Source organism: Liolophura sinensis, chromosome 1, assembly GCF_032854445.1.
Source record: "Liolophura sinensis isolate JHLJ2023 chromosome 1, CUHK_Ljap_v2, whole genome shotgun sequence".
In the NCBI taxonomy this organism is placed as follows: domain Eukaryota; kingdom Metazoa; phylum Mollusca; class Polyplacophora; order Chitonida; family Chitonidae; genus Liolophura; species Liolophura sinensis.
Genome location: NC_088295.1, coordinates 31,359,530 through 31,466,023, shown reverse-complemented (window position 1 = coordinate 31,466,023; position 106,494 = coordinate 31,359,530). Strand labels below are relative to the sequence as shown.

At 37.9% G+C, this 106,494-nt stretch overlaps 6 protein-coding genes across 7 annotated transcripts; 3 read left to right on the top strand and 3 right to left on the bottom strand.

Annotated features, from left to right (window-relative positions):
• Positions 1-5,745: 5,745 nt before the first annotated feature.
• LOC135482373 (C-Jun-amino-terminal kinase-interacting protein 2-like) lies at positions 5,746-26,544 on the bottom strand. Its single transcript, XM_064762323.1, has 11 exons — positions 26,480-26,544; positions 14,434-14,794; positions 13,741-13,882; positions 12,748-13,176; positions 11,965-12,132; positions 11,665-11,745; positions 9,896-9,996; positions 9,459-9,563; positions 8,394-8,473; positions 8,052-8,150; positions 5,746-7,247 (listed from the first exon to the last, which is right to left on the bottom strand). The coding sequence occupies exons 1-11, from the start codon at positions 26,527-26,529 to the stop codon at positions 7,175-7,177; spliced, it is 1,689 nt and encodes a 562-aa protein (XP_064618393.1). The 5' UTR covers positions 26,530-26,544; the 3' UTR covers positions 5,746-7,174.
• A 110-nt stretch (positions 26,545-26,654) lies between these two features.
• Positions 26,655-36,425, top strand: LOC135481919 (ATP synthase subunit b, mitochondrial-like). The gene is made up of 8 exons (XM_064761697.1): positions 26,655-26,750; positions 29,205-29,244; positions 30,643-30,854; positions 32,919-33,082; positions 33,957-34,085; positions 34,795-34,872; positions 35,780-35,881; positions 36,162-36,425. The coding sequence occupies exons 1-8, from the start codon at positions 26,720-26,722 to the stop codon at positions 36,216-36,218; spliced, it is 813 nt and encodes a 270-aa protein (XP_064617767.1). The 5' UTR covers positions 26,655-26,719; the 3' UTR covers positions 36,219-36,425.
• Positions 36,426-38,872: 2,447 nt separating this feature from the next.
• Positions 38,873-46,955, bottom strand: LOC135461363 (sorbitol dehydrogenase-like). The gene is made up of 10 exons (XM_064738406.1): positions 46,827-46,955; positions 44,205-44,282; positions 43,924-43,957; positions 43,185-43,349; positions 42,442-42,601; positions 41,788-41,906; positions 41,625-41,690; positions 40,961-41,136; positions 40,558-40,676; positions 38,873-39,220 (listed from the first exon to the last, which is right to left on the bottom strand). Exons 2-10 carry the CDS (start codon positions 44,256-44,258, stop codon positions 39,067-39,069), a joined length of 1,047 nt encoding a protein of 348 aa, XP_064594476.1. The 5' UTR covers positions 44,259-44,282; positions 46,827-46,955; the 3' UTR covers positions 38,873-39,066.
• Positions 46,956-48,279: 1,324 nt separating this feature from the next.
• Positions 48,280-57,951, top strand: LOC135481078 (sorbitol dehydrogenase-like). The gene is made up of 10 exons (XM_064761014.1): positions 48,280-48,394; positions 51,189-51,279; positions 51,796-51,829; positions 52,099-52,263; positions 52,518-52,677; positions 53,054-53,172; positions 54,804-54,872; positions 55,113-55,288; positions 56,369-56,490; positions 57,380-57,951. The coding sequence occupies exons 2-10, from the start codon at positions 51,223-51,225 to the stop codon at positions 57,531-57,533; spliced, it is 1,056 nt and encodes a 351-aa protein (XP_064617084.1). The 5' UTR covers positions 48,280-48,394; positions 51,189-51,222; the 3' UTR covers positions 57,534-57,951.
• Positions 57,952-60,334: 2,383 nt separating this feature from the next.
• Positions 60,335-80,413, bottom strand: LOC135479413 (inner centromere protein-like). 2 transcript variants are annotated; one of them, XM_064759244.1, is made up of 19 exons: positions 80,386-80,413; positions 79,063-79,258; positions 78,597-78,710; positions 76,984-77,950; positions 76,635-76,778; positions 75,162-75,964; positions 74,691-74,778; positions 74,332-74,368; positions 73,902-73,932; positions 73,663-73,720; positions 72,995-73,126; positions 72,510-72,619; positions 71,408-71,575; positions 69,939-70,014; positions 69,137-69,342; positions 67,914-68,022; positions 67,226-67,404; positions 65,082-65,215; positions 60,335-62,465 (listed from the first exon to the last, which is right to left on the bottom strand). In XM_064759244.1, exons 2-19 carry the CDS (start codon positions 79,212-79,214, stop codon positions 62,275-62,277), a joined length of 3,699 nt encoding a protein of 1,232 aa, XP_064615314.1. In that variant the 5' UTR covers positions 79,215-79,258; positions 80,386-80,413; the 3' UTR covers positions 60,335-62,274. The 2 variants fall into 2 exon arrangements, with proteins under 2 accessions (XP_064615314.1, XP_064615321.1); XM_064759251.1 differs by lacking the exon at positions 80,386-80,413 and adding an exon at positions 80,164-80,302.
• A 264-nt stretch (positions 80,414-80,677) lies between these two features.
• LOC135466551 (ras-related protein R-Ras2-like) lies at positions 80,678-106,269 on the top strand. Its single transcript, XM_064744102.1, has 6 exons — positions 80,678-80,846; positions 86,295-86,382; positions 87,286-87,388; positions 97,458-97,566; positions 98,638-98,756; positions 99,743-106,269. The coding sequence occupies exons 1-6, from the start codon at positions 80,742-80,744 to the stop codon at positions 99,816-99,818; spliced, it is 600 nt and encodes a 199-aa protein (XP_064600172.1). The 5' UTR covers positions 80,678-80,741; the 3' UTR covers positions 99,819-106,269.
• Positions 106,270-106,494: the final 225 nt, after the last annotated feature.

Genomic DNA, 106,494 nt, shown 5'->3' with positions numbered 1-106,494 from the left:
GTACACAGAGTTTTTAAGACTTGTTTACACTGGTCTCTGAATTAGTAGACCTGACTTAAATATATAAGTTTTGAGATCAAGCTCTTTTCTGGCTTTGTGGCTAAAGGTACCTGGTTAAAAAAAAAAGAAGTCCTATGTCATTTGACTTGTCAAAACTGTTACCCTAGTTCCTCAACCATTTGTGCAAGAATGGGCAACTTTCAGTGCAATTTATGCAACTTTTTTACCTTGGTTTTGGAGACAAAATTACATTGGTTGGGTTGACCAATTTGAGGGCTTCACAAAAAGTATAACTTTTTTAGTTTTTACAGAATGTTGCCCTCGAATATGCTTGAATTAACATCTTGCAAACATGTGAAAAAGAAATACACTAGGCATCTTTTACTACAACCCTTCCTTCAGGAACGTCTTATGTTCTCCATTGTTAGTCTACTCTAACTAACTTTCTTTTTCAAATGCCCATATAATAGTAAGTCTAATAAAAAATATTTGCATAACAGGTCACATGGTGCATTAGGATATTTTTTACCATTAGCAATGAAAGAGTTTAAACTGGAAACTCCTCTATTCAGCCATCCACAATTTTCCTGTTTAGAGGATTTAAACATGAAATTCAAATAAGAAAGGTTTTTAAAGATTAATCCATAATTAGACAACTCTAGTCACATTTAATAAATAGCAATTAAAGAATATAACCTCCTTGACCAGTGATGTAACAGGTCCAAGTCCACAACTTATCAGATTTTATCAATTTTGAAAGCTGTTGCCAAAGTCATACACCAACATTCCTGATCTCTTCATATTGTTTGCTTTTATATCCTGTGTATATGAAGACTTTCTTGTGAATGATATATCCATTACATATATGTACAGGCTTTGAATAATTGGTATCTATTAGAAATATTTATGTCTTGATTATGAATTGTTCATTTTGTATACATGTGTCAACATATGTATCCATATATACACATGTACCTGGAAATCATTACTTCTTTGGTATTAAAGGGCGATAATAAAGACACACTTTCATTGTTTCCTCTAGTTTGAATTTTTCAAAGCTATTTTTCATTGGTTACTGGTACTGGAGTCACAGCAACTACTACCACTTAATTAAGCCTATTGTTTTCTGCATGCTTTGAATACACTGTGGTTTCATCTGTCCCTAAACCTGTGTAAATATATGACTGGGATGTAGCTCAGTGATTTAAGGGGTTTTACTCTACTCATAGCCTTGGACATTTAATTTATAAATTGCCCCGCTTGGATTCTGTTTGGGGTTTAGTTACGAGAAACTTTCTTTTTTTTCCAGACCATACAATCTTACTTTCGTGGAAGATAAATTGTCCCAGCAATATACTTTTAAGTCTGTAAAGTTTATACTTGCCATAGGTCAGTGCTTTACTGTGGCACAAGGGTTTCCTCATGAGTCCACGTTAAACTGACTGCCATTGTAAAAAGTGACAACAATCCAAAAGCTCACTTCTCATAAAAAATTACTGCTGTCAGTTTAAAACCCAGAGAAGGCATATTCATTTCATGAGAGAACCAAAGACTTCAAAACCGGTTCTTGACAGGAATTGGTTGAAATTTTGCCATTGTGGCTTTTGGGCAACAAGAAGTTCATTTTGTTTGTTACAGGCAAGCAGACACTAAAAAAATACAAGAATAAAATTGAAAGTCCATTTTTCCATCAGTCCATCGCATAAATTTATGTTTGACAGGAACAAGTAACCATAAACACATACTCCAAAAGTTAGATGATTTTCAGTTTATAACATCGGAATACGTTGGAGAAACATTCATTCTGCTCATAAAACAAAAATTTTAATTGGTGTGGCTTCAGCCATAATATTTCACTCAAAAATTGCTCTTTTGGCTTCTTTGCCACTGATGTAAGCACCAGTTACTGCAGTGTCCATGTCTATTGGTTCAGAGGGCTAAACTCCTCTGTAAGACTGCCCTTTGGTTTTTAGGGACGAGCTATCAGTCGGGATATATCACAGAGGCTTAATTTTGATGAGGTACACTGGTTTCCCCAAGGTTCTGATGTCCTATGAGTGAGTAATTTTTGAATACTGTGTTAAATACTCATCAAACTAGATTCTGGATTTCCAAAATACCCTCAACATTTCCAAAAATAATAATGAAAGTGTCATTATTATAAAGCATGTAGATGTTTAAATGATAGAAAAGACATACATAAAGTCTCTGGGAAACTGGAGCAATACTTAAGCAGAAGTTGCATGGACAAAATCTGTGTACATGAAAATCCATTATCGCACTGAGGGAAAATTGTGAAAATACATGTAATTGCCCAATTGTAAGAATGCACAAGTTTAGATGATAGCGAAGATGTATGGTAAGTTTCATGGAAATAGGTGCAGTACTTTTGGAAGGATTACATGGGCAAAATATGAATACATGGAAAAGCGCTTGAAATTTATGTAGTCCTAAATGAGGGTAAAAGATGTTTGGTAAATTACATCAAAATCGGTGCAGTAGTTTGGGAGAAGATGTATGTATAACATTGTGGCTACAGACAGACGGACACAGTGATTCTAATATACCCCCAACTAACTCTGTTGAAGGGGGTATAATAAATACAGGCTAGGGGTGGGTAAGGTGATGTGTTAGGAGTCACTTCTGTATGGTAGAAGTTTATGACTTGAGCAGTCTGTATCCGGTGTGAATGCCCTGTCACGCAGGCAGTGACTTGATGTGACCAAAATATGGTCATGTGAGACTTGTGGTCATGTGTCAAACTTAAAATTGACATATTTTACGGTAGGCAGAGACGCTTCCATGTTGACAACTGCACGGCCAGCGGCATCACATTGCTGTAAAACATAACTGTCAGTTCATGTATTTGCATAGCTCTACCTTTGCAGGCACTCTGATAGTGCTTGCGGAGGTAGAGCTGCTGTAATTCTTCAACCTTTCCATGTTTGCAAGGTGTTTATTTAAGCATATTCTGAAGGCAATATTCTGTGTAGATTAATGAAATAACACTTTTCGTAAAGTTGGCCATTCTAACCAAGGTAGTTTTGCCTCCAAGACAGTGCATAAATTGCACTGAAAGGTGCTCTTTGATATGCCAAGAGGTTGATGCTGAAGTACTGCCAGTTGGCCATTAATCCCTTATTAATTCATGCATGCTGCTACATGTACTCTGTAGACACATTACGCCTGCATGCAGCCCACTGTTAATGGCAATGAGCGGTTGATGGCCAGGCCTTTGCGCAGTCTTATGCTCAGTGAAAACCACTTCTCCTAAATTCCACCAAAATGGTTTGCACATCACACATGAAAAAAGTTTGTCCGTAATTCTTTACACGGCCAGTTGTTTACCCTAGGCATTCAGGTTGTCTCCACCCATAAAAATGACCGCCAACGTATAAGTGGAAAATTCTTGAACTAGGCACTGAACAACAATAAATGAAATTAAAATCAAGTTCCCAGCCAGTCAGAAGATTGACACAGATGTAAGAATCACAATACGTTGTCCACACATGCAACTTCTATCATTAAACTGGTTGAAAACTTAATGGATATATTCCATCTGATTGAGAACCGTGAACTATCAAAATGATGAGTGCTATGTTGTGCTTCCACCAAGACATGATCAACGTAATGAAGTATGTGAAAGACAAAGAATTAAACAATATCAAATGGTCTGCCACTTTAATGATATATTACATCAAATAACCTCCACTGATCATGGTGTTATTCTGGAAGGGTATAGATTGCACATGTACAGGTATATGTGATAAAATTGTGACTAGAGATTTATTGTCAGCTGATCTGTAATGACTGCTTTACAGAAAGTCATTTAATAACATGACAGATTTTGATAGAAGTTAAAACACTTCAGTCTACGATTAATATTTCAAAAATGAATATCTGAATGGTAGTCAAAAGCTTGAAGCCCACAACACAGTGCCAGTACCTGAACATAGTATTCAAGTTAGATTACATCATATGTTTTAGGCAGGTTCTCGTGGATGTATGCAGACAGAACATATTGTACATTATTTTCTTGAATTTGCAACAAGAACCAAACTACAATGCATCAGTATTTGGTGCATGCTGAAAACAAAAAAAGAGGCCCCATGGAAGATTTTTTTACATGAAGATACCTAGACTGTAAACACATATGTTATTGTCAAAGATGGTAGTATACAGGTATTCAAGAGATTTATGTTTAGTGTGAAATTAAACCTGTCAACAAATACTTCCAACCTTATAGCAACATGTCACTTTAAAAATATGGAAATCATGAAGAAAACAAACTACATGTAGTTATGTGGTGTGTTATATGCACACAAACCATATTGAAATTCAATGGAGTTAACAGCTATAGGCCTACTGGTGGAAGAAGGGGGAAACTTTGTAGAGCGCTCTTGCTTGAACAGCAACCATCAAGCCAATACAGGTTTAATAACCAATAATAAAACAAATATAAATCAACAATGGAAACATCATGCAGAGGACACAAATTCATGCTATATACAATGCAACAGCATTATAAATATTTAACTTGTACAGGTGTCAACATTTACTCATCAGCCTAGACTACCCTACAGGTGCATGGCTATTTCCAAGTCTGTATAGAAAGAGATATGTTTATAAGGCAATAACAGGCTAGTAACAAGAATGCATGTGGCTTAACTAAACCAGTTCACCTAGGCTAGCACTACCCAGATGCATATTCAGTTGTATATGTAACAAAAAAACTCAATTATTCGTCTACCTAGCTACGTCGTTAGGCCGATCCAGATACATGTATAGACTTAAATATTCTTATCACTTGGGTTACCATGGTTACCGTTCACTCATAATAATACAGCAAATTTTCCTTGATAAATCTGTATCACACATGATCCAACAAGCTGGAACTGTCAGTTGGTAGTAAACCACAAATTTTCTCTTCCATACAGATACATGTATTTAACTGCTCACGTGCAGGAATCATGTACTTATAGGTTTGTAAGCATTTGTGCGTGTTTAAAACAAACAACAACAATTTGTGCTAAACATGCCCACCAATACACAGCTAATCCACCTTACACAGCAAAGTAGTATATACATTCCTTGCTTTTATTATCAGTTTACTGCTGATCTCAAGAAGGGTGTCTTTTTAGACCACAGGGTCCTATATCGTATTTTATGCCTCTCTCTCAACAAAATATCAGAAAAAAATTGGAGCATTGACTACACTGATGTAAGCATTTGCAACATTTACATGTTTGACAACACTGGTCACTGGAAGCGTATATATACAGTTTATCCACAAGTTACATCATAGATGACAAACACTTATCACAGCTTGATATGCCTATTATTCCATTTAAGACACATAGAAGTGTTTCAACAAAGAACATCTTGCGATAGTTGCTAATAACAGTCTGAGATTCCTAACACTTATATCTTACACAATGAAAAAGATATAGGTCCATGTATCCAGGTCCATGCAAAATATTCAGAACCCAAAATTCAACAGAGAATCTTGAAAACATGTGCAAAATGCAGCAACTTTGATATACCATTAATATTATCCCCTATCAATAGCAATACAAGGGACTAAAAGTTTATACATATACATATTTTTTTTTTCTACAAATGTTAGACTGATTAAAGCATTTACCATTTAATCAATCCTAACCAATCCAAAACTTCAAGAAGTCAACAAATGAAAATAAATTAGATGCGCAGCAAATAATTTACATGTTCTCTATGTGTGTTACATTACATCATGAATACATGATTACATCGTGTTGCCCGAGACTTTCATATGAGCATCATCAGCAGAAGTGCACGCAGCTCATATACACCAAGGATATTACAGAAAGAAACTCCACAAAGAATAAATTCAAACACCATTTAACTGCATGTAATTGTCCCAGGTTAAAAAAAAAAAGCAGCCTATACAACTCTGTACATACTGCAGCTAGAGGACACATTACAGCTTCATTTGTAGAAGGATATCTCATTAGGACATCTAACATGCATTTGAACTGCAACTGATTTTCGAATGTTATCTTTGCCTGTATTTTAAAACAATCTCATGAAAAAATAGATGTAATTATGAATTATTAATGCAAGGTGTCAAGAGCCAAAAATACTGTCTTCGACGCAACGTTTCACACATTGCTACATACTGCTCACTGGGATAGCAGTATGCTATGGGCTGCTAAAACACTTACATACATGTACATATAACATACAATGCCTAGTTATGTGGCAATAAAAACAAGTTTTCTTAACACCATTAAAGCAAAAGGCAAGACACTGGACACAATCGTCAGCCATAACTGTCTCCACATTTTTTTGATTTATTTGTTTATTTGATTGGTGTTTTATGCCATACTCAATAATATTTCACTTATATGACAGCAGCCAGCATTATGGTGGGAGGAAACCGGGCATAGCCCGGGGGAAACCCACAACCATCCGCACATTGCTGACGGACCTTCTCAGGTACGGCCAGAGAGGAAGCCAGAACGAGCTGGACTTAAACTCACAGCGACTGCATTGGTAAGAGGCTTCTGGGTCATTACGCTGTGCTAGCGTGATAACCAACTGAGCCACTGAGGCCCCCACATTCTTTTTTAAACTGCACCAAATACATAGACTGCAAAATAAATCTGTCATTTCTTTACATCTTTTCTCAAAATGTTTAACTTTGGTAAAGCAAAGATGAAAGCATAGCAACTGTTCTAAAGTACTTGTCATATCTCCAACAAAAATCAAGTTCAAACAATCTGATTTATCTTGTTACAGTATGTATACATTCTTCTTGACATAAATTTGTACAAGTAGGCTTTTTTATTTCTACCAGCACACAAAGATTTTTTTCAGATTTTTTTTCACTTGCTATGTAAAGATGAAGCTCTGCATATATCCACTAAATGAAGTTAACACATCCAGTGTAAGGACGTGATAATTTGGCCGTTTGGTAAATATACACTGGGAGATATTTTGGATGAAAATCATTATACACATAGATATTATCGTCACTAGTACCACGGTAGTCCTCTACCATTACAACAGGCTGTGGAATTTGATGATTAGCAGTTCTGTTTTCTTGTTTCTGACCAGGTATATATCCCCTGGGATCTCTGCACTATTGATGCTCAGCAGACACATGGAGAGTCTGTCTGAGTTATACTGCTAGTCATTCCATGTAGATGTCTTCAGTTGGATGGGTAAAAGCCATGTACTCCTGATAAAACCTCTTGAAGGCCCTCCTAGAAATGGAAATGAAACACATTTACCAGGTATCATATCACTACATGTCCAGTTTGTCTTCCATTCCTAATTCATTGTTCAAATACTGTATTTCACCTAAAATTTAATCTGTAAAAATGCACATTCAGGAGCACATAAATGCCTTTAAAATAATACTTTTGATGCAAACACCTACGTATTTCAAACTCAAACACAAAAAAACTCTGAAGTGACAGTGTAAGGTGGGTGAATCAAGCCAAATACATCGCTTAAAAGATGCTAATTTTTAGGTGAAGTACAGCGAGAATCATATCACAGGAATAAAGTCTGTTTTCAGTCCTATTTTTAGACTTCGTCGTTCATGTCATTACCTTATACCAAAAAGTATTGCATGCATTTTTCTGAAAGGTCTATCTTCTATAATTTAAAAAAAATATATAAAAATTGAAATGCTGGATTTGAAAATATCTGTAACATGCTAAAGGAAAAGAAAACACTAAAACTAAGTATATATCAGATGAACGATCACAATAGACTGTCACAGAAAATAGCTCGATTTATGTTTTTAGAATTTTTCCAACCGAGTAAAATGGTTTTAAAACATCAGATTCTATGGTGGTCTGTAGTGAACCACAGGAATAAAGTACTGGACAGCCCTGTGTCAGGATAATGTGATTGGGTGTGGTGTCACATTTGGTGTCTTCGCAAGATATTCCAGTGAGGCAGCACTGTAAATATGTCAGCATTGGGTCTGGCCAAGGAGACACCATTGTAATATGACCCAGATAATGTAATATAATTAAAGAAGACGCTAATCTACTTACCCTACAGCATCGCTTACACTACGAGTCCCTCTCTCTCCCAGGAATACATGACAGGCATACTTGTATGCATTTGGATGCTTAGTGATAAATGCAAAGTACCTGTAAAGACAAAAATATTAGTAAGTAAAAAAATATATATTGTATAATGAATAAGATTGTTTCCTCATGGTTATTAATATTTAGAACACTAACTGGTTAAGCTAAACCAAATAGCTGATTTAAAGCTTACCTTTAACATAGATACAATAATGTCTAGATATATCAATGCAAATAATCTATAAAACTAAGTATTCCCATCAAATAGACTTTCATAACTTCAGAGATAGACCTAGATCAATTTACCTGTCATTTTTTGGGTGATGTCCACAATAAGAAATGTTCTTCAGTGAAAAGAAATGAGTGAAGAGGTTGTCACTTTCATGCTGAAACAAAGAAATTGAAGCTTAAGTATATGAAATATATAAGCACATATTAAGTATATAAGGACAGAATTCAACATAAGTACATGTACAGGTGCTGGATCTGAAAACATCTGTAACATGTTAAAGACAAAAACACCTCTAAAATGAAGTATATACAAGATGAGAGACCGTTAAAAATTGTCCAGCGAAATTGTAATTTTTTTTTTCTTTTCTTGGAATTTTTTTAACCTGGTCAAAATTGTGTTAAAAGATAAGATTCTACCGTGGTCTGTTGTGAATCAGAAGGTATCAATTACGTCAAATCTATGCTTTTTTCCTGAAATTCGTTTCAAGGTCAAATCAGTGAATACATTCATAGATCTATATGTATATGCATTTTGAATGATGAATTGTAGTAAAAACCTTATGACATCACTGATCCCATTGTGGTCAGAAAAGGCCACCATAGAATAAAATGTCCAAATGCATATTTTACTGTGTTAAACAAATTGTAACAAACAAAAAATAAATCCCACTATTTTCCTGGACAGTGTTTAATGGTCTTTCATCTGATACATACATGTACTTCATGTCTGTGTTTTCTTTGCCTTTACCTGAACATCCCTTATTAATTTCACATGCAGCCATGTAAATCAAACTTTGCTTGACTCTAAGAATATGTCTTGGTTGCTTTTCATGAACTTAACATATTTAATGTGTACAAAGATCTAGTGTATACTGTAAAAAGGCACTTTCAGAAGCAAATAAAGGCTATACAATGATATTTTGATGCCAAACTGGAGTTCTTCTGATGACAAATTCATCAATTTTCACAAAACATTTTTCCCTCTTTCTCTTCCATGGCTCTATAAGGTGGATGAATCAACTGGCATAAAACAAACAGTCATGACTGTGCCACTTTAAGAAAGCTAAACTATAGGTTAAATATAATACAAGACAGGACAGCATAGAGCAGTTTTAATTCATTTTCATGACAAGCACTTACCCCTTCTTTGCTCTTGTCCAGCATAAGGATGCCATAATCACTGATTTCCAGTGTGCACATAGGGGGACAGTTTGTCTTCATGGTTTCTCGTCTGCTCAACACCACCTGACCACACAATAATACCATTAACACAAGTGACATGTATACCGTTATCCACGGCCAAAAACACAGATATACATTTTACAGTTTTAAGCCACCCGCAAATGATAACAGGCAAACTATGAGCTCGGGATCAACCACTGATGTTTTAAAACAACGACCATTAAGATTTTTGATGCAAACGCAGTGTAAATTTGTAGGAGCATTTTTACTTGAATTTCGTTTGATAGACATGCACTGGCCATGCTCACAATGAAGTGTTATGTTTACAGGGAGACAACATTCAATCCTCTCATTTTAAGTACAAACTATTCTGGCAACTCCCTGAAGCAATTTACCTTGGAAATAGCCTGACGAAGGACATCATCTCCTTTATGCTGTCTGACCTCTACAGAACCCAGGAATCTCAAGGTGAATTTTACAAGGTCATCCTCTTCATCTGAAACACAAAAACATCATAAGCTTGTCATCAAAAAACCAAAGTTGTACGGCTAAACTAAGATTTTTATTTATTCCTGTTCATCATTATGAAAGTCATCAACAGCTAAGTGTCCTAGGTTTGTTTGGATACATGTATGGTACTTTCAACAGATGTCAAGAGAAGTTATTACTTTGCCGTCATTAAACACGAGGATGTCCAACACGTACGTTCCTCCACTAGACATCTATTTACGTTGTACTTGGGAGCACAAATCTGATTGGCCGATATCTATGTACATGTAATGTCCTTCAAAATGCAACTCCACAGTCCATAATATACAGCTTTTTAAAAATGTATATATCTGGTGAATCTCTAGCTAGCATTCATGAAAGCCCATCTCTTGGGGACATTTAGCTGTCATTTCTAAAGATAGAATGTCTAGCTGATGTTCTTGAAAGTACAGATCTGGTACATATCTTGCTAATGTGTTTGACACTATATCTTCAGTGAACACTGTCAAAAGCTCTTGAAAGCACATATTAAGTGAACTTGTTGCCATTGGTCTTGGAAGAACAACTATTGTTCTTGGAAATACAAATCTAGCACAGATAAACTGTTAATCATACCCATAGCCAGTGCGAATGCACTTTTATCTAAATCATTATGTCATGAAGCATTTATTATGAAACTATTTTTCATCAGTGAACAACCACAGATGAATCAATTTATTGTTCTTGAAAAGCAACTCTAATGGACATTTATTTATTTATTTATCTGACTGGTGTTTTGCGCCGTATTCAGGAATATTTCACTCACACAATGGCAGCCAGCATTATGGTGGGAGGAAACCCACGACCATCCGCAGGTTGAGGACAGACTTTCCCACTTACGGCCGGAGAAACAGTCTTTAACTCCAGTCCATATTGATATATTTATGAAGGATGAGGCATTCAAATTTAAGTAGAAATTCATCTATTGTTTTGGAAAAGTTCAGTGAAAATAGGTTCAAACAGGTTCAAACTATGTATGCCGTGTACTACAAGTTTAGTGAAACATTAATTCTATAAAATAAAATCTAATTTACGACTAGGTCCAAATATTAATTCCATAAAATAAAATCTAATTTACGACTAGGTCCAAATATTAATTCTACAAAATAAAATCTAATTTACGACTAGGTCCAAATATTAATTCTATAAAATAAAATCTAATTTACGACTAGGTCCAAATATTAATTCTAGAGAACCCAATCTAATTTACGACTAGGTCCAAATATTAATTCTAGAGAATCCAATCTAATTTATGACTAGGTCCAAATATTAATTCTAGAGAATCCAATCTAATTTATGACTAGGTCCAAATATTAATTCTAGAGAATCCAATCTAATTTATGACTAGGTCCAAATATTAATTCTAGAGAATCCAATCTAATTTATGACTAGGTCCAAATATTAATTCTAGAGAATCCAATCTAATTTATGACTAGGTCCAAATATTAATTCTAGAGAATCCAATCTAATTTATGACTAGGTCCAAATATTAATTCTAGAGAACCCAATCTAATTTACGACTAGGTCCAAATATTAATTCTAGAGAACCCAATCTAATTTACGACTAGGTCCAAATATTAACTCTACAGAATCCAATCTAATTTACGACTAGGTCCATTTTGTGATGATGACCTACCTTCATCCTCCTCCAAGAAGTCCAGATTAGTTGCGTACATAGAAGGGAATATACCTGTCTTTCCAGACCTTAGATTGACACCTATAAAGACAAAAATAATATCAAAATATTTACTGATGTTGTTTTAGATTCTAAATGTTTATACCATATTTTTACATACACAGTCCAATATATATATGTACACAAATGATAAAAAAAATTCATAAACTTAGCTAATATTTCAATATAAGTATTCCAGTATTGCATGACTTAGCTAGAGCACTTATATTTCACACCATAAAACTTCAACATTTGACTGACCTTCACACCAGAGGTCATCGTCCTCCTTGTTAACATGAATGGGATCCCCAATCTCAATCTCCATCTCATCAGAGTGGCGCGGCACAAAGCGATGCATGCCACGGTGAGTGACTTCTAAGTCAAGGTAAACAGCATGGATGCTGGTACAGGAAGACAAATTTTTACCCTCTGCAAGAAAAGCCATCACAGTAAATTATGAAAGAATACACTAGACACAAAATAAGACAATGCTACATACCAAGCTGTAGCATGCCTATACAAATTGCATTTGAGGAGCACTTTATCAAGACTTACGCCATAACATAAAACCAGGTCAGGCCGTCCTAAAGGTACATGCTGAAGCCGCCTGGCACTCAGAACTGAAAGGTTAGAGCAAGGAAACAGGACTGGTTGGCCTCGTGTCAGTATAATGTGACTGGGTGGGGTGTCATGCCTGGGGTACAAAAGTACATAAAGCCATGAGACATATGCTCAGTACAAGGTCATTATGATCAAGTATCTAATTTATATATTTATCTGATTGGTGAACCCCATACTCAAGAATTTTTTCACTTATACAACGAGCATATCTGTGGGTGAAGGAAATCAGTGCCCGAAGTAAACCACCGGCCATCACCACATACCAGACAAACGCACATCCAAAACATAAAAACATTATCCAATTTAGTAACCTAATCCAAATGACGAACAAAGCACCTTTGAATGTATGCATTCAGACAGAAGGTCATTATGCACTAGAATGTACTTTGGTAAGTAATCTAATCAAATGAAATTCATACTTACCATCTTCTCCACTATCTTTTCTCCCAGAGCTGCCAGAACTCTGCACACCAGTTTTCTCCCTTGGCAAAGAACAATCCGAGTCGTAAGAGGTGTCGTGTAGGTTAGCACCACCAAGGTAGTTTGATGCAGCAGTGTAGTTGGATTCACAGAACAGGTGGCTCTCTGAGTTTCTGTGGCTGCGTGATTTCCTCGTTTTCCTCCTCACCCGTGCCCTGGGAATGGGCTTGTACAGGGGTGGGATATGATCAGAGGCCCGCTGCAGGTGGGCGTGGTATGCGTCCTCGGGCTCCTCCTCCCCTGGCCCACCAGTTTCTCCCTCTGTCTGCTCGTCCGTTTCCGTGCTGCCTTGGACAGCCTCCTCAAGCTCCTCAGCCAATGACTTTTCATTGCACGTCTCGCTGGCACAAACCTGAGTTTCGGGAGAAGGCGCTGTAACAATACACATAACAAGGCAAACAATTAGAACCCACATAATTCACTTTTTTACAAGTGATGAATTCATTTACCCTTTCAAACACTTAATCAAATGAAGTATTGAGGTTTAATGACACACTGGCAACATTTTGGCTATATCATGGTAACAAACACTGTTGAAGAATTGAGCAACACATACCAAATATGTACATGTGCAGAAATCTATATTTATACATCCAGATGATTTGGGGGCCTCCATGGCCTGGTTGTAATACTGTTCTAGTGCAGCATAATGGCCCAGGGGTCTTTGACCAATGCAGCCATTGTGAGTTCAACTCAAGCTTGATCATGCTAGCTTTCTCTCCAGTCATATGTGATAAGGTTTTGCAGCAACCTGCAGATGGTCATGAATGTTGTGCTCTGCCCAGTTTCCTCTCACCATCATACTGGTCGCCGTTGTAGAAGTGAAATATTCTTGAATCAGGATTAAAAAACTAATCAAATCAAATCAAATCCAAATGGCTTTAGAGTGACTTTATTTCAAGTTTTACAGTCTTGAAATTAAATTCTTAATATTACCTTTGATATATTTCTTGGGTATTTCTGGAAGCTTTCGGGGACGCCGAACATTTCTAAAGCCATTGAGTCCTAGCCGTGTTCTGATTGGAGGAGGGCTGCTGTTTCGAGATGACCCACCAGACGTATCAATAATCTCTTGAACCTTAAAACAAAGGGAACATCATTAATTTATACATGTGGTATATAAAAGATGGAACACCCTCTTATATTCAAAGCAAGCATGTACAAATTTTTGGCCACAAAGAATATCCACAATCAAACTATATGGATAGATGTTCACAACATTTAACACATGGAATTCAGGTATACAAATCATACACATATTGGCAAGCGAGCTGTCAGCTCCATTATTAAAAAAAAACTACCCGTGTCTTGATAATATAGGAACAGCCCTTGGACTCTATCATATTTTACATTTTCATAGGCCAAACTTTCCTCACGTTATATTCCATTCAACTTCAGTTTGTTTTGGAGTTGGGGAGGAAACATTATAATACTGAAATCAATGAAATTCTCACAAATTAAAATCCTGAAATGTAACCATTCAAATGCTTCTCACAATTCTTACATACTGATATATGCCTTGGAGTTCCTAAACATGTAGACACACATCAGCACAGCAGGCACAAAAGTTAATCTTATAAAATTATTTTCTCACATGGCAAAATAGAAAAGTTTGTGCATGGTTCTTACATGATTACTGTTCTGAAAGTCCACCATTTGATCATTCTTGTAGTTATAATAATTTGTCTCTGAGTTCAGAAGCTTGTTGTTTGGCCGGCACACATGGGTTTCTATAATATCTGGCTGCCTGCCACAAACTTCTCGATTTATATACTCATTGTCCTCATTATTATTGTCCTCAATATCAGAACTAAAGAACCGTTTATTGACATCTTTGGTAGAAGGGGTTATCCCCCTTTGGAATCCTGTGGTAGGGCGAACGGTGAGAGCTGATTGGTTGTTGATGTAAGCTGGACTGAATGGCGGGTGATGAATGTTAAAATCTTCATTGTCATCTGGACAATACTCTGGGCTAATATCGTGAGTTAGTCTGCAAAAGAAAAATATAATATGATTATCAACATATATTTTATAGGTTATTTTATAGGGGTTTTTTTAACATATACTCTGATGGTAGCATAACAATGTCTATACTCAACACTGGACAGTCCCAATGTTCCATGCCAACTGCAGCTATTCTAAAAACATCATCAAGTCGCAAAAAACGACAAATGGGTTGACTGAACCTTCCCTTTACATGCCGATGACAAGGTGGAAAAGCAGTCATAATACCATAGATACCATATTTGTGTCATGTTTTTAGTTCTTGCTTTGACTAAGCCTGGTACTGAATGCATAACCTCTCAATCATGACAAAGACAGACAATTTAAACTTAAGTAGCCAACTGAATATATTATACTGTACAATTATGTATACCTCACTTATTTAAGTTTACACGCAGCAGTTTATTTTCCTTCAGCCTTTATATGGGAATTTATATCAGTATATCACCCGTTCAAACTAAAGAGATACACGTAAATACTCTGTAATTATTTAACATGACATAAAACCATAAAATTTACCTGGGTCTAACAGCCCATCTGTGTACTCACTGTATGCTAACAAAGTGTCAGTTATGTCACAGCCCACTTGTGCCTGTGATTATGAATGCTGACCATCACAGGTACGTACAGGTGGTCAAGTATTAATCAGCATCACATGGTGCATGTAACAAGTCCAATGCTTCATGTACAAGATGTTGTAGTACTGAGTTGCTACAGATGATCCAGTCATGCAATGGACATCAAAGTAATGTCTCACAAAATCTCCCATATATTATATATATATATATATATATATATATATATATATATATATATATATATATATATACATGTAATTCTGTCACGTTTAATTAAGACTGATGAAATTTCATAATACAAGAAAGGAATAATATACTGAATCTATGTGAAGGAGAACACTGGAATCTGGAATCTATGTGAGTCTGGAACACACAAACTCGTTGGAACTGCATTTGTATGGCTGTTGTTGGTACTCACAAGTTACAAGTGGATGTTACCTTAAAAATGAATGGACAAAGTGATGATAGTATACTATCTGGTATATAACACCTTTACATGCAGGTGAACAGAGAATAAATGTAGTTATCTTAACATGAAATAAACTCAAAGAATGCAAATTTTGACATTTTCAGCTTGACAAGGAAATGTTTCTGATCCCCATGTCATATGATACTGTTATATATTATGTGATCCTTTCCAATATGGTAATTCACTGACTGACTATCTGACATATACGTAGACGTGTACAGATCATAGGCAAAGAATCTGAAATAATACATTACAAATAATGACAGTTCTGTACAAGATAATATTGAACAGCAATAACTCCAGTAATGACTATCTAGGAATATGTGTCATTTTCCATTCAGAAACATGAACGTAAAGACTACTATACAAAAATGGCTGTCTCACATAATTCCACATAATAAATGCTCATCTCGTGATGGCTGTACACTGTACCTTAGGAACAGAGCAGGTTGGCCGTTGAACCGTCAGCATTTTAACCTTGTGTTTCTGAAGCTTTGGGACAGCTATAATAAAATGGTCAGCAGGAATGTATGATGGAGTCTTGGGAGCTAGTCCTGATTAGAACACGGTATCCATCTCTGTTGTGATGCTGACCTGGCTGCTGATGGGAGAGACTGAGCTCAGACAGCCATTGCTGTATAGCTGATCACCAACACCCGCTGTAATGTATCAGCCTCCGGCCTCCAAACTCAATCATTATGCTAATGAGCAGAATCATCAGACAGGCTGCTGGCATATGTAGATCAATAATATATGCAGCTTGTTGCTGAGGCTGGCATTCTGCCTACATCAGAACACAAGCAGGTTGTGGTCAGAGGTTAGAGTTCATGGTCTATTTCAGTTCATTTATTGATCTGGATTCTGACTCCTCTCAATGTGACCTGACATTTTCTATAATAAAACTGCCCACTCATCAATTTGTACAGGATCAGTGGTATGCCTTACTGATTCCTTGAGCTACACAAAAACAAATGTGAACTGGGGATCCCAGATTTTCCTAGGTGTGTTCTTTGGGTAGGTGACAATGTCACATTCCTCTAAACTGAACAATATCTCCATCAATTTGACCCTCCCATATTTGTAACCTACACATGATTAAAATATGATGAGTTATTCCTTAGATCCACTCCTGTAACTTGTCTGTAACTGCAAAACCAAAGTAATGGAATGTGAATTTATGTGAAGTCACTTTACTTTTAACAAATTTTTTTCTTCAACTCATGCTGTTTAAGACGTTTTAATCTCTTCTTAAATGAACAAATTCTTTGGCTACAAAATTAATATGTAGCATGTTGGCACTATTAAAACGGCAGTTCATATATATATATATATATATATATATATATTATATATATATATATATATATATATATATATTGTTTCTAGCATTCGAAATGTTCTCTATGAGTAATAAGGAATCTGGTTAAAAATGCCTGTATAACATGAGCTATTTCATGCACTGCCCTTAACCACACTATATTTATATGCTGTTGAAAGATGTAGAATTCCCCCTCCCTGGAAATGTATTATAATTATTCGAATGACCACCTATATAAATTTTTAAAATGATTCACAAAAATAAACATAATTATTCAACTTATTACAAGCTGTCAGACAGGCAGAAAAGATGTCCTTCACATGATGTAGGCCTACTGGAACAGACTGAGTATGTCCCCCTGAACCTATTGTGTTGTCAAAACTCATTATTCTCAGGCCACATTCCTGTTGCCTGGCAACAGAACGTCACTGATAATGTTAGTGGTACTTGGCTAGTGTCTCTGCTTTATATTAACCTCATTCACACAGGCTATACTGCTGTCCTGCCAAAATATTTCTTCTCGACTGTTAGCATTTGGCCTGAGCTTTAGTCCAACACCCATGTTCAGAAATCAATATGGGTCTACAAGGCCTTATCTAGTTTGAGGGTTTGTAGTGACAATGTCCGTGTTCTATGATACGGGCTGACCAGTGCAGAGGTATCAGAGCCCCACCATTCCTCTGTGGGTGTCATCATAACTGTGGCACACTCACAACACATTCACAGGGAAGGTTCAAGGCTTGTACATGTATTATTTACTTCATTGGTGTTGGTCGATTATGATGACAGCCACCATTACATCTGGTGGGAAGAAATAACACTGTGGCATAACCCACAAAAAAATAAAGGGGGAGTTAGAAATTCATCTTATTTTTAAGAAATTAAAATAGAGAGAAAAATATAAAAAATTCAGACAAAATCCCAACAAAACTAAAAATGTTCCTGTTTTGGAGTGTTGGATTTAGGTTATCCCTGAATAACCTATTTTTAAGAATGGCCCCTAGAAGGAGAGCTTTGTAGTCAAATACAAGGTCTGCATTTTTATATTTTAACGTATGCCTGAAAAATGATGACTGATTCCTGCATAGAATTTACTGACATATAGAATTCCTAGATTAATTACATTTTTGAAATCTCTTTAATTGAAGAATGAATCAATAAAGAGCAATAACACTAACTGCTTGTTGAAAATGATTCATTTATTATCTTACTTATAATAAACACCTGTCAGTACTTCTCTGGGCCAAAGCCATCTGAGCTAAAGGTGCTCTATAATTCAACTTGTCATTTCATGCTCCAGCTATTCACTAGTTCAAGTTGATAGATGGAAGAGCTGGGAGATAATATTAACTGTTGTTGTTAATGTCATCATGTGACGCTGCATTCCTTGGAAACAAAAAACGCATGTAAATGCACTATTAATTTTATTTAGCACAAATTCCTATTTTTTATTTGATTGTTGTTTAACACTGTACTCAAAAATTTTTGACTTGTACAATGTTGGTCTGTTATATGGTTGCATGTTTTGGGATTGTCTGGTGTATAAAACCACTGACCTTTGGCAAGTTGCTGATGAATTGTGGCACATGTGGTGGAAGATACATACATGTAAGTGATCTCTTTCACAAATGCGGTGTGCATATCTGTTGGAAGAGATTGAAATTGATTTTTACAATCCAATGATATTACTATATCCAGTGATTGGAGCTGCAGAAATGTTCACAACAGAATAGAGAACAACATTGCCCATGTCTGCATGGGTTTAGTTCATAAATTCTAGTGGCAGCTTAGTGCCAGATCAGTGTAACAGATGCATATGACCACCTGGAGATTCAGTACTTTGTCAGTCCATTGTCATCCTTATTCCTGTGTTCTGCTGAATCTCCCTACACGTTAAAGGAGAAGAAAACTTAAAAACATGACACTATAGGCTGAAAAGAGCACATTTTTTCCTATGGTGGTGCCTGCTGCATAATTTTGCGATTTTTCCTCACCATACGCGTAAAGCTTGAAAACGGCAAAGCTGGCATAAATCAAGGAGTCCATGGCTTCCTCTATCTTTAACACCCTGTAATTAATGCTGGGGGTGTGCTGCCTCTCAGCCTCTCAGTGGGACGATGAGCATCTAAATAGCTGAGCCAATGAGCCACAGATAGTCTTTAGTCTGGATAGCTTATACACATATTTCATGATTCATTCTGGCTTCTTCTTTTAGAATCTGTAGAGGGTCCAAAATCTAATCCACATCCTGTCAGGAAAATGCCGGACAGGAAGATAGAAATAAAAAAAAAATGACACATCTCAAAACATACATTAACTATTGAGAATGCTATTTTGTTGGATCTATTATCCTGCATCAGACAAAATACTTCGAATTTCATTGGACAACAAGTCACATGGGGTAGGGATATATTCTTGAATCATGCAGACAACCCGAAATGTGTCTGCTGAGTAGGTTATCTCCCTTTGTTGGGTTGTAAATACAATGGTCACATCGCTGAAGCGATTCCCCCATACATCAGTCGTCTGAACTGAATTGATGGGTCTTTGCAGGACAAATTTGTTACATGGTGACTCAGTGATAAGGTTCGCAAATACATGGTGTCAATAATCCTCATACTGGATTACATATGAGGATTACTGACACCATATATTTTCGTATCCTATCACTGAGTATTCATGTAACTAATATTATTTATCTCTTGACAGCCTGACTCATGGCAGTTCTGTTACAAACCGAGAGTTTAGCTTCATGCAAGCAGTCAGGTACAGATGTCAGGCATATCATCACGCCATATCTATCCACAGTCTCAAGTCACAATTACAGCATATATATATATATATATATATATATATATATATATATATATATATATATATATTTGTATTTGTTACATGCATATTGATATCAATATTGACATCAATACCATAATTTGTCTTTCTCTTTCTTGTGCATGGATGTTTACTTGTTTAGACGTATTTGCTTTATTGGTACATCAGCAAACTGCCACATTGGAAAGGTTATAGCCATGGCCTTTGTCCTCTGTACCATACAGCTGGTCCTTTTCCTCCACCAAAGTTACATGTTTTGAATCAACAAATATTATATATTATATATACATTACAAAGATTAATAAAACTGTTTGTTTTATAAACTTTATTTAAGTAAGCCTTATGGCTTGTTATCATGATGTTATTTCAATGAGCTTTTCTGTTTTATATGCTATTTTATAGCAATTTTGTTAAGACCACAAAAATGCATTCACTCAATGCCATCTGAGAAATCCAATATTTACCAACCCGTAAGTGTGTTTTGAAATGTAACAGACTACAGGAAAGTTACTTTTTGAACAGTTAAAGTCATATTTAGCACATTTTTAACCAGTATGATAGGTAAGAATGAATCAGAATGTCATTAAATCCTTGTTTATATCTTATTATCACTAACTATTCCTGTTTCCACTCTTTGTTCGTTATAAATTTGCAAAGTGCTTTTCAACATTGCATACACAGAATTATGAGCATCTATCTTACAAACATATTTTGAAAATTTCACATATTTCACAAATTGAATAAAAGGTCATCACTCAGTCATGGAGCTGCAATAACAGCACTAATCATAGTTTCTGCCAAGAATCTTACATAATAGCGGAGTTCAGGTGGTCAGGGCATCAAGTAATTTCCTCATACCATATTAATTACAAGCACCTGAATCGGACATCAGTGTCTTTGGTGAGAAATGTCAACTAATCAATAAGTGCTCCAGTATTATTATTAACACGTAAGTGATAATCACGTGAACTGGCATATGGTACACCTAATTAAAATGTGTTAGCACATACCAAATCTCTGTGACATGGCTCATGTGCTGGTTTCACAGTATAGTCGGAAGCACAATGGGCGGTACAGTGGCAAGCATGGCAGTTCGACTTTTAAATAAATTTCAAAAGTAGAAAAAAAAATAGATAAATAAAATGAACCAAAGCAACGTCGAAACAATTTAATTGCAACAACAAAATGAAGGCCAATGCACACACATATGCGCCGTGGACTGTTAAGTACATAATTAAACTACTAAAAACTGTGTAAAACTATTTCAGGGCATCTCCAGCCGTCTAGCACCTCAAAGCTTCCGGTGCCTAGGCCGGCCCTGGAACCTCCCGTTTTTTGCTGGGATAGTCAACCGATGGCGGTACCGCTCAGGCTTCCAACATGTCTGTTCAGATGTCACATGCATAAATCATGTGGCTACATTGTAATTAAGTTAACAATATGCAGACCTGTGTAATTAAGCTAACAATATGCAGACCTGGAGAAACAGAGATATGGATGTCTCTACACATTACTATTAGGCCTACACATACTGATTAGCTGCAACAATAAACGACAACAATCATCACTTCATCAATCACATGTTTTGTTCATTATTTGATTGGTTTTTTATGCGGTGCTCAAGATTATTTCAGTTATGCAAAGGCGGCCAGCTTTATGGTGGGAGGAATCCAGACAGAGCCCGCGGAAAAGATATGTACATATCAAGCACATAAAATACATGATGCAAAAAAATCATGCAAAGTGTTAATGACAAAATAGTTGTGAATTCTGATATGAAATCTGAAGTTTATCATGTGATCTTGCAATTCAACATCCGTCAACTGCCACGGACAAATATTTACATACAGTCAAATATTTAAAAAGAATTAAAGCTGTTATCCAACATCATGCTGGGGTCCGTTCTACTAGTCTTTTACCACTTCTGATGCCTATAAATTTCATGATAATGGGAAAAAAGCTAAAGAAGATTGGCAGGAATTATTTGGGTTTGAACCACAGGCAGCTAAATATAATGTCTCTTGGGGGTTGTGTGAAGACCACTGAAGAGAAAGTAAACATTGGTTTCAGATAGCAGTGCTGGGCTACATGTATAGCCTTTGCGAATAGCAATTTCACGAATCAGCCCTGTACGCTCCGCATCGTAAATTATATGTTGAAGAATGAACAAAGAAGAAGAAAAAAACGCAATAAAGATGGAAAGGAACCCTAGACTGCCAGGCATCATTTATAATGAGACAAGTTCTGAAGGCTAACAGAGATATTAGGTGGCTTTGATCTTCTGCTGATAGCCAAGAAGAAATGACAGAAAGAATTATTTATTTTAAAGTTGCTGTCCCAGAACAAAAGACATTGACGAATACATTGTTGAAAAGTTGATGCCTGTTGCCACAGAAAACTGCAGTTACAAGTTTCATGCAGTCTTGCATAAAGCTTTCATGTTTCTTTATAGTGTTTTGGTAATTATGTGAAAACCACAACTTGAACAGGAAAAATTCTTTCAAATTCATAATCAAGGTATTCTCAAAAATGTTCTTGTTCCATAGAATTAAGCTGTTTTTAGAACTTTTAAGCTAATTTCATTGGTCAGTTTTTGCCAATTTCCATACCAAACTCAATGACTTTTGTAATTTTTGGGCGATCCACAAAGAAACTGTAAAATAAAATTTTACCTTGATATGTTTAGCCATTATGGAGAAGAAGATTTTTTATGTTGATCAATAAAATTCAAAACAGTCGCTAAATCATGTGACTGGCCAAGCAGCACAAAACTACAAAGCTGCTTCATATGTTTATTATTAAAAGTCCAAAGTTTGTTTTTTCTACCTTTACTAATTTTCAAGATATTGCAATTTTACAAACTCACTAAGAATAATAATACTAATCTAAACAATTTCAAGAGGTGTCCTGCTAGGATAGCGTGGACCCCTAATTAAACTATAACAGCATAGTTACACGAATTTGTACTTTGCTATATAAATATACTGATATAATATTTATGAAGTGTTTGATAGTACAACTGTTTTCAGAATAACTGTAGTCGTTGTCATGACATGCTCTACTACCTACAACCATGCTCAAAGAAATTTTCATTAAAAGTGGGCCAAGGGGGACAACTCATACAAAATAATCAATGCCTATATACGCATTTAATGGAATATATTAAATTGTAGATGTACTTATCTCAAGGGTAGAAGTAGAAAATAGCATGCTACTGTAAACTATACTGCCACAGCAAATATCTCCTAACAAGAATTATCCAACAATGATGGCAAAAAATTCTCAGACATCTTTCCAATGTGGAGCAGGGGGGACAACTTTCACTACTCAGTCTTTGAACATAAAGATGAGAAAACATTTTGTGAAATGCATATATGTAATGTGGCATATATACAATGTACACATACAAATTGAATATGTATCAATCCCCACCCTCTACGTCAAGGCCATATGGCAATGTATCGGGCACTGTAAAAGCATCATCACTAATGCAAATAAATACCTAGAGGTTAGTCCAAGGCTAAAAAAAAAAATAAATAAATTAATGAGCAAACAAAATCCCAGATACATGTATTTCCTCATGCAATTAGTGTACATTTAAAAGCTAAAAGAAATATCAACAAACCAAAGCTTTCTCAAATTTTCTATGTAAACAGATGTCCCAAGTTTACCAGTTTTTTGAGTTTCTCTCATAGCTACATGTACCTAAGGAATGCGTTCCAGCCTTATAACATATAAGCACAGGTTTTGTGCATACGTAGGCTGTGCACTGTATGTGTAACATAGCATTTACTTCCTTTCCAGGCTAGAAATTATCACTATCACAATCACACATCATTTAATTGAAGCAAATTATGTTTTACACACTTCCTTGGTTGATAAATGACCAACTTTCACAAAAAAGCTTGATCCAAATGCATTTGACAAAAGCTTACAATTAAGAATGAGGATTATAAATAATGTTATAACCTGCCTTAAGCACCCATGTACATTAACCCAAAGGCTGCACCCATGTACATTAACCCAAAGGCTGCACCCATGTACATTAACCCAAAGGCTGCACCCATGTACATTAACCCAAAGGCTACACCCATGTACATTAACCCAAAGGCTGCACCCATGTACATTAACCCAAAGGCTGCGCCCATGTACATTAACCCAAAGGCTGCACCCATGTACATTAACCCAAAGGCTGCACCCATGTACATTAACCCAAAGGCTGCACCCATGTACATTAACCCAAAGGCTGCACCCATGTACATTAACCCAAAGGCTGCACCCATGTACATTAACCCAAGGCTGCACCCATGTACATTAACCCAAAGGCTGCACCCATGTACATTAACCCAAAGGCTGCACCCATGTACATTAACCCAAGGCTGCACCCATGTACATTAACCCAAAGGCTGCACCCATGTACATTAACCCAAGGTTGCACCCATGTACATTAACCCAAAGGCTGCACCCATGTACATTAACCCAAATGCTGCACCCATGTACATTAACCCAAAGGCTGCACCCATGTACATTAACCCAAAGGCTGCACCCATGTACATTAACCCAAAGGCTGCACCCATGTACATTAACCCAAGGCTGCACCCATGTACATTAACCCAAAGGCTGCACCCATGTACATTAACCCAAAGGCTGCACCCATGTACATTAACCCAAAGGCTGCACACACGTACATTAGCCCAAAGGCTGCACCCATGTATTTTAACCCAAGGCTGCACCCATGTACATTAACCCAAAGGCTGCACCCATGTACATTAACCCAAAGGCTGCACCCATGTACATTAACCCAAAGGCTGCACCCATGTACATTAACCCAAAGGCTGCACCCATGTACATTAACCCAAAGGCTGCACCCATGTACATTAACCCAAAGGCTACACACATGTACATTAGCCCAAAGGCTGCACCCATGTACATTAACCCAAAGGCTACACCCACGTACATTAACCCAAAGGCTGTTTTGGTTGTTGGCTGAGGTGGTTAGCCAGCCAGCAAGGTACAATGACCCAAAAGCTTCTCACCAAAGCAGTCGCTGTGAGTTCAAGTCCAGCTTATGCTGGCTTCCTCTCAAGCCGTACATGGGAAGGTCTCTCAGCAAACTGGCAATGGTCATGGGTTTCCTCCCACCATAATGCTAGCCAGCCATCCTATAAGTGAAACAGTTCTGAGTACGGCATAAAACAGTAATCAAATAAATATATATGTATATACAGGTATAAATGACAAGTGTGCTTTGTGGACAATACTGCTGTAAAATAAACACACTATACTAGTATATACATGTAAACAGATAGACTGCCAATGTGAATGTGTGCTTCCTTGATAGTACTGGTGTAAAAGAACTCTTGTTTTACCTGATTCAAGAAGAGGTGTCATCCTGAGGTAAATAACAGGAAACAGAGATGAACATGTAGATACTGGCCACTTGCCATATGAACTGATTCATAATTTTGTTAAAAAAAATTTTCTTAAAATCAATGTTGATATGTACAGAAAAAGTCACCAAATGATAAATAGAGCCAGTCAAATGTGTTCAATCACACAGAACGAGGCTCTACTGAAGAAGGCCGCATGATACAGAATGCTTCAGAGCATCTGCACAATTTCTCAGGTTAAATGATAGGTGTAGAATCAGAGCTTTTGCAATAATTTTTTAATTCCTGTCTTTATAGTTGTATTGTATTTTTTACATACATGTATATCTAGTGTTGAAAATTCAAAATGTAAAACAATAAATAATTTGCATTCAACAGAAAATATCTAAACTGAAATATTTTTACTAGTTTTTTTTAATATATTTAAACTGAATCCTTATCCTGTAACCCTATTAGTACCGGTATGTAAATATAAACTTATACATAAGGACAAGATTTACATTACAATAATTTGGTAATCATCGCTAACATTTATTTTAATGAACTTTAAATTTATAAAATCCATAAAACTTAAACTACACTGTAAAAATAAATAGTAGATGTAAGCAAGTAACTTGAAAAAGGGGAATTTTATAGTTGAGGTTGCTGTGACATGATAGAGAAAACAACCAGTTTTGCACAATGAAATCTGACATGCATTGGCTAACAATAGGACAAACCTAGTCTTTATAACTGCCTAATGATAAGATACTCAATAAATCAATATTAGACCAAACATGAAAAAGGCATACATAAAAAGCGTAAGTCTGTCTTATAATTTTCAATCATTTCATTTTCAGTCCATATAAAAGACTGACACTTGTAACAGTTAGTGCAGAAACACACATTCAGTGACGACAGGTGGTTGAAATCCATTGTAACTGTCAAATTAACACGAACCCAATACACATAGGCCAATATGTAGGCCTAGGCCCTATGTAGGTACAATGATACTGACGCATCTGGTCATTTTATGAAATGACTTTCATAAATTTCGCAACATTAAAAAAACACAAACAAAAAAATCACCTTGATACATATATACCTGTAGCACCAAGTGTTTGCTTGTTTCACCTTTTCTTGCCACAATTCCATACTTGGAGTGTTAAATGTCAATGACATCATGACATTTTGCACACCTGCCCACAGCACGCATCTGTTGCACAAAGTTCCAACCAGGGGGAGATAACTCACACAGCTCCTCCTGTCACTCAGTGCATTTCAAAACGAGGTTGTCCTCTAGCACGGTTCTTCCGTCGGGAGAAACGACTACATTTTCAAGATCATGATGCTGTCGACACTCGCTTTGCGGACAGGTAAAATTGTGATATAATCGCAGTTTAAGAAATGTTTCTAGAACTGCCGTGTAATTATGAGCTGTTCATCCAGCCAAATGATATTCTTTGTACGGTTGTCAAGTGCAGAACACGCATGTCCATAGTTCTAGTACAACAACAACATCATCAGTTTTGTCCTTGCCTCAGATCGTCAAATTACTTTAAATTTAGCTTTTAAATTAAAACACTCAGTGATACACTTACACTTTCAATGAAGTAAAACGCAAACATTGATGTCAGTATATGCACTGATTTAAATTTAAATTAGTTTTATCCAAAAATAGACATACATATGTAGAGATAGTTGCAGAATGTAACTCTCTGTATCGACCAAGGTGAAAGGAGAGTTACGGAGAATAACTGCTTCTAATGTGTAGGATCGATGGTATGCCACACTTATCGCACCTTCACAAGCATTAAATCTTCCCAAGCGTAAATCAATGCCAACCAAGTGGTTCCCATAGTCAACTAACCTGTTCTGAGTTTCACCGAACAAAAAGCAAATTTATGACCACAGTAATACATCTATACTATAAGTGAGCCCGGTTATATGTAGCTGTGAGATCAGTCAGCCATGCTCAAAGCTTAGCTTCCACATTAAGTACTTTGAACTGTTACATTCACTAATCTGAAACTCGATCCTGACATCTGTGCTGTTTCCAATGTGCCCATTACGCCAAAAAGAGAGTTGTCCCGTGATCTTAAAGTAAGTCTGAATTCAAATCACCTCATTACGTGGGAATAATAAAGGCCATAACATCGCAGATAACACAAATGTAACTGACGCATCTACTTGGACAGCATCAGAACTTTGCCAGCCGCCATTTTCAAATCACGTGACTAGGTTGCTAGGGTGGACTAGGGTGGCTGCTCAAGAATATCTTTTTTCTCAATATAATTGATTATACATTATTTCTGTTCATTATTAATGCATAAGTGAAGACTCCCAAGCAATTTGTCAATCGCCCTTAATTTAGATGGTGTACATCTCATTGGTTTCAATCAAATTATTCCACGAGAGCGGCCGACTCAAATTGAAAGTGGCAGTTAGTGAAGTTTGACTTGCCACCAATGTAACAAATACAGCTGTGTTGATTGTGATGTTATGGTCCTTATTATTCACAAATAACTAGTTGATATGAAGTAAGAATTACCGAAGGGTTACAGGTTTTTATAGTGTAGAGCTTTGACATGTTGAGGACAGCACATGCAGAAGAACAGGTTTCAGGTTAGTAAATGCAAGAGTACAGATCTGTATTTCTGAAAGCTAAACTGGGAAGAATGAAACAGATCTCAGATCTGGGTCATATGGTGGTGGCACAGTCAGATGGAAAGTCGATATTTAACTGGGTTTATTTTATGTGCACAAGAATTACATGTAGTTTATAGCAAAGATAACAGGCCTAAACCTTCTTTGAGTATAATTAAATGTAACCTTGGAAACTTGAACGACACTAGGCCAGTTGAAGAATAGGAATTTGGAGTCTTTGGTGGCTAAGATGTGCCAATATAGAGGCCACCCATAATGTATAACCCTCTGATAAAGTGTTTCAAAACTTGTCTCCAGATGTGAAAATGAACAGAAATCTAAATAGGTGGGTTGTGGATCTTTTGCAGCATCTACATTGAAGTGACATGAATTCCTTGAAATCATGTAGAGGAGTTACATGTGACTGCTATATGTATCAGATAAGAGTTTGTCAGACTGCCATGCTTAGTTTTCCAAAACAAAATGATCACACAGGTCAAGTGAAAAGCTGTACATGGATTTAGTCTTCAAAGTTGAAAATAAAGTGAATAAAAGTTGAATTTTACAATTTTTTTTTTATGTTGACATGTAGTGGTATTGATTGAACTCGGTTTGAAAACCATGGAAAGAAGTTGTGTTAAACAGTAGCAATTTAAAGGAAAAGAAAACATAAATGATGCCAAATCAGAAGAAAGAGTATGAAAACTTATTTTACAAATACAGTTTTTATTATTTTTTTTTTCATTTTTTTCTCTAAGGAGAAAAGGGTATGTGAATATGTTATTTTGGAATACTTCATCTTTGCATAATAATGTACTAAACAAGTATGTGATTCATGCGTAATAGATTTAACTAAATGCAAATTTGTTTATAGCCATACACTTGCATTTAATGTGAATTATGATAATATTTATGAATATATTAAAGATAAATATGAAAGAGATAGCCTGTGCAACAATCAAAGTTGAACATGTCACTAGATAGTCAAAGTGGCCAGCTTACCATTGTCTTCCACTTGTACTAAAATGGATTTGTAATCACTAAACACTGTACATTTGTGTGTGCCTGGTATGTTAAACCCAGTGTCTTCTGTAAATAATATGATATAAATAAATGTTGGACTTTGGGAGTTTTAATTTTTACAGTACAGTGTACATGTTCCATACTTTTTTTGTTGTGTTTAGGTGCTTTCCGGTCCCTAGCCAAACCACAAGCAACACAGAGGTAAATCAATCATTTTTGTTCTGCAAGTTGAGATTGTACATTCCCACTGCTCCTGTAGGATACTGACAACCTTAAGAGATTTACAGTTATCAACTGCCATCATGCTGTGATATTTGTCAATATAGTACCAAGGAATGGCGAAGAGCAAAGCCCTTCACCAGTGCACATTCCAGTCTCCAAAACCAAAGTGGGCTGCATAATAACCAGATTTCTGAAACTGTTCAGAATCGCTGAAACTGTTCAGAATCGCCTCATTGTAGCGAATTTCTGTGGCATCGCGACTGGGTTAACATTCAGGTTCGTTGGCCTTTTGGCACGATGACGGAATGTTATGTTTTCAGCTACAATGGGAGGCAGCCAGTAAAAGGCAGCGGGTTTTGAACGCTATGCCGACGCCGCATGGGTGTGGTGGGGTAAGTTATGGCCATGACAGTCGACTTTATTTCATCAGCGATAACTTGAAGGAGGAAAGACACAGTGATGAAATCCTGCACCTAAGTCATCCCATATTGTCTGGAGCCATGTGGTAACATCTCAGCACGACAGTGCCAGTCCCCATGTTGCTGCTGAATGCAGAGCATCTCTACAGGCTGAAAACATTAAAGTGCTTGCCTGACCAGAGTATTCACCTGATCTGTCCCCAACTGAAAACCTGTGGAATGTTGTCTACTGGCATGTTTGTTGGCAACTTCCAATTCTGGATAACAACGCAGAGTTAAGTTTGGCACTCACACATGAGGGGGAAAATATTTAACAAGTCACACTTGACCACCTCATCAGGCCTATGCGTCGACAACGTGTAATAGTGCAGCAGGCAAACGGGGGACATACTCAGTACTGATGTGTGGAATTTCCCAAACTGACCCCAACCCTGTTTACTATCCTGCCTCAACGTTACCACTAGCTGTCTGTTTCCATCAGTTATGGAAATGTATTACTAAGAGTCCATTTTATGCTCCCCTGAAAAATGGTATTTAAAGTAATTTGATAACACAGTTAATTTTATCAAAATATTGGGTGTTGCGTTAATATTTTTGTTCAGTATATTTTTTCCGTATGTTTCCATATAAAGAAGTTGACATAAAATCATTCCTTTATATTGGTATGAGTCGGATGATTTCCAGTATTTATCTTAGTGATATAATGAGAAAAGATTGATTTTCAATACAAATTTGTGAATCTGTCCAATCATTGACATGAACTTTACAGTATGTTGGTTAATCATTTAGTGATGAATTGGGAAGGAATATCTTGCTTTTTTGTGTTTACTATAGCATGATTTTAACTTTGATCATAAATTAAACAGTGTACATGGTATACTTTTCTGTCAGGTGCGATGTGTGGTTAAAAGACTACTATGAATTTCAACTATAAAATCAGTTATATTCTTTCCTTCAGGGCAATTGTTTTGGTGCAGAATAGATGTGCGTCCAGTGGATTAACCGAGCAGATAGAGAAATGGGATAGTGCCAACCAAATTTTCTATGGTCCTGAGCGCGACACTAAGAACTTCCCACACCCCGTGCAGCCAGAGACCAGTCCTCCTGTTCGTCTAGGCTTTATCCCAGACGCATGGTTCCAGTTTTTCTACAACAAAACTGGAGTGACTGGTAAGTGTCAACATTAAAGACTCACAGAGTGTGGTTTTACATTGACTGTTCATGACTCCATGGTATGTATACCTTGTGCCGTGAATGGTGACATGGACGTGTACACTTTTGTAGTTTGCTTCATTAGCATCAACGGCTATTTTGTAAGAGTAAACCTGAAAAGTCTCGTCAATAGAGTGAAGACAGTTGTTGAACTTGAATATCCAAGTTAAAAGGCCATACTACTAAAAGAAATTCAGAATTTTTGAGTTGGTTCAGCTAAATATGAAATTAAGTGCATTTGACTCTTAATTAAACCTCCTACAAGTATATTTTCTGAAAAAGGTCAATTGAGAAAAAATCTGTCACTGCTCTAAACTGTCCTCCTAACGAGTTAATAATATGCAATGTAAAGATTTCCTCGATGCAACATTTACTTGTGGGTCGCACATGTAAACAATATGATAGTTTAAAGCGAATTATAAGTCTAGTAAACAAAATATGACCTTCCTTTCAATGTTTTATGTTTTATGAAGTTTTGGTAATTTCCAAAGGTCTGTATAGTGAACTACAGTAACATGGTAGACCGCATGATCACAACACAATATCATGTCTGACATTTTAAGTTCGATGGACATCTGGGGTAGTCTAGACAACCAGAGGACGCAACTGACCAAAAAAAAAAAAACAGGCTTTCTAAATGCAGCGACTTGAGTGACTTGGTGGTCAAACGTAACCTCTGGGTAAAACTGAAAATGTGATTGTGCACTCAAAGTCAGATGCATGTCAGTAGACTTCTGGAAGTCTCAACTTTGTGTAGATGATGTCTAAAATAACAGCGCATTATTTTTGACGGCAGCAGTTCGTCCCTTTAAACATGGAGTTATTTTTGTTTTTTCTTGAATTTTTAAGATGTCTGATGTGTGTGGTTGGGAAGGGGTGGGGAGATTAGGGAGTCATGTCTGGTGTCTCCAGCATTGCATCCCATATGGCATCTCATCAAGGTACCCTTGTGATACCTTGAATTCGACTTTAAACCCGAGGCAGTCAATCCCAACCATACAGCTGAGTACTGAGACTGAACTCATTGTTGGTGTCAGTAGTACATGTACAAGTACGAGCGTGTAATGTTAGAGCTGGGACACCCAGCACTTTGTAGGAGGGAGTGATCTCATTGTCCTGTACAACATTGGGTGATGGTTGACTGAAGTTTTTTGACAAACGTCATTTTGTCTGGTAGAAATTGTGAGGTCCATTTAAAAGATGAAATACCCTGTTGTGTGACCTTGTTTCAGTACAAGAAATTTCCGCTCTCAGCAATACCGTATTAGTGACGTGTCTGAGTACAAGCTATCATATTTGCTAACCTTTGTAAAACAAAAATGTTTCTCATGCTGATTGACCCTTAGAGCTTTATACATAGTCCAATTTCTGTCACCTAGCCACTGCATATCATGTTACTTGGGCTCTAAACAATTAACTGGGTCATCACGTATCAAACACAGATGATGTCTTGGCTCCCATTCATTCATCCTAGTAGCATGTGGTGTTTTATGCTGTTAAAAACAAAACATGGTTAATCTAAGTACGCATGCGGAAGTGACACCATAGATGGCGCTGTTTGTAGATGTCCCCACATTATACATGTTCAGTCAGTGGGAAGATTTAGGTTTGTCTCTGTCATGTAGACGTAATTTTGTGAAAGTGTCAAATCGGCGTAATCATTTGAATTTTACATTCAGAGCACAGTTGAGAGGTTTATTTAGTTGAGGAGAACAAGTAAGGCAAGAAATATATTGAAGCAAAGATCTTATTATACATTCTACTAATTTGTCAGCCTGTGATCTGCATTTAATATCTCCCTGAAAACCAGAAAACTGTCTGGTACAAAATGTTAAATGTCAGGCACAAAGTCATTGGCACCTGACTCAAATATTTATTTACAGGCTTGTCATCCATGAACCATATTAACTGCTAATAGAGTTAGGTAATACCTTACACTTGTTAAATGAGTTGGGGGAAATTCATCGAAAAATCTTCCAGACCTGGATGAAATGCATTGATAAGATCATACATCTGTTTCAGGTCCTTATCTTTTCGGCACTGGTTTGGTTCTCACTTTGCTGTCTAAGGAAATCTGGGTGATTGACCACAATTTTTCTGAGGTTATTGGCTTCTGGGGAGCCTTCATTTTCCTCACCAAGAAATTGGGACCTTTTATGAATAAACACTTAGACCAGTCTGTACAGGTAAGTCTGTTGGTGTCTGTACAAGTAATTCCTTTGGGCTTGGACTAAACTATACTAAAGTTACCAAAAAGCTAGTATTCATCTGAGAAGTCTTTAACCCAGGTTTATAGTCCAAAGGTGGACTATGACCATGATTTTAAAATTTGTTGTCTTGTTATTTGTACTCAAGTTGGTTGGTTGATCAAGTGTGAGAAAACAATAGAAATTAGTCGAAAGGCAATTTTGAACAGTCGAAACTTGTAGATACATCATACATGTCCGTTCAGTTCTTAGTGAATACTTTTTTCCTGCAATTATTTTCTCAGCATACATTGTTGTATTCTTCAAAGCAGCCCAGCACATTGCTTTTCTACTTTCCAATATTTCACACTTCTAGTCTCCTAATAGTTTTCATTGTATAGTCCCTCAATCCTAGAATTTCAGTGTTACCAGAAACCACTGTGTGTACACAACATATTAAGACATGGGAGGCTTCCCTAGCTGAGGGGTTAATGTGCTAGTACAGCACACTGACCCAGGACCCCGATGTGAATTCAAATTCATCTCAGACTGGTTTTTTCTCCAGTCGTAGGTGGAAAGGTCGCCAGCTACCTGGGGATGGTCATGGGTTTCCTCCGTGCTCTGTCCTCTTTCCTCCCAACATATTGCCGACTGCTGTCATATAAGAGAAATATTCCTGAGTACAGTGTAAAAACTCCCATCAGATAAATAAATCCCTCAATCCTGGAATTCCTATATCACCAGAAACAAGTGTTTGTACCCAACTTATTTAAACATAGTCACACATGTGTGAAGCTGTTTCAGTCATGTTTAGTTCAAGTAGCATGTCAGTGAGCATGCATTTCTGTACTATGTGTGCTGTGTTTACATACAGGCGGTGAGAGAGGATACTTATGAAAGACCTCTAGCTGAAGGAAAGGTGGCCTTTGAAAACACAATAAAGGAAGCAGAACTAGACATCTGGAGAGAAGATGGACAGAAATATATATTTGAAAGTAAAAAGGTGAGCCTGATCAACTTTAAGTGCTGAAGCAAACAGTTTCAAGTGTATTCAGAAGACCTGTTTTGTGGGCCTTGCTGGCAAAACTGGTCGATGACACTCATGTGGCTTTGTATGTGATCATACATGAAGTTCATTGAAGATCACTTTCCTGCCACCAATAAGGCGTGCCCTAATTCTTCAACCTTTTCAACCCCCTCTGCAACCAATATTTTGAAACATTCTGAGAGAACTTTGGGATGTACAGAAATAATTCGCACCATTTTATGAAGTTTGCATCTGTAATGAAAGAAACATATCATTTTTAGCATCATTTTCATAATAATTGTTTGCATAAATTCCTCTCAATAAAGTGTTTCAGTGGTTGTAAAGGTCGAAGGTTTACAGTACGTAACTTTTTTTTTCGTCAGTTACTTGCCAAATTCCGATGGTCCTCTATTGGGCCCGGGCACTCTGATTTTCTTCACTCTTTGAACTGTCTGCCATTATTTAAGTGAAAAGTTCTTGAGTATATAGTTAAACTCCAGTGAAAGAAATTTAGAAGAGATTTATTTTCTTTTCACCTTTGTAATCTTAATGATGCCAAGGTGGTGCTTTGTCCCAATCTTCCGCAAACATTTCAGACATATCCAGTGATATATATTGATTGAAATCAGGTCTCTTATCGTTTGATTTAATTTACGTACATGTATATATGTGTCTGTATTTGTAGGAGAACATTGACCTTCAGCTAGAGGCCATCTACAGGAAAAGGTTGCAGGAAGTGTATCAGCAGGTGAAAAGGAGACTGGTATGTACTACTGTACACCTACATGTATCTTGTGAATAAAATCAAGCATTAATGCGTGCGAGAATTAATCTGAAAATGATTTATGTAAAGTCTAAAATATTGAACAGATCACCTTCCATTTTTACCACAAGGCTACAGAGGAATGTGAGAATGTATCAGTGTCCACTTAAGGGGATTCAGCTAAGTACTGGGTGTGTACAGTGTAATTACCTGAAGTTCAACATTTTTCAGGTGATGCATTTTGCTTAATTGTGATTGATTCCTCCACCTTTTAGATCCACTTAAAAGTTTTCTTGTGAAGTTTCATTAGTTTTTTATCAGAAAAACTTCAGTGTGTGGCATGAAAAGTACCAAGGCCTGTATCTGGAAATGCCATTAAACATACCAAACTTAAATAGAGTATGTGTTTATGTGTTTGGATGCATTTGTTGTAATTTATTGTATTCATAGACACAACCCATCTCCATTAATGTTGCAGTAGCAGTTTGAAGCTTGTCATAACTAAGTACATGCACTTGTGTGTTACTTGAGACTAATGTGACAGCTGTTTTTAATTATGGCTTGAAAGATTAAACTAGTTGCTTTATTTTTTTGTTTGATTGGTGTTTTATGCCGTACACAAGAATATTTCTCTTATACAACAGTGGCCAACATTATGGTGGGAGGAGACTGAGCAGAGCCCAAAGGAAATCCACAACTGTCCATAGTGAATACTTTATAGATAAATAATATACATAGACTGGCTGACTGATCCCCCATGCGTGAAATTTGACATTTCAAGAAATTTCATGAAATTTCACGACTCTTTAATCCTGTACCTCATTCTTTATGAAGATGTTGATTGGCAGTTGATTGTAAATCTGGTTGCTACTCTTCTGTCTATGTTTCTCTGTGTGTTTGGTTGTAGGACTACCAGCTGGACATCCAAAACACCAAGAGAAGGTTTGAGCAGGAGCACATGGTGAACTGGATAGTCAATGGTGTAGTCAGCAGTATCACCCCCCAGCAGGTAACCCCCGCACAGTCAAAGATTGCATAAATTTCAGTTGTAATTTTGTGTAGAATAATTGTCAATTTCAGCGTGTAAAGCGAAAGATTAAGGTTTATTCATAAGTACATGTATATGATAATCAGCGAATTTACTGTTTTCAATATATATTTTCTTTCCATACGTGGTACCTTATATTTGGCTTTTGATAACGCAAAAAGCTGTTTGTGATGTGATTCATTTAATTTCACATTTCTATGTGATATTTAATAGTAATAGCTGCCTTTTTTTTTTCCCACAGGAGAAGGAGAGCATCAGCAAGTGTATAGCTGACCTGAAGACCTTATCGGCATCATAAGGAAGCCATTTTAGCTGATTGTTATGTGAATTACTAAATGGAGACCAGTACAGACTACACCACAATCTGTTTGACAAAGTAGTGTGACCAGACCTTTCAAGAGGGACATCATTTATCAGGACAAAACTGTCATTATAGCTCTTTATGCCTCGCACTTGTGTGTTTATGTAAATTAACAGTATGGAATAAACCTGCTATTCCCTTAGATCACGTTTTGTAATGTTTTGAAATACCCATATACATGCTCATACTTCGGCAGGATTGTTCTGATCATGTAAAAAGAGTTCCTCAGTAGTGGAGAAAGCAAAATGGCCTCTGCTGAAAGTTCTCGATCAGTGACGTCTTAAGTTTGCGACTTCCTGCAATTTGGACTTCAGCTTGAGAATATTTGTGAGATACCCGGCGTGGTCCTGTAGTTGTTTTCCAGACTGGTTTCTTCCATACATGACTAAGGTCATACAGATGAAATACCCAATAGGGATGTTCTGAGTTCGAACTCTTTTATTGATGAAGGTAGAAAAAGTCCAACAGTATCATGTGACCTGTCAGACATGTCAGGCAATTAGTTTTCATCACATTTACTACATGGGCTCCAGAAAAACTTTCGCAGAAAGCAATTTAGATTAGATGAATGGTGAAGAAAATTGAGAACCTGACCGTTTTTGAATTTGGAAAGTTGCTAAAGGAACAATTAACCTGACACAGTAGGACTGTATTTACCTGTAATGACAGAAGAGTTCCAACTGGAAACTCCCCTAATCTATTGTCAGTCAAAGGCAGCGATAAATACGCGCGAAACTACAGTTGCAGTGATGTGTACTGTGGCACTACCTCCCCATCCCAATGCTAGACTTTACAAAGTATAGACGGTAATGTACAGAGAAGGCACAATGTGAAAGCAAGTCAACGAGATGAGAACATTGCTTAGTTTTTGGTAGTGAAAGTTGAATTTTTTACACTTTTTTATTACAATAACATTGTTGATTTGGTCAAAATGTTCATATCTAGGACCCAGAAATAACTTCTAAATCGGTATTTCAGATGTTGGCTTATCAGAAAGGGGTCAGTGGAATCGGTACCAGATACTGTCGGCACTGCTGTTGAGCTGCAAACTGGAAGATCAATTTTATACTCCTTGCAGCGCGTGAACTGCTCTTAACGTTCGCTTTACATCACTGCCACCACTAGCAAAACACAAATCTTGAACAACGCCAAGGTCACTGGGATCACGCTGATGAGACAGGAAATGATGTCATACAACACACTGTCTCAACCTCTGTCTATATACAGGCTACAAATGCATTCTCTTAATCTAAAGTGTGCACAACATGGCTGTAACAAACACATGAAACAATTTTATTGACAAATGCTGATTATCGTCGATGGACGGACATTAGTCATGAGGCTTAGCCAAAGCCAAACCACGTTTGTCGCACAGACTAGAAAGAGTGCGTAAAAATTCTCTCGATTCATAATCTTAGAGGAAACGCTATACAAGTTTGCAGCAAGGCTTTCCATAAGAGGAGGTTCATAGCTGAAACTTCAGAACTCGGCATACAATGTTCTGCCCGATTTCTTCACACCATAATGCTGGCCGAGGTCGTATACGTGAAATAGGCCTACTCTTGAGTACAACGTAAAACACCAATGAAATAAATAAATATATAAATGCAATTTTTCTTAAGCCTGGTCAAGCGCCTTATCACTGATTAACAGTAAAGACGTATGGAAATCTGGTACGTTTCTAGAAACAGCGGTGTTTTGTACTTTCACTGAAGGGGGTGAGTGAGTTGTAGAATAACTGAAGAACCATGACGTACAAAAAAAAAGTATTTCATGATGTCCGCTAGATTTGGGATGCAAATAATTTTCGAAATGCTTCCAACGTTTACCATGGCTTGTGTTTCACTGTTGGTGTTCTAGCGCCAAACCATTTAATCAGCGCTTATCAATAAATCTATTTTATGTTATACTTTAGAATACTTTATTTTTAGAATACACAGAATGGATGTGTTTAAAAAGTATCATTAGTAACAAGGTTGAGACAGAGTGTGTGTGCTTTCAAATTCTGACATCATTTCCTGCCTCATCACCGTGACCCCAGTGACCTAGGCGTTGTTTATTTATTTTTTTTCAGCACAAAATTTGCTAGTAGTGGCAGTGATGTAAAGCGACGCTTGTGCTGTAAGGGATATGCATGGGAAGATGTCTCTCCTCCCATAATACAGTAGTGGAAACATGGTAGGCCTATATGTCCAGATGAAATGGCAGTGTTTTGCGCTGAGTCAGCAAACAGCCCACAAACAGCCTCCCCCACACCCCTTGGCAGGTAAAGGCGACAATTAATTGTCCAGGACGCTCGTATGGTCTTAGTCGAACATTTGTTGAAGGACACTTGTCTTCTACCAGTGGGCATATCTTCATGTCACACGTGGGAAAATTTATCAGTAACTTACCATAGGTTGATGGTTTACCCTTGACACTGTTTTTCTCCACCTATAAACTTACTGCCAACCTGTAAACTTACTGTGAAAAAATCTTGAATCCGGCGTCAAGCAACAAGTAAATAACTGTAAAAATAAAAAAAATAAATCAAAAAGCTATACAGTCTTAATTGATATTAAAAAGTCCACTCAGTATTGCAATTGACCATTTTTATTGTAAGCCAGTTTTTTGTTCATGTTGTCCATTTTGCTCACGACACGATTGCATTTGTCACACATGAATATCTGTACTGCTAGTAATTGACCACGTAAATCACTTTTGTAAACGTTTTGTCAACGTATCGGTACGCTCTAACAGTTGTCTACATGCTGGATTGCTGGTAACAAGGACGTTTAATTAAACGTTAACTCCTAAAACAGTCTATTATGACCTTGATTCCGGCACCTGTCTTAGCCGCTTCGAAGGCGTCCAGTGTCTTCTCCAGGGGGAAGTGATGAGTGACTAGTGGTTTGACGTCAACTTTACCTGACGATACCATGTCAACTGCGGTCTTCCACCTGAAGAAACGATCGTCACCGAGTTAAGTTCGCTGAATTCGACAATAAATATTTTACAAGATATTACCGACAAGATTGATTTTGTGTTAAATTGTACCTTATCCGGAGCGTCTGGCCTTGGCCGTCTAATGAGCAGAAAATCACTCATTATAACGCATTTAAGTTAACTTTTAGAATTTTAGGTAGAGTTTGGAATGATGAACGTTCCCGAGACGAAAAATTCGATATTTACCTGAAAAACTGAATTGTTTAGATTTGACTTTGAAAAGAAAGGTACATTGTTTGTCAAGATCTCACTACTTATCAACAAAAAAAGGCCCCAATGACCTTGCAGTCAAACAATTCACCTTATCTAGACATCTGACCTCTTGTCATGCTGTAATGGGGCGTACAAAGGTAAAACATTGTAAAGAAATGAGACATGTTGTTGGCAGAAATCTGCGACCAAAGAGATACACTATAGGCCTGACAAAGGCTAGACATTTGATTTATCTATTTATTTCATTTGTGTTTTACGCCGTATTCAAGAATATTTCACTTATATAACGGCGGCCAGCATTGTGGAGACAGGAATCTGGACAAAGATCGGGGGAAACCCACGACCATCTGCAAGTTGCTGCAAGACCTTCCCTTGTACAGCCTCAGAGGAAGCAAGCATGAGCTGGACTTGAACTTACAGCGACCACTTTGGTCAGAGGCCTCAGAGTCAATGCGCCGCGCTGGCACGCTGACCATCTTGGCTACGGAGGCACCCGTTAGACATTTGAAATAGAAAGGTAATGAACCATGCTCCCATTCTGATGATTATGCACACTACCGTCTGGGAATCAAAGTCTGCATGAGGTTTACATTTATCTTAATAAATCACACAAGCTTGAGGTAAAGAACTCCCAGGTTCCTGGACCGGCCCCTGTAGATCCAGGATCAATCCTGGGTCTGGTTACAACTAAGACCTTAAAAGAGGAAGCTGTAGCTGCCTTGCTTGGCGTTCAGCAAATAGTGGGATAATGAAACGACTGGTTGACCCGTGTCCGTATAATGGCTCTGGTGGGTCGGCTTACTTGCCTTCGGTAAGTCGTCTTAGTGACGCAGCACTAGATAAAAGAGCGGTGGAAATCCGTCCTGCAACAAGGAAGCACAATACATGCATTCTAAGAGCTCTAAGGACTGAAAAATTGGCAAGTACGACTTTAAACCCTAAGCACTCTCTCACTCACTCTAGGTTCCTGGATAGATACACTGACAGTAATGAAGGTCTGGGAGTTGACAGCAATGATGGTGGGAAAGGTGATTGTGGAAAAATTGACAGTAATAATGGTTGCAGGATTGTATCTCACGTGTTGACGTATCGGAATGTAGCCCTCATCTCCAGTTCTCTAGAAATAAAATCGGACGCAGGTACAGAAGCACTGTGACAATGTCCAACCAACACGAGAATTCCACCGGGTTTCGTCGCCTAAAATGAAGAAGGAACCATAGTTAAGAATCATCCAGGTATAAAACATCGCAACCATTATGTATCCCCTAAACCGTTTGTACGTTGGTGAAGATACATTGTGCATGTCCTGCCCAACGTCCATGGTGACTTTGTCTTCACATCTCAAAAACTAGTATTCATCAAATTTGTCTACCAGCAGTGATATCAGTGGTTAACCTTGTAAACCTGTAAACCTTAATGAAACTTTGCCTTGATGGAAAACACGGATCCATCTTGGTAAGGGAACCACTGATTTTACTTACTGCAACTCCCAGCTGTATGGAGATTTCAGCACCGCTGCAGTCTACAGTAACGTCAGGTCGACCTCCGAGACCCGCGATGGCCCTTTGAGAGACCTCAGCTGGATCTTTCGAATCCACCAATAACGTGCTCGTGGCTCCTATTTTCTTAGCAAACTCCAGTCGCTTGCTGTCAATATCTAGCAATTGTATACGGAAAATGAATGAATCATTGAATGTTGTCTAACGCCACAATTACAGTATTTTAGCAATGTTGATGTAGGAAACCATATATATACATAAAAATATGTGCATGTTTGCTTTAGCCATGAGTTTAATGTTAACGTCTCAATATTCCTATATAGGCCTATACTGAGTGTATGCTTATGGGTGTACAGTTAGTACATGGTACATCTATACCAGTGTAGCTACACGGGACGACCAGCCACTAATAGGCAAAATACAATATATCCGTACATTTGCAATATAAACTAATTTCTATTTTACCATTTCTGACTACAGATGAACTTCGAATGAATCCAACCAATCCCGCCCACCCGAAGACAGGAATGAAAACGAATTAACACGCGAACAATCGTCCTATGCCCGACGTAAGCCTGCATGAATGCGCTGTCAGGTAAAAATTCGCACAAGTAAGCTATTAGGTAGAAAATCACTCTTCACTAACCTGTAACACATGTGGCGGCCACTCCCAGAGCTTTTGCTGCCAACATCACACATAGCCCGATCGGGCCTGCAGGGAAAGAAACAGGACATACAGTTTTAGTTGTGCAAACTCATTTATTCACATTAAAGTAGCAAAAGTAACACATTCGTTATTTCTACTCTACCTGCTCCACATACTAGAACTCGGTGTCCTAGAGTAACCTCCCCTCGCCGACAGGCATGAATTCCCACCGACAGCGGCTCAAGCAGGGCGCCCTCTACCATGGACAAGTTGTCAGGGAGCCTAAATCAAGAGAACCAAGACCATATATGGGTGTTTTGTGTCAATTTGGCAAATGATGACATTCGGGACATTCGGAAATTTTGGCTGATAATTCTGTCTTTAAAAGTATTTGCCAAATCGTGTCCAAGCTGGAGTGTTAGGCTTTCTCTTCCATGTCGAAGCCGTCTTGGGGACTTCCTAAATGCTAGAATTAACTTTGAAACGGGAAATAATTCAAAATGGAAAGCCTCACTGGAACTGGCGCATTCGCAGCTTGCATAGGTGGAGTAGATTTAGGCGGGACTTCATTGCAAGTAACTGGCTAATATAGGCTGTTGGTACATAAGGTACAAGTGCGGTTTATGGTAATCCGTATATCTGAGGATTTCTCCCTCGTCAAATTACTCTGTAACTGTTCGAAACATAATAGAAGAAAGGCATTCAATCAAGTAGTTATGAACGATGCTAAGCCATGTAAGATGGTAGCAAGTAGGCCTATATCAATTTGTATTCTGTAGAAATACACAAATGTATAAAGACGTAAATGTTGTTGTACTTGTAGCAGAAGTCGGCCGCGTGGGTGTGGTATCGAGCCAAAGCCCCGTTGTCAGGGGGCGTGGCTAGAAAGAAAACGTCTTGGCATAAATTATAGCGACCAGTCTTGCAGAAATCACATCGTCTACAAGGTACTCCTGGCTCAATTGCCACGCGATCACCTAGCAAAAAAAAATAATGTTATACAGATGCAACCTGCGGACATTATATGCAGTCCGTCAGAACTTGCCTAGAAGCAATATTTTCTGAGATATTTAAACAATGAAATTGTTATATATCCGACCACCGATGATAGTCGACATGAAGGAAGGGACAATGGAACCCAGTGTCTTATTCAGACTGCCATCTTTATTCATCTGCATACTCTCTAAGACAAAAGGGAACAGGTGACGTCAAACAAATCTGTCACGTGATATCTCTTGCGTAATGAGCATTTAGTACATAGTAAGTGATTTAAGTACACAATAAATTATGCAAACACAACAGAAATGTTTAAACAAAATATATATACATGTATATGTTCGGCCATATAGCGGATGCAGTATCGTATGTGTGGACACTAGCCTTTGCGACTTTTATGCACATATCCTGAGCGACGTATCTGGCACTAGCGTGTACAATGTTTAAATAAGACAACCGACCTTGCCATGATCTATAGCCTTTACGGGCAAGAATTCTATGTAAGCTTTTTAAAAAGTTATCTTGAAATAAGCATGATTTAAAGGGAAAAAAGCAGATTCTCACCAACTTTAAGACTGGTGACTCCATCCCCCACCTGGCTGACGATACCGCTGCACTCGTGGCCCATCAGCAGGGGCTCTCTTACCACAAACCTACCACTTCCGCCTGCCACCCAGTATCGGACGTCACTGCCACAAATACCCACCGAGTGCATACAGACCTGAACCTCTGCGGAAGACAAAAATCAAATGTCTTACGAATTACACTTACTTCTTCTTTGGAACCTTCGCTAGCCTTTCAGTATGTGATTTATTTATTTATTTATGCATTTATTTATTTATGCATTTATTTATATATGCATTTATTTTTATATATTTATTTGGTGTTTTACTGAAGAATATTTCGCTTGCGACGGTGGGCAGCATTATGGTTGGAGGCGGGCCATCCATGTACAAGAGGAAGCGACCATATTGGTAAGAGACGCTTGCATGGGTCATTGTGTTGGACTAGCACGCCAACCAATAGGTCACAGGGGCTCAGCCCTTTGGTGCGTGTCCTTTTGCATTGCACTCTTGCATACGTTTATTTGCAGGTTGAAATTTTGGCGGCTACACACTCTTGGAAGCGCGGCATTTCTAGGCCCCTGTTGTATACGAGAGACTGAAATTCTCACATCCATATCTTTTTTCAGTAAAGCATCACAGGTCAGTCAACAACAGGTAAAGGTTTTGGAATTGCAGATTTGGGGACAACTCGTCCATAATGATATGTATCATATGTACAAGAAACCGAGACAACCTACCTCCTGCAGCAGGTTGGGGAATGGGGCGATCCTCCTGTAAAAACACGAGAAAGGGTCAGTACTGATATTTTACGTTAGTATAATAATGAAGCCATAATTTCCTTCTTGTCTAATCTACTGTCTTTACGTTTGTCGCTTTTTGCAAAGTTAATTACAGTTAATAGACCGAATGTTTATGTGTTGTTCGTTTTACAACAATCGTAGTTTGTATTGGATCTGTATGCCTTTTCATCCACGTTCCATAACTGCATATTTTGGCTGTTACATAAACAATGTCTTACCAATCGTAGATCATCCTTTTTGTACAGGACAGCTGAGAGATTTGTGTCAGACATTGCCACTGGTCGGGTTTCCAAGACCTAAACATAGACAAATAGATGGCAAATTTAAAGAATTCATCTGTGGGGAGAAAAGTGTAAGATTTCACCCTAACCTTTGTTGATCTGCTTGCATGCTGTCAGTATTAGACATTTGAATCGTTTTGGTTGCATTATACCATCGCACTATATACTCAAAAAATGATACTGCCAACTATATAAGCAGAGGTTAGTACAAAGACAAGAAGTGTGATGCATATAGACTGAGACATCAGTGTTATACAACTTCAATCTGGTTCTTCCAGGAATAGTAGCAAGCACAGCGCGACTGAGATAGATGTATTTGCTTTCGACCTGAAAATTAGCCAAGGACTATAAACTATGAACTATAGCTTTATTTTCTTCTTACATATTATTTCTTACATATTCCATTGGAAACCGATATTTGAGGTAATTGTTTTGGAAATAGAGCTTGCGATTATCTACTCTTGGAACGCCCATTCATGCAAGGTCAACGTAGGGTACATGATTGTTGGAATTGACGCTTTCATTCGCCAGGTTGCGATGGATCATCGCACGCAGCAGCATCGCAAAATTGCTTCCCACAATGGCCTCATGGCTTCGTGTCGATACTCCTTGATTGACCACATGTCACTTTCCAAACAAATTACGATCGCATTTGATGGCCACGTCGTAAGCCCCGGTATAGTCTACATCCATCCCTTATTGACGTTGCGATGCTGCGAAACATTGACGTTACATATGCTGAGTTGATGATCTTATCGGGCATCCATGCAGGCTTGCAGCCCACGAGTGTCGTCAGTACTTTGTATTGAGTCGCCTACGTGTCACAGCCTATCACACGTACCACAAAAGTATGCCAATGTGCAACATGACAAAGAAAGGCTAAGATTATAGATTACAGATGGTAATTTTCATCTTCCATTCTTATCATGTGTGTTCCATACTGTTCAAAGATTATACTGTTATCCGATATAACTGATTGCCATTCTGTCACTCCCGCCATTGGTGTAGGGATTAAAAATTAAGGTTGTGGGCGGTTGAGGACAGGATAAAGCATCAAACCAGTGGGAATATTATTGATTGAAACTCTTGACCTCACAGAGATGGACTTTTTGGTGAACGTCACTGGCAAGACAAGCAAAGAAGTATTTCTTCTGTTCCCACTGCCTGGTCTTTGGCTGAGAAGGAGTGGACCTAACGAAAACATTGTTCATCACCAGGGAGGTGACATTCCTTCCCACCGGAAGCTAGTGGAAGATAATATTGCCTAGCTATGATACATGTGCTGCAGACATTCCTTGTCACCTGCATCTTCCTTACCTCTTTTAATTGACGATGCATGGTCATATGTACCTTTGTTGCATATGTGTAGGACTCCAATGTCGTTTTTGTTTCTTTAGGTGGATGATCTTTTTTTACCTTTAGCCCATTTGTTGTGGAAAGTTTTGTTCACGGATGACTGGTTAAGCTTTTGATGGAGAGAGGTTTGGTAGGACTGCATGACATCTTCCTTTTGGAGCAATTGCCTCAAATTGAATTTGCAATAGACACTTGTTATTAATGCTCTTCTAACGAGGATGTCCTCTTTTATCTACCACGTGGATATTCACTAAGTATCAACTTTGGGCTCTGTTCTGATTCCTCGCTCTAGCTGACGAATTACACATATGCTGCATGCTGGATCTACTGACTCGTACCTTGCTTCCAGCGTTGCATGCAGTTTGTATTAAATATAAACCCCACGTACATGTTTATATATATATATATATATATATATATATATATATATATATATATATATATGCAGTATAATATTATTGTATGTGCCAGGTTTGTATGGGTTTTCTCATACTGCAGCTTTACAAACTAATGCAAACATGCTGAATACTGTAGTATGTGTCATGTCTGTGTGGGTTTTTATCTACTGCAGCTTTACAAACTAATGCGCACATGCTGATATTGTAGTATGAGTCATGTCTGTGTGGGTTTTTATCTACTGCAGCTTTACAAACCAATGCGCACATGCTGGATATTGTAGTATGTGTCATGTCTGTGTGGGTTTTCTCCTACTGCAGCTTTACAAACCAATGCACACATGCTGAATACTGTAGTATGTGTCATGTCTGTGTGGGTTTTCTTCTTCTGCTGCTTTACAAACTAATGCAAACATGCTGGATATTGTAGTATGAGTCATGTCTGTGTGGGTTTTTATCTACTGCAGCTTTACAAACTAATTCACACATGCTGAATACTGTAGTATGTGTCATGTCTGTGTGGGTTTTCTCCTACTGCAGCTTTACAAACTAATGCACACATGCTGAATATTGTAGTATGAGTCATATCTGTGTGGGTTTTCTCCTACTGCAGCTTTACAAACTAATGCGCACATGCTGGATATTGTAGTATGAGCCATGTCTGTGTGGGTTTTTATCTACTGCAGCTTTACAAACCAGTGCGCACATGCTGGATATTGTAGTATGTGTCATGTCTGTGTGGGTTTTCTCCTGTCTGCAGCTTTACAAACCAATGCACACATGCTGAATACTGTAGTATGTGTCGTACCTACATATGTTGACACATACTGCAGATTCTTGCGGGTACCACTGTCTTGCGATTGCTGAACCGGAAAGTTCATTACGGTTGACGACTGGTATACGAATGTCTGTTTCGATGCCTAGAGCTACAAAGATGTATTTCTGCAACACCTATCCAGGGTTAATAACATAGCCCATTTTTTACTTGTTCATACAGGGATTTTTTAACCTATTTTTTTCTCCACCAAACTCACCTATTTTCCCACCACTTACAACGTTGAAGCTCCTGTAATACTGCAGCAGTTGGTGCTCAACATATGTGGAGAATTAACCGAGTCATGTGATTTAGGTATGACCTGGATAGCAAACTGTATCTGACGAGGGGTAGGTTGTTCACAGTTCAGACCTTGTACCGACCTAGTTTTTTATACCACCGAATTCCATTACGTCCTCGCCATTTTAAAGATAGTAAACTGTAGCGATCGTTTACCATACGAAGATGTTATACTGTGAAAGTTTTCCTCCCTGCAACAATATATGTAGTTATTGTGTTGTTTTATATTATAAAATCTCGATTATGTACAGTAGTCCATCCGAGAAATAACATACATATATAAAGTACGACAATGGGTATATATTAACCATTTCCCAACCTTTCGTATAGAAAGTCCTCAATGCTGTTCTCTCACCAATGCGGTCGCTGTGAGTTCAAGTCCAGCATATGATGGCTTCTTATGTATGTGGGAAGGCCTGCCAGCAACCTTCGGGTTGCCCCAGGGCTCTGTCCTGTTTCGCCCCATCATAATGCTGCCCGCCGTCGTATAGTTGAAATATTCTTAAGTGCGGTGTAAAACACCAATCAAATAAATAAAAAAATAAATATTTACAGTTGAAGGTTGACGCATTTATATAGTGCTTGGCTGTAACGCCATGCTGAAAACCCCGACATGATCGAGGCTCCACGAAGTCGCACAACACTGGCAAAGGGGTATCATTAAAACCGACTAAACAGAAAATACCTTGCACTGTTACCGCTTTTACATGCTCTCGACATGCACCACACATATATTTAATTTTCTCGCAAATGGCTTTGATTTTTGTTGATATTGCCGGAAAGTCGCGAGATTTAGCTGTTAATGACATTTACATCTAAGCGATCAATGTTGAATGACACAGTAACTTAGATAGACAGAAAGATAGATTCGGGATACCGAGATAGAGCACGCAAATACACAAGTGATATGAACAGATTTGTAACAGGCTTGTTAATCACACGAGATATAGATGTACTATAGACTACACAGATATATTCCTTCTCTTATCAGATCCTCGAAAAAGGGGAGACTACAGAGTATTCATAAATTATCCCTCTTCATGTAGTTGTATAGGTATCAGACGTGGTAGGTTATCTTGTGATGAGGATAGCCTGGTTAGACTATCATGTTCTGTATATAGAGGTAGGCCGCGGTCAGTCTAACCAGGACAAAACATACTGGAGCATTTGTAAACCGACACAAGAGTTAACACGTGTGTCAGACCTGTATATATCCTGGCAAAGGACGGGTGTTCAACAAGAACAGCAACATCGAATCCCAGGTAAATATCCAGTTTGATTAACTGTCCGACTGCAGGAATGTAAACGTGCGGTGGAGCCTTCGCAAAACAGATATACATGTGATATTGCCTCCTGGAAGAACAGTGAGAGTACGGGATATAGTGCACAGCGTACACTGTTCAGCTAAAACACGTACGTCACTATACATGTACTCTCATCAGTAAAAGCACATGCAAGCCTGCTATAAATGTATAGAGCGCATATATATTACGACTGGGCATTCTGCGGTGGAGTACGCCAGTCCAGTTAATTTACACTGAAAAGCATGCAGTGTGAATTTAACATGGGGACCACCATGGCCTAGGTACATGGTTAACGTGCGCAATGACACAGGAGCCTCTCATCAATGCGGTCGCTGTGGGTTCAAGTCCAGCTCATGCTAGGATGGTTGTGGGTTTCCCACGGTTTCCTCTCACCATTACGCTGGCCGTCGTCATATGGCTTAAATATTTTTGAGTACGACATAAAATACCAATGAAATAAATAAATAGATAAATGTTACATGATTCGTAACCTAGCTCAAGCTGGCTGAGGCGCTCCTTTAGGCCTACATCTAACATCTAATTTGGTGTATCTGTATTCTCTAAGTCATTCTTAGTGTAGACGTGTCAATGAAGTCTGCTGGTAAACCATCTTTTAACGGTAGTTCAGCCGTTTATCTTTTGAAAGTATATATATCCAAAGTTGGTTCGACTTCGATTCGCCTATTTAGAAACGTTAAAAGTTTGTGTAGCTCTTTTTTTTTTAAAGATAACGGTACAAAAATGTCTGTAATTCAACCTTAAATTGATGACGTCTATAACACTGCGCGAAAACAAAAAATTCTAGTCTCTGTGAATGTGAAGATGCAAAGGCCTATGATCATTAGAAAATATTATTGTTCGATATCTTTTTATTTTGAAACCGCCAAGAAGAAACTGTGGACAATTCGTCTTTATTGTCGGTTGAGCTATATATAATACCGTCGTGTTGAAACCTCTGTGGTTTCGGGAAGGTTGTGTTACATATGCCGAAGAAGACGTTTGATATGGTATAAGCATACACGTATTGATACAGTACGGCTGAGTTCTGACACGACTTAACATCAGGGCAGTGATATAACGACGGTATACATGCTTATAACTGAGTTATGGTTGGTTTTTCGGACATGTTTCACCCTTTGCTGGCCTATTTATATCATATCCATATACACGTACACCACACTTATACCCTTCACAAAGAGCGGTTGTCTGCAAAGCTTCCCGTCTCCTGAGGAAATATATATTCATCTATGTGCGCTTATGAAAAAAGCCTTTGCTAGCCTTTAGTGTTCTATAAGTATATTCTTAAGTCGTTATTTCACATAGCGGTATTTCATGGTTAAAATATTATATTTGCATTGTTGGACCCTATTTTATTGTTTTGTTGGAGTATTCCAAAGATTGGCTTTATTTGGAATATTCCAGATGCTAGTAATGCAGGGGCTATCGGATACCAATACAGATAGCACAATATACTGAACACCGAGGTGCGGCTTCAATTCTTGCCTGTGCCCACGGATTTTCTACACTCAATCTCTCTCGTTGTTTGTGAGGCCATACATGCTGACAACAATGGACTGACAGCGCGCGTGTGCCCGTAAGCACAGTCTTACCATCGTGGAAGACCATCTTATGGCGTGCAACTTTGTAAATCATTCGCGGAAAAGTTCATCAGTAACTTGTCAATGGTCGGGGATCAGCGCGGCTTAAGAGAAAAATCTGGTGTGGCGTTAAACACTTGTTCAAATAGATAAACTCGGAGTCATTCCTAGAGCACAAGTCCCTGCCACAGCCAAAAGTACAAATCCGCCACTAAAAACAAGGGGACAGTACTCTGCTTTTATATCCTATCTAGCAATGGTTAAGAATCGTTAAAAATTTTCCTGCTTCTGGATCCACCTCTAAAATTTTATGGATTGGTGATGGCGACAAGGCCCCGCTATGCATAATATTTCACTCAAATCCGAGTATAACTTTTCCGTAAAGTTGCTGAGATATAGACGGACAGACAGACAGATAGACACATAAACTCCGGCAAAAACATGAGCTCCTTGGTCGAGGTTATGAAACTGGATAAATCCACTCCGCCTGTCAATTGCATGGGCGTTCGTCTTGTCCGTTTACATGTAACCTGCCTTTTTACTCAGTATGCAGATGTACAGTGACACTATATGCATGTGCCCAAGTTTGCATCATGCATACACGGAACATGACAGTCTGATGAAAACCTCTCCATGCAGGTGGGCTGCACCCTGATTTCAGTCACGAAGTCCGTGTCGTTTGTTTGGTGTTTCTGTGCCTGGGTATCCCCATGTAGTGGTAATGTAGTGGTATTGTAGTGGTAGTTTGGTGGTAATAAGAGAGCAGAAGGATGACTATGTCGACACGTCTGTATATGTTAAGTACAATACCTGCTATGTTAGACTTTAACACTGCATGTAGCGGCCGGTTTAAAGAAAATCACTCCGCGTCTTGGTTCTCTGGGCTGTTGCCAGTGAATCACGAGACTTACCTGTAGAAACTCGTAATTAAGTTACATGCGTGCAGTCTGGTATTGAACTTCAGTTTATACAGGCCTACATACTTTACATATTCGTTAAAATTACTGAACGATAACGTAGAGGCTTGTACCGTATATATTTGGATATCGGTATCAGAATGGTTTGATATTAACATTAGATCCCTTGTTTGCTTATGCAAGTTAAATCTAATGGTGATGCTTTACTTGTAAACTGTTGTCACTTTGTTTACACAGGCCAGTGTGAATAACATTCCTGGGGCTATACAAGATGTCGATGGACGCAAATCTGTCAGCTGTTTTGTATAAGAAAGGTGATCTTCGGCTGGTAAGCTATAGCTTCGTCTGTATTGTGCACATTTTGGTTTCATGTTCAGTCTTGGTCGTAAGTTACACATATATGGCAGTTAAAAATTCCAGCTTTAAAAAATCACGAATAATATCAGATAAATAGATATGTCTGTGAGCCTTTCCGTCATAGTTTTTGGCATACCCATTGCCGTTTCCGATTATCTTCTATGTAGGCCTCACATGTAAATATATCTGCACGTGCAGCTCATACAGTCAGTCAGTGAAATTTGCATATGTAAACGATGCTGTTTTTTTATACAATAAATGCCTGACGGATGGGCCTATACAGGCATACGTTGTCTAGTTTACAAATTGACAAACGCCTAATTGATATGCATACGTTTCAGCTTAGGTATGTAATGATAGGTATCCAAAGATTTGACTTTCTGCGTGCAAGTCGTGTATCCTACGATTATATTCATATGATCATATAGCTGTTTACACCAAATTAAACATACATTTATTTAGATTTACCTGTGTTTTTGTCTGACAGGAAGATCGTACTGTCCCAGAACCTGGCCCGGGAGGTAATGATTACATGCATTAATAACTCATACATAAATAACAAGAAACAGAGATACATGTACATGTAAACAGGTTAACAATATTCATGCTTCAATGTCAGTAAAGGGTCTTTATGTGCATGTAGTGATAGTGTTAATAATAGATGCTTCCATGTAATAAATATAATAGATCCTTAATAAGTTTAGCTTCCAAACTTCAAGGTCAGGAAATCTTATATGACGCCAATAGCTATTCATCAGATTGAAACTTGCCCACCTGTCTCATCATACAGAGGTACAGATCTCCATGCACTCCGTGGGTATCTGCGGAAGTGACGTCCATTACTGGCATTCCGGAGCTATTGGCCATTTTGTCGTAAAGAACCCGATGCTTCTGGGCCACGAGTGTAGCGGAACTGTCAGCAAGGTCGGCAAGGGTGTAACACATCTTAGAGAAGGTTCGTGTAAACTTACATGAATGTATTGCGCTCGTTTTTAATGGAGGTAGTGTTTAAAAAAATTATTTATATTTATTTGTTTATTGTGTAACGCCGAACACAAGAATTTTTCACTGATACGATGGTTGTCAATATTTTTGGTGCATGAAGGAAACGGGAGTGTCCGAGGTAAGCCGTACACCTTTGGCAAATTGCTGACGAACTTATGCACGCCATGTTTATTGAGAAAAAGTGTTGTTGTTTTTTTGTCTAAGGGGACCGCGTGGCCATAGAGCCAGGTGTTCCTTGCAGAAAATGCGAGGTGTGCAGAAACGGTCGGTATAATTTGTGTCAAGACGTCTTCTTTCTGGCCACACCTCCAGATAACGGAGCTTTAGCTCGGTACCACACCCATGCCGCCGACTTCTGCTACAAGTAAGGAAAAGCACAGATTAATAATAATTAAATAAAGCATAGTGTAAAGAACAAACTCAAAGTGACAAAATTTGCCTTACGAAAGAACATACATCATACAGAATGCAGTATGATACTCCTTATCGCCCAACTTCGCGATGGATAGGCCTCTTAAAAAAACTTAAAATTATTACGTTACATAGAAATCTATATTCCATAGCTCACAGGTTCCTGAAGACAGGTTGTAAGAATCATATAAACAAATGAAGTATATAAATTCCGATGATGTATTTCCAGGTATCGTCTCGTTTTTAGTGGAAAGGTACAACTGACCAATGAACAAATGACCATCCATGTATTTCTGGTACGGTACCCTATCACCACATTTCTCCCACAGGCTGCCTAATAGTGTGAGTTTTGAGGAGGGCGCCCTGATTGAACCTCTGTCCGTGGGTCTTCACGCCTGCAGAAGGGGAGGTGTCACCCTGGGGCACGTAGTTGTCGTCTGTGGAGCAGGTAAGGCGGGAACCACACACTGTGACGCTGAGGTATGCAGGTGTCCGCATGCTGAGCACACAATGTGACGCTGGAGCCGGCATATTGCTGTCTGTGGGGTAGGTAAGCCGGGAACCATACGGTGGGACGGTAGCTCACGCAGTCCCAGTGTGCGGAGCAGGTAAGGCGGGAACCCCACAATGTGACGCTGAAACGGGCACTTGTCGTTTGTGGAGCAGGCAAGGCGGGAACAACACACTGTGACGCTGGTACAGTGAAGTATGTTAACCACCAGGCCATGTGTAATCGTTGGCGGAGGCAGGTAAGGTAGGAAACGCACGATATGACGTCAGGATTTGCAGTAGCCGTCTATGGAGTAAGTAAGGCGGGAGCCACACGTGTTGTCTTCTGCGGGGCAGGTAGAGGCAGCTAAGGTAGGATCCACACAATGTGACGTTTGGGCGAGCAGTTGTTGCCTGTGGAGCAGGTAAGGTAGGACCCACACAACTTGACGTTAGGGCGCGCAGTTGTCGTATGTGGAGCAGGTAAGGCGGGGAAAACACAATGTGACGCTAGGGTATGCAAATGTCGCCCGCGGAGCACATGTGGCGCTGGGGTACGCATATTGTTGTCTGTAGAGTAGGTACCTCGTTACGTCATTATCTCGCATCGCTACCTCTTTACCTCGCTTCGCTACCTCGTTAAATCGTTTTGCTACTTCGTTACCTCGCTGCCTCGCCCTGTATTACACAGATGGAGGTAGCGAGGTAGCGAGATGTCCTCTATCGGCTTCCATACCCAGGAGTCGATTCCACAACTCCATTTCTGATTAAAGTCAAAATTTCATATGTAACTTTGAAGCCTATGTTTGTCTTTTAGATATTAAAATTTTATCCACCTTATCAATGTTATCTACAGACAAATGTGTCTAAATTTCAACTTCCGGTAGCAAAAACTGAGCATTGTGAAGAGGTTTTAAATTTTGACTTAAGTCACAAATGGCTTTGTGGAATTGGAGTAGGTAAACCAGGAAGCACACATTTTGACGCTGGGGCACGCCGATGTCGTCTGTGGAGCAGGTAAGGCGGGAAGCACACAGTTTGACGCTGTGGTACGCCGATGTCGTCTGAGGAGCAGGTGAGGCGGGAAGCACACAGTTTGACGCTGGGGCACGCCGATGTCGTCTGAGGAGCAGGTGAGGCGGGAAGCACACAGTTTGACGCTGGGGCACGCCGATGTCGTCTGAGGAGCAGGTGAGGCGGGAAGCACACAGTTTGACGTTGGGGCACGCCGATGTCGTCTGTGGAGCAGGTGAGGCGGGAAGCACACAGTTTGACGCTGGGGCACGCCGATGTCGTCTGAGGAGCAGGTAAGGCGGGAAGCACACAGTTTGACGCTGGGGCACGCCGATGTCGTCTGAGGAGCAGGTGAGGCGGGAAGCACAGAATGTGACGCTGGGGCGACTTGTCTCATAAATGTTTATACCCACTCTTAGTACCCAGCCTTTTTCAGAGGATATGTGTAACTTACGATATTACTCATGTTTACAGACCAAAACATCGCACCAAACACAAAGTTACATGATTTGGTATTATTGCATGTAATAAGATATATAACATTGTTGTTAACTTTCATTGTTTCTCTGTCTACAGGTCCGATAGGGTTGAGCGCCATGTTGTCTGCTAAGGCTATGGGAGCCTCTGTTGTATGTATGACGGTAAGTAACGCCTAAACTTACGTATGAAACTTTTGTTACGGAGAAGGAATTAAATAATTTTGGCCTATTCAAGTATTAAATCACCGAAGACATATTGTATAAAGTGGTAGTGTAGAAATTTTGTTGCGGTTTACATTTTTATCTCCATGGTAAAGGTCTTCAGGTTGCTTTACAGAATACACGACATGTACAAGTTACGAACGTTTTCTTTACTTTGTGTGTTTACGTTTGGCCTTTTGTTTAGATTTAGACAGTAAGCGGTTGGAGTTCGCCAAAGCTATGGGTGCCACTCACACGGTTCTCATCGAATCAAAAGACGTAGTGGCGTTCACCGAGACCGTCATTAATACTCTTTGGGTCAGACCGGATGTGGTCGTGGAATGTAGTGGGGCCCAGTTTTCAATCGACCTAGCAATAGGGGTGAGTGTTCGTGAGCCTAATATTGCACTTCGTGACACTCTTGGAATAACATATTGAAAACAACGGGAAAATGTAACTGTGCTTTAAATTGTACAAAATTTCTTGTTTTTATCCCAAACCCAAATGTCTGAATGTAAGGCGTCCTAATTACAGCCCCTTGGACCTTCAAAATTTATGCCAAAATGTGTGCAGAAATGTCACAACGTGAAGATCGTGGTACACTGTGTCGTCGAGCACACTGACAAGACTTACTATGATTAGGTGCTAAGTAAGTCTGGCATGCTATCGGTAAACTACGGGCAAGAATGTGACATGTACTAAGATTACGCCAAGAATGTCAAGACATCGATAAGACGAGCTAAGAAAGCGACCAGACACAATGTGTGATGTGTGATGACATCAGGACATAATTAAGACACCCCAACATAAGGTCAAGGCGTGAACCCAGTAGTTCTCATGGTCAGATTTCAAATGCTGCGTGACCCCTTTCATTTGCTACATGATGGCCAGAAAGGGGTGAGGTGTTACTCCTGGAAAATTGAATAGGAAGGTGTGAAAGGGGAAGAAAACGTGCTGTTAATTGCCACTGCAAAAGCAAAGTGTCACAGAACGCGCAGATCCCATCATGGTCAAGAACAAGGACAGTGCGGACAAATGGTGGAGTTTAGCAAAGGCCTTCGACAACTTCACAGGTGTTGCAGCTGCAGTCTTTTTAGAAGATGGTGATAGTAGTAGTTGACCTGATGACAACAGTATCCTCAACTTTTATGAAGTTGGATGTTTGCGGCTCGCTGACTCGCGACCCCTCGAGACTTTCCGAAAAACTCATATCGGCGTACACCACGGCTTAATTCATGAGGGTAGAAAAGTGGGAGTATATCCAAAGTTGCAGTTGAAAGAACACTTTATTTTCCTAAAGTCTGCACCTATGGCTAAATATACACGTACCTGAGCTTTTATGGTCGATATATAAAAAGTAATTTTGCAATGGTTCTCCATGAGGGTCAAATCTCCATGCAGCCGTTGTCTATCCTTTGATACCTTGTGCCCACAACATACATAGTGTCTGTATACGATCAGGTGCTGAAGCCCGGTGGCGTGCTCGTGATGGTCGGACATGGCCCAGATAATGTTTCCATCCCTGCATCCAGTACCATAGCCCGGGAGATCGAGATCCGAGGAAGCTTCCGATATAAAAACACGTGAGTTGGATCAGTATAGTATATAATATTAACACCTTCCAGTTTGGCTAACAGTCGCCATACAGCGCCACAGCTAGATCAGTCATGTGAGTGACCTCTCTTGCTACAGACGATCGGTCCTTCATCAATCATTTCGCGTGTTCGAATCCAGCTCTCGTGTGTTCCGTTTTTGTGGTTCCCCCGGGCTGTCTGCCTGCTTCCCTCCACCCATAAACTTGACCGCCGCCTAGCGATGTTCTGTGCTAGCCTATTGGTACTCTCCAAAAGCAAATGTTTACCGTTTCGTACACATTTGTTTGTGTAGCCCGCGATGTAAAGAAAATGTGAATGTTTACTTTTTGTACACAATAGCTTTCAGGGAGTACAGGAAATAAAACTTCAATCAAATAAATAAGCATATAATAACGGTCACGGATAATACTAGTTACAGGGATTCTTCCCACATGTATCAGACGTCTCCAAGGAGTTGACGTTTTTTGTCATCTCCACTATTGTGTCTGCTTCCTGTGACACTGTTCTCGTAGAGCACCAATGCAGGTAAAATCGAAGTCTTGTGATGCATGTCATAGAGGCTGTAAACGATATTTTTTTTTACTGGTTCTTGGACTCTGTGTAGATCCTCACCAGGATTATCCAAACATTTTTCGAATCTGGAAAATCGTTTCTCGTAACATAAACATGTAAAGTTTGCACACCTTTTGGCCAGTAAAAGTGCTTCCATATATCAAGTTTCAAACAAATAGCTGACACAAACTCATGTTCTATTAACCGATTTTGCTTTTAAAAGCACGAGGTAACATACATAACAAACGTATAAAAATCCTATTGATGAATGAACCCATGACCATGCAAGACGATTAGATGACCCTGGACATCGTTTTCTCTTCAGATGGAAAGCTGCCCTGGACATGGTGGCGAGCGGAGCCATAAATGTGAAGCCTATGGTCACACATCACTTCCCCCTGGAGAAAACACTGGATGCATTTAACACAGCCAAGTCTGGTGCTGGAATCAAAGTGATCATAGACTGTTTTAGGGAGTAAAACATTTAGCTCAGGGTACAGGATATCTATGCACAATTAACAGTAATTCATAAAACATGCATATTTAATGCATTATGTTAATATTGTCCTGCATTGCCATTGTGTTCGCTTGCTACGGACTTGAATAAAATATTATTATAATACATTATATGAAGACATACGAATTCCCATTTACGTGCGTAATGGCATCAGGCATGTAAGGCGTGTCTGCATGCTTGTCAGACTGCAGGGTAAATGTATTTCCTCAAAGCCTGTTGTTGTATTTATATATACGTCACTCACCTGTAGCCAACGTTTAAGGTTTATAATCAAATATATGAACTGTAACTCACATGTTGTGTGTCAGTTTATTAGCAGTGCAACGTGTTCACTACAACTCGTGCTTAACTGTAAGGCAAATTGAAATCATGTCAGCAACATGCGGATGGTCGCGAGTTTCCCACAGGCTCTGTCCCGGTTTCCTCTCGCCATAATGCTGCCTGCCGTCGTAAATAAGTGAAATATTCTCGAGTACGGGGTACATCACTAATCCAATATATAAATCATGCGGATCCTTTGTAATCACTGTCCTGTATTAGTGATTCTTCTTAATGACTGTTGTATGTTGACCATTCTTAGTAATCGTCGTCATATATTAGTGATTCTTCCTAATGACTGTTGTATGTTGACAATTCTTAGTAATCGTCGTTCTGTATTAGTGATTCTTCCTAATGACTGTTGTATGTTGACCATTCATAGGAATCGTCGTTCTATATTAGTGATTCTTCCTAATGACTGTTGTATGTTGACAATTCTTAGGTATCGTCGTCCTGTATTAGTGATTATTTCTAATGACTGTTGTATATTGCCATTCTTAGGAATCGTCGTCCGATATTAGTGATTCTTCCAAATGAGTACTCTGTCCTGTCTATCTTTCTATACCCCGTCCAGTGTTACTGACTCCTTCTAACCGCTGCCTTGCAGACGTGTTGGTGAGTCTTAAGTCAGTCTCTGTATCGCTGTTACGGCGATTCTTTAAAGTTTCCATTACTCCAGTTTTACAGAAATCTGCCCTTGGTGTATGAGAGGCATTTAGCCCTCAAAACATTTTCATTTCATTTATTCACAATATAGATATAACAGGTATATACAGACACATATATGGTAGCTTTTTGGCGGGAGTAAAGATCCGAAGAACTTGTTCCATCCAAAAATCTTGTTCCATTGTGTAAATAAGACTGTCATGTAAAAATGCTTCTAAAATTGGCAGGAAGTTTTTTTCCAGGTGTGGAATAAATTTATGGACATTGGCGATACAAGCAAATTGATTTAACATGAAAATATTCAAATTTTTTTGTTCTTTGAATAACACATTAAAATCATATATGATTTCTTTCATTTTTCAACTATGCATGCAGGTTTTCCTCTATATTACACCACCTGAACACACATCCACACCTAACTCCGAGATGGCTCCACATTTCTGAAAGCTAAGCCGGGAAGAATGAAACAGATCTCAGATCTAATCAACACCTATACATAGGCTATATATAGAATATACTATGGTTTCGTAAAGTCTATAGATTTTAATTACTTTGTGGCCATATGGCCCCGGGATCATGAGGCCATCTTGGACCTAAAAGTCAAAATTTTAAACCACTACTCATTTACCGTCAAAATACTGCTTAAAACCCTCAAATTGGCTATGTTATTGCACAACAAATTTCAGCTAAAATACCGGAAAGGAACATACCAAATTTAATGATTAAAAGTTTGACTTAAGTCTAAGGTCACTTCGTGATCCAGGATCTAGTTGACACTGGCAGAGAACTTTGAATGACAAGCTGTTCCATATCACGTATGCACGCCTTTTACCTGACACTGATTAGCAATTGTTGTTGACGACTGCCCTATATATAACGAAATTTAATTAAATGGTTCAACGCTTGCCCAAGTATTTCCTACGGCTGGGAAGGAACAGGGTTGCAGTATTTTCCTTCACACTGTTATATGTGAGACTGGAATGCGTCTATCTATCAGGTCGCGAGTCTGACCGAAGATAAAATGGGTTAATGTAGGTTCCACGGACAGAGTTCAAGCCACACGTGTTTATACATTTCTAAAGAGGCCTAGTCAACAGACACCTCTTTCATTCTTGACCATGGCTATCTGGTCATTCCGTGTGCACCTGAGGACACTCACATGGTTGGCCAGGCAGTCAGTATAATGTTACTGCAGGGTGATGTGTTTTGTCTGGTATCTTTGGCAGGATACTTCAGCGGCGGCATGGACTTGTCCTGACACTAGAAAACACAGTTTATGTACACACACTAATGACTCCTTGTCAATATATTACTGAAAAATTGCTAAGTACGACGTAAAACCCCAAGCATACATACATATATATTTCCTTGTCAACGCATATATATTTCCTTGTCAACGCATATATATTACCTTGTCAACCCAAAATTTTGATTGGATTTTCATGAAATTTTGTGTTCAGAACAGTGACCATGTGAGGATTGTACCGTGTCAGTTTTTACCTGTTATTAATTTAACATAACATAAAATAATAACATAAAATGGGGATTCGTTAGTCCAGCCCACAGTATAACAGTGGGTATAAAAGTATTCCAGGGCAATGTACAGATTAATTCGTAAATTCGGACCAAGCCACTATTCCTCGACCATTAAGGCCTGATCCGCTTGATGTCCAACAGAGAAAGCTTAGGTAACAAAAACTCAAAATGGTGAGATGAACCAAAACTCAAACACTTTTCATTTTGGAAGTTAATATTTAATTACATATAAAAGCCACCCCGCTCAGATTTACAACTTTTTTCATTTACATGTACAAGCCGGGAATAAAACTACCAGATTCTTAAATGTGATGATTATGGACACTTTGTAGCTATTGTTTATAAAATATCTAACCTACTTATCACTCTCTATTCCAAATAGGCCACAACAGCATATAAAACTAGCACATAAAAAATCCCACGCTAAGACTTCAGCCTCCTATAAAAATTAAAGGGTCTAATGTTATGCAGGTATAAAATATTGGAATGGTGTTTGGCATGATGGTATTTAAACAAAATTCTTTTAAAGAAGTAGTATGGGCCCGTAAAATAATTAAAAAAGCTGCTGTTCACCATCCAGGACATGGCTCATATACACAACTATAATTCCTTAACCTTTTCGCATATAAAATGGCATCAGAATTGAACTCTGGTGCCCACGTACAAGTAGCTGTGTCGATGGATCACTTCCAGGGCTTCATACCAAGTGCTTCTAGAAAGTAACACTGATTTCTTATTAGAGTGACTTCACAGAGACTACAATATTGAGAAATTAATAATAAATCCGACATGTGCTTCACGATAACTGAATCCCTTTCCAAATAACAGTGAGGATGTATTCTATCCCAATCAGCTGTAGCATTACACAAGGGTCATAAACATGCTGTCATATCTGTATCCATATTTTTCACATACATCAGATTAATGAAGTTCAAGATACAAGAACATAATAGTGAAACTTATCAAAGCCAGGGAACGCATGTACACTGGCTAGACAAGGAGAGCTCTAGAGTAATCAGTAGTAGATTAAAGTTAAACATGCATAAAGGTATATATACAAACTGTACATTTCTACAGGGTTGGGATATCAAGACCCTGCTATTTACATTATACCAACCAAACAACCTGTGGGTAAATACACTAAATACAAGATCAGTTACATGTAAATGGGTCAATTAGAAAACTGCTTTGGTTAAAGTAACGATAAAAAGCTGATATTAGCTGATGTTGTGTTCTTTACCATAAAGCATGGACAATTCTATGGAACCACAAGCATGAGTTATTCTATGGAACTGCATGTGCAAGTTATATATGGAACTGGAAGTGTGGGTAATTCTGTGTAGCTGCATGCATGTGCATTCCTTGGCAAATATGGTTAATTTGGTGGGGCTGCAATGTTTGGGTGAATGCATGGCACAGATGTCCAGTGGAGCTGATGGTGTGAGCAATATTATGGAACTGTATGTGTTGGTAATTGCGTAAAGGTGTATGCATGGGTAATTGTGCAAAGCTGTATGTGCAGATCCTTCCATACACCTGTACATGTAATAGTATGATACTGTACCCGCCTATTATAAGTAGTATTTGTTTACAACCTGAAAGCTTATAATAAATACACATGTTGACCGTAGTAGTGGCCATCGAAACAACAGATCAGGCAAAGATCACGACACTGAAAATCACCTGTTGGGAATTAATGTCCCAAATACAGACAAAATATTAATATGCAATAATTAAAATAACATAACATAATGGAATAAGTGAGCAGAATCAACAAAAACATTCAACTGTGATGGTAACAAGCCTCTAGTAGATGTTAACCCAACTAAGAGAGCACAATGGCGGGACGTTACATTTGCCATGTCACTGTCATCAACACTGACGCATCAAGCGTGTGATCAGTCACCGGACCAGAGGACTACCATAATAGGTTGTGGCAAAGTCATGTTTCCAGTTACTGCTCTGACCTCTAGCATATGACTGTGTTCATCCTGCAATCTCAGCCAAGGCTACTGTTGTCAGTCTTCTGTGTCCGGGAATGACTGCAGTTGATGACAAAATCCTACAGCTACCTGTCACCATGCCTTTCTCTGAACAGGCTGACAGGATACAGAACCTTGTCTTCCTCTGCACGGTCCATTTATGGCACTTATCGGATAACAAAAGTTAAAAACAATTGCCAATCATGTCCTAGGAATGCTGGCCTTGAGCAGTGGGGAGTCCCAGTTGGCAGAACTCGTCCTCTTGTTGAAGCGTGGCTTCTTTTTCACGAACATCTCGTTGAGGTCAGGTAAGGCGATTATACCAAAGAGGGCTTCCGAGTCAATGGGCTTATGGTAGTACTGATTCACAAGGGCGACTTTCAGTTCTGAACCTAATAAACCAAGCACAAACATGATCAAACATGACTGAAGATATGGACATAAAAAGCATATAGACTGCATAATGTTGTTCCTATTTGTAAGATCTACAAATTCAGAGAATTTAAATGCTCCGCCAAATATGCAAACTTCTTCACTGATCCAGCTGGTTTCCAGCTTCATATGATGTCATATAAAATGAACCTGCACACAAAAAGTTATCAAAATTGAACAATATTTGGAGAAATTATTGTATGGAAACCAACAACCAAGGAGAATGAGCAAAGCATATTAACAGATCGGGCTGTTTTTCAAACTTGATCTGAACTGTTACAAATTTAACCTGCACACAATTTTATATATTAAAAAAAAACAAAACACAAATGACAACATCAAGAGGAGTTACTGCAAGACAGCCAAAAACACAGCAATATTAAATTTAAAATATATGGACTGCTACAGCAGAGATGCTGGGGTGCAAGCCGGTATTGCCGGCCTATACGGTGTCAATTTCAGTTACCTTAATGGTATTCATGTATAGATATATAACCAACATAATTCCGTATTTATTAAGACATTTCAACGATTTTCCGCACACATACAGTACACAGTATCACTAAGTCAAACAGGCAAAAATGTGGGCAATTGCGTTTTTTTGCATTTTGATCGCAATTTGTGACAGAAATATGCATCGCAGAACAAAAATAAGACTGGATTCGTGATAAGGACGTCAAACTACGCCAGACTGCATAATACTGAAATCAAAAAAATGAAAAAAAAAAATCATGTGATATCACCTTCGAACTTTTGACTCATAAGAGCACATCTCCAGACCTATCACCTACCTAAGGTTTACACATTTCTGTTGAGGCGTTTTACCAGCAGAAGTTTTTCAATTTTGAAAAATTAAAAAATGGCGAATTTTTTTGGCCCATACTACTTCTCGGTTTGCTGGCGTCACTTCTGGCTATGTAAAAGTTGTCTGCTTGCCATGGGATGAACTTAGGCCATAACACTGCATTTCTACCGTCATTGGTTTGAGGGGGGCCTCCGTGACTCAGTTGGTTAGTGCGCTAGTACAGCGTAATGACCCAGAAGCCTCCCACCAATGCAGTCGCTGTGAGTTCAAGTCCAGCTCATGCTGGCGTCCTCTCCGGCTGTATGTGGGAAGGTCTTCCGGCAACCTCCGGATGATTGGGGGTTTCCCCCGGGATCTGCCCGGTTTCCTCCCATCATAATGCTGGCCGCCGTCATATAAGTGAAATATTATTGAGTAAGGCGTAAAAAACCAATCAAATAAATAAATAAATCATTGGTTGAGGAGATATACCCTCTTCTGGTTTTGATGACGTCACATACGGTTTTCCATTTTCGGAATCAGCGTCCAAAACTTCATCAGTGCAGTGTAGAAATTATTAGCAAAAAAACGAAATTTGGGGTCACATAACATATTCCCCCATTCGTGAGCTAGTACAATTTTCAACACAGGGAGTTTTCATTATCACCCTGAAAGTACCTAGGCCTTGTGCAACTGCAATTAAAATTTCAGCTCATTAGCATTAGCTGTTTTGGAGAAGAGAATTTTAGATTTTCATCAAAACCCAAGGTGGCCGCCAAGTCACGTCACCATATCTACCCAAAAGATTCAATGCACAACTTTCAAGTCATACAGACAAACATACTAAAATTTCATAATGTTTTAACCGTTTTTGCCAGAAACGCGTCACAATTTTGCCACGAATAATAATAATAATAATATTAATAAAAAGAATAATCCAAATAGATCCAATAGAGATTCAAGCTTGAATGGCTTGAACCCCTAATAATCCGAACGAAAACAATAGAAATTCAAGCCTGAATGGCTTGAACCCCTCATAATCCTAACAGATACAAAGAGATTCAAGCCTGAATGGCTTGAACCCCTAACAATAATCCAAACGAAAACAGTAGAGATTCAAGCCTGAATGGCTTGAACCCCTAGATAAAAATGACACAACCATGTGTAAAAAGGTTAAGACAATAAGGTAATAAGGTGTAAACAGATGAAGTTACGTGACATACAGACTTGCATGCAATATTAGTAAAAAATAAGGGATATTTCCATGCACGCAACACTGCACAAACAGATCCACAACTGTCACACCCTTATCTTATGTGCAGTGACAATGATCGAATGTACAAATTCCCTTTCCAAGTTTTCATTTGTTTATTTGACTGGTGTTTTACGTCGTACTTTTCACATATGCAAAGGCAATCAGCATTATGATGGGAGGAAAACATGCAGCCCCTTGGCGAAATCCGCAGCCATCTGCAGGTTTCTGGCAAATTTTCCTACGTATGACCAGAGAAGAAGCCAGGGTGAGCTGGATTTGAACTCTAAGCGACCGCATTGGTGAGCATCTCCTTTGTCAATGTGCTTCACTGGCACACTAATCAATAAGCTACTCAGGTCCTTTCCAAGTTTTCAGCAATACTTCACTGTCAAAGTAAATAATTGGCCTCAGTAACTACACGGAGTTAACTGCACATTCTTGACAGATTATCAACATTTAATGTACAGAAAATAAACTGTGAGCAGTAAACATATAAAGTATCAAAAAGGAAGAAGCCTTATCCATGTCGCCGATTACCTTGTGCCCATCTGGGTATCTTCCTCTTAGGCGCATCCTCCTCATCTGTAGATGCATCAGAATCTAAGCCAGTAATGTCATATGATTCCTCTGACTGCTTCTTGGAGAACTTCTTAAGCGGAGTTATCTGATATCTGGAAACAGAAATGTCAAATCTGATGTAACAGTGGCAAGTGTAAAGCTGGCCATACTCGAGAGTTCAAGACATAACTTAACACAAGATACTCAGCTGGTCACATGGTGTTGGTCCAAGTCGCTGACTGCCATACTACTACATGCGTGGAGACGCATATTCCACGGAAACAGCGACTGGAGTAACTCCAGATGAGTCACGTATCCAGCACACATGAATGGCTAATACCTGACAAGGAATCCAGGACAAAAGCCCTGTTGTCTCAAATAACCAACAAAACATGTCCGACAGTCTAAACAACATGATTTTAAATATTTGTTAACTGGAATTACACATAGTGTGACCATATAAAAACTTGCCAACAAAATATATCCCCGTTGGGCACCCGGGCTCAACAGCTTTCTTCTCATAAATGCTGTACACAAATGTTTTCAAAACTGACATTTTCTGATGTCAAGCTAATATTATTATCAAATGCCTAACGTCAATCAAAAGTTGATTCTCCGAAGCATTGACCACCATACTCAATCTGAGTGGTTGAAATGTTTGAGCATAGCTGATAGATTATAGCTTACTACATGTATGACTCACAGTATCACCTTGCGAATGCCATAATGTATGCCATTTAAGTCGGTTACTATGTCATATTTAAAAGTCGGTTTAAAAGTCATATGTACTTTTATATGTTCTCTGTAACACATGCACTTGAAAATATAGATCATTTACAAATTTAAACCAAATCTTATTAAAGTTAATTAAAAAAATATTTTTTTCAAATACAAACAAGAATAAAAAATCATGAATTTATTTTTTTAAGTTTCTGTGTAATTTCTACCCTACATGGACCACAGAGAATCCTGGCCCCAAGACCATGAAGTGATCTTAGACTTAAGTCAAAATTTAAAATCTCAGTCATTATATCACAAAGTCAAAATATTTCTTGACAACATAAATTCTGGGCAAGCTACTGCAAAACATATTTCAGCTAAAATAACAAAAAGGAAAATGCCAAGCTTAATGATTGAAATTCAGTCTAAGATGACTTTGTGATCGCGGAGCTTGCCGCTTCCATGGGCTAGGAGGAGTCCATACACAGCAATACAAGCTAATAACCTATTTAATATACACCCACTTCAAAATTGTAATTAAAAGCAAGTTTTAAAAACATGAGCAGACCTAAATTTTGTGAAATTTAAATGTCTGGACAGTTACTTTAGGGTTGTGAAGTTCCAAGTGTTGTTAGCAACTTTACAAACACAACACAAGGAGTGAGTGTGACACACATAATCCTATCAGCAGATTCAATAGCTCTGTATGTAGAAAACTAAGAAATAGTAATTTGTTACTTGCAATTGCTTGATTTAGAAACCAGAAATCTGACTGGTTTAAACAGGAAGTACTTTATAACCGTATGAACCTGAATTTTATTGAGTTCACATGAAACAAAGATTACTTTCACTCTGTTGTCATGGAAACAACAAATTTGATGCAAACAGTTTAAAAAGAAGTCTAAATCACATAAATCCTATGTAGAAAATTACTACTACTGTTTTCACAAATTCAGTTGCCATGGAAACAAGAAATATCAAAATAAATGCAGTCTGAACAGAAGCCTAGTTCATCTTCAAATGAACCTAAACACTATGTTTCACTACTTTATATACACGAAGAAAAGAAACCTTGAGGAAAAAGGTGCAGGATCTATCTGAGGTTGTACAGTAATAGGACACTTATACAATTCCTCTGGTGCTCATGGATACAATGTAACATGCTATAAGTATGATCTACCATAATTCCCTAATCATTTCGCAAAAGAAAGAGGAAATTTCAAACCTACATTGGTTGGATTGGCCCTTTTCAGGGATTCACAAAAAGTATACTTTCATCAGAATATGCTTGAATAAACATCAAAGAATAAAAGTAAATAAATCACACAGAGGCTGTCAATTTTATTTTACTCATGAACTAATTCCAAAGTTTCTCAAGAGTTTGCAAAGTAGAAACAACTCACGACTGTGGACTCTTGTCGAGTGTCACTGTAGAATTTAAGGCCGCCTTTTCAGCCAGGGGGTTACTGGAGGCCATCACATTCAGCATGTTCCTCTGTTGACTCATCAGCTGTTTGTAACGGCCTTCCATCTGTCTCATCTCCTCCTGCCTCAGCTTCTCTGCCAGTTTCCTCTGCTTCTCCTGAGAAAAATACTACAAGTGTGTTATTTAGGGTAGAATTTTGGGACAGCTGATGATTTGCCCTGGTCACAAGCATTCATGCAATCTTTCATGAATAAGAAAGATTTGTATGTCAGGGAACAGATTTTGCCGAGACCTACAAACTCTCAGTCTTTTCTTGTAAAAGGTCATTTCCCTGCCTTTGTGAGAAGTGAAATTGCCCTAACTTTGATATAAGATACACTTTTCAGTTTAACTAACTATATAAGATGTATAACATGAGATCGCTAAAGCATTTGTTTAGGCATTTCTAGAGGCTAATAAAAATCATAAAATATTGCTTTTGGAGCTATTGGTTCTGAAAATATTTTTCCACTAGGATACTAGCCTTTCTTCTAAAAAAGCCTCAAAACACCTTTCCGAGATCAACAGAAGAATGACACAAAATGAATTACTTTGTCTTTTTTAAGGATAACATTTTAGGTCCAATAGAGTGAATGCACATTCAGCAAAAAAAGTAACTGTCTCACCAGTTCCCTCAGCTTCATTAATTCTTCCTTGAGATCTTTCTGGCCCCTGATCTCTTGTTCTTGACGTTCCTTCTCCATTCTTTCAGCTTTCAACCTTTGCTCACGCTCCCTGTTCACAGACAACAAGACATATTACACAAACTGATAAACTCCAAATTACCCTCAAAGATTTGATTTGATTCTGAATGGTGCATTATGTTGTACTCAAGAATATTTCACTTATACAGCGGTAGCCAGCATTATGGTGGGTTGAAGCCGGCCAGTGATCAGCGTAAACTTATAACCATCTGCTGATTGCTGGCAGACCTCACCCAGTATGACAGGAGAGGAAGCCAGCATAAGCTGGATTTGACCTCACAGTCATAACATAGGTGAGGCTCCCAGGTCATTGCGCTGTGTTATCCTGCTAACCACTAGGATATAGAGGCTCCCTCCCTCAAATGTTTGAAATTAACAACAAAAGGTCACTGTAAAATATGATATTGGATCCCGTAAGATCAACTAAAATATTAACTGGTCCTTAATATCTGGAAACATGACAAAAATGTTCTACAATTCATTTTCATCCAAATGTACAAAGTCATTTTGGAAGTTTGTTTATCAGTGTGGGTGGCAAACTGGACCAGGGCTTCTTTAAACCCATATTCCACTGGCCTTGGACCATTGTTAATTTCAAGCCCTACCCTGGTTTTACCCAAGAATTGGTTGTTCAAAAGTGTATTAGCTAATGTCAGTATTGGGTCATATTATATATATTTACAATGTTAACAAAACGCAGCAACTAATACAGCTGTGCAAAGGTCTAATGGAACAGCAGCAGATTTAGTTCATATACCTTTTACACAATTATTTTTGGGCCAAGTACAAAACTGAAGACTTGGTTTAAACTCAAATCTGGTATACAACTGGCCTCAAGAACACCTTATCCTTATATACATCTGTATTAAGTCTGTCCTGTTTAATGTTAAAATCGTGTTCTAATCTTAAAAGAATGGTGACAGAGATTCCCCAAGAGAAAATCCTCCATCAAAATCCAGTGATACCTAATTCCTGGTATTCAATCATAACTCATCACTTTTATTTTGTGCCTGTTGTGTAGGCTTCACTGGACAAAGACTTCTTTATATCACTTCAGTGTAGTTGTTCAATACTTCTTTCTTTATTAAGCTTAGCCTTAATGCTGTGATCAAGAACGTCATTCTTCAATGAAGAAATGTGTCTACCTTTCAGCTTGCTGTTTCAGCTTCTGTCGTTCATTTTCCTGCTGAATCAGCATCTGTCTCATTTCCTCCTCTTTGCGTTTCTTCTCCATCTCTCGCTGATGCTCCTCCAGTCTCAGCTTCTCCTCAGCGATCCTCTTTGCCCTCTCCTGCTCCTCATATTCACGTTTACGCTGGAGGAGTTCAGCATGCTGGCGATCTTCTTCCTCCTGGAAAAACAAGAAATCAATCGGGTAATCGGCTGTCTTAGGCTGTTTTCGAAAATGGGTCTTCAAATTTGTTATTGAATAGGAAAGCCCCTACATCTACGTTTTAAGAGTGACCAATGTTAACAGCTTTATTTACTAATGAGATGAATGGACATATTCTTAGAAAGATATTCCTTTTAAAACAGCATTCAAAACTGTGCAGTCTCTCACAAGCAAACTCTGGAAACCTTTACGAAGATTAAAATTTGTCTTCCGTTATTTCTACATGTACATGAACAAAATAATGTAAATAATACATAAATAACCGTAAGCCTACCCACTCACATAACGCCTTTGGCATATTAAATCAGTACAGATTAATTTATAATTTCATATGTGAAGTTAGTATTGGCATAAAACAGAAATCAAATAAATAAATCAATCATATATGAAATTCATGTACCCCTGAACACATTTTAGTCTTCAATAAGTCATGTCATTATGCTTTCAAACTGCATATTATTTATACTTCACTGGTCAAATTTCTTAGGGATTCAGTGCATACTTGTTTCAAGAAAAGTTTCAACCTTTGATGCCAGGAAGTATTTGAAACATACCTTCTCTTTGAGTTTTCTCAGTCTCTCAGCCTCATCTTGTAAACGTCGCTCTTCAGCTTCTGTGTGCTTCTGTTGTCTACAACATCCCAACAATTACACAAGTTACCAACTACCAATAAAAGAAAATAATGTAATGTGTTGTGTTAATTATAACTATGTAGGACAATGTTCAACCAGTTTATATGTGGTATGTATGAATGAGTTTAAGGGCAGTCTACATGTTGGCCAACATTACTGACATAATATGAACAAGCGTTCAGGTGAACACAACATACGCTCCAAAATATGCATTTGTTTGAAATGAATACCAGTAGCACTGTGGTGACTATAACAGTTAAAGGGAATCTTCATGGGTGTAGATAATAGGTATTTGGTTACCATGACAACCACCCAAAGGCACAAATATGTTCACCAAAAATAAAATCTTTATGCGGAAAACAGTTGGAGTTATAGCCTGGACACGAAATCATATCTGTTTATATCGTATATGGTTACAATGACAAGCTTGGAAATGGACAAATGTGAGTGGCTACACATCGTTATGTGTGTATCTATGTATCCACCAGAAATTAAAACTCTGGCAATCTGGTAACCATGACAACAGCGGAAATGGACAAATGGTCGAGTTATAGCCCGGACAAGAAATCATATCTTTTTGTATAGTATATATAAGGAGTATGGCAATCTGGTAATTAAAACACAATTATTGAACACCAATTAAACACCAAAAATTAACTCTGGAAAACAACTGGAAATATAGCCCAGACACAAATATGGCCAGGCAGACAGAGAAAACTGATATAATGCGCTCTGCCTAATGGTGGGGGCGTAAAAAACCCATATTAGCATGATACAGAAAATATATGTCCATGCATTATAAATGACCTAAACTTTCGCCCAAAATAGTGCAATTTTAGAAGCAGATACATATCATAAAATGTTACTGTTGGTGCTGAAACTTACATTTTCATACTAGGATATAAATCTGCCTTCCCAACAAATCTCAAAACATCTTTGTACGATCACTAGATCTCTCAGAATCTGGCAAGATGGTTGAAATCTTACTGCAACCTTTCCTTCTGTCATGCAGACTTGACACATCAACTAAGGTAATGTTGGTATTTCCAGAAGGCTATGTCCACAGAGGTGAAAAATGCAGCTTCATCTAACTCCTACAGATTTCTCTGGGCTTGTGGGCTCTCTGGGCTTGTGTTCCTCCACCTTTCCTTTCATGGATTTTGCTTGCGAGAATATGGTAATGTACATACATGTCTGATGTCATTACAACCAGGCCAGATGCAACATCCACTCCAGTTTTGACAACCTGGGGCCGATTTCATGAAGCTCACTTAGCTAAGTAAGCCCCTAACTACCATGGCAACATATGTTGTAGAGATACAAAGTGCACTTAGCTGAGGGCAACTTAACACTAATTAAGTTTCATGAAACCGACCAAGCCCTTTTCTCACCTGATCTGTTTCTTCTCCTGTTTTTCCTTGCGTTTCACCTCCAGCACCTGTTCAGGTATCTTGTTTTTATGTTCCATCTTCTCCAGGAGTCTGTCTTTCTCCTCCTGCTCTCTTTTCTGTTTCTGTAAGCGCATGTTTTGAACCTTTCTCCAGTGCTCTTCTCTTTGCCTGTACCCAGAAGAGAAAACAAGATGGAAGAAAACAAATTGAATTCGCAGCAGCTGTGACTTGCACTCAGGCCATTCATTAAGTGAACCACCCATGTTAAAAAGATATGTCAAAACTTGTGACCGACTGACCCATGTTAAAAAAATATGTCAAAACTAGTGACCGACTGACCCATGTTAAAAAGATATGTCAAAACTTGCGACATACTGACCCATGTTAAAAATATATGTCAAAACTAGTGACTGACTGACCCATGTTAAAAATATATGTCAAAACTTGTGACCGACTGACCCATGTTAAAGAGATATGTCAAAACTTGTGACCGACTGACCCATGTTAAAAATATACGTCAAAACTAGTGACCGACTGACCCATGTTACAAAGATGTCAAAACTTGTGACTGACTGACTCATGTTAAAAAGGTATGTCAAAACTTGCGACCGACTGACCCATGTTAAAAAGATACGTCAAAACTTGTGACCGACTGACCCATGTTAAAGAGATATGTCAAAACTTGTGACCGACTGACCCATGTTAAAAAGATATGTCAAAACTTGTGACCGACTGACCCATGTTAAAGAGATATGTCAAAACTTGTGATTGATTGACTCATGTTAAAAAGATATGTCAAAACTTGCGACCGACTGACCCATGTTAAAAAGATACGTCAAAACTTGTGACCGACTGACCCATGATAAAAAGATATGTCAAAACTTGCGACCGACTGACCCACGTTAAAATACAGGATGACACACTGGCAGGCGGAGCAGAGATAGATACAGAACTGTTGTTTTTGACAGAAAATACATGCTGTTGAAAATCTACACTTACAGGCGCTTTTCTGTCTTTGTACATACATATTATACATATGATCTATTGCGGCCTAATACTTTACTAATCCCTTTTTTTCATGGCACACAATTGCAGTTCTCACCTCTTCTTGGCCTCAGCCTGCGCCTGTAACTGTTGCTTTCTCTTCTCCATTCTTTCGCTTTCTTTCCTTTGCTTTTCCTCTAGTTCTTTTCTACGTAACACCTCTTGTTCCTAAACAGAAGAATGTTGTGAGAAAATACATCATGCACGGATTCTGGATGCATATTTATTTCATAACATTTTTACCATACTGCTGTCTTTGATTTTCCAATTACTACAACCTGAAAGTTTAACCTGAATGTGACAACCTACATTTACACAATAAATGTTTGCTTCAGTTAATTCACGCAATTAAAGCCAACACACACACACAAAACACAAATGGATGGAAAAAGCGACGGATGTATGGGGTGGGCTGATGGGGTGTGACAATTATATGAAGACAATTATATGAAGCTTTCAAACTAGAGGTGCTTTTTAAATTCATGTGAATGGGTTAATCAGACAAGCCTTAAATAAATGAATAAGATGCAACGTGATAGTTACCTTTAAAGTTAGTGGCCTCTTTGCAGGGCTGGATCTTAGGAAAGACTTCATGCCAGCGGCATTCAAATTGAACAACTTGTTTTTGTCCTTGTTCAAAGCATTCAGGAAAGACGCAGGGTGGGGTCGGACAACCTTACAGAGAAAAAATAGCAGTTATTATCAACGACATGACTTTCATTCCAGTACATAAGCAAGCATGTGAAAAATCAGTCATAAGCATGTGAAGAACTTACTGTGGTCTACCATGCCACCAACTGTCAGCAACAATAATCACGACAGTACTAACGTGCATGCAATGTTACATACCCCTGAACTTCATGCTTTTTGACAAACAATTATTCTATCTGAAATTTGACTCATGTTGTGGACAGTGGTGCTATAATCACACCCCAGTCTTGACAAAGCTTTCTTCTCTCAAGACAAAGAAAATGGTTGAAATCCTGATAAAGGCAATTCCTGGTAAAGGCAATTAGGAAGCTGTACTAACCAGTGAGGGTGGATGCGGGGATAGTCTATCTGAATAATGAATACATCAGTCAGACAAAAGGGGTTTACTTGAGCAACCCAGGGAAATGATAGGCCAGAACTCAATACCTTGATCTTGTGAAGATGCTTTCATCTGACTGCGGTTACAAGTAAATGATATGAATTAAGATGTGATTACTTACTTTGTTCGCGGGACACTTCGGTGAAGGAGTTCGATCAACAACATCAGCATCACTATCACTGTGAAAAAAAAAATCCAAATATCATAAGCGAGCAAGTGGCAAACTTATATTTTGAAATTTTTGAAGCATGAAATTTACACCAAAAAGCCACAACCTATACAGAGCTGTTTTTCAGTTTTTAATTTCTGTTGAAAAAGTCAAATGTTTTGTTCAAAGCTTTGGATAAAACAGCAACTTACGATGTTGTCTTGTCTTCTTCACTTTCATCCTCTGTCAATAAAAAGTAACACCGATAGTCAAAATTCAAATCATAATACATTTGTGTAAAGGTATAAACAAACCAAAGGAGATAACCATTTTAAATTATCACTAGGATGTTTTTGTAAAGTTATATGCGCAGAAATTAAAATCAAAATTAATTTAAAAAATAAAATAGAATCAGATGTGAGAATTAATTAACAATTATTAAAATATTGTTTTGAGACTGAGAACGACACCACACTCATCCAATGGTTGTACATAACTGCTGTTGTTGTTGAATCCAGATAGGTTTCTGCACGTGACTTCATACAAGTATCTTATTTCGGCTTTAGATTTGATAATTCCATCCACTGTGTGGGATTTTTCTGGAGGCCTGAATAAGCCTGGCCACATAAAAAAACCCCTCACCTTTAGCACTTTCAAATTCTGAAGAACTTTCTTCACCCTTTAGAAAAACAAAAAGTTAAAAACATTAGTACTTGTACGACTTCATGTTCATTATAAAATGGAGAATTACATGCAAGTGATGTTTTAAAATTAATTTCTTATTCGGGGATAGATAAGCCACATTCATGTCTACGATATATGAACACTCAGCATTTCTCTTCATCTCCTAATTTCAGGAAAATCATCACAGTTATTAAAATAAGATGAAGGGACAAATGGCAAGCTAAGACTATAACTACTGTCAGCTTTATGAATTATCACGTATTTATTCTTGTTTGTGGCAAGCTGAAAACTCCACCCATCTTCCCAATGTGTCTAACCTGCGACTTCTCCCCGTCAACACACGGCCGCTTGGTCTCGGTTTCCGAGGCCTCATCACTCTCTGACATCACACGCTTACGTTGAGATCTACGACACAACAAGAAATGACATCTTTGACACTGAAAACTCCGTGGAAGAGCAAACACCCATAATTAGGAATCTAGTCTAAGTCACTTTCACAAATATTTCTATTATTAAGCAAACCATATTAGAACAGATAGTGGGCAGTATTGGAACTGTCCTTTACTGAGATGTAAATTTGTAATGTCACTGTTACACCTAGGAAACTTGCAACTTTCATAAATACAGTTATTAAACTTTATCAGAAGGCAAATCTAAGATAACATTATGAGGAGACACACTGGACAGTATATGAAGTTTGAACTGTCCTCTACTGAGCTGTAAGCTAAAAGTTAACAAACTGGTAGTAAAGGCAAATAAAGCAGCACAGTTGTGAATGAACTACACACCTGGAAGCTCTGGAGGGTTTTGGAGCTGGTGCCTCCGGAACAGCAAACACATTATCCTGTCCTTCCTCCCCCTCTTCTGCTGCATCAGACGCATCAGCCACACTGCCTGGCTGACTGGTCCGTGACGTCCTTGACCGTAGACGTGAAGACTGGCGCAAACCACCACCTTCTATGTCCTCAGAAGTTCGCGATGACGCTGAGGTTTTGTTTCGGTCAGCCCTCGTGGTTCTTTTTGGGCGTAGAGTTTCAGCAGGCTCTACTCTTTCCTCACTCTCTACCACTTCTGTACTGGCATTTCTGGCCCGGTCAGAGCTATTCCTTAACAATTTTGGAGAATGTTTCTGTCCACTACTCCTTGATGCCCTGCTAGATTTGTTACTGTCTGATTTTCTAGTCACTCTGTGGCTGTCTGACATTCTCTTTTTACTACCTTCCTCAACACAGTTCTCCATTTCATAAGATTTGTCACTGGCATCATCACTTGAACTAGATTTCCCTGAACCAGAAGAGTCTCTATTTTCATCTGTGACCTTGTCACAGATTACAACTGGCTCAGAACAGTTATCTCCCCTTTCTGCTGATCTATCCCCATTTGATTCCATGACAAGGTCAGTATTTGTTTCTCCAATGTCACTTTTCTCCAATGTTACTGTCCCGCGTCTGTCGTCAGTCGATTCTAAGCGGTCACCGTTGTCTGTGACGTCCATATGTGTGTCAGCTGTGGTAACTTTCTCTATGGTTACTGTTCCACGCCTGCTATCTTTGGAATTTCTCTCACTATTAACTTCCATGCTTTCATGGGCCTGAAAGGAAGCAATGGATTAAATGATAAGGATAAAGAAACCACTACGGCAGTGACAAAGCAAAAGATGTAGATTTTACAACAATGACAATCAAGTATGTGGGGGCATCACTAAATGTTTGTTGGGTCTAAGCAGGCAAGCCTTCCACCAAAGTTTTTTTTCCTACATGAAAATTTCTTTAAAATCATTATGAAGAAAACGCAAAGATTTGAAGTGACAAAGAAATTGATCAGCTTACATGAAGTCAAATTTCTGCTTTTATTTTACAATGGCCCAAATAATTAACTTTCACAAAATATCAGCGTTCTCTGTGCACTGTTCAAAATTGGTAATAAAGTTAATAAACTATATGATGAGGGTTGCTTTACAGCTTTTCAAATTGTAAAAGTTCTAATACTATAAAATAGTGCAGGTATGAATGTGATATTTTCTGAAAGGCATTCTTCTGAGCTACTTTGATAAATTGATTTGATTAGCGAAGATGGATTTTTTTTCTCCAAAAATCTCTGGAAGCCTATTTAAAATCCTTTTCATTAGGCAGATTTAAAGAGAAAAAAAAAATCACTGTTTGTTCTGATATGGTTCAATTACGCCCATCAAAGACCTTTATTGATGGCCTAGCAGATGTGTGAAGAGAATTTCTATTCATGTGCTGCTGAAGTTCACCAACCTCTGATGAGCAGTTCATGGATCTTTCTCTGTCATCTTTACACGCAGCCTCCTGTTTGGCTGCAGATCGTGTGACTTTTGGGCGTAACACTTTTGTTTTCTTCAATGTCAGCTTACCACGCAGTTTTGGTACATCGGCTGTTTTCTACAAGAAAACAGTGAATACCTGTACGTTAACTTCTAATGAAGGGTAGTTTGTACATTTAATATCTGTACATTAGTAAATGGTTAACCAGTTCAGTTCACTACAATAACTTACTAATGTTTTCAAAATATTGTGCACTGAAAAGTCTACAAAAAATCTGGAGTGATTGGAAGTGATTTGCTGGGAAAGCTATTGACAATTTTACCTCTTTCGGCTCAGCTTCTTCATTTGCACTATTACGTTTCGAACTCTCTTCACTGTTCACGGACACCCAAGATGATCTCTCGCTGCTAGTCTGTTTCTCATCTGGCATAGTCGGCTCTTGTTGTGCCTTGGTTTGACGAGAATGGCGAACAATTGAAGACCTTCTGTTAGTTGAGGCAGTGTGCTTTAGAGACAACCTTCGACTGGCTCTGTTTCCAGTAGCTGAGGAACGATTCTTTAGGCGACTAACAGGGGTGCTGGGCTGAGGAGTCATGTTACTTTTCTTCACAATAATTCTCTTGGCGGAGCTAGAGGATGTGTGGTGGTTGCTGAGAGAGATTTTGCATTTTGTAACGGTAGATGGCGTGACAGGTGTGAGGCTCTTCCCAGAGGCTGGTGTTTTCACAGTATTACTTCCACTGCTGCCAAGTCGAGATATCCCATTAATTCTGGGACCTTTTGGGGTAGGGGTGTTACCACCTGAAGACAGTACTTTCTGTTCATACTGTGATGCTCTCTCTTTCACAGATAAAAATCCCACAGCAGTTCGAGGGCTACCACTACATGTAAGTGCCTTAGCGCTGGCCAACTGGGTGCGGGGTGTTTTGGGGGACAAGGGAGTAGTGCTGGTAGCCTCAGTTAGGGAGGACACGGATGACTTCTTGTTGAGTTTATTACGGAGGTCATCATTGGAAAGTGGAGTTGCCGGTTTGGGAGTTTCTTTTTTAAAGTTCTGTGCTTTAATGCTAAATACAGGTGATTCCGTCTTATTTTCATCCGCGTTCAGTTTCTTCCTGGTACGTGTTGTTCTAGTTGATCTGGTAGTTGCTGTGCTTCGCGCTGCAGCACGAGTTCTACGCGTTGCACGTGGAAGGGATGGTGCTACATTCTCTTCTTCATCGTCAGCTTCAGTTTCTGTTTCTGTGTCATTTTTTCCCTTTCTTTGTGGCTTCCCTTTCTTTGCAAGACTGTAAAAACAAATACATGTAGATATTCACTATGGGATGGAGGATTGTGTTAAAAAACCTACTTACAGTGATTGTAGAACCTTGAGCCGATTCATTGCCTCCCCAGGACCAGGGTACTGTTTCACAAAACGCATGTAGCGTTACGCGAATGTAACTTCCATGGCGACAAATGCTGTAGGTATTATGTCACCATGGTAGTTATGTATAAGTAGAGCTACGTGCACTTTGTCCTACCTATACGAATCAAGTTTAAGCTACCGACTTGATGCATAGAATCATCCAACAGCGACTTATCGACACAGCAATAATAACCACGCCAATCAAACGTGATCCAATTCAAACATGTTTGCTTTCAATAATTCATGCAAACTTTACTGCGCAACAGGTTAACTTGACAGGCAAACTGGTGGCATCAACAAATAAGTTTTCTAACAGGTTGAGGTATTTTCACTTACAGCTGCTGTCAGTCAAGATATTTTGATAATGGCAAATTTGATAATATGTCCATCATTCATTTTAAATAAATAAAAAAGCAACAGTATATTCTCTCAGCTGTGCTGTATGTTTCAACATCTGAAAATAGAATTGCAGGATTTTTCACCATGAAAACCAAAAAATTAAAAGAGAAAGAAAAAGTTTGTCGCACCTTGGTCTTTTTCGTGGGGGCAATTCAACCTCTTCTTCCTGTAACTCTTCAGCCCTGAGCCGTCGGCGTGATCGTTTGGCAGATGGTGTCTTGGGTAAAAGTTCAGGTTCTGGCCTGTGAAAAGATTCAAAGATTTATACAACTGTATCAGTGATCAAGCACTGTTGCTTAGGGTTTGCAGTCATTTTCAACAATACTGTGATTACATCACCCGAATGTCTCCTTGTAGCAGGATGATATATTTAATAGTTCTGCCTCACTAGAAAGTCATGTCATACATCACACCTAATCCAGTCACATTACACTTACACTGTAGTGTCACATGGCCCAGCTCAATGTCACAGAAATACCATGGCTACCAATTTTGAATGAACCATTATAGCTTAATCCCACTTCGGCAAAAGGTACTGTAATTTCAAACTCTGCACTTTTTGATGAGGAGGGGCTGACATAATAAAAGGATTACCTGGCAAATGACTTTTTACACTGTTCAAGAACCTCAGCAAGCCAAACATGGATGGATTCTTGGATCTCCGTTGCTGCTTCGAGTCTCCTGTCCACATATTCTCGCATTTGTACACCCAACTGATGAGGGTATCCATTATTTGCTGCGGACATGACGGCCCTCAAACGGTACTACATGTACTGTTTCCTGGCAGTTTCTGCAACAAATACAGTTATCATAAAGTTTCATTTACATGCAGTTAACAAAGACAATAATATTGCACATTTATTTCTTGGCATAAATCATATAAATGATCTGATAATAAATCACTCAATCCGTTGTGGCATACACCATACTGGTTGAAGACAAGAAGTCTCCTGTAAACTTCATGTAAGATCACCTGTAAGTGAGCACCTTTAACCACTTATCACAACCAAGAACGTGACAATGGGTAACTTGCAAATCTTGTAACATCATGACAACTTGTAACATCATGACAGACAGGTTTTGTTTTAACAAGGATTTTCAACACAAGCAGGTGCAGGTAAAAGGTGAGGTGGCCGAAATTGTAGCGTGCATATTTGTACTTTCACGGGAGACACAAGAGAAGTGCCTGAGGTGCGAGGCAGCAGAACTATAGTACTACTCCAAGAAAATTAAATAGACAGTTATATAGCTCTGCCAGAGTGTCAGTAAAGGTAGAGCTATGACAATTTGTTATCTCAAAGTGATATCATTGGTGCTCTAAGCCTATCATCAGCAGTCTTTTTTGTAACATGAGGATACTACTGTAGGTGTAAACAAACCAAATTTAAGCCAGCTAAATGGGCCTATATAGCTTACGACAGTTTAACTGAAAAGTATGGTTTCTGTTTTGATTACACCATTCATCTTTTGGGTATGGAATGACAAGGATAGAGAAGAACTAGTTGCAAAGTTGTTCGGGTACGACTATAAACCCGGGCTGCCTATCTCTACGACATAGACTGACGGAGAGCTAAGCTCCCTCTCTGTTGACGCTAATAAATTGTAATCACTTCCTGAACAGAACACACTCGCTGACTCCACATCATTTTTGAGACATTGTAATTGCAGAAGCACTCTGCACATACACAGACTTACATTTAAAAGTAATGACTACCTCACTCGCAATGTCATTTCCTAAAGGACGTCGTTGTTGTTGGTGATATGTAATCGATCACAGTACAAAATTCCAAGTTATTCTCATGCACACGCATACCGATAACGAGGCAAAGTCTTAATCGTTGCAAAGGACAGAATAAAATTAATCTAATATAGTCAATACAAATCGATCTGTTCACAACACATGTTAGATTTCCTTACCGTGTTACTTTCGATCACTGAACTTTTCAAAACGGCGGTTTTTCATGGCAGCCAATCGCTGATTTGTAAAATAAGTGACGTCATAGAGATTGGCCGATGGTAATTTCCGGTTTGTTTCGTAAAACACTTTATTTCAACAACTGAGTTTTAATGTCGGTTAGATTTACCAAATTTTGCAATCATATCATTTAAAAACTATACACTGATATGAATAGTCGATTATATACGAAACATAACTGTTGCGCACTATATGCACTCTATTCGTAGCCGCGCTGACGCAGTTTACCATTGAGGTTGTCAGTTTCTTTCCTTTCTGTGATGACAACATTGCCCACCTTTGGGGACTGGTAGGCGCAATGTCTCGTAATCATGAGGCTAACAGTTATAGCCAGAGCTACAAATTAGTTGTTGTTGGAGGCGGCGGTGTTGGAAAAAGTGCCTTGACTATTCAGTTTATACAGGTATGTAGTAAAAATAAAGACTGTATGTTGTTGCTCTTCTGTTTTCAAGTCACAATGCATTGCTTGAGAAGTGACAAGTTGTCAATGTCACTTTCTGAATTAAAGAAATAAAATGACAGTTGTTGCTTGGTTATGTACATGTATGTTATTTTTCTCTTAGAACTTTACCCTTTAACATCAGGAACTTCCCAGTTTTTTGTTTTTTTTTTAGTCTATGGTGCTGTACAAGATTATATTGTTGTTTACAACTTGCTAAATCTCTTGGAGTCTCCGTTTATCATGGCTGTTCCATTAACTTCACTTCTTGGCAGAATAATCTGAATGGTGGTATACTGTGTGGGTGGGAGAGGTTATCGTGAATAAGTGTGTGATTTGACCTCATGATCAGTCAAATAAACTTTGCCATCACCTGATTAATAAATCTGAATTTTATCACGCTGACAATGATAGTAGAGAAAAAAAAAGTGAAAAGCAAAACTAGAAGAAAAAATATTGTACAGTCTGTGGCACGTTGTATGTTTTTTAAGCTAGAAGAGACTATGTGACTGAATCTGAATTGTGGTTTGTCACATTTCTTAAAGTCTCTTCCTCACTTGCCCAGTTTTCTCCAGCCATAAAACTTGTGTGTCCTATTATTGAAATATTCTACATTGTGGTGTTAAACCACAAACAGTACGTAAATAAAATAGGGCAATATTTTTGGGAGGGAGTAATTAAGTGTGAGCATAAAGTCACCAAAGTAATAAGTGTGAGTTCATTGACTAGTAGGTTGAGAAATATTTGGGCAAGCCATAATCAAAGCAGTCACGAATAAGGTGTAGCCAAGTATTTCTCAATCTACTAGTCTGTGTACTAAAATAATTTTCAGAAGTATAAAATTTCTCATATTTCTAATTCCTAGCAAAATCACCCCCTTTAGACTAGTGGACACCATTAAAGTCATTATCATTCAATGTACAAAATATGTTTGCTTTTGTATTCATCAAAACCTTCACATGGAACATCAGCTGTGTTGCAGTTTACTGCCTTTTGAAATGTGAGAAGTCTCATCATTTGGCCACTTGAATTTTAACTAGAATGGGAAAGGACTACAACTGTACAAACAGCGTTCGGATATACCTTTTAAGGCGGTAGCTTTGTTAGCCATGTCTGGAGGGCTAGCTTTAGATTTAGTCTTCCTATGTGACATCACAAGTAAATTGAAAAGCTTTAGTAAGTAAGTGGGTTAACTTTATGGCTATTGAAAACACATATTCGAAAGATTGGAAACTGATAGTGAATACATATTTGTCCTAAATTGTACATGTGTGAAAAATGTTCAGGGAAAATCTTTTGTGATTCTTATACTCTGATTTACTAGGCCATTTATTCTCCCTTTGTGCATGACTCCCCAACATGCAAAGGGATGGAAAGGTGACACCTGGAATAAATTCATCAAATTATATAGTTAATTACCCAGGGAGTGTGATTGATAACTGACACTGCCTTCAAAGTTAAGGTCAGCTGTACTGTAAAATATGCCTCCACACATGCCCCACACTCGTGTGCAGTCAGATTTCTCATGCTACTAATAATTCATAATAAAAAGTAAGCAATTTCAACATGCTTTGCACTGCTTATAAGTCACAGAAGTAGTACATTCTGAAAATTCATGATTTTTTCTACAGCTAGAAATTTTGAGCCAAGAGACCCTGCCATATTTAGTATTAAATAATAATGAGCCATTGGTTGGATTTGTATCACTTACTTCAGTTGGTTGTTCAAAAGTGTATTAAAAATGAAGTTAGGTTTAAATATTAATACCATTCCTGTCATATGATTCGTATAACATTTTTATCCAGACTTACATGTAGGTTAATACATGTATAACAGACTTAACTGCAAAAACATGTTTGCAAAACTACATGTAGGCCCCGATGTTGGGTTAAATTGTCTTCTCATCAATGCCTGCCTGAATATAACAATAACTTCACCACTTTCCCCTGATGTTTGTAACCTTACGTGTGATGTCTGATTTTCTGAGACTTTAAATAGCATTAAAATGTCAGGCTTCAACCAAAGAGTGAATGACAGGTGGCAGTATGGATTTTGTGCCTGACAATTTCTTTGTAAGTCATCTTATGTTCAATCTTGCAATGTCATAACATCAGATAACTTTTGCAAGAAGATCCAGTATACACCAGAGCCTTGTTATGGAGTCATTTGAATTAGAAAATAAAACTAAAAAAGGTAGGGGTACATTGGAATATTCTAGATACTGCTAGATGTACCTCTAGTCTGCCCTGAAGCATACATGTACATGTCTTTATTCGTGTGCTCCTTGCTGACTCATCACTTTTTGTGTCAGTTGCATATACTCCTCTGATGTACAGGCCTGGTAAATGCCAGCCATTCATGGTGTTTCTCTGAGTCACCAGGTTGTTTACAAATGTGCAGTCCCTTGAGAAGAAACATTATCTATGTAGTAGACTTTGACTGGGCTCTGTAAATAAGGTGACTTCTTATGGCAGGATTATATGTGGCATGTTTTCCGGATTGCAAATAATGGAATAGTTTGGAGAACATAGCCTGTTGGAGATTGTGAACAAAGCATTTTTATCACATGAATGATAAGAACCAGACTGGCTCATTCATATATGTGTCACTCTCTGTGAGAAAATTTGTCCTTGACAACTCCAAAAAAAAAGAATATTATGGTTTTAGGGAAATGAAGGAAATATAATAAAAAACAAAACAAAGAAACACAAAAAAAAAAACAAGAAGAGAAACAAATTTAAAAATTTAACTTTGATGCATATTTTATGTCACTTAATACCCCATCGACTTTTCTGCATATTTTCCATCAATGGTTGGAAATGTTTGGAAATGAAGTCATCAATGGACTTACAGGGAATGCAGGATCGGCTTAACACCCTCCAACCAGAGACTTCCCTCCCCCAAGAGTTGTTTTGACAGCTACATGTACTTGTATCACCGTTGGTGTCACCACTGCAGGTTGCTTAACTTCTGGATTTACTGGTGGAGCCTTAGGATTGACTGGTGGAGCCTTAGGATTGACTGGTGGAGCCTTAGGATTGACTGGTGGAGCCTTAGGAAAACTGTATTTTAAGGCCATTTTTAAATCCGAGAAGAAAGCTGAGAAACTGTACTTTTACATGTCAGGACACATCTGAAACTGCAACGTTTCATGCATCTCTTAATTCAGGAGCTTTGCCGCATGAATTATCAAGATTTTCTACTGGTTATGTGTGAATTCTTCCTCCCAGAAATTGACCACATCATTTGAGTGATCTCCACTTGATGTGGAGATATTTCTTAGTGCATATAAGTTGGGGGTCAAACATGGTCAAATCTCAAAGATATCTCGGAACTACCTGTTTTTGGTGCAAGTCACCTGTGTAATTCGTCATAGTTTTGACTCGATGTGTTAATAAAGTTGTAGCTTCGTTAAGTTATATGAGTAGTGAAGTAAAAATAAAATTTGTGGCCGTTTTAATGTATCAACGCCTAATCTACTAGCTATCACAAAGTCATTTTATCAGTGAATAATAATTTGGACTTCAAAGGCCCTGGCTATTTTTTGAGGATTTCAGGGGCATAATTTTCTTCTTCTGATTGTAAAGGATTTTCCTGCCCCTTGCCAGAGTGACAAAAGAGATAGAACCTTTGGCCTACTGCTTGTTATTCTGAAATTCATGTACTTCACTTTTATCAAAAATAATCTAGCTGTCATTCGCACTGCTATAAATATCAGCATAATCAAAAAGAAAATGCGAATGTGGAAATGTCAAACTACATGTATCTTGTCTACTAGCTACAGGCATCACCTAGACAATGCAGGCATTTGGGCCACCGTTAACAACATCGTTACTGGGTGTAACCTGACACTAGTCCAGACATTGCTCAGTTGGTAGAAAAATGCTTTCTGTTTTTTGTGGAGGGGATAGGGCGTGACTGGAAGCAACTGTGTGTTGATAGAAAATCTCAAAAATACAAAATTAAGTACATTGCTTGACCATTATGTAGAAAAACTTAAATCTCCACACTGAGTCAAGTTTTTAGTGCCACAAGCTACATGTAGAAACTTCTAAGGCCAATGGGAAAAAAAAATTTGTGTACTAGCATTGTTTTAGTGAGTGGGTCAGGTTGCGCCCTCCAGATGTGTTTTTAAGGATGGCCTTGTCAGTACATAGAATGTGTACACACTAACAGCACAGTTTTCTTATGACTGCCTGTGTTGACTTTTTTATTGAGGAAGGTTATTTTGAACTGATAACCTACTGGAGTCAAGAAATCTGTGGAATATAGCTCTTGAATGATATCTATTGTTTGTTCAGTGAGCTCATACATACCTTTGTTCAGGCCTGTGATATTATGAATGTGATATGACACTCCCCTTACTATGAGCTAAGCTGAACCCGCCCTCTTAAGTTTCCGTCTGTGTTGTTTACTGGTACTTAATATTACTGTTGGTTTATTTAATTGTGCTAGTAAGCTGCCATTGTTATGGTGTGTATATTTCTCAACGTTTTGGGTTATTAAATTGCTGAGGAGTCTGCCATGGCAGAGTGGATATTGTGATGGGTTGTTCAGTTGCTAGGTCACATGAGGTATTGGTTCAAACCCAGTCTGAACCAGTCTGATTGCACTTACGACCTCAGCAACAATAAGCAGTCAAAGACATTTGTGTGGCTTTTTCCAAAGAATAATGTTTGTCAAGGACTCAATGATTTTTCACTTGTACCAAAGAGCAACTATCCATTTTATAGTACATGACAAAGGATGCTGTTGTTTTTTTTCGTATACTGTATGTTATTTCCACAGGTGATGTCAAATTAAGGCCATCAGAAGATGTGATTGAATCATGCAAATATTATGCTTCCAAACACATTAATGAATGTTTGTCATTCCATATTGTATTACAGTGTAGTTAAGTCAGATATTATCTAATACATTTTTCTTTAAATTTTTACATTTTTAAATCATATTGGCTGACTTCAGTTTTTGTTGAGGTCATCTCTCTGAAGAGATGGAGATATGAAACCTTTATCTGATTCTGTGATTTCGTAAAGGCATTTTGTCATGGGTTTTTTTGGAAATCACCTTCTTGCAGACTGACATGATGTCGGTTCAGAATGCCGGGAGATAAATATAGTGTTCTTTACTAGAGAAGTTACATAAAAATTGTTAATGCCTCTAAAGAATGTACAATACATTCTATACATACATGTTGTATTTTTTTTAATTCTGGCTTTTGAAAAAGATAGGGATTTTAAATAATTTAACATGGAAAGACAAATAAAGAAAAAACTTTGATCAGGGCTGTTCAAGTTTATAGGCCCTATGAACATAATTTTAATGATGGCTGGTCAAACCTTCTCAAACATGAAAAGCTCTTGATATAAATATTCAATCCTTAATCTAGATGTTCTTCATTTTGTTTTTCAGTCATACTTTGTTACGGACTATGACCCAACTATAGAAGACTCTTACACAAAGCAGTGTGTAATAGATGATGTTGTGGCCAGGCTGGATAGTAAGTTTTTTTTAAATGTATTACTATCCATGTACCACTCTGTACTTGTTCTAGACTATATTAAACAATAGTAGCTGTCTGATATTGGGCATCAGATATTGACCCCATATAGGCAGCAAAGTTATCACCTCACGGTTCTGAGTATTTGTGAACCATACTGGTCTGTTCGGGGAAAAAAAGGCCCAGAAATTTTGTGTCCACACTACACATTAAACAGCTGCATGTTGAGGAGTTGAAAACATTTTGCTGTACTGTACAGTGTAAGTGTATGTGTCTGTCCTTACAGTACAGGTATTTAGTGCACCCAGTAGTTCAGATCTGACTGATGCGTTACCCCTATATGTGATAATCTATACCTAGATTAATCCCCTAAATTTGAATGCCCTCGCCAGATTTTTCTAACAGAATTGATATTTTTTTTCTTCCCTGAATCGTCCTTTTTATCTTTTTTTGTTTACATACATGGCATATATAAATTGCTGTAACTGGGATCATGGCAAACTCTTTACTTCTGCTACATGACAGGTCTGACATGGTGTCAAAATATGTATTCAAAGTTAATATAAGCAATTGGAATTGTATGCTGATAAGTCAACATTAAAATTAAAAAAAAAAATTATGTGCGCACTTAGAGTTGTAAAATAATCGAAAATTTCAAAAACTCAGCTCAGCCTTTTCATAATGGGAAATTTCAAGACTCTTTTAAACTTTTGGTGCTACATGTAAACCGTTTAGGACTCAGCATATGCAGAGTATGCCAAGTACAGGTCAGCCAAGTGTCAATATAATGTGACTGGGTGAGGTGTCATGTCTGGTGTCTTAGGTAAATGTTGGTAAAGTGTGAGCAAATGAGTTAAGATTATGCAATGGATCTTTGGTTTTAAGGATTTTTTTTCATTTCAGTTTTGGACACAGCAGGCCAGGAAGAGTTCAGTGCTATGAGAGAACAGTACATGAGATCAGGGGAGGGGTTTTTACTCGTCTTCTCTGTTATAGACCGCAGTAGGTAAGCGCATGTATAGGCCCACAGTGTCAATGGCCGGTTACACAAATCACACATAAAACTTCATGTGCCTTACTGTGTACCATGGCAGCCAGTAGTTTGGATATGTTGTACAGCAATTTTCAAGACATATTTCATTGATTTATAAAGAGTCTTGAAAGTTCTCTCTGGCCTGTAAGGGGAACTTTGATGCCAGGGTTTGCATGGTTCATGGTAACACCCATTTAGCATTTCTTTCAAGCTAAACTTTGATATTATTATAATCAGATTATATACTGTGATAACTTACAATATATTTACATTATAAACTATTTTCAACCACTCATTGAAACTATGCTCTGACCTGGTGTCGTATTGGGCATAGTCATTTTCAGGATTTCTTTGAAAATGTGTCGTAGCGGACCTGGATAACGAATTTGAGGTGCATGTATTCTGTAAAGCTATACATTACTGCTCAGGACACCCCTACTTGGCTTTTTTGTGAAATTATGTTCCATATGAAGTAGTAACCTAAACTCATCAGGTAATTCAACAGTTCTCTGAAGTCTGTTCAAAGGTACATGTATATGGAACTTTGGTATGATCTCCTCAAGTGATCATTTAATTCAACACTTCTGTGATCCTGTATTACCTGCTATTGAGTGTTAAGTCAACATACCCATATTTGTGTTGCTCTGCATGTGGATATACGATATGTGATGGCCTGCACACCCAATTTCTGCAGTTCTGTTAAACTATACTTTGATACATGCATGGACAACCAATTGCTACAGTTCTGTGATGCCGTACTTTGATATGATGGACTGTTGTGGACAGCCAGTTTCTACAGCTCTGTGATACTATACTTTGATATGATGGACTTGTGGACAGCCAATTTCTACATTTCCATGATACTATAGTTTGATATGATGGCGGGACCGGTAGATCCAGGATCAATCCTTGATCGAGTCACACCTAAGACTTTAAAAGAGGAAGTTGTAACTTCCTCGTTTGGCGTTCAGCATGAAGGGGATAGTGCAACGACTGGTTGACCCGTATCAGTATAATGGCTTGGGCGGGGCGGCTTACTTGCCTTCGGTAAGTCGTCTCAGTGAAGCAGCACTAAATAAAAGAGCGGTGGAAATCCGTCCTGCAACAAGGAGGCACATTACACGTGCATGCACCCTAAGGATTCCTTCGTCGTCATATGACTGAAAAATTGTTGAGTATAACGTTAAACCCCAAGCACTCACTCACTCACTCACTTGATATGATGGACTGTTGTGGACAGCCAATTTCTACATTTCCGTGATACTGTACTTTGATATAATAAACTGTTGTGGACAGCCAATTTCTACATTTCTGTGATACTGTACTTTGATCTGATAGACTGTTGTGGATAGCCAGTTTCTACAGTTCTGTGATACTATACTTTGATATGATGAACTGTTGTGGACAGCCAATTTCTACAGTTCTGTGATACTATACTTTGATATGATGGACTGTTGTGGACAGCCAGTTTCTACAGTTCTATGATACTATACTTTGATATGATGGACTGTTGTGGACAGCCAATTTCTACAGTTCTGTGATACTATACTTTGATATGATGGACTTGTGGACAGCCAATTTCTACAGTTCTGTGATACTATACTTGATATGATGGACTGTTGTGGACAGCCAATTTCTACAGTTCTGTGATACTATACTTTGATATGATAGACTGTTGTGGACAGCCAGTTTCTACAGTTCTGTGATACTATACTTTGATATGATGGACTGTTGTGGACAGCCATTTTCTACAGTTCTGTGATACTATACTTTGATATGATGGACTTTTGTGGACAGCCAATTTCTACAGTTCTGTGATACTATACTTTGATATGATGGACTGTTGTGGACAGCCAATTTCTACAGTTCTGTGATACTATACTTTGATATGATAGACTGTTGTGACAGCCAATTTCTACAGTTCTGTGATACTATACTTTGATATGATATACTGTTGTGGACAGCTAATTTCTGTAGTTCTTTAATAAGATCTGTGGACAGCCTATTTCTGTGATGCTATACTTTGTTCCTTTGGGTCAACATGTTAAAACTTTAGTTTTATTACATGTACACTCATAAATACATGTTCATGTAATGTTAGGTACTTGAGCATAAGTTCTTTGCGTAGATGGAAAGTATGGTGCTTTACTGAGATTATGAGCACATTGAAAACAGTAGTGTGAGCACCTCATGCGTGTATAAGTGATGCAGTCGTGTATAAGTGATGCATCCATGCATAAGTGGTACAGTCATGTGTAAGTGATGCAGAGGTGTTATTGATGCAGCAGTGTATAAGTGATGCAAAAGTGAAGCAGTCGTGTGTAAGTGATGCAGCCATGCATAAGTGGTACAGTCATGTATAAGTGATGCAGAGGTGTTATTGATGCAGCAGTGTATAAGTGATGCAAAAGTGAAGCAGTCGTGTGTAAGTGATGCAGCCATGCCTCAGTGATGTAGTTGTGCATAAGTGCTGCAGTCATGTGTAAGTGATGCAGGTGTGCATAAGTGATACAACCGTGTATAAGTGATGAAGCCATGCATAAGTGATGCAGTCGTGTGTAAGTGATGCAGACGTGTGTAAGTGATGCAGTCGTGTCCAAGTGATGCGGTTGTGTGTAAGTGATACGATCGTGTACAAGTGATGCGGTCATGTGTAAGTGATGAGGCCGTGTGTAAGTGATGGAGTCATGTGTAAGTGATGTTGTGGTGTACATGTGATGCAGTCATGTATAAGTAAATTCGTGGTGTGTAAATGATGCAGTGGTATACAAGTGATGCAGTGGTTTGTTATTGATGTGATCATGTGGAAATGATGCGGTCGTGTACAAGTGATACTGTAGTGTGTAAGTGATGCAGTCATGTGAAAGTGATGTGCTTATGTGGAAGTGATGTGCTTAAGTGGAAGTAATGCGGTGGTGTGTAAGTGATGCAGTGGTGTGTAAATGATGCGGTGATGTGTAAGTGATGCGATCATGTGGAAGTGATGCAGTCATGTGGAAGTGATGCTGTGGTGTGTAAGTGATGCGATCGTGTACAAGTGATGCAGTCGTGTACAAGTGATGTGGTGGTGTGTAAGTGATACGGTGGTGTACAAGTGATGCAATCATGTGAAAGTGATGTGTTCATGTGGAAGTGATGCCGTGGTGTGTAAGTGATATGATCATGGGGGAGTGATGCAGTCATGTGGAAGGGATGCAGTCGTGTGTAAGTGATGCATTTGTGTACAAGTGATACCGTCATGTGAAAGTGATGTGTTCATGTGGAAAGGATGCCGTCATGTGGAAGTGATGCAGTCATGTGAAAGTGATGCAGTGGTTTGGAAGTGATGTGATCATGTGGAAGTGATGTAGTGGTGTACAAGTGATGCAGTCATGTGGAAGTGATGCGGTGGTGTGGAAGGAATACAGTCAAGTGGAAGTGATGTGATCATGTGGAAGTGATGCAGTCATGTACAAGTGATGCAGTCATGTGGAAGTGATGCTGTGGTGTGTAAGTGATGCGATCGTGTACAAGTGATACAGTTGTGTACAAGTGATGCAGTCGTGTGTAAGTGATGAGGCCGTGTGTAAGTGACGCAATCGTGTACAAGTGATGCTGTTGTGTACAAGTGATGCAGTTGTGTGGAAGTGATGCGGTGGTGTGTAAGTGATGTGATCATGTACAAGTGATGCGGTCATGTGGAAGTGATGAGGCCGTGTGTAAGTGATGAGGCCGTGTGTAAGTGATGCGATCGTGTCCAAGACATGGAGTAGTGTACAAGTGATGGTAGTCTTGTATGAGTGATGTAGTAGGTCACTTTTGATGTTTATTACCAAAGCCCTTGACTTAAACCTCTGTTTGTAGAACACCTGTTTATTTCTGAAGATGCGGCGTTTGTGCTGCCATCTGTACTATACAGGAGAGCCTCTGTTGAGAGATGTCTTACTTAATTAGCGTCATGGTTTTGAGATACATATGTTTATGTTTTAGAGAAGATTCAGCGCCATAAGTATGTGTAGCTTTAGGAGGTAAATATAGTTTAGGGGAACAGAAAAAGGAAGAAGCCAGGAAAGGCTAAGGTCCTCATTCATGTGTGTGTAGGGAGAGTGTGGTGGGGGTGGGGGATAAATTGTTGGACTTATTTTTAATTTTAACCACGATGATGAGTGTGTAAAGCAGGTATGGGGTATTTGTAGATATTGTCTTTGGTATTGGCTGTAATGAAATTCAAAATTGGTTTTGTTTAATATGATATTACAATTGATTGCATATTTAAAAGAAAACGATTTGTTCAAAGTACATTACATAGTTCATGAGTGTAGAGTTTTGTTGTATGTCGATTTCATTGGATACATACTGAAAAGAGTTTTAATTTTCAAATAAAAAATGCATTGGAGCTATTGTAAATTGTTCAACCTTTTTCTACCTCTAAAGCACTTTTTCAGTGGAATTTATGCCTACAGATATTCTGTAAAATAATGTTTGTGGCCCTAAAGACGCAAATTTCATAAAATGGTGCAAATGAATTCTCTACACCCCAAATTCTTAGGGATAAGTGTCACAGTAAACATATGGAATGGTCATAGTGTTAAACATGAAAATTCACATCACTCTGTCCATGTCTGTTCTCTATTAAAGAGCATTAGTGACATACTTTCTAGGATGCACATATATGTAGTTAGTACTTGTACTTTGTAGTCCTGCTTACTACATGTACATGTAGGTCATTTTGTTTGACAGGCAGTTAAAAAAAATTGAGAAAAAGTTAAGTATATATGCTTTTATAGTGCTGATACATGTACATGTAATTTTTTAATCAGTGCTGTACTTTTTACTTTTTTTGCCACACTGGTGTACTTTTTATAATCCTGATACATGTTCATGTAATTTGTACAGTCGTGATACATGTACATGTAATTTGTACAGTCGTGATATGTGTTCATGTAATTTGTGCAGTTGTGATACATGTACATGTAATTTATATAGGCGTGATACATGTTCATATAATTTGTACAGTCGTGATACATATACATGTAATTTGTACAGTCCTGATACATGTTCATGTAATTTGTACAGTCGTGATACATGTTCGTGTAATTTGTACAGTCGTGATACTTGTTCATGTAATTTTTACAGGCGTGATACATGTTCATGTAATTTGTACAGTTGTGATCCATGTACATGTAGTTTGTACAGTCGTGATTCATGTACATGTAATTTGTACAGGCGTGATACATGCTCATGTAATTTGTACAGTCGTGATTCATGTTCATGTAATTTGTATAGTCGTGATACATGCTCATGTAATTTGTACAGTCCTGATACATGTACATGTAATTTGTACAGGCGTGATACATGCTCATGTAATTTGTACAGTTGTGATACATGTACATGTAGTTTGTACAATCGTGATTCATGTTCATGTAATTTGTACAGTCGTGATTCATGTTCATGTAATTTGTACAGTCCTGATACGTGTTCATGTAATTTGTATAGTCGTGATACATGTACATGTAATTTGTATAGTCCTGATACATGCTCATGTAATTTGTACAGTCCTGATACATGTACATGTAATTGGTACAGTACATGTGCATTTCACAGTGCTGATGCACGTACTTACACAATGTTGGTACATATAATTTTTACAGAACTGTTACCTATACATGTACACGTACTTTTTTGTGTAGAGTGCCTATACATATACTTTTAAATCAGCCCTGTATTTAGCTTTATGGATAAAATCAGAAATGCATGTGCCTGAAATGTATTTTAAAGAAAAACATGTCTTTTGAATATGTCGTTTGCAAATATTTTCCTTTAATTTAATGTGTCACTCAGAGAAATTACATTGGCTTGATTCCAGAGCTGTAAACAATCTTGCATTCCCCAGTAATTGAAAAATTCAGTACCATATCCATACATGTATCTTTAATTTATATTCTCGATAAATGATGACAAGAACAAACCAGAATCTAGAAGTTCTGACATGTGAGTTATAATCGAGTGCCATTTCCGTTGTCTGACAGCCGTGGGATAAATAATGTACACTGCATTATGGATGAGTAAGTGCTTTACCCTGGGACAGGATAATTGTATACAATATCTGCACATGTAAGGCTGGACATTTGTCTGACCAGAGCAATTAGTACTGTATGTTTGAGGTTGTGAGGGGGTGGCTGTTGTTGATCAGTCTTCAGTAAGATGTGTATGTCAGTACACAAACCGGTAGTGGGACTGGTTGTACTACATTGTTTACTCGTGGCTGACCTTAGCCTAACTAGTTTTTAAGGGTATTTTTGCATGTTTACATGATGTGCACATGTTTGTGTATGTTCAGTAACATTTTTTTAAAGCAAAACACAGTAATTAAATCTACAATCTACAATGTGTGTTTACATTCAGATTGTATGTTTCTAAGTATATTTTGAAATCTCTTTTCCACTTACATGTTGTACTTTAAAAAGTTGATAAATTTATCTTATTTAAGGTGAAAGGAAAGCAAAAATGAAATAATTGTTAGTTGAAAGACCACTGAAAAATATATCCAAAGTAGAGAGAAAGTGAAGCATTATAACACCCACCCACCATACAGAATAGGGGAGTTTTTGGTTGGAAATCTTTTATCATCAATGGTAAAAACAGTCCTGCTATGTCATGTGAATGGTGAAAAATGTTAGGCAACTTTTGTTGACATTAATTTACTGATCACCCTTTTCCAGAGGCACAAATTTCTTTTCTTTAGGAACTTCTCAAGATCACAAACATTCAGATTCTCAATCTTCTCTAACATTCCTCTCCTCTAAATTACTTTTTATGACATTTTTTCAGATGCCCATGTTATAGTGGATGTGATCAAAAACAGTTGCCTAACATTTTTGACAGGTCAAAGGATACAGTTGGACTTTTACCTTCAACCATAAAAGAGTTTGAACTTGAAACTCTCCTATTTAGATATTTCATTCAGTGGAAAGAAAAAAAAAAAAAGAATAAAGGTAATTTGTGATATTGTCCATATGATTTGTCATTTACATGTAACCAAGCTGCAGATATTCTGTGTAGAATGTACTTTTTTATCATGAAAGTTGAAATGTGTTATTCTCTTTTATAGGCGGATTGAATAATAACTTACAATGAATTTTGTGTATAAATTATTTTGTCAAAATTTTGACATAGTGTATAGCCCAATTGAAGTTTTCTTGTCTATCCAAGACAGTTTTATATTTCAAGATATAGATATGTAAATAATGGCCAGAGTGACCTTCTTTGTGCAAACTAATTTATCAGTTAGTGTATAAGGTCCACAACACTCAGGTATGTGGCTTAACTACTCGGAGGAAGTGACTAATCAACTTTATAACACAGCACTAAATTGCCCCATGTGGTACTTGTACATAGCACTAAATTGTCCCATGTGGTAGGGGTACACGGCACTAAATTTACTCTGACTCCTGCATCAGTTGTTGAGAGTTTACAGCTGCCTCATGAGTTTCTGGTCAGATTTCCTTTGAAGATTTGCTCAAGTCAAAGTAAATCAGCTTAATAGGATGCAAACACATTTCCATATAAAATTGCTATTTTCGTTTTTTATTTCAAAACAAAACCAGTAGACTTCATGGTAAAATGTGATAACACAGCTAATGTCCTCTTAAGACGAGACACACTAGGTGGATTTTTTCACTCATAGAGGCATATTTTGTGAATTTCTAAAAATCTGCCTGTTGTGTCAGCGCTGGGGACACAGGCCATCTTGTCTGCTCCGAAATTCATGCCCCATTCACAAGGGATGGGTAACATAAGCCTTGCCTCAGGTTCTGCCTGAGTGAGAATAAGGCAGTCAGCAGTATTAGGGGTCAGGGCTGGGTTTAACTGCTGAACATTGGGATAAAGCACTCATACATGTGGCAGTTATAGATAGCAGACGTGGACATATGTAACATCTTTATCACCTGCATGCATCATGTTACCTGTATTAAACCAACGTTTATAGACAGGAATAAACACTGGCAAAAACATAACTTCATTGCCAAAAAGTGATGATTATAATATGTGGTTCTGATTAAAAATTTAAAAAGGTCCTTTAAGGCAAAACCAATTTTCGAACTAATACGTTCCATGTGAAATGTAATTGATTGTGGTGCTGTATGGCTAATGACTGAGCATGAGGCCTACTGGTGGTCTCTAAGTATTAGACTAAGGTATATTTTTTCAGAAAGTAATATTTTACATTCAGAAGCTTGCTGCGATATTGCGTTTGTAACATCACCCTGAACATTTTGTTTTTCACCTATTTTAGCCTGTTAGGGTGTTAGACAACAGTGTCATGTATGCATGAATACATGTACTGGTATGTGTATTTGCTCAGCTCTGGGTGTGGGTTTATAATTTGACAGGGTAAAAAGTGGCTGATGCATGTGGTTGTAGATTGTGTGTTAAATTTAGGGGTGTGAGCTCCTCTGCATCCCAATAAGTCTGCATTCCTGCTCACTTACGCCTGTTTTTTCCCTCTCACATCTTTTCCCTACTGTATAGCTCCACCAGAATGTCGTGTAGATATGATCAAATTACACCATTGACTTGACTCTCATGCTGTGCTCAGGCTATCCACAAGTCTTTTCACAATCAGCAGGGTTGAATTTGCATGCAGTGAATTTTTTTTTTATGATCACACTGGCCATGTAGTTCACTTCCTTGTAGCTTGAATGGGACCGGAGACAAAGTTTTTACCACAGCAGCCGCAAACTTACCGTTGATTTCAGTCATGTCCGAAGTTAATTGTCTTTTCTAGTTGCATGACAAGTGCATACTATGCTATGTCGCAAGACCTGATATATTTTCACAATTTATTTCAATTATTTGTTACAATGATTTCTATTATCTACCTACATGTACACTTCAACAGCAACTAAAATTTCTCTACAATGCTATGGATTGCAAATACGAGTAAGCAATGCAATTATTTCATTAGATCATGATGAGTATAATTAGGGGGTGAAATGGCTAATTATTATATGTGTATGTGCTTTTTACTGAGGTGATTGGTTTCAAACCTGGTCTTTGTCGATTTTCACCACTATACGGAATCTGCTATTATATACTCAGAAAGTAATTTAAGTACTGGATTATGTTCTTGTCTAATGCTGAAAAAAGATGCATATTGAAACAGATAATCTGTACACATACCTCATTCTTACTGAATACAAGAATCAAGTCTGACCGGTTATCACGTATGCATTTGTAAAATGATATATACACCTATACTTTGTACATATTGACACAATAAACATGTAATGATGAGATATTTGTCTTTAGAGATAACGGCTGCACACAGCATATAGTCTTAAATGTTATTTTCAACCAGATCACTAGACATAAATGTATATATGTAAATTGACTGGATGAACATTTGTAAACATTTGTTAAAGACCAGTTGTCTTCTGCCAATACTGTACGGTGTGCATATGTATGTCACATGTGGGAAAGTTTGTCGATAACCTGTCTATTATCTATGATGCACTACTTTGTATATAATCGGTGATCATCTTATATCATCTGTATTTTATATATACTGTATATACCTGAAAATAATGATGTATTCAATCTTCACTGAGCAATATTCTATTTACATGTACATGTATTATTTATATTTTGATAATACCATGATTTTGTGTATTTGAACAAGTTTAAGCAGTGTTTGTAGCTGTTAGCCTACACAGATTTTTGTATGTAGGGTGACGTCACACATGACATCTTGTCACATGAGGTAGGAATTTTAAAGTTAACTGAACTTGTATTATGACATCATCAAAACAAAATGTTTCTTATTTTGGACTGAGCAGTGAGATATCACATTTTTTTCAGTGAAGGACTTTTACCAGTGAAGGAACTCCTGACATTTCACCTTTATATAAATAATAAATAAATTTCTCGAAATTGTTTTGTTATGTTTTGTGGTGACTGTATGTCCAGATTTGATTCTTGGTTGCATGTATTCTGAGAATATTCAGTGATATCTTTTATGCAATGTCATTGTCTACTTTGATGTTTTTGTTTCCACTTTCAGTTTTGATGAGATCTATAAATTTCACAAACAGATATTAAGGGTGAAGGATAGAGATGAATTCCCCATGTTAATAGTGGCTAACAAAGCGGACCTGGAACATATGCGAATGGTAAGGAAAACTATTGTGCCTTTCTTCTGTTTTTACTTGTATACATAGTACATGTATATTGGTGACTGTGCTGAAAGCATCAAATTGACCAAACTGGTGAAATTTTGGCTTGCAGGAATCCCCATCATCAGTGCATTATGTAGTGTTAAACTAAGAATGATGACAGTGGCATTATACCACTAGATTTCATGCTACTCTACTTGTTTATTGGCTACATTATTCATGCACATGTCTAGTGGCCTAATGCTAAATGTACATTTTCATTGGTTACATGCACAGTGACTGTATGCTAAATGTACAGTGACTACATGCTACATGTACAGTAACTATATGCTACATGTACAGTGGCTACAAGCCTTCACGTACAGTGGCTACATGCCTTCACGTACAGTGGCTACATGCTACATGTACAGTGGCTACATGCCTTCATGTACAGTGGCTACATGTTTTGATGTACAGTGCTATATGTTGCATGCCTTCATGTACAGTGGCTACATGCCTTCAAGTACAGTGGTACATGCTATGTGCACAGTGGCTACATAGTACATGTACTGTTGCTACATATTACATACTACATGTCAAAAGGCTTATGTTATGCGCCGCAAAACATGAAGTTTCATCTGTGATGCATCCCACTTTAAATCTCTGCTGGTATCCTATTATTAAGATGCGATACATTCAAGGACCTTCATTGGTTATCATATTAAGGGGTACATGTAGATAGGGCTTGTTCGGCTTTTTCGTTTCTTCTTTCATGAAGTTTGTTGAATATCACTTACTTTCCTCCAATATGATGTATTCATTAAGCTTGGCTGTCAGTGTGAACATTTGTGTATGGTATGTTGGAAAATTCATTAGTTTGTGGCAAAAGCTGGTGGTTTCCACTCCAATTTCCTCAACCTATTGCTTTTTCATTAGTGAAATATCATTAAACTCAGCGTTCTAGGCCCCACTCAAATAAACAATTAAATAAATATTTTGATACATTAAAATATAGTTTTTCTATTGGTTTATATATTAATTATTAAGAAAAAAGAGGAAATTGTATTAATGTTTGACTTCACATTTCAGATAAGTCGAGATGAAGGCATAGAGTTGGCCCGTCAGTTGGACCTTTCCTATATTGAAGCCAGTGCAAAACTCCGCATGAATGTTGACCAGTCTTTCTATGATTTGGTTCGAATTGTCAGGTATGACCAAGATAATACACATACTGTATTTTTGTCAATTTGTAATGTCTGACAGCCTTATGACCAAGGTAACACAGAAAATGCTCTAAGTCAAGTCTTCCTGTTGCCTTCAACTTGGCAATCTGGGATGTAGGCTGTATTGATTGGTCAGGTGTTCAGACACTGTGTATGTAACTGGGTGGGATATCATATCTGGTGTCTGCAGCATGACATTTCAGTGAGGTAGCATTGAAAACAGAAAGTGTGACCTGTTCCATTGTGGTACTCAGAAGAAACGTTATAAGGGTGGGGACCTAGCTTGCTTGTAGAGACCTTTTCCTCATCATTTGTTGTTACATTGTTGCTGTTAAATTGTGGCAACTTTTAGGCTCTTTAATAGTGGGTTAATAGTTGGTTTGATTCTTTGACATTACTTACTAGTTTACACAGTCCAATAATTTTGCTTTCAAGAGCCCTGATATGGCGCTGATTTAAAACAGTGAATTTGGATTAATTATGTTATAACAGTAACAGCATCATTTACGTTTAATCTCAGTGTACATCTGCTGTAGATGTTTAGTGGAGTGGCCTGTGAACTAGCGGTTAGAGGAGATTGCATTTCAGTGGCTTAGGTTCAAACCCGGCCTTGGACAGGGAATTTGTAGATTTCCCCCAACATCACTGTAGCTCCATGGTGACAGTATTAATGATGATCCTTGTGTGGCTGTTTGTGCAGTCTACTTGTCTTGCTAATCTGTTTGTCACATGTGGGAAAAGTTTGTTAGTAACTTGCTAAAGGTTGGTGGTTTACCTCAGGTACTTTGGTGTCCTTCACTCCTGATGCTCACCTCCATTGTAAAAGTGAAAAGTACTTCAGTATGGTTTTGAGCAACAAGCAAATAAATACTAAAATAAGTAAATGTAAATAAATTAATAGCTGTTTATAGGTTGAGGGACTGTCTGGTACTCTGCTCCATCTAATTTCAGCTTTTTATTTTTTTTCACAGAAAATTTCAGGCAGAAGAACGTCCGCCTCCCAAGATGGTGAAGAAGAAGAAAGTGCGGAGCTGTCAGTTGTTGTAGTTGTACACAAGAAGTCCTGCACTACTCTGTTGTTGTTGTAGTGGTCATGTGACTACTGTGGTCATCACTCGATCATTCTCACCCCACAAAGCTCATCATCCACCAGTAGGACAGTTGATCGCTAAACACCCCGAAATCTAAGCCCAACCTGTGTATATATACCTTACGAATCATTTAATGGTGACTGCTGTTGGAACGTTTGTTTTACTTTAAGTTTTTGTCCTGATTTTAATTTCTACTGGTATCCTATTTTACTAAAACTGTGAATAAGCTGTGTACTTATGTGTGATATGTACTGGTACTGTGTGGATAATAGCTAGCAGTTGAGAATCATTACACATACAAGTATTAATGGAGCAGAAAATTTGCCCATGCTTCCATTAATAAACACATGGTAAACAGGTGACAGCTCCTGTGAATTTTTCAGAACTGGCCCATATAGAATTGAAAAGTTACCAGTCTTGGTAAGGTGACTGTAAGGAGGTCAGGGGTCATCCACCTCTCTAGAAATGGAGGCTATAATGGTCTTACTCACTCTTTACCCTTTAACTTTTTTTCACATGTTTCCATGAGGTTTGTATTCTTGTGATGTGACATTTTTACAGGTCATGCACTTTAATGTACTGTAGCTATTTATGTCACAGATGTGCACTTCAAATATTTTAAAAAGCAAACTGATTTGACCTCCATTTCCAGAGCTCGATATCCTCACATGTCGTATCTGTAACATATCTATTGACCTTGGCTACATAACAGTTGTCACGGCCTAAAATATGTTAAAAAGAGCAGTAAGGATTTCAGATTATGATATGTAATGGTATCTAAAATGGCTTCAACGAACTCAAATTTATTACAGTGTCATCTTTTATGGCGGCTGGCTTACTTTTCATCTGGTTTAGATTTGATAAACATTATTGGCAAAAATTACAAGCTTTTCACTCTATAATGTACCTGTGTTGTAATTTCATCAATGTTCTAATCATATATTGTTGCTTGTATGTGGAATATGTTAATGTGTTATACATGTTCAGACATGTCCTTCTTTTTTTCTCATTTAAATCTTTCCAAGTAACTTATCTAAATGGTACATGTATGCAGAATGAAACAAACTCAACACATCAGAATACAATATGCCAAGTTGTAGAACGCAGAATCTATCAGGTGTGCGTTTTATGACATAAGTACATATACTTGTATAGAGGTTAATTATTTTTTTTTTCGAACAAAGGCAGCTCAGTTCAAGTTTCTTGAACCTGACTCAGCAAATTAGTTACCATCTAGTCAAACCTCTGGTACTTTTTCTTTGTTATTTATCTACCAGGAATTAGTCTGGCTATATGAATAAATTATTTAATATATTTGATCATAGATAAGGTACTATAAATGGACGTGGATAAGGGAAAGAAGCATAAGTATACAGAGAGCTTCTGGTATTTTAAAGAGATAAGTGCTTGCATTTTTGCTGGTTGAGTGTACTTGAAAACAAGTGAAAATGATCAAGTTGTAAAAGTATGCATAAGAAGCTCATATATGATCCTTAGTCATCATTATCATGGAAATACATGGTCAGTGCATGGAAGATAATGCTCATAATATACCCCGTAGCATGTTACATGCTGTTAACCAACATGGAAGAAAACTTTTTGTGTTGTCAAATTCAGTAGATAAATGCAAAACTGTATGTACAAAATCGTACACCACATCTTTCTAGGATATCAAATCTTTGCTGAGTCCTAAATATATTGAAAGTAGTTCGATTAATTTGTGACCTTATTAACTTTTGTTTTAATAAAGAATTAAATGCAGCAGTGAGATTCATTTCCTTCTGACATGAAGGTAGATGACATTGCAAACCTGCTATCTTGTAAGGTTGCAACTTTGGGTAAAAAGTGCCATTACAGTTTGGAAGTGACCACTGCTTGCCAGAAGTCTGATTTTGTGCATGGGAAGCATTTCAAAACTATCACAAGAAAAATGACAAACTGTATAACTGCATAATGAAGCGAGTGTGTGCTACTTGCTTATCGTGTAATCTTATCACTGAGTAGTATCTTCGTATCGTCAATACAAAATCCTTCAACACCCTGCGCATATCGCATTATTTTAAAGGCATTACAATGACCTATGCCCACCCCACTCAGTTATGCACAGTGTCTGAAGTTGAAGGCAAAACAGCATTGAAGTATAGGCCTACTTATAAATTATTTGTATAGAATAGGTAATTCTGTTCAAATCTTTGTTGAAGAGAAGAATTATAAACAGAGCAATATATCTGTTTGCATCAGAGCTGAGGCTGTACATGTTGTGGTACATACACCGTAGCTGTGCTGGTACAAGCACTGTAACTGTACTGGGTTGAGCGCATCTTTATATGATTTAGATTAAGTCTGGGATTAAGAGATGGATAATCTTATCATTATTATATTATCTGTCTGTCTTAATCCCAGATTAAGTGCATCACCCCATGTATGGTCAGATGAAATAGACTCCTCTGAATTACTTCCTTATTACACGAAAGCGACTGATGTAATGCAAGATTAGTTTTTGAAAATTAGAAAATGCGAGAAGTGTGATAAGCATGTAGTGCATAGATTATGTCACCACAATGACCAATATTTTGTAGGTAATAAAATGTAAAAATACATGATATCAACTTGTGGAATGTAGAGAGATCTTTAGGGAAGTCCATGTTTTTCAGTTTCAGTGTTTAATGAAGCTGTCTGTTGTATTTAATTAGGGTCGACATTTTAAAATTACCTTTGAATGGATTAAAAAATACATAAGATTGGTCCTTAACCTTCCAAAGAAATTTATAAAATGAAGATCTCTCTTAAATCTAGGTCTTCAACTAGTTTAAACTCTGAAATTTGGCACTAACCACACCTTACTCCTGAAAACGCACCTGTTAAAGGAGAGTGTGACCTCAAGGGAGGTAATTCGATGCAAGACTATTGTAAGATGAAGTATACAGTAGTTAATCTTCTGTCACTGTCTATGTATTTTACTGCAGTTTTGTCTTCACCCTGTGTTGCTGTAACTGATGTAGATAAACTCTGGCCTCTATGCCAGGCTTGTAGGCTTAAATACGGCCTCACATCGTGTTTGATTCCAAGCCAGTTTTTATGCAAGATGTTTGAAATGAAAACTACAGATGTGCTGGATTGATTTGGAACATCCAGATTTTGGGAGAAAGCAAAACCTCAGAAGAAATATCAAAGCAGATCATGGCACCTTTGTTAAACTATATATTGTATTTTGAAATGTTCAGGAACTAAATTTAGCAATGATAATTAACATTAATTTAACTTAGTATGAATTTAGATTTACACATCCTCTACCATATGTCACAGGTGTGTTTCTTAACTATTATTACCAGAGTTGTTAATAAAATCTACTTGTATGTTACATGTATAACTATTCTAGCTATAGTGTTAGTTATGTACTCAGTACTCCCACCTCAATATCCAGCTTTAATGTAATCATGTACACGACGGAATGCCTTGTGTCTTCCATAGCAGTTGTCACCTGTACTCAGTCCTGTTACATTAGTTGTCATGTTAATTTTTCCTCATACTTTACACTTTGATTCGACCTGTTCACATCTATTTCATAGTGAGCTTTTTTGTATAAAAAAGTTCCAAGAATCTAGTTTCAGTTCCTGTACAAATGATTTGTTATTGTTGAATTCCTTTACTACTGTATTATATCAGTTCCAGCTTGTTGACTTCAGTATCATTAATATATTACCAGGGACATATTTAATAGATCTTATAATCATATAACGGTGGGACTATTATGGTAAGCATGCAGTCTTCAGTACATACATAATGTTTAGATATTAAATGTTCATAACTGCACATTTGAAATATGTTCTTCACTATATTTTCTTGAACATGTAGGACAGTTTTCTAAGGTGCAGTTGTTATGTGCTAGGCTGTCTTTGAGTTACTTCAGGACGACAACATTGTGACAGTTCAGTGCTAAATGACGTCACTGCTTTATGGCATAGTAGAACTAATCTAATCCTGTTCAGTTAGTTTTCAGTATTCTATACACCACCTCTTCATGAAATTGACTGTCACGTCATGTTGTAAGAGGACATCACTCTTTTGTAGTAACTCAAAATGTGCGTATTAAAATGAGAAGGCCTGCTCAGCAGTCTGGGTGTTAGAATCAGCCAGGAGGTTGTTTAGTAGTTTATCTGTTCACCTTTGATGGCAGTATCAAATTAGTTGTGTACCTTAATCAGACAGACATGTGCACTTATGGGGTTTCTGACCTCTACATGACATCACTGTCAACTAGAAATGCTCATCCTTAAACTTTACAATTTTTGTTCCATATTTCGATACCCATATTTAATATTGATCAACTTTGAGATCTCAATCAATCATTTATGCTTATCTCATTCATCACAATCTTATCAATCATTCACTCATACCAGACCTCTAAGCGATAATTCAGCTAATTCCAAACTAATCCATGGAAATGTTTTGCAAAGATACTCTGGTATTCAGCCTAAAGACACCTGGACCTGGTTGATCAGAAACAGTGGTAGTATAACAGAAAATGAAAGATTTTTTGCATTCTTTTATTTCTTTACAAGGGAAATAATTTAATCAAACCAAAGATGGGTGTTTGCTTAAGTTACGAATTTTGGATTTTGGATTAATTTTATTATGTTGAGTATTATATGATGGAAAGAACAGAAGGATTTCCTCAGGGCTCTGCCCGGTTTCCTCCCACCATAATGCTGGCAGCCGTCACATAAGCGAAATATTCTTGAGTACGACATAAAACATAAATCAAATAAATAAATATATAGATAAGATGGAAAGACCACAAGTCCAGCTATCTCCACTATTTTAATATAAATAGAAACCAAAGAGGTAGTGTTAAATTTTGATTTCAAAGCTTCTAAAATGTATTTAATTGGCATGAAATTCATGTAAGGTCAAATCATGTTATAGAGTAAGACTTGCATGGTATTGGGTAGATTCTTGTCCACATGTCAGTCCAATCATTTTATTTGTTGAGAAGTACGATTTCACATAACATGAACTGCATCCTGACAAGGAAAGCATATAAAGAGGTCAAGTATTTCTGCGAATTCGTCTTTTGCATACAGTTTTCTCTGTTGGAGGAAGGGGTTTTAACTCAATAGTCATGTTGCAATGTATTTAATGTGGAACCACTCTGAAATTCTGAAATCAGGACTGATTTTCTGTTACAAACCCCAGGGATATTTTATTTTATACAAACTTCTTTTTGAGCTTTGCAAATTATTTTTTTAAGACTCTCAGTTACAGAAGTAATGCTGAAACTAATGATTGTTACATGTACTATGTTACATTTTAAGCAGGCAAGTTTTATTTTCATCTGCTACTGTATTTTGTTAAGAAATTATTCGTACATAGTATTACCCTGTCAATTCCACTGTCTGAATGAAATTAGATTGAACAGGATTGACAAGTAAATAAAGGTGCCCTTATTTCTAAAGTTAATATTGCAACATACTCAAACTTGACGCATTCCATAATGCATGTATGTTAATCCATCACCATCCCTGTGTAAAGTATGTGGACTCATTCTGTTTATTCATGGGATGTAAGGTAAGCAACAAACTTGAAAGGCCATTCTTGAATTTAGCAAGAATTTTGAAATTTCTTTTTTTGCAAAAATAAACTGAATAAATAAAAGAAAGGAAATAGAAAAAATGTTTCATCTTCTGTGGAGTATCTCATTGTGACATGGTAAAGAGTGGAGGATGTAATGGGTCCGCTGACAACAGTTTGCTCTCCTGCTGATACATTACAAGGTTGTTGTGAAGAGGTGCTATAGGGCCATTCAACAGAGCATACAGGCAAGCCTTTGTAAAATAGACTGATATTTTTGCTGACCACCTAATGACATTAATGCAAGTTTCATTGGTTACAGCAAAACTTCTTGCCATATTATTTACAAATGAAAAAATTGTATGTCCCATTTTGAATTAAACAACTGATAACATTTAAAGCTTGCTTTGTGTTGAATGCACCTGTTTACTTATAAGAGATTTGCGGAGTTAAAATGATTGATCAGTTTCTAGTAAATGTCTTAAAAGCTTTGGGAAATTCCTTTCCAATGTTTATGTTCGATGTATATGTAATATAGTGTTAAGGACTTCCTTAAAACAATGGAAATAAATTATGCAATTGTGTATTTTGTTGTTAATGTACAATGTATTCATATTGTAAACCCTTTTACCCCCCACATTTACACAAATTACAGTCTAGAAATGTCTGTGTGTAGCATGTTAGTGTCCTATAATAGATATTTTATCAAGTTATATATATTTTTGTAAAAATTCCCTGGGTAATCGAGTACTGGTGGATTAATCGTGGCTATAGACTGTGTTTGTGTTTGTAGTCCGTATGGTTGATGTCTGTTAATAAACTATACTAGTAGTTCATGCTTCTGTGTCATGTGTTTTTTTTATCTACGTTTACATTTTTCTTTGTCAGACCTTAGGACTGTTACATCAGTTACAGTATTAGTTTCATCCGACTTGAGGTGAAGAGGTATATGCTTATCACCTCCCTGCTAGCAGAGTTGATGTGGAGATACAGTGATGGGATGTAGCATATTTCTTGTCAGACCTTACATCTGATTTATGTTTAGGTCCACTTTCAGCTAA

Bases quoted from the DNA above. Each gene is read 5' to 3' on its own strand.
- LOC135482373 (XM_064762323.1), bottom strand. From the start codon at position 26,529: ATGGAATTGTGGCAAGAAAAGGTGAAACAAGCAAACACTTGGTGCTAC. The intron at 14,795-26,479 runs GTATATATGTAT...TTTCTTTTGCAG, and splicing joins GCAAACACTTGGTGCTACAG to ACTAACTCACGATATTAGCC. The intron at 13,883-14,433 runs GTAAGAACCATG...CTTTGTTTTAAG, and splicing joins ACTTTCAGAACAGTAATCAT to GTTCAAGAGATTATTGATAC.
- LOC135481919 (XM_064761697.1), top strand. From the start codon at position 26,720: ATGATGCTGTCGACACTCGCTTTGCGGACAG. The intron at 30,855-32,918 runs GTAAGTGTCAAC...CATCTGTTTCAG, and splicing joins CAACAAAACTGGAGTGACTG to GTCCTTATCTTTTCGGCACT. The intron at 35,882-36,161 runs GTAACCCCCGCA...TTTTTCCCACAG, and splicing joins GCAGTATCACCCCCCAGCAG to GAGAAGGAGAGCATCAGCAA.
- LOC135461363 (XM_064738406.1), bottom strand. From the start codon at position 44,258: ATGTCTGACACAAATCTCTCAGCTGTCCTGTACAAAAAGGATGATCTA. The intron at 41,907-42,441 runs GTACAACAACAT...CTCTTGATTTAG, and splicing joins GCGGCCGACTTCTGCTACAA to GCTCCCTGACAACTTGTCCA. The intron at 40,677-40,960 runs GTAAGTAAAATC...TCTTCATTTTAG, and splicing joins CCATACAGCTGGGAGTTGCA to GCGACGAAACCCGGTGGAAT.
- LOC135481078 (XM_064761014.1), top strand. From the start codon at position 51,223: ATGTCGATGGACGCAAATCTGTCAGCTGTTTTGTATAAGAAAGGTGAT. The intron at 51,280-51,795 runs GTAAGCTATAGC...TTTGTCTGACAG, and splicing joins AGAAAGGTGATCTTCGGCTG to GAAGATCGTACTGTCCCAGA. The intron at 55,289-56,368 runs GTGAGTGTTCGT...GTATACGATCAG, and splicing joins CAATCGACCTAGCAATAGGG to GTGCTGAAGCCCGGTGGCGT.
- LOC135479413 (XM_064759244.1), bottom strand. From the start codon at position 79,214: ATGTCCGCAGCAAATAATGGATACCCTCATCAGTTGGGTGTACAAATG. The intron at 72,620-72,994 runs GTAACTATCACG...TCTTCTGTTTAG, and splicing joins AGAGGCCACTAACTTTAAAG to GAACAAGAGGTGTTACGTAG. The intron at 69,343-69,938 runs GTATGTTTCAAA...TTGTTTTTCCAG, and splicing joins TGAGAAAACTCAAAGAGAAG to GAGGAAGAAGATCGCCAGCA.
- LOC135466551 (XM_064744102.1), top strand. From the start codon at position 80,742: ATGTCTCGTAATCATGAGGCTAACAGTTATAGCCAGAGCTACAAATTA. The intron at 80,847-86,294 runs GTATGTAGTAAA...TTTGTTTTTCAG, and splicing joins TGACTATTCAGTTTATACAG to TCATACTTTGTTACGGACTA. The intron at 86,383-87,285 runs GTAAGTTTTTTT...TTTTCATTTCAG, and splicing joins TGTTGTGGCCAGGCTGGATA to TTTTGGACACAGCAGGCCAG.